The 144,179-nt window shown below is 44.5% G+C and overlaps 1 protein-coding gene across 2 annotated transcripts; it reads right to left on the bottom strand.

Annotated features, from left to right (window-relative positions):
• Positions 1-73,364: 73,364 nt before the first annotated feature.
• LOC120853593 (sideroflexin-1) lies at positions 73,365-129,587 on the bottom strand. Of its 2 annotated transcripts, XM_040227552.1 has the most exons (12): positions 129,482-129,587; positions 111,848-112,020; positions 95,092-95,262; positions 94,073-94,171; positions 92,526-92,601; positions 91,869-91,954; positions 90,520-90,647; positions 87,081-87,130; positions 80,656-80,677; positions 79,705-79,754; positions 79,249-79,296; positions 73,365-75,778 (listed from the first exon to the last, which is right to left on the bottom strand). In XM_040227552.1, the coding sequence occupies exons 2-12, from the start codon at positions 112,009-112,011 to the stop codon at positions 75,749-75,751; spliced, it is 924 nt and encodes a 307-aa protein (XP_040083486.1). In that variant the 5' UTR covers positions 112,012-112,020; positions 129,482-129,587; the 3' UTR covers positions 73,365-75,748. The 2 variants fall into 2 exon arrangements, with proteins under 2 accessions (XP_040083486.1, XP_040083485.1); XM_040227551.1 differs by lacking the exon at positions 80,656-80,677 and having other exon boundaries at positions 74,222-75,778.
• Positions 129,588-144,179: the final 14,592 nt, after the last annotated feature.

The raw sequence follows: 144,179 nt of genomic DNA, 5'->3' as shown, positions 1-144,179 counted from the left end.
AATCCTACTATTTTATTAATACAACACATCCCCATGACTTTTTAATGTTATAACGGGAGGAAGCTTATGCCTACTGGCCCTCTTCGTTTCCCCATTTCACCCCTGCCCCCCGGCAACTGTCATTCTGTTTTCTGTATCTGTGAGTTTTGTTTTCCTCTGTTCGTTTGTTTCGTCTTTTAGAGAAATAGTATAATATTTGTCTTTGGCTTGTTTCATGTAGAACGATATTCTCAAGGTGCATTCATACTGTAGCAAATGGCAAGATTTCATTCTAAATTGTATTCTTTGAAGGAATATCTGTTCAAATCCTTTGCCCATTTTTTAAACTGGGCTGTGTTTTTTGTTGTTGTGGAGTTCTATTAGCTCTCCATGTATTCTGATATTAAGCCCTTATCCAATACAGGACGTGTAACAGTTTTCTCCTACTATGTTGTGCTTTCACTCTGTGCAGTTTTAAATTTTGATCTAGTCCCATATAACCATTTTTACATTTGTTGTGTGTTCCTTTCGTGTCATAACCCAAGAAATCATTCCAAACCCAATGCCGCTGAACTTTCCCATGTTTTATTTTAAGAGTTTTATAGTCCTGGGCTATTTAAAAATACCAATAAAAGCCCAGTAAAAGACGTTAGCATATAAAAAGTCTCAGTGTGGTTTGGAATCCTGGCCCAGGGGTCCAGAGCCCAGAGTCCGGGGCCTGGGAGGTTTTGTAGATGAGTCTGCTGGAGCATCATCTGGGGACTCTGGAGATGCTGCCTGCTGTAGTCAGAGTACTACAAAGTAGGCAAGCAGGGAGCATCCTTTCTAGGAATTCCTTGCATCCTCACTTAAGGAGCCTCTGTTTTCCCATCAGCAAGACATCCCAAGCCCTGTCGTAGATTTGCTACGAGGACTGAATGGGAAAGGGTGGAAATAATGGCCTTTAGTATCCATGTGGGCTGATAGGGTTAATATTGATTTCTAGAAAAGAAAGTGGCATGTGAAAACGTCCAGATTGATAATTTAAAAAAAATTCTCCACATGACAGGGATGCATCCTGAAAGCATTAATATAAGGAAATGAACCAGTCGTAAAAGGCAGGATTCATTTCTGTGAATAGGCAAACCCACAGAGACACAAAGTAGCTTAGTAGTAGCCAGGGGATCCAGGTGGATTGGTCTTGATGGCTGAGGGTAGGGTTTCTTTTTGATGTAATGTTTTGATGAAGATGTTCTAAAATTGATTGTGGTGATGGATACGAAGCTCTGTGAATACCCTTGAAGCCACTGAATGGTATACCTTAAGGGCAAATTCTATGGTATGTGAATTATATGTCAATAAAGTTGTTAAAAAAAATCCTTTCACATCCCAAAGATGCAAAATGGAAGGTGAATTTGTTGACCCACGGTTGCACACCAGTGAGAGACAAGGGTGAGATCCAAGACTGGTTTGCATGACCCCAAAGGCTCTTTCATGCTTTTTCCTCTGCTTCCTTCCTCAGGACGGGGTGAGGAAGGTGAGAGGTAGCACTTGTCTCATGGAAAGTTAAACATCTCTGCAAAAGAGTGTTCAGTTCAGTTCAGTCCCACAGTCGTGTCAGGCTCTTTGTGATCCCATGGACTGCAGCCCTCCAGGCCTCCCTGTCCATCACCAATTCCTGGAGTTTAATCAAACTCATGTTCTTTAAGTCAGTGATGACATTCAACCATCTCATCCTCTGTCGTCCCCTTCTCCTCCCACTTTCAATCTTTCCCAGAATCAGGGTCTTTTCAAATGAGTCAGTTCTTCACATCAGGTGGCCAAAGTTTTGGAGTTTCAGCTTCAGCATCAGTCCTTCCAATGAATATTCAGGACTGATTTCCTTTAGGATGGAATCGTTGCAGTCCAAGGGACTCTCAAGAGTCTTCTCCAACAGCACAGTTCATAAGCATCAATTCTTTGGTGCTCAGCTTTCTTTATAGTCCAACTCTCACATCCATACGTGACTACTATAAACACCATAGCTTTGACTATATGGACCTTTGTTGGCAAAGTAATGTCTCTGCTTTTTTAATATGCTGCCTAGGTTGGTCATAACTTTTCTTCCAAGGAGCAAGCATCTTTTAATTTCATGGCTGCAATCACCATCTGCAGTGATTTCGGAGCCCCCAAAATAAAGTCTCATCTATTTCCCATGAAGTGATGGGACCAGAGGCCATGATCTTAGTTTTCTGAATTTTGAGTTTTAAGCCAACTTTTTCACTCTCTTCTTTCACTTTCATCAAGAGTTTCTTTAGTTCATCTTCACTTTCTGCCATAGGGTGGTGTCATCTGCATATCTGAGGTTATTGATATTTCTCCTGACAATCTTGATTCCAGCTTGTGCTTCATCCAGCCCAGCATTTCACATGATGTACTCTGTATATACATTAAATAAGCAGGGTGACAATATACGGCCTTGACCTACTCCTTTACCAATTTGGAACCAGTCTGTTGTTCCATGTCCAGTTTTAACTGTTGCTTCTTGACTAGCACACAGATTTCTCAGGAGGCAGGTGAGGTGGTCTGGTGTTGCCATTTCTTGAAGTATTTTCCACAATTTGTTATGATCCACACAGTCAAAGGCTTTGGCATGGTCAGTAAAGCAGAAATAGATATTTTTCTGGAACTCTCTTGCTTTTTCGATGATCCAGCGGATGTTGGCAATCTGAACTCTTGTTCCTTTGCCTTTTCTAAATCCAGCTTGAACATCTGGAAGTTCACATATTGTTGAAGCCTGGCTTGGAGAGCATTGCTTTGCTAGCATGTGAGATGAGTGCAATTGTGTGGTAGTTTGAGCATTCTTTTGCATTTCCTTTGGAATTGGAATGAAAACTGACCTTTTCCAGTCCTGTGGCCACTGCTGAGTTTCCAAATTTGAGTGCAGCATATTGAGTGCAGCACTTTCACAGCATCATCTTTGAGGATTTGACATAACTGGAATTCCATCACCTCCACTAGCTTTGTTCATTGTGATGCTTCTTAAGGCCCACTTGACCTCACATTCCAGGATGTCTGACTCTAGATGAGTGATCACATCATCATGATTATCTGGGTCATGAATATCTTTGCTGTATAGTTCTGTGTATTCTTGCCACCTCTTCTTAATATCTTCTGCTTCTGTTAGGTCCAGACAGTTTCTGTCCTTTATTGTGCCCATCTTTGCATGAGATGTTCCTTTGGGATCTCTAATTTTCTTGAAGAGATCTCTAGTCTTTCCCATTCTATTGTTTTGCTTTATTTCTTTGGACTGATCCCTGAGGAAAGCTTTCTCATCTCTCCTTGCTATTCTTTCGAACTCTGCATTCAGATGCTTATATCTTTCCTTTTCTCCTTTGCCTTTTGCTACTCTTCTTTCTCAGCTATTTGTAAGGCCTCCTCAGACAACCATTTTGCCTTTTTGCATTTTTTTCCATGGGGATGGTCTTGATCACTGCCTCCTGTACAATGTCATGAACCTCTGTCCATAGTTCTTCAGGCACTCTATCAGATCTAATCCCTTGAATCTATTTTTGATTTAGGTCATACTTGAATGGTCTAGTGGTTTTCCCTGCTTTCTTCAATTTAAGTCTGAATTTGGTAATAATGAGTTCGTGATCTGAGTCACAGTCAGCTCCTGGTCTTGTTTTTGCTGACTGTATAGAGCTTCTCCATTTTTGGCTGCAAAGAATATAATCAATCTGATTTCAGTGTTGGCCATTTGGTGATGTCCATGTGTAGAGTCTTCTCTTGTGTTGTTGGAAGAGGGTGTTTGCTATGACCAGTGCATTCTCTTGGCAAAACTCTATTAGCCTTTGCCCTGCTTCATTCTATATTCCAAGGCCAAATTTTCCTGTTCAGTTCAGTTCAGTTCAGTTCAGTCGCTCAGTCGTGTCCGACTCTTTGCGACCCCATGAATCGCAACACACCAGACCTCCCTGTCCATCACCATCTCCCAAAGTTCACCCAGACTCACGTCCATCGAGTCAGTGATGCCATCCAACCATCTCATCCTCTGTCGTCCCCTTCTCCTCCTGACCCCAATCCCTCCCAGCATCAGAGTCTTTTCCAGTGAGTCAACTCTTCGCATGAGGTGTCCAAAGTACTGGAGCTTCAGCTTTAGCATCATTCCTTCCAAAGAAATCCCAGGGTTGATCTCCTTCAGAATGGACTGGTTGGATCTCCTTGCAGTGCAAGGGACTCTCAAGAGTCTTCTCCAATGCCACAGTTCAAACGCATCAATTCTTTGGCGCTCAGCCTTCTTCACAGTCCAACTCTCACATCCATACATGACCACAGGAAAAACCATAGCCTTGACTAGACGGACCTTAGTCAGCAAAGTAATGTCTCTGCTTTTGAATATACTATCTAGGTTGGTCATAACTTTTCTTCCAAGGAGTAAGCATCTTTTAATTTCATGGCTGCAGTCACCATCCACAGTGATTTTGGAGCCCCCCAAAAATAAAGTCTGACACTGTTTCTACTGTTTCCTCATCTACTGCCCATGAAGTGATGGGACCAGATGCCATGATCTTCGTTTTCCGAATGTTGAGCTTTAAGCCAACTTTTTCACTCTCTACTTTCACTTTCATCAAGAGGCTTTTTAGCTCCTCTTCACTTTCTGCCCTAAGGGTGGTGTCATCTACATATCTGAGGTTATTGATATTTCTCCTGGCAATCTTGATTCCAGCTTGTGTTTCTTCCAGTCCAGTGTTTCTCATGATGTACTCTGCATAGAAGTTAAATAAGCAGGGTGACAATATACAGCCTTGATGGACTCCTTTTCCTATTTGGAACCAGTCTGTTGTTCCATGTCCAGTTCTAACTGTTGCTTCCTGACCTGCATATAGATTTCTCAAGAGGCAGGTTAGGTGGTCTGGTATTCACATCTCTTTCAGAATTTTCCACAGTTTCTTGTGATCCACACAGTCAAAGGCTTTGGCATAGTCAATAAAGCAGAAATAAATGTTTTTCTGGAACTCTCTTGCTTTTTCCATGATCCAGCGGATGTTGGCAATTTGATCTCTGGTTCCTTTGCCTTTTCTAAAACCAGCTTGAACGTCAGGGAGTTCACGGTTCACGTATTGCTGAAGCCTGGCTTGCAGAATTTTGAGCATTACTTTACTAGAATGTGAGATGAGTGCAATTGTGTGGTAGTTTGAGCATTCTTTGGCATTGCCTTTCTTTGAGATTGGAATGAAACCTGACCTTTTCCAGTCCTGTGGCCACTGCTGAGTTTTCCAAATTTGATGGCACATTGAGTGCAGCACTTTCACAGCATCATCTTTCAGGATTTGAAACAGCTCAACTGGAATTCCATTACCTCCACTAGCTTTGTTCGTAGTGATGCTTTCTAAGGCCCACTTGACTTCACATTCCAGGATGTCTGGCTCTAGATTAGTGATCACATCATCATGATTATCTGGGTCATGAAGATCTTTTTTGTACAGTTCTTCCATGTATTCTTGCCACCTCTTCTTAATATCTTCTGCTTCTGTTAGGTCCAGACCATTTCTGTCCTTTATCAAGCCCATCTTTGCATGAAATGTTCCCTTGGTATCTCTAATTTTCTTGAAGAGATCTCTAGGCTTTCTCATTCTGTTCTTTTCGTCTATTTCTTTGCATTGATTGCTGAAGAAGGCTTTCTTATCTCTTCTTGCTATTCTTTGGAACTCTGAATTCAGATGCTTATATCTTTCCTTTTCTCCTTTGCTTTTCATTTCTCTTCTTTTCACAGCTATTTGTAAGGCCTCTAGGTATTTCTTGAGTTCCTAATTTTGCATTCCAGTCCCATATAATGAAAAAGACATCTTTTTTGGGTATTGGTTCTAGAAGGTTTTGTAGGTCTTCATAGAACCATTCAACTTCAGCTTCTTCAGCATTACTGGTCGGGGCATAGACTTGGATTACTGTGATAATGAATGGTTTGCCTTGAAAATAAACAGAGATCATTCTGTCATTTTGTGATTGCATCCAAGTACTGCATTTTGGACTCTTGTTGACTATGATGGCTAGTCCATTTTTTCTAAGGGATTCTTGCCCACAGTAGTAGATATAATGGTCATCTGAGTTAAATTCACCCATTCCAGTTCATCTTAGTTTGCTGATTCCTAGAATGTTGATGTTCACTCTTGCCATCTCCTGTTTGACCACTTCCAATTTGCTGATTCATGGACCTAACATTCCAGGTTCCTATGCAATATTGCTCTTTACAGCATTGGGCTTTACTTCCACCACCAGTCACATCCACAACTGGGTGTTGTTTTGCTTTGGCTCCATCTCTTCATTCTTTCTGGAGTTATTTCTCCAGTGATCTCCAGTAGCATACTGGGCACCTACCGACCTGACTGAGTGCTTCCTATGCACCGCACTCCGTGTGCATGGTGCACATTACTGCTTTGATAAGGTGGAGGCAAGCACTGTCCTCAATGTACAGATGAGAGCACTGAGGTTCCAAGAATGAAGTGGTGTCTTCAAGATGACACAGCAGGTCTGGGCTTTGCCCCTGGGTCTGTCCAGCTTGAGTCTGCTTCTAACCAGGTAGCTCCCAGGAAGGAATTGTCTCAGTTCAGTTCAGTTCAGTCGCTCAGTCGTGTCCGACTCTTTGCGACCCCATGAATCGCAGCATGCCAGGCCTCCCTGTCCATCACCAACTCCCGGAGTTTACTCAGACTCATGTTCATCGAGTCAGTGATGCCATCCAACCATCTCATCCTGGGTGGTCCCCTTCTCTTCCTGCCCCCAATCCCTCCCAGCATCAGAGTCTTTTCCAATGAGTCAACTCTTCGCATGAGGTGGCCAAAGTACTGGAGTTTCAGCTTTAGCATCATTCCTTCCAAAGAAATCCCAGGGTTGATCTCCTTCAGAATGGACTGGTTGGATCTCCTTGCAGTCCAAGGGACTCTTGAGTCTTCTCCAACACCACAGTTCAAAAGCATTAATTCTTTGGCACTCAGCCTTCTTTACAGTCCAACTCTCACATTCATACATGACCACAGGAAAAACCATAGCCTTGACTAGACGGACCTTAGTTGGCAAAGTAATGTCTCTGCTTTTGAATATGCTATCTAGGTTGGTCATAACTTTTCTTCCAAGGAGTAAGTGTCTTCCAATTTCATGGCTGCAATCACCATCTGCAGTGATTTTGGAGCCCCCCAAAATAAAGTCTGACACTGTTTCCACTGTTTCCCCATCTATTTCCCATGAAGTGATGGGACCAGATGCCATAATCTTCGTTTTCTGAATGGTGAGCTTTAAGCCAACTTTTTCGCTCTCGTCTTTCACTTTCCTCAAGAGGCTTTTAAGCTCCTCTTCACTTTCTGCCCTAAGGGTGGTGTCATCTGCATATCTGAGGTTATTGATATTTCTCCCAGCAATCTTGATTCCAGCTTGTGCTCCTTCCAGCCCAGCGTTTCTCATGATGTACTAGAACCAGACATCCTGGAATGTGAAGTCAAGTGGGCCTTAGGAAGCATCACTACGAACAAAGCTAGTGGAGGTGATGGAATTACAGTTGAGCTGTTTCAAATCCTGAAAGATGATGCTGTGAGAGTGCTGAACTCAATATGCCATCAAATTTGGAAAACTCAGCAGTGGCCACAGGACTGGAAAAAGTCAGTTTTCATTCCAATCCCAAAGAAAGGCAATGCAAAAGAATGCTCAAACTACCGCACAATTGCACTCATCTCACATTCTAGTAAAGTAATGCTCAAAATTCTGCAAGCCAGGCTTCAGCAATACGTGAACCGTGAACTCCCTGATGTTCAAGCTGTCTTTAGAAAAGGCAAAGGAACCAGAGATCAAATTGCAAACATCCGCTGGATCATGGAAAAAGCAAGAGAGTTCCAGAAAAACATTTATTTCTGCTTTATTGACTATGCCAAAGCCTTTGACTGTGTGGATCACAAGAAACTGTGGAAAATTCTGAAAGAGATGTGAATACCAGACCACCTAACCTGCCTCTTGAGAAATCTATATGCAGGTCAGGAAGCAACAGTTAGAACTGGACATGGAACAACAGACTGGTTCCGAATAGGAAAAGGAGTCCGTCAAGGCTGTATATTGTCACCCTGGTTATTTAACTTCTATGCAGAGTACATCATGAGAAACACTGGACTGGAAGAAACATAAGCTGGAATCAAGATTGCCGGGAGAAATATCAATAACCTCAGGAATTGTCTAGACCAATGGAAATGAGGGCCTGGCCAACTGGCTACCGTGCAGTAGTCAGTTCCAGTCTCTGCATTTGTGGAAGACAGTTGGCAAGCCAAGCAGATAGAGAGGGGAAGGTACAGGGGCCCTTGTTGCGTAGGAACGGTGGGAGGTCTAAGGAGGTAGGGGGTGGGGCTGCAACACCATACTGCTGCAACACCATACTGCTTCTGCCACACAGCCTCTGCTGTACTGGAGTGGTCTTGCTTTGTGAGGCCAGGAAGGAAGAACAGAAGGAGCTAGGACTAACAGGTGAAGTCAAGCGGTGGAGGTGGGTTGGGATCTAACTATCGAGAGATGGGTTAGATGAGCCTAGTGAGCTCCCCACCACTGGAGGTACGTAAACTGAGGCTTGTTTTCCAACTGGTAGAACTAGGCATTGGGGCAGAGGTTGAACTAGATGTCCATGTTAGTTAGTGGGTACTGGGAACAAACAACCTCCCCCCAAACTCAGTGGGTTGCAGTCAGTAAATGGTTATGTTTCACTCCCTGATCTTTAGGTCAGCTGTGACTCAGCTGGGTTTGGATTCAAATCTGCTCCATGTGTTTCCAATTCTTGGTCTTCCCGGAATAAGTTCTTCTCACAGCCAGCACCGAAAGCATGAGAACAAGAACATAAACAGGCAACACATCGTAAATCCTCAGCTTAGGATGGCCACGCTGTCCACTCCACTCAGGTTCCATTGGTCAAAGCAAGTCACATGGCCAAGTCCAAGTCCATGGGTTAAGGATGTATATTCTGTACATGCGGTGCAGGACAGGAGCGAATACGTTGACCACAATGACCATTTAAATGATCTGATCCATACCAGAGAGACAGGTGCTTTTCCACATGACTGGACCCTTCCAGAAATGTGTGGTTATCAGTAAATTCACAGCCAACTCCAACTCCAAAGTGTTCCCTTGCTCCCTCCTGCCCTTCTCTTGATTTGTGTGCTGTGTCATCATCCATCCATTCATTTCTTCTCTCTTTCATCATCCATCCTGGGTTCTGGGAAAAAATGAGACTAGTGAGATGAACTGGAAAGAAAAATAGCAACATACAAGCCCTGAGATTTCCTTTATTCCTAGATGAGACCCCTGACCTGGAATTTGGTCACAGGAAGAGGAACGGTTAAATCAATGCCTTGCATTCTCTCCATGCAGCTCAAGGACGGTCGCCAGGTGTAGAAGGCCCTTGGATGGCCTGTGAGTGTTCCCTGAGCCTCTAATAGAGTAGGGAGTAGAGAGCTGAAGTCCCCTAGTTGAGGGGAGATTTAAAATGGAAAATGAGGGCCTGAGGGGCTGCCTTGGAAGGCAAGGACCGGGAAAATATTAAGAAGCAAGCACCTAGTATCAAAGGGTCCAAGTGGCCAGTGAAAGACTCCTCTTGATGGGGTTTTAAGATGATATTCATGTTAAAGCTGTGACCTGCACTGAGTGATGTGCAATAACCAACCTTCCCACCTCCTAAACTTTGAGTGGAAATCTGTTACACACAGAACCTTGTGCTTGTGGTAATTTGGGGGAAGTGAAGCAATCAGGCCTGAGTCCAGCATGGGGTGGTGCAGGGAGGCAAAGACAGTGTGGAGGGTGAGAACGCAGAGGAAACCAGAGATAAGAGCAAAGGCTGCCTAGGAGAAATGTAGCTGTCTAAGATGCGAGGTGTGGGCTATTTTTATTTAAATATCCAAGAGTAGGCCCAGCTCAGATCCCCAGAGGCCCAGGGATCTCCAGGGATCTGCCATCTGAGTTTTATTCGGGGCATATTCGGGATAATTGGGGACTCTGCGGCAGGCCCTTTGCAGCTAACACTGGCCTGGTGTTGAGACAGAACTGTGTCCTTGGTGCTTTGGTAGAGAGCAGCTTTGAGCTTGACAGACTCTCAGAGCACGCCACAAAGTCAGAAGGAAGTTGTGCAAACAGGTCTGAAGTCAGCCTGACGGCTTTTGGGGTGTGGGGTTCCTCTGTTTGAAGCTGGGGTTTGCAGACAGAGCACCAAGGCACCTGCAGCACTAAGAGAACTTTCTAGGGCTTTTCAGTCAAGCCAGTCCCCTGAGGTACATGGATTTGAGGCAGCCTCAGGTGGTGAAGACAGGAAGTAGGGTGTGAGGAGGCTATCACAGTCCAGGGAGGTGTGAGGAGAAAAGCCATCAGCTCTGCCCTGGAGGCTCCACAAAAGCTCTACCATAAACAGGACCTTTCAGCTGGGTCTTGATGATAAAGAGGAGTCTGTTACAGGGCAAATTGTTGAGAATGGGCTCTTTAGGCAGGAGGAGGAAAGTGAGGTAGAATCTCAAGAGGGCTGACACAGAGCTTCACTAGTTAACATGAGCTTTTTAATCTCTTTCCTCATGTATTTCTATTTCCTGTTAAAAATGAGAAATGTATTCAGATTTATGCTAATTGCATACCCTGCACTCAGAATAGAAAAAGTCGTAGGCAGCGGCTGCAGAGCCGTCACTGCGGTGGGAACTTCTTGCTGTGAGAGATAAGAGTCTGTGGCTTCTGAGGAAGAAATCTGGACCCCAGCGCCTTCCGTTCCTCCTGGGGCAGCCCCAGGCTGTGGACGCGTCACTGACCACGCAGTCACGTGGACGGGGGTTCAGCACCTGACTCAGGTACTTGGGGCCTACGTGACCTTGGTCAAGTCATTTTTGCCTCTCTCAGCTTTAGCTTTCAAATCCCGAAATAGGGATGCAGGTCTGCCCCCTGTTGCTCTGTCTCCCCAGGGCTGATTACTTGGTCTATCTCCCTGGTGGTTTGCCAGCTGGACTCCCAAGGCACATTCTAACTTGGTCTGGAAGCGGTCTGGCTGCATACCCCAAAGCACAAGGTCGCTTTGATCCCTCTTTCACTCAGCTGCCAACACGTCCCTTAAATAAGCAAGAACAGGCAGGCACACCCATCTTCCCTCCTTGTCGCTCAAGTTTCCCGGTGACTTCTCCCCGATGGTCAACAGGCCCTGCTCCGTCAGTGGGACTGGATTCTCACGACCCTGGCTTCAGGGCGATGCACAGACAGGACCTGTCTCCTTTTCACCCCATGCCAACCAGGGTAAAGCCCTCCTTTCTTTGGATCCAGAAGACTTGGAAATGTCCAGGGCTTGGATTGGCATCCTGGCTTGGCTGTGGTGCCTTGGGCCAGTTTACTAACCTCTCTGAGCCTCTGTTTCCTAATCATCGGTAGGAGATGGCGGTATCCACTTCCCAGAATTATAATGAGGAAGACATTAAATGGGATGGTATATGCCCCGTGGCCGATTGTGACAAATATATATTTGCTGTTTGTCCCTGGTTCCCACCACAGAGCTCCTAAAACCCTTGGAACATTTGGAAGTGGCAAGAATGTTTTTAATAATACAAATGAATCTATATACAAAAACAGAGAAAACAAACTTATAGTCACCAAAGGGGACAGTGAAGTGAGAGAGAGAGACAAATCAGGAGTATGGCATTCTCAGATACAAACCACTATACATTGTAGGAGACAGGAAGAATAAAAGAAAAGCAGACCCCGGCAAGGGCCGCAAAAGAAGTGTATAATTATTGATACACTGGATGCTATAAGGCATGAGACTCTTGGGACAAGTCCAGAGGGAACAGTTCATAATCTTGAAAACAAGATATGATCCTGGGGTCGGAAGACCGACCCCAGACTGTTCCTCAGCTGGCGTCTCAGAGTCACATGTTTTACGTATCTGGTGGACAATCTGTAGATAAGAATATTAGTCTTAGTTACCGATTTGTTATTGATTACTGTTTCCTAATTACTCAATGGTTAATGATCATTTTGTTCTTTGGCCCTGAAGGCCACGTAAGTTACAGTTTAACTCCCCACATACTCTTTCATTCGTGGCTGAAAGTATAATAAAGCTGGCTTGGATACAGTCTCGGCACCGTCACCTTGGAGCGGTGTTGGTTCCCTGATCCTCGCTTTTCTCTGCATTCTGTGTCTCGTTTCTCATTCTCTCACCGTATCGCCCTTTTGGAAACCCTGCTTGTCGAGCTGGTCTGGACAATACATAAAAAAGATAAACAACAAGGATTTACTGTATGGCACAGGGAATTATACCCATGCTCTACAGTTCAGTTCAGTTCAGTCGCTCAGTCGTGTCCGACTCTTTGCAACTCCATGGAGTGCAGCACGCCAGGCCTCCCAGTCCATCACCAACTCTGAGTTTACCTTGTAATAATCTGTAACAGGCTATAATGTGTAAAAAGAAAAGCAAAACACTAGTCATCATACTGTACATCTGAAACTAGCACAATGTTGTAAATCAACTCTATTTCATTAAAAAGGTTGTCGTTTGTATGTAATGACTGCTGTCTTGGGGTGCCTAAATAGCTTCCAGAAGAGGCTGGTTGCTGAAAGACCAGAGCACGATTTAAAGGGTCTGAATGTTCAGCTTCTCCCTTAACCTCTGGGGAAGGCTGACGGGCGGAAGACTGAGTTAATTACTAATGGCCAATAATTTAGTGCCTGTGGAATGAGAGCTCCATAAAATCCCCTGAACAGCAGAGTTCTGAGTGGATGAACACATTGAGGAGCCTTGTGGGTAGAGTGTCCAGACAGACCGCAGAAGCCCCCGGCCCCTCCCTCAGCCCTTCTTCCATGGACCTCGTCCATCTGTCTGATCCTGAGGTATATCTTTTTATAGTGAGCTGAGGGTCAGACACGACTGAGCCACTTTACTTTCACGTTTCACTTTCATGTATTGGAGAAGGAAATGGCAACCCACTCCAGTGTTCTTGCCTGGAGAATCCCACGGATGGGGGAGCCTGGTGTACTGCCGTCTATGGGGTCAAACAGAGTCGGACACGACTGAAGTGACTTAGCAGCAGCAGCAGCAACTAGTCAGTAAAGCACTTTCCTGAAGTCTATGAGCCTCCCAGCTGGTGCTAGTGATAAAGAACCTGCCTGCCAAAGTGTGAGGCGCAAGAGACAAAAGTTCGATTCCTGGGCTGGGAAGATTCCCCAGAGGAGGAAGTGACAACCCACTCCAGTATTCTTGCCTGGGAAATCCCATGGACAGAGTCTGGCGGGCTATAGTGCATGGGGTCACAAAGAGTCAGACATGACTGAGCACATGGGTGCATGAGTTGTTCTGACAAATTCTTAAACTCGAGGAGTTTAAGGAGGTTGTGGGAGTCCCCCGAGTTTAGAGCCCAGTGCTCAGTAAACAGCAGCTATGCCCCTTCAGACTATACTAGAGCCTTCTGAAATGCTTGTACCTTTCAGAAGCACAGCTGAGAATACTGATGGGCTTTGTACACTGCCTGGTTTATAAGGAACTTTCACTTGAGGTACCAAATTTGACAACAGATTTTGGGCTTTACCCCATTCTGTTACTTCACGGGGCAGCCCCCCGAGTCCCTGCTGGACTCAAGAAAGCGTGTCCTGGAGGGGCTGAGCAACAGGATGACCAAGCAGGCGATAAGGGGTACGTTGTCTGAGAACTGGACAACGACCTTACTATCACATTATGGCTGTCATTCTAAATAATGTTAGTGGTAAATATTATTCCCTAAAAATAACATTTGTTGATGTAAGTTCTAGGTACTTGGCTTTGTCCTTGTTGAGAGTTTTAATAATACATGTTGGCTTCCTATTAGCACATTTTTATTATATATTCTTTAAAAGTGTATCATTCTACATGTAAATTAATTCTCAGAACTCCCCACACACTCAGGCTCAGCTTTAAGCTCTTGTTTGGAAAATAAGTTCATAACGATTTGGAATTGGTCAAGTTCACTCTGGGAGGGGTTAATGTTGCTGTGTATTCCCATGTTTGGGCATTAGATTTGAAATAAGTAAAAGCACAGTAACCCCAAAGACTAAGAAACTGAACTTGAGTTTCTTCAATTCCTTCATTCCAAGTGGCTACTTAGAGCTTGTATTTATATGTTAAAAATTTAAAACAGTAGAATGAAATACCAACTGTGAGGTGTAATATTTTCTTTTGATAGTGCAAATTTCAGTTTATACATGAAATATGTCAGTTCTGTTGAGGCAGTCCAAGCTCAAGCTGGAAAAGAATTTCCAGACACAGAGTATTTTAGAAGAGAAAGAATTTATTGAGAACAAAGGGTAGTGAGGGGGCACTGCAGAGATAGCACGCCGACTTCCTGACAGCCCAGGGAGGGCTGACCTCTTTCAAGGGCTTGTGGCCAGTATTTAGAGTCTTGAGACAAAGAAAACTCCTGTGGGGAAGGGTGGCGTTAAGTCATTGGCGAGAGCTCTCTTGGTGCCCACCTTGCCTTATGCGGGGATGGGAGCTGGCTGGTTAGGGACAGGATGGTTCATGGCAGACAATGGCTCCTGACCACGGATGCTATGGAAATACTGGAAATATTGCCCTACGACCTCAGAATAGGGCTCCACGGATTTCACTTTACAATATTATTTTATTTCAGATTATTATAATGGAATACCTCCCTCATAGAGAGGGAAAAAAGGCAAAAATTGATCCACTCTGGGTGTCAAATATGGTAGGTGCACTCGTGCCAGGGAACCAACTAGGCTGGATCAGGTCCTTGGGGGAGCTGGAGTGACCCCCGCCTTCCCACCTCAGAGCAGGACTGCCCAAGGGTCTGGGAGACTGAGCCGGTGTGTTGTGTGACCTGAAAGAGGCAGCAGCTGGTATGACAAACGAGAGCACAGCCTTTGGAATCAAAGGAGAAGTTTTACACAGCTGTGTGTCCTTGAGTGAGTTGCTGAACCTCTCTGAGCCTTTGTCATCATCTGTAAAATAAAGATGACCTAGCACCACCTCCTGCTTTGATTGAGACCATATGGCTAAATTCTGCCTGGCCTGCCTTTGGTGAACAGGGGTCAGTGGCCATTGCTCCTGATATGATTTCCATACACTGAGGGCAGGCAGGGAAGGGAATGACAGGAAGGGAAGAGACTGTGAGCACGGATATTTCCAGTATGATCTGGGGTGGCTTTTCCAGAAGGACAGAGGCTCTGTTTAAGGGCTCAGGTCCAAATGCCAGAGTCTGGTTTCTCAAAAGAAGCTGGAAACGGGAAGTGAAATCCCTTATTTGAAACTGTTGGCTCAACTAATTTTAAAACACTGCCAGAGTCAAATAAAACATACTATGGGCTGAGTCTGATCCATGGCCCACTAGTTAGTGGGTCCCCAAACACAACAGGAAAGTTCTACTGCTCTGAGAAACACCAGTGAAACTCTCTCCCATTATCTCGGGTGCTGATCTCTGTCTTCGTCTCTCCTATTCTCAGTTTTATCTGTCACTCTGTCAGTTGTTGTCTCTGAAAGATGAGGACTCTAAAAATGTAACCACAATACCATTGTCACTTAATACTTAATATTGGTTAATACTTCATCAGACACTCACTATATTGTCACTATTTCCTGTTGCCTCACAGAGATGTACTTCACAATAAGTGTGTTTCCAAACCTTTTTTTTTTTTTTTATCATGGCCCCCTTGTTTAAGACCTCCCTCCACCAATCACAACACTTCCCATCCTGCTCCATGAAATTTGAATACCACAGATGACTATATATTTCTTTATATACTGCAGGCCTTTAGAGACCACATATCACTGTAATAGCTAAGATTTTTCCACTCCCTAAAGAAATGAGTGTTGCTGTCTTCGTGAGTAACTGCCTCCCTCTTCCTTCTTTAAAAACACGTGCTATGGGCATTCCCTGGAGGTTCAGTGGCTAAGACTTAAGCTTTCACTGTCGCGGACCTGGTTTTGATCCCTGCTTTGGGATCTAAGATCCCACAAGCCACATGGTGTGGCAAAACAAGCAAGCAACCCAACACAACAGGAAAGCGGAAGCCAGACATGCTCCAATGGGCTCCGAGTACGGCATGGATCACACCATAACCATCAGTCGATGTGTTATCTTAGAACCCGTCTAAGGCTTTCCTGCTCTCTCTCTCTGTTTTTAAAAGCAACTTTTTGTTTTTGAGGAAACATGCTCATTCGTCATGTTGCATCTCCTCACTCCACCCCCCGCCCCCCTCACCCCTGTCTCCCACTCCGTTTGCTGACTGCAGCCTGCCCGCATGGTTTAACATGGTCCTCAGCCTCCTGCATTTCCCGTTCCTTGCTGTCTGGATCCAGTCGAGGCTGGGTCAGTATGACAATGGATCCTTTTTCCTTTCTTTTGCAAGACGACTTCTCTTTTTAAATGAGCAGACACTGCCGAGGAAGGCCTGGATCCATTAATTCACTAGGAATTTTTTTCCCTTTTAAGTAAACGTTTCTAAGAGTTAACGCCACAAAGGGCTGGAAATTTTAGCATTTCTTAAGGGTTTATCCATTGCACTCTCTGCAAAGATATTTTAAATTCGTTTAAAGCACAAAATCTCTAGTTAAAAGTTCAGTTCTGGTGGCTTTTGCAAAGTAGGAAGAGAATATCTATTTGAAATTCACGCATTTCATAGCCTGCTACAAACACAGTGGGAAAGGCTGACCAAACAGAAGAAGGTGGTCTTTCTGTTTTCTTTTCCTTCTTTGCTCTATAAACAAGTACTTTCTAAGGAGCTATCACAGGTACTGGATCCGGTCTGAGGCACTTGGGATCCAGCAGTTGGGAAGGACTGAGCTGGGGAGATCATGTTTGCAGAATGGACCCACCCCTTCCCTGCAGCTCAGTCACAAATTGTGTTTTCTCTTGCCCTGAATTTTTCTGTGGCATGAACAACAACAACAACAAAAGCACAGCCTCGGCTGGGCCAGGGATGCTGGGGCACGCGTTGGAAAGAGTCCAGGCTGGGAATTCTGGAGGAAAACATGCCTCCTCTGATGACTCAGGAAACCTCACCCTGCCTCTGCCCCTGCCGCTCTGCAGGCACTGGTCTGGACATGGCTCACCATCCCCTCTCCCACCATGTGGCTGAATTCAGCAGGATCAGGGACAGTGGTTCGTTGTGAGAAGGACTGGCAGTCCCTGGCTCCTGTCCACCTACGTCCCTCCCATGCAAATGTTCTCCAAAAGATAGCCAAGTGGCTGCTGGAGACTGTGTTTTGTCCTTATTTCCACCATTTCTAACTTCCCATCCCTTCCCCGTCTCAGATGCTGGTCATCACATCTGGCGGGCAGGTGGACTCCCTCTCAGCTCCAGACAAGAGCAGCTTTGACTCTGGTCCTGCCCTCTCCAGCTCCTGCCCTCTGTTTACCAGTCACTTCTCCTTAAAATAGGGTGTGAGGTGGCTCTCACCTACCACCCCAAGGGGAGGAGGCTGGAAAGGATTCTGCTGAGAAAACCCTCTAGAGAGGAGCTTTCAAAGCATCTTCAAGGTATTTTCAGGTGGGGAGATGAAAAGTTCCTTGAAGAGCCAATGTAAGCTTGAAGGGAAGTATTCCAGCAAAGCTGGTACAGTGAAATTTTCACCCAAGGCCAGATTGTGCAGGGCTGGGCTTAGCCAAAGACCTGCTTGTAATGCTAATCAAGCAGAATCCTTGAAGACGGGAAGGAGGAAATGTGAGAGACTCTGAGAGGGGCTAAGAACTGTGATCCGGCTTCCTCCCTGAGCTGGTGTCTCTGGATATCTGGTGGGGGCTCAAAACCAACTCTTTGAACACTTGGAATTATCAGAAGATCAATCGAGATCACGTATATGGAAGTGCTTTCGTCATCTGTAAAATGCTGCAGTCAAGGGCAGGATCTGTTTCATTAAGGTGAATTTTTATCTTGACCTTGAAGGGTGAGAGTGGAGTAAAGAAGGCAGGAGGGGATAAACGTATTATATGGCAAGGGCTTTCAAAATGTGGATCTTGTTTAATTTCTACAGTCTGTAAGTAGAAATTCTTATTCCATGATTTATCAGACTCGGGAAGTTCATTTTTTAGTTTACACATTCCAGAAACATCCTGGATTGGGTGCTAGAATGAAGAAAACTGCCCAGACAGATCTCCCAGGCTGTTCTTTGTGCTCTTGTTCTATAAATACTTACTGAGTGCTTGCTTCCCAGTCATCTGACAAATGAGGACAGTGGTATAACACAGCCAAGTTCTCACCAGATGGGTGACCTTGGCCATGTCCCTTTATCCCCCTGCACTTTCATTTCTTTATGTGTAAAAATGGGGATAATGAAATGGTCTTCCGAGTCTGCTGTGAGGAGTCCCTGAGAACCAGGCACATAGTAGGGACTTAATAAAGCCAGAGATCAGGAGTTTTCCTTTATGGTGTAGATCTGGGATTCTTCCCTGATTGATAACACCCCCTAGGGGGACATTTTGGAAATGGAGAGCAGCGATTTTTATTGTCCCAAGAACCGTGCAAGCCGCTGGCGTGTCGGGGAGGGGGCCAGGATGCCTGAGCCCTGTTCCGGGTGGGGCGGTCCCACAGAGCACAGCACAAGGAAGAACTGTCTGCATCTCTCCAGGCTCTAAAACATCTCCCCGGGCTAAAGAACACAAATGCAATCAAGAATGCTTCAATAGTTTAAAGGACAAGTTTTTACAAGACATTGCATGAAATCCCAGTAATTTAGGAAAAAAAAAGGTTTTTACAGTGAGAGAGGCTTAAATAGAAGAAACATTCTGTCTTGAGATTATTGACCAATTCTCCCACTCAAGCACTAACCAGGCCCGCTCCAGCTTAGCTTCTGAGATCTGGTGCCTGCAGGGTGGTATGACTATAACCAATTTCTCTCTTCAGTTCAGTTCAGTCACTCAGTCGTGTCCGACTCTTTGTGACCCCATGAATCGCAGCACGCCAGGCTTCCCTGTACATCACCAACTCCCGGAGTTCACTCAAACTCATGTCCATCTAGTTGGTGATGCCATCCAGCCATCTCATCCTCTGTCGTCCCCTTCTCCTCCTGCCCCTAATCCCTCCCAGCATCAGAGTCTTTTCCAATGAGTCAACTCTTCGCATCAGGTGGCCAAAGTACTGGAGTTTCAGCTTCAGCATCATTCCTTCCAAAGAAATCCCAGGGCTGATCTCCTTCAGAATGGACTGGCTGGATCTCCTTGCAGTCCAAGGGACTCTCAAGAGTCTTCTCCAGCACCACAGTTCAAAAGCATCAATTCTTCAGTGCTCAGCTTTCTTCACAGTCCAACTCTCACATTCATACATGACCACAGGAAAAACCATAGCCTTGACTAGACGGACCTTAGTCGGCAAAGTAATGTCTCTGCTTTTCAATATTTCTCTCTTATATGCATCCAACTCATCTTCTACCATCGAGTTTACAACTCCATATTTACTAGTTGAAAACAACAGTCTGTAAAAGCATCCACTCCTCACATCTTTCTTGTCAGAGACTTGGAACAAAGCTGTATTAAATGAGTGGCGCTATGTGACACATAGAACTCTTGCTAAATTTCATAACTAAAAATTTCCAAAATATTTAAAATTCTGGCTATTCAAAATAATTTAATATTTTCTTTTGTCCTAATGATAAGAGATTCGTGTTCTGAAAGTTACACATTAAATGTATTTATTTGGGGGTTGCTTATTGTTTTCCATTTTTATGATGATAGAGTTTTCGGTTGACCACACAGCCTTTCTAAAGCCTCTAATGTTGTTGCTATTAGTTTTCTCCATCTAGATGCTATGTCCTGTCTTCCCTCCAAGGACACAGTCCTCGAGCCTGACTGTGTGCCTCAGGAGGTACTGAACTTTCAGGGCAAGAGATATGTTTTCTGGGGTATTCTGGGCTGCCCTGTCATAGGTCACACCACAGGAATTATCTGGACGCCACTCTTCTAAAGGAGGCCCCGCTTCTCTGTGCGGCTGTTCTCTGCACACTTCAGTTCAGGTTATTTCCCTTCCTCTTATCACTTGTGAATAAGGTAGATCTATTTATACTAACCCTGATGCTGGTGTTTAATGTAGGGTCCACTCAGCCTCTGGCTCTTCATTATCCTGGGCTTCTTATGCCTTTTTGCATCAGGCATCGTGCCTTGTTCTTCTTTAAGAAAAATTAAGACGTTATATGAGTAAATAGGAGCCAGTGTCTCACTGTCTGTCCCTTCACTACCTCATCTCATGTAGTCAGGCCAGAGCACTGACATAGTGAAATCTGTGCTATTGAATTATGAATTATTTTCCTTTACAGTAAGGGTGGGAGCTTTCATATATATGTGCATATATATTAAAATCATGTATGTTGGTATGTTTTACTACCTAAAAACTTCAAGATAGTAAAGGGAACACTTTTTTAAAAAGACTTAAGCAAATTTAGCTTAAAAGAGAACTCTCCTTAGCAGCATGGATATGCCAGTCACACAAATTTCAGATTCACTTTAAATATTTATTATAAAAAGGGAAGTCTCTTGTGTATGAGGGCTGGGAGCCTAGGACCTGGAAGATTCCAAATCACATTCATCCTGTGGGACTGAAGACTCCTATCATGGCCTGAAGTCTCCCCAGGTCAGGTCTCCTCCCTGCTCTGCCTGCTGCCCTCTCCTTCTTCACTCTACCTCCCACCCCCACCCCTCAGGGACAGGCTCCTCTCCGCTCACCCACAGAAAGGAGGGGCTTTCGAGACAGACCACGGGCCCTTCACATTTGGAACAAACAGATGCAGTCTGTCTCTGTCCTCTTACGAGGCTTGGTGAGTGATTGGTAGGATTACAGGCAGCTCTTTACATCATGCGTCCTGCATCACTGCTTTGGTACACTTTGAAGTTCAATCCCAAAGAAAGGCAATGCCAAAGAATGCTCAAACTATTGCACAATTGCACTCATCTCACACGCTAGGAAATAATGCTCAAAATTCTCCAAGCCAGGCTTCAACAGTACGTGAACTGTGAACTTCCAGATGTTCAAGCTGGATTTAGAAAAGGCAAAGGAACAAGAGATCAAATTGTCAACATCCGATGGATCATTGAAAAAGCGAGAGAGTTCCAGAAAAACATCTACTTCCTTTTGCTTTATTGACTATGCCAAAGCCTTTGACTGTGTGGATAACAATAAACTGTGAAAAATTCTTAAATAGATGGGAATACCAGACCACCTCACCTGCCTCCTGGAAAATCTGTATGCAGATCAAGAAGCAACAGTTAGAACTGGACATGGAACAACAGACTGGTTCCCAATCCAGAAAGGAGTACATCAAGGTGGTATATTGTTACCCTGCTTATTTAACTTATATGCAGAGTACATCATGTGAAATGCCTGGTTGGATGAAGCACAAGCTGGAATCAAGATTGCTGGGAGAAATATCAATAACCTCAGATATGCAGATGACACCACCCTTATGGCAGAAAGTGAAGAAGAATTAAAGAGCCTCTTGATGAAACAAAGAGGAGAATGAAAAAGTTGGCTTAAAGCTCAACATTCAGAAAACTAAGATTATGGCATCTGGTCCCATCACTTCATGGCAAATAGATGGGGAAATAGTGGAAACAGTGTAAGATTTTACTTTGGGGGGCTCCAAAATCACTGCAGATGGTGATTGCAGCCATGAAATTAAAAGACACTTTCTCCTTGGAAGAAAAGTTATGACCAACCTAGACAGCATATTAAAAAGCAGCGACATTACTTTGCCAACAAATGTCCCTCTAGTCAAAGCTATGGTATTTCTAGTAGTCATGTATGGATGTGTGAGAGTTGGACTATGAGACAGTTGAGGGCCAAAGAATTGATGCTTTTGAATTGTGGTCTCGGAGAAGACTCTTGAGAGTCCCTTGGACAGCAAGGAGCTCCTACCAGTCCATCCTAAAGGAAATCAGTCCTGAATATTCATTGGAAGGACTGATACTGAAGCTGAAACTCCAATACTTTGGCCACCTGATGTGAAGAACTGACTCATTTGAAAAGACTCTGATGCTGGAAAGATTGAAGGCGGGAGGAGAAGGGGACGACAGAGGATGAGATGGTTGGATGGCATCACCGACTCTATGGACATGAGTTTGAGTAAGCTCCAGGAGTTGATGATGGACAGGAAATCCTGGCGTGCTACAGTCCATGGGGTTGCAAAGAGTTGAACATGACTGAGCGACTGAACTGAACTGAAGTCGTAGAACGGCTGAGGCAGGAAGGCTGACTGCTGGGTGCTTCCCAACCATCAGTGTTCGGAGGAACATTGTCCAGAGAACAGCACCACATCCTGCCTATGTCACCAAGAGGCTGTTATGAGCACAGAATCTAGGTCTCAGCTCCCCTCTACTCCCTACCAGGCAAACTAATCACTCTGTACCTCTGTTTTCTCCATCTGTAAAATAGGTATAATCATGGCACTTACCTTGTAGGATTATTATAAAACTTTGATGAATTCATCCATGAATAGTGAGTAAGCATGATAGAATTGCTGGATACCCATGGCTTAATTGGAGAAGGAAATGGCAACCCACTCCAGTATTCTTGCCTACAGAATCCCAGGGATGGGGGAGCCTGGTGGGCTGCCGTCTGTGGGGTCGCACAGAGTCGGACATGACTGAAGTGACTTAGCAGCAGCAGCAGCAGCAGCATGGCTTAATTAACATTTTCTTGAGATCAATTCTCTTAAAAAAAAAAAAGAAACTTGTCTAGCTCTACTGTAAGAAGTAGTTCTCCATAACAGCACAGATTGAAAGTGCTAGTTATACATTTTTCACTTCTGAATAGACACACAACTATTACAGTGAAGTCGCCAGTGCGCACTTCACACCCTGGGATGGCAGATAGATCTGGTCCCTCCGATGCCCGCAGGGAAGGCCCATGTCGAGTCCTCAGCCCCCAGGGCCCAGGCGGGGCAGACACTCCTGAGCAGTTCTTGGGTAACTGATCTGATACGTGAGGTGGCGCAGTCCCGGGGCTTGTACAGGGCCCCTGCCTGCCTCTCCCTCCACTGCCTCTGGATTCATCATCACTCTGCTGCCAAGGCGCTGCCAGGGAGACTGTGATTCTTTTTTTGCTGAAATCATGTGTTTTGGAGTTATTTGGCTTGTCTCACACCCGCCTCTGGTGGGGGTGGCTGTGGAAATCTCGCTCTGGCAGATAATTAAAATTTCAAGTGAGCGAGGAGCCAGGAGGCTGCCTCTTCTTCTTAGGAGATATAGTCATCAGCTGGAGGAGAGGGCCTAAGGGGGCTTGGGGCTTCAGCCTGGCCACCCTCTGCTGCACTTCTGCCTGCAACTTGGTCTTGCCCCTGGCGAGGGGTGCTCCCTTCCCATTCAGCCTGCCCATGGCCCTTTCCACCTCTCCTGATGAAAGCCTCTCTGTGGTTCTCAGGGCCTAACCAGCGGTTCTTGAGTTGAGGTCCCCGAGCAGCTGCAGCATCACTCAGGAACAGGTTAAAAAAGTAGATTCTTTTTTTAAAAAAAAATTCATTTATTTATTTGGCTTCGCTCGGTCTTAGTTGTGGCACACGAGATCTCCAGTTGTGGCATGTGGGATCTAGTTCCCCGACCAGGAATCGAACCTGGGCTCCATGCGCTGGGAGTGAGGAGTCTTAGACACTGGACCACCAGGGTAGTCCCCAAAAAGCAGATTCTTGACTCCATTCCAGCTCTACTGACTCAGAGACTCGGGGATAGTACTCAAAAACCTGTGTTTATCAGCCGCCCCAGATGATTCTGATGCTTGTTAAAGGGGGAGAACTCCTGACCTAGACAACATCCAGCCTCATCAGCTGGGCACGCAGGGCCCTTCCGGTCTGGCACTGGCTCTGCCTGCAGCATGGCAGCGTCTCTGCCCTGGACTCCAACCAGACTCGGGGGCAGCTTCCGGGCTGGCGTTTACTCTTGTCCTTGGGCAAGTCCCTCGAGCGTCCTGGTGCCCCGCCTCTCTGCCTCTGCCCTCACTCGCAGGAGTGCTTAGCCTTGAAACTGGATCGCAGTGGAATGTGGCTGGCTCAGGGCCTGACGCAGAGCGATTCAGTGACGACTATTCACTGAATGACTGCTCTGTGCCAGGTGCTGTTTGAGTCACTGGGATAAATCAATGAACAAAGCAAAGATCCCTGCCCTCATGGAACGTTTGTTCTACCCTGGGGAAATAAAGACCACAAGCAGAAAAATCCACCGTAAATCAGGGAGGTCAGGGACGCAGACACTTGAGCGGGGACTTGAGGAGGAAGGCCATCGCTTGTGGATATCCAGGGAGGACGGCCCTGAGACGCAGACGCCGAGTGAGAGCAGGGGCCCTCGGAAGGGGCAGGGGCACAGCTGGCTGCTGCAGCAAGGGTGCGAGGAGAGGGAGCCTGGCACAGAGGGCGTCAGAAAGGGCACAGATTTCATGGGCCTGCGTGCTCAGATGCTCTGTCTTCTTTGTGACTTAGCGACCCCATGGACTGCAGCCCGCCAGGCTCCTCTGTCCATGGGGTTCTTCAGGCAAGAACACTGGAGGGTTGCCATTTCCTGCTCCAGGGATCTTCCCGACCCCCAGGGATGGAATCCACTTCTCTTACTCTCCTGCATTGGCAGATGGGTTGTTGACCACTAGCGCCACCTGGGGAGCCATTCGTGGGCCTGGTAGGGCTACAGTTAGTCTAATCTAAGAGTTTTCTCTGAGTGCAAGGGGAGCTCTTGGGAATATAGTTTTAAGCTGAAAAATGACATCAATCAGACTTATACAGGCAGACCTCCTTTTACTGCACTTTGCTTTTCCTGTGCTTCCCAGATGCTGTGTGTTTTACAAGTTGAAGTTTTGTGGCAAACGTGTGGTGAGCAAGTCTCTTGACGCCATTTTTCTGACAGCGTTTGCTTACTTCCTGACCCCGTGTCACATTTTGGTAATTCTCGAAATATTTCAGACTTTTTCATTGCTGTTACATTTATTATGGTGACCTGTGATCTTTGATTTCACATTACAAAAAGATTAGGACTCACTGAAGACTCAGATGATGATTAGTATTTATTTAATAATAAGGTACTTTTCATTAAGGTATGCACTTTGCTTTTTTTAGACATATGCACACTTAATAGACTTCAGGCAAGAATACTGGAGTGGGCTGACATTTCCCTCTCCAGGGAATCTTCCCAACCAGGGATCGAACCCTGGTCTCCTGCATTGCAGGTGGAGTCTTTACCATCTGAGCCACCAAGCCCAATAGACTTCAAGATAGTGCAAACATAACTTTTATATGCACCAGGAAACCTTTTAAAAAGCTCATGTGACTCACTTCATTGACATACTTGCTTTGTTGTGCCATCTGGAACCCAGCTGGAGACATCTCTGAGGCCTGGCTGTGTTTGAAAAGACTCACTGTGGTCACCGTGTTGAGTGAGTGCTGTGTAGGTTCCAGGGCAGTGGCAGGCGGGCGCCTTAGACACTGCTGAAGATTCAAGTCAAAGATGGTGGCCCTAGGGCAAGAAGATGTGGAACCCTGCATTGATTTCGAGCGAAGCATTAGGATTCTCTGACAGCTGGATCCGAGGAATGTGACCAGCAGTAGGAAGGCAGGGATGGCTCCAAGTTCGTGGCTGAGCTGATGGAAGATGAGGGTGAGTGCAAAGGGAGGCAGGGAAGGCTGTGAATGGGGTTTTGAGGGAAGATCTGAGCTACGGTTAGACAGAATGAGTTTGTCTTCTAGGTTGTCAGGTGGAGCTGTTGAGTAGATGTTTAGAAAAAGAGGTCAGAGTTCAGCAAAGTGTTGGGAAGGTGTAAACTTGGGAGTTGAAAGACACCGAGACATTTAAAGCTTTCAGGCTGACAGCTCCACAGGAAGGAATGTTGGTAGAAGAGAAGCTGAGTCCTGGGCACCAGGGACGTTCAGAAGAGGGAAGGGAGAGCAAAGGAGGCCGAGAGGAGAGACCGGAGGTAAGGGGACTGAGAGAGCAGAGCATCGCGGGAGGTGGGGGATGCACAATGCCCATCTGTTAAGGGGCAGATGGAGGAGGAGGAGTGTGGATCTGGTCATGTGGATGGTGTTGACTGTGGCAGAACAGCTGGCAGAGGGCTGGGGCAAAAGCCTGACCACAGTGGGTTTAAGGTGAAGAGGAGACGAAAACCACAAACGTAGATAGCGGGTCCCTCGTGACCCTCACAGCAAAGAGGAAACAGAGAAGAGAGGCAGCGGAGGTGGCGAGACAGGGTGCTGGCGGTGAGATCTAGGTAAAAAGTGGAAGTGGAAGTGAACGTCACTGAGTCGTGTCCAACTCTTTGCCACCCCAGGACTATACGGTCCATGGAATTCTCGAGGCCAGAATACTGGAGAGGGTAGCCTTTCCCTTCTCCAGTGGATCTTCCCAAATCAGGGATTGAACCAGGGTCTCCCGCCTTGCAGGCAGATTCTCTACCAACTGCTCTCAGGGAAACCATGAGATCTAGGTACCGTGTGGGTATTTGCAAACCAGACATTCAGAGTTAGTGGTGATGGCACCCAGGGGAGGCAAGCGCTGTGGCAAGTGTGTGTGTGTGTGGCCAGGGGCAGGGAGGAGGAGGCTCACTCTTACATCTCCATCAGCAGCTAACCACTAAAACCAGTAAAAACACTGGGCCAGTTCTGCAAACACAACAAATTCGGGAAATTTAGGGCAGAAGCTGGTCATGGCCACGTTTAACAGCTCCTCAGGTGATGGCTCAGAGGATAAAGAACCCACCTGCAGTGCAGGCTCCTTCCCTGGGTTAGGGAGATCCCCTGGAGTAGGAAATGGCAACCCACTCCAGTGTTCTTGCCTGGAGAACTCCACGGACAGAGGAACCCGGCAGGCTATAGTCCAAGGGGTTGCAAACTGCTGGGCATGACTGAGCGCAATTGTCTTGGCTCAGGTGATTCTATGAGTACCCCCATTAATCTAGAACCTTCTCTGCCTGCTAAACTCCTGCTTCTCCTTCAAAGTCCAGTTCAGCTGAGAAACTTCTGTAGGTATTTTTGAGGCAGGAAAGTCAAGGGCACAGAGGAAGGGGTTAGAGGAGGGTGACCCTGGGAAGACACATGGCATTCTCTATTCTTCAGTAACCAGGGGGCGCTCGGAAAATGACTGTTGTTAGGTTTAGAAACTGTGTCTGGGAGACCCTTTGGGGTTTTCTGATTCTGTAGGGTCTGTGCCCTTCATGGTCTTTGATTGAGTTATTTTATATCTCTGTAAGCTGTAGAAAACAGACAGTAAAGCAAATGATTCTTGTCCACACTGATGCAAGTGAATTTTGCTATGGAGACGCAATTGATTTCTGTCACAGAGAAGGCGGATTTGCATCCACTAACAAATTCATGGCAGCATTCCTGATTGCCAATTCAAGTCTGCTCCTTGGATTCTCCTTGAACCTGTTTTGATATCTTCCTCGTTCCCTCATGATTAATCAACTAAATCATATCTTTGACACAAATTCATTTTGCATTTGTATGAAAGTCATGATTTTGCCTGTTAAAAAGTGATCCTTTAACACTTGTTTAATTTGAAAATGTTGGCTAGTGGTGGTAAGCAAGGAATGGGGATGGGAATAGAGAGACAGCAAAGAAAGTATGTTTGGTTTCCAAGGGATAAAATCCTATCCAAACTAGTCCAACTAAGCGGAGTTTAACTAGAAATATCTAGGGTCCTCTTATGAAACCTGGGGGTAAGCAGAAGGGCCAGGACTCATCTAAATTAGGAAGAGGGTAGGGGATTAAGTTTGACTGCATATAACTGAGATAAAATACATGAGAAATAGAAGTATAAAATTCAGAAGCTCAGATCTAGCATGACAGCTTCTAATGTCATAAAAAAACTCGGACTGCTATTTTTCTGCTCTGTCATCCTTCAGTTCAGTTCAGTTTAGTCGCTCAGTCGTGTCCGACTCTTTGCGACCCCATGAATCGCAGCACCCCAGGCCTCCCTGTCCATCACCAACTCCCGGAGTTCACTCAAACTCATGTCCATTGAGTCGGTGATGCCATCTAGCCATCTCATCCTCGGTCGTCCCCTTCTCCTCCTGCCCCCAATCCCTCCCAGCATCAGAGTCTTTTCCAATGAGTCAACTCTTCACATGAGGTGGCCAAAGTACTGGAGTTTCAGCTTTAGCATCATTCCTTCCAAAGAACACCCAGGGCTGATCTCCTTCAGAATGGACAGGTTGGATCTTGCAGTCCAAGGGACTCTCAAGAGTCTTCTCCAACACCACAGTTCAAAAGCATCAATTCTTCGGCTCTCAGCTTTCTTCACAGTCCAACTCTCACATCCATACATGACTAGTGGAAAAACCATAGCCTTGATTAGGTGGACATTTGTTGGCAAAGTAATGTCTCTGCCTTTCAATATGCTATCTAGTTTGGTCATAACTTTTCTTCCAAGGAGTAAGTGTCTTTTAATTTCATGGCTGCAGTCACCATCTGTCATCCTTAGCATGCTTCCAACTGCAAAGTCACCTCAGTGTCTAATATGATTGCTGAAGCTCCAGCCAGTATTTCTGTATTCCAAGCACCTGGAGTGAGCAAGGGAAGGATTCCTTTTAAAGAAAACTTCCAGCAAGACCCACAAAACACTTCTATTGACCACACAAGATTTCAATTGGCCAGAAGTGGGTCAATGACCACACCTAAATCAGATACTCACACTGTGGTTTGTAGATGTAGTTTGGCTACTCTTGACAATTTGGAATGTTTAAAAAACATGAGCAGATATTTAAATACTATAAGATTTGACATTTCTGGCCTCTCTTAAAAAAAGACAAACTCAGAAAGTCTGACAACCCCCTTTTATTAAAGCCCAGTTTTCTCCACCCCTTCGGGTTGCTTGCAGGCTGTGTGACTTTGAGCTCCAGCTTTCCTGAGGGAGGAGTTGATGGGCCCAGATCTCCTGGAATAGTGTCCACTCCTGGCCCGGCCCTGCTGGCCACTGGGAGAAGGGCTTGGCGGCCATGGCCGTCCAGCGGTTCTCCAGGTCAGGTTTGGTGCAGTCTGTCTGTTGCATATAAGACTTCATCTTCATTGGCACCCTGGGGAGTGTTGTCAGACAGCCTTAAGCTGCCAGAGCCTTAAGCTACCCTTTTCTGAGTATCTACTGAATGCCACAGCTATTGCACTCCAAACCCCATTTTGCCAGTGTTTTCTCTCAAAGGGTGGCACACAGACTTCCTGGGGAATGCGTTTAAACTGTCCACTCCTAGCCCGGGTTCCAGAACGGCAGAATCAAGCTCTCTAGGTAGGGCCAAGGACTCTGCATTTCAGCAGTCTCTCCAGGGCCTTCTGAACACTTCAGTTTGGGAGTGAGGGCATTACACAAGCCCCGCAGTTAGGAGTGGGAGCCTGAGTCTGCTCCCCTGGGCTGTCCAGGGGAGGAAGAGAGTGAGCAGAAGCTCTTTCATCAGGAGGCTGCTGGCCCCTACAGGGCTCTCTATCAAAGGCCGTTGGGGGCCACTGGGCATCTCCTGCCGCAGGGTTAACCCTGGGCTGCACAGAGGGGTCCTCTCTTAACTATCTATTTCACTTAGCAGCGGAGAAGGGGAGGGACAGACAGCGAGCCTGGGGAAGAGAGTGCTCATGCTAGCTTCCCCTCCTCTCTCCCACCCCAGGCCGAGCTCACTCTCTGAGGCTGCTTCCTCCCCTTTACCTGGGCAGTTATTAACGTAATGGGTGATCCTGGTTTCATGCTGTCTAAATGCTATCAGTTTTCATGGTTTCTACCCCTCCTGCTTCTGCTATCATCACTTTCCTTTGCTGGGCATGCTTTGCACAAGCGCAGTGCTCCAGGGTGGCCCAACGAGAGCCTGAATTGAGGACTTGATTGGAAACCATGGGGGAAAGTGGACATTCTTCTCCCTGGCTGGGAGCTGTGGGGATGTCGCCTGGGCCAACTTATCCCTTCAAAGGGCAGTTCTGCCTGGGAAGGGTGCCAGTGTGGGGGAAAGCAGGCCTGAGAGAAAAGAGGCTGAGGAAGCGTCAGATGACATCCTGTAAGCCCCCGCCTCAAAGCCAGGCCCCCTCCAGTGTGAGCATGCCAACGGATTCCTGTCTCCTGCTAAAGTTAACCTGAGCCGATTTCCTCTTGTGGAGGGAGTGACAGAGGGCCTCATACAAGCAGCAGCCGCCAAGTCTGAAACCTGCATTTGCTGCTGAGTGCGGCATGGCTGCCACACACTCAGTGCTTGGACACTGCTTTGGATCTCCTTTTGCTTTTTATGATTTGTCCTCGATATTAGCTCTTTTCTTCTTTATTATTTCACTCCTTACTGCTCGACCGATGGTAACAGCTGGCAGAGTTAAATGTGTATGCAGGAAAAAGCTTTCATGTAAGTGACAATGCTTTCCTAATCGGCTGCCTGGAGTGCTGGGTTAGGAATCAGTGGGAAGCAGTGCAGGGTTTGATTAGCAATGTCTGCCATGGAGGCTGCCCTCCACTGTGGGTGTGCATGCTACATTCTCACCGTGTGTGAATTATTCCTTTTTTTGGTGTCAGTTGTTGCAAATCAATAAAAGGGAATTTTAGTGGTTGTGTGCCCCGTGATTTCTCAAGTTGGGGCCACTTCTCGGCCCAGTTCAGAAACTGGAGCATGGGAAGATTTATGGCCAGAGGTGACCAAGGGAATTTGCAAAGGACGTGGGGGCAGTGGCCAGAAGTCACGTTTAGTGTCTGCCACTTGCTGGGTGATCCTGCACAATCACTTTCCCTCCCCCAGCACCAGTGACTGAACCTGCAGTGAGAGGGATTTGAACCAGGAGGACTGGAGAGGTCTTGTGACTTGTGGGCAAGAGGCATGCTGGTGCTGTCTTGCCTCTGGTCTTGATGCTCTGGTGACATTGACCTAGACGTCACTCTCCAAGCACATTGCTTTGCCTCTGTCCCTTTGAGGGCATTTGTCTCTCTGTGAAATGCTACCCTGATGCACTCATCATCCCTTAGCACCCTGCTCAAACGTCCAGTCCTCCTCCTCGTTGTCCTCGGACAGAGGGGCATGAAGCCTCTACTTGGCTTGCTGTGCTGTGAGTGGCCTGAAGGCAGGCCCAGGTCTGCTTCAGCTCGTGCTCTAGAGCATGGCCCATGACCCGGCACAGAGCTAGTGTTCAGACAAGGTTTGTTGAGTGAATTAGCAAATGACCTCTTTTCAGAGGCATGAAGTGCTGTGAAATTAAGGGAAAGGCAAGAATCCCCAGGAATCACATACTTTCTATAATTTTTCTCCCACTTTCTCCTCCCTTCTTTAGAATTTTCCTTTAGAATCTCCCTTAGAATTTCCAAGAAGAAAGGGCCTGTGACATCATTGTTGTCACCTTTGGAGGAGAAACTCTTGACTCATGGGATTGGCCTGGGCTGGCCAGGGCTTGTGTGGGAAGCCTCTGTCTTACCTCCAAAAGCTGTGCAGCCAGGACTCTCCAAAGACTCCATCAGAGTCACTGTTTACATGCTAAAGCCTTTTTTCTCTGAACTTCCTGCAAATTGAACTGGATGTGCTAAATACATAATGAATCTGCTAAACTCTTTAATGAACTTGCAGTACTTATTGATTTCCTCGTTGATTACACATAATTTGCTGAACTGATTTGGCTGTGTGACTTGAAAGGCATTTGGGAGAGATCTCTGCAATTTGTCACTCCAAGTGCCCTGGACTTTAAAATGAATATGGAATGATACATTAAAAGAAATCCCAGGGTTGTGATCCCAGTTATCTTCAGTGGATGGTAACACATTCAGGGCAGCAATTTTTAAAACTGAGTTCTGATTATACACCAGGCCCTGTGTGAGCTGCTGGGGTTTCCCTGATGAATAGGAGTGCGTTTCTGATCTTGGTGTGCTTATGGTCTATGGGGTGGGGGTAGGGGGTAGACTGATGGGCCTTCGAAGTGCTTACAATTTAGAGAGTGAGAGCACAGAGGAGGGGCATGTAAATTCACCTGTGAAGGTCAAGGGCAACTTCAGAGAAAATTTGATCTTTGAGCTGTCTCTTAAAAATTGTGCAGGAGTTTCCAGACATGCCAAGTAGAGTAGACGTCTGCTGCTCTTGCCTGCTCAGCTTCCCTCCTGCCTTCTTTGATCATAGCATCCAGGTATTCTTTGAGAACTCACCTCCTGCATGCCACCTCCCATGAAGTCCTAGAGGAACCAGGTGTATGCCCCACCCCCAGCCCACAGCCAAGATGTGGGTCCTTCAGATCTTACTCCTGGAACTCCATTTCCCAAAGTATCTTACAAGGACAGAAGGCAGCTGGAACCAAGTCATCCCAAGATGGCCCTTGAATTTCTGCTCCTGAGATTCAGCCCTACCTGGATTGTCTCCTTCTCGAATCTCAGTCTCTGAGCTGCTCAATAGCCAGGCTTGGTTTTTGCAGTTCATAATCAAAAGGCCCTAAGTGACAAACTCGGCATCAAAGGCTCTTGCCTCCACTCACTCTGGGGAAGAATTTCTCCTTCCTTTCTGGCAAGACCATGAGCCCACAGCTATGCCTCTTGTCAGGGCCATGTCCCCATGACATATTTTCATCTCCAGCTCTGAATTGTCCACTGAGATGGGAACTTGAATATCCAACCGCCCCACTAACACGGCCACTCGGATAGCTAACACACGAAGCACCGACCCCTCAATCTCCACTGCCCTGCCCCCTAAACAACCACTTCCTCCCCATCTAAGAAGATGACACCATATCTGCTTCTGCGTTCAGCCAGTTGTCATCTGTCTCCTTGGCGCTCTCTCTACCTGCCCAGCCCCATCCACCTCCCAGTCGTCTTGGATTTACACTCCTTCCCTCACAAGTTCCATTTGAACCCATCCTTTTCTTTCTGTATTGATTCCTTTCTATATCAAGACATTCTCTCTCCTGGATCCTGTAATAGCTTCTTAAATTCAGTCTTAGACTCCTCAGTCCTATACACCCTTCTGCTTAACTACCTTCCAAGGCATCTTGTTGCGGTTGAGATACAATTCAAATCTCCCACTGTGGTCTTTTGGCACATCCTGCTCCATTTAAGCCCCTTCCCTCAGCCCTGTCCTCACCTCCTCCTCCTCCTCCTCCCTCATATCCAGCCTGCAGCTGACTGGCCTTCCTGTTCCTGGTACCCACCGAGCATCTCTGGGGCTTTGTGCTGGTGGGTCTCTCTGTCTGGGTGTGTTTATCCCCTACTTTTACCTGGCAGCAGCTTCTCGTCACTCTGGCTCAGGGTCTCCGCTCAAAGGTCCTCTCCTTAGTGAAGTCCGCATTGGCCACCCCAGCATCTCTCCCCGCACCCTGCCACTGGCCACTCCAAGCAGATCTGTACAGTTTTGTTTTTCATATTGCACATTTTGCTGTCAGGTACTGTCTGGTTCCTTTGTTCACTTGTGTGGTATCCGTCTTCCCTACTGGAATGGGGGCCCCCGCAGAGCAGTCTCTTGACTCTCTGGCCACTTCTGCATTGTTGTAACTCTGCACGTAGTGTGTGCTTAAATATTTGTGCCATGCAAGCACAGGAGTGAGTGAGTGAACAGAAGAATGGAGAGCACGTGTCTCAGTGCTATCTTTGCACTCGCTGTCTCTCCTGCTAGCCCTCGAGGACAAGGACTGGGTCTGTTTTGACTCTCAGTATCCCCAGCACCCCAAAGATCGCTGGCACACAGTAGGTATTCAATGAATGTGTGTTTAAAAGATGCAGAAGTAAATGGCATATGTAGCAGAGGGAGCGAGAGAGGGAAAAATGTGGAGGGTTACTTAATTTATGGCAAGCAGATTTACACACTCTCTTCTTGGATAAAGCACTGAGCACAGCTGTTTATGGAGCAGGAATGTGTGCACGCACACACACGCCCTGCTTCAGGGAAAGGGTGAGGAATGGAGCTTCATCTGATAAAACCTTTACAATGAACTCGCCCTTCCCATCTAAAGCAATGCAATGGAAATTATTTCCAAGGATCAGAGTTCACAGGGGGAAAAAAAAATGGGAAAAAAATCGTAGGAGGGGATGTTGAAATTTTGATAAACATCCAGACTTTGTATGATCACGGGTTAAAAGGGGCTTGATGTTCGCCTAGGCCAGAAGTTCGCAAAGGTTAGCAAACATTAGAATGGGGATCTTATTTTTTTTGGTAATAACTAAATTTCCCTCTTTTTCTTTCTTTCATTGAAGCATAGTTGATTTACAATGTTGTGTTCATTTGAAGTGTACAGAAAAGTGCTTCAGTTATACACACACACACACACATATTAGATTCTTTTCCATTATAGGTTATTACAAGATATTGAATACTTGTTACTTATCTATTTTATGTATAGTGGTATGTATTTTATTTTATTGTTACTTATCTATTTTATGTATAGTGGTATGTATCTGTTAATCCCAAACTCGTAGTTTACCCTTCCCCCACTTTTGTAAAGAATCTCCCTACAAAGGCAGGAGATGTAAAAGATGTGGGTTCAATCCCTGGGTTGGGAAGATCCCCTGGAGGAGGGCATGGAAACCCACTCCAGTATTCTTGCCTGGAGAATCCCCATGGACAGAGGAGCCTGGTGGGCTACAGTCCACAGGGTCACAGAGTCAGACACAACTGAAGCAACGTAACCCTCAAACACACATCTCTTTGGTAAGCATGTTTGTTTTCTATGTCTGTAAGTCTGTTTCTGTTTTTAAAATAAGTACATTTGCATCATTTTTTTAGATTCCACAAGTGATTGATGTCATATAATGCCATTTGCAGCAACATGGTTGTATAAATATATATAGATATAGATATAGATATATCTGTATATATATACATACAGTGGACTGTTACAACCATATATGTATATATGTATATATGTATGTGTGTATATATATATATATATTCACGTATAGATACATATGTTATATCCTCTTTATCCATAGAATGGAGATTTTACAAAAGGGGAAGATTCCTGGGGCCCATATCCAGAGATTCTTGTTCTGTAGATCTGGGCTAAAGTTTCAGTCTGTGAATCTGTATTTTGACATTCACCCTCTGGTGATTTTTATGTAGGTAGTCATCAACCCCCAGGCCAGAGAAACCCTGAGCTGAACCAAACCCTACTTGATGTCTTGAAATCTCTCTGTAGCCTCCCCTCTGGATGCCTTTCTTTCTGTCTGTGATAACCTGGATGGAAACTCACTGTCTTTGGACGTTAAGACTGTAAGGAAGTTTTATTTCATGTGCCTAGAATGCCATTTGAAGCAGAAGGTACAGCAAACACAAAAGCTTTTAAGAAGAAGGAAAGTTGTTAAAGGGTGGTGTAAAGTAGATGGAGCATTGGATGACAGGGAGATGTGCAAAGACTGAAAGCTAAAATTGCAGGTTGAAGCCAGATCAGGAAGGCCTTGAATGCCAAAATGGTGGAGTTTGGGCATTATTATCAGACACTGGGGACCTGTTGAAGAGTTTTTATCAGAGAACACCAGCGCTGGTAAGGTATGATTGCGATTTGGCATGGCTCAATCCAATATCCAGTTTCTTTCTCTCCCCCTTTCTTGGCTATGCTTTATTATCAGATCTCATGTCACAAGATGGTTACAGCAGTTCCAGCCCTTTCACCTTTTCTCTAATCCTTCTCTAGGCAGGAGGAGGCACAGCATATTTTTTAAATTCACAGAAATAGACTAAAGGCATTTCATGGGCTCTAAGCAGGTCAGGGACCAGATGCAATGATCTTCATTTTCTGAATATTGAGCTATAAGCCAACTTTCTCACTCTCTACTTTCACTTTCATCAAGAGGCTTTTTAGTTCCTCTTCACTTTCTGCCATAAGGGTGGTGTCATCTGCATATTTGAGGTTATTGATATTTCTCCCAGCAATCTTGATTCTAGCTTGTGCTTCCTCCAGCCCACCGTTTCTCATGATATACTCTGCGTATAAGTTAAATAAGCAGGGTGACAATATACAGCCTTGACGGACTCCTTTTCCTATTTGGAACCAGTCTGTTGTTCCATGTCCAGTTCTAACTGTTGCTTCCTGACCTGCATACAGATTTCTCAAGAGGCAGGTCAGGTGGTCTGGTATTCCCATCTCTTGAAGAATTTTCCACAGCTTATTGTGATCCACACAGTCAAAGGCTTTGGCATAGTCAATAAAGCAGAAATAGATGTTTTTCTGGAACTCTTTTGCTTTTTCCATGATCCAGCGGATGTTGGCAATTTGATCTCTGGTTCCTCTGCCTTTTCTAAAACCAGCTTGAACATCAGGAAGTTCACGGTTCACGTATTGCTGAAGCCTGGCTTGGAGAATTTTGAGCATTACTTTACTAGCATGTGAGATGAATGCAATTGTGCAGTAGTTTGAAAATTCTTTGGCATTGCCTTTCTTTGGGATTGGAATGAAAACTGACCTTTTCCAGTTCTGTGGCCACTGCTGAGTTTTCCAAATTTGCTGGCATATTGAGTGCTGTACTTTCACAGCATCATCTTTCAGGATTTGAAACAGCTCAACTGGAATTCCATCACCTCCACTAGCTTTGTTCGTAGTGATGCTTTCTAAGGCCCACTTGACTTCACACTCCAGGATGTCTGGCTCTAGGCGAGTGATCACACCATTGTGTTTATCTTGGTCGTGAAGATCTTTTCTGTATAGTTCTTCTGTGTATTCTTGCCACCTCTTCTTACTTTGCCAACAAAGGTCCGTCTAGTCAAGGCTATGGTTTTTCCTGTGGTCATGTATGGATGTGAGAGTTGGACTGTGAAGAAGGCTGAGTGCCGAAGAATTGATGCTTTTGAACTGTGGTGTTGGAGAAGACTCTTGAGAGTCCCTTGGACTGCAAGGAGATCCAACCAGTCCATTCTGAAGGAGATCAGCCCTGGGATTTCTTTGGAAGGAATGATGCTAAAGCTGAAGCTCCAGTACTTTGGCCACCTCATGCGAAGAGTTGACTCATTGCAAAAGACTCTGATGCTGGGAGGGATTGGGGGCAGGAGGAGAAGGGGACGACAGAGGATGAGATGGCTGGATGGCATCACGGACTCGATGGATGTGAGTCTGAGTGAACTCTGGGAGTTGGTGATGGACAGGGGGGCCTGGCGTGCTGTGATTCATGGGGTCGCAAAGAGTCGGACACGACTGAGCGACTGAACTGACTGAAGCAGGTCAGGTGACCATCTCTAACCCTGTCGCCATATTAAGCAATATAGCTTGTGATTGGCCAGGCTCAAGTCACATGTCTATGGAAGGGATAGGGTCAATTCTACTGGAAACACAGGGATTGCCTATGGAGGATGGGTGGTCCCCCAGAAGGAGATCTGATGAGTCAATTTAGAATGATTTATTCAATGTCTGCAGAGAACTGCTCCACTCTTTCGCGGTGTGTTGGGTGAGGTGGAAGGCCCTCTGTGGCTCAGGGAACCAGGGCCAGGGGGTAGGAGGGTGTAAGGTGGCGAAGGCAGAGTGGCAGAGGACGAAAGTTTTGAAGAGACAAACTTGAATGCATGATGCTTCGTGGGTCAAGTCCTAGCTCAGCCATTTACTTTATGAGGGGCCGTGGGAAGGTTATTCATTTCTCTGAACCTCATTCTTCATCTCTCAAGTGGTACATGAAACGTTTTCTTTAGAGAGCTGCTGTAGGGAGTTGACGAATTTATATAGAGTCCCTGGCACAAAGTAACTACTCGATAACAATCAGCAATTACAATATTTCCTTGGCTTTATGAAACCAGTGATTATAGATGAATCATTGATTTAATAGGCTTTTGGAGAGAGGGAAAAAATAGATGAATCATTGGTTTAATAGCTTTTGGGGGAGGGAAAAAAACTGCCATATCAATGGTATGAAATTTCAGAAATGTTAAATTTTTAAAAAAAGTTGTTGAATTCAGGAAATGGACAGTGATGATCATGGTGGTGATGGTGATGGCAGTCATGATGCCTGGGGGGTAGGTGATCAGTGGCTGAGAAAACAGATTTGGAACACACAAACCCTGGTTTGGGCACTGTTGAGATATATCAACCATCAAAAGGACTCAACACGTGGTAGCTTCTTCTCCTTGCCCACTCGGTGCCTCAGTTTCCCTTTTCACTCTCTGTCCCATGACACATGATTTTTTATCTTCCTTATACATAGCTGTATTCACTTACTTTTCTACAATTTTTGAAAAATAATCAAGTTGCTTTGATAATTTAGGAAAATTTCTTCCCAAAAAATATAAAGAAAAAAGTCATCCAATTTCATGCCTGCCCCCTGGGGATGAGTCTTCACTGCTTTACTGGATTCCCTTCTATGGTATTTTTCTGTGTATGAGGTTTTGTTGTTGTTGAAGTCATAATCATCCTGTAATTTCAATTTCGTATCCTATTCCCCTCTTGGTTATTACCAACTCTCCTTAAATAGAATTTTAATGACCGTAATATTTTTCATTATGTGTCTGGAATTGGTTGACTTAATTATTTCTATTTTTGAACACTGAGTAGTCTCCAAGTTTTCACTGGTGTTAATAACATAGGGATGAAAAATTTCTGCAGAAACTTATTTCGTATTTCTGATAATATCATAAGGAAACAATCTTGGATGTAGAAATATCGGGGGAAAAAAGTTGGGACATGTTTTCAGTTCCTAGTAGCCAATGTGTTTTTCAAAATAATTTTATCACTGTAGCTATCTTGTAGCTATCTTGTGTCTTGTAGCTATCTGTTTTAAATGTTTGACTTGTTCACAAATGTAAGTGCATGCAAAACCATAGACGTGCACGCATATTTAGTGTTTGTCATGAGTGACCCTGGAGACTACGATCAATGGGTCTGTGCAACTGGGAAACAACCCTTCAAAACTCTGCCACCCCCAGCTCAGTATTAAAAGAAGCCAAAGAGGCTGACATAGGATCGGATTGGCAGGGCCATTTCTGTCTCCAATTCTGGCTCAGACATAGGTTTCAGCTCCAACTCTGGGGTTTCCCCCTAAAATGAGATGTGGCTGCCAAGGCCAAAACCTTCTTTTCCCTCTCCAGGGTAAATTCCTTAGGGCTTAAGTGACTACTATCCTTCTTTGCCCTCATGTCTGGGAAACTCTCTGCTGGGCCCTAGGCAGCTACCCTCACCAGGGAGATATGCTCCTGGAACATCCCTCTCAGGGTGCAGGAAAATACACTGGGGTGTGAGAATAAATATTAGAAGTTCTTATATTTAAAAAAACTTTTTTGGTGAAAATAATGCATGTTTATAAAGGTATATGCAATACAAATCTACAGTTTAATGGATTGTTCTAAAATGAACATCCATGCTGAGAATTAAAAACTGGTCAGTGCCCCAGAAGCCTACCCCTTTCAATGACACCCCTCTCCATCCTGCCAAGGTAACCCTTGTCCTAACTTTTATGATAATCAGTACATTAACATTCTCCATACTTCTACTATCTAGCTATGCATTCCTAAACACTTCAGTTTAATTTTGCCTGCTTTGGAGTTTTCTATAAATAGTATGCAAATTATATTTCCTCTTAAGTCTGACTTCTTTAGCTCAAAAATACTCTTTTAAGATTCATCTATGTTGTTCTGTAACATTTTTTGTTGGAAAATATCACTGAGCTGAATGAATATACCACGATTAATATAATCCTTCCACCTGGGGTCTGCAAACTACAGCCCATGGATCCAAATCCAGCTGAAGGCCTGTTGTTTATAGATAAAGTTTTATTAGAACACAGCCCAGCCCATTCATTTACACATTGTCTGTGGCTGCGTTCACTCTAAGGAGAATTGCGGCCGAGAGTATATGGCCCGTGCTGTATGCTTGCATGCTAGGTTGCTTCAGTCATGTCTGACTTTTTGTGATCCTATGGACTGTAGCCCTCTGCTTCCTCCATCCATGGGGATTCTCCAGGCAAGAATACTGGAGTGGGTTGCAATGCCTTCTCTGCAGGGGATCTTCCCAACCCAGGGATTGAACCCACTTCTCTTAAGTCTCCTACATGGGCAGGCAGGTTCTTTACCACTAGTGCCACCTGGGAAGCCCGTATATGGCCCACAAAGCCTAAATATTTTCTATATAGCCTTTTGGGGAAAAAAAAAAAGTTTGCTTACCCCTCCCTTCTACAGTTGACACACAGTTGTTCTCCAGTTTAGGGTTATCACAATTTATGCACATTTTTTCCTGGTATGTAGGTGCCCAAGATTTTCTGGGGTATATACTTATGAGCAGAATTATTGGTCCACACAGTATACATAAGCTCAAATTTTCTAGATAATGCTGCACTGTTCCAAAGTGGTTGTATTAATTTATATCCCTCACTTGTGTATAAGAGCTCTGGTTGTTTCACATCTCTGGACACTTGTATGGGTGGACTTTTTTTTTTAATGCAATAGGAGCAGTTGTTAGTTATTATTACTGCTGCTCTTAAGGACCTTGCAGTCTAATGGGGATGAGCCATTGAGCAGTTACCACTAGGTGTGCAGAAAATGTGTGTCATCTTTCCTGTCACAGTGACTCCTGTCTAATTTTTTTATTCATTTGGGAAATTGCAAATACAGCTTATGTTGGTCAGATCTAGTGCCTCTAGAATTTAGATGATGAGGGGAAAAGTGCTCTAAGACAACTCAAGGTAAGTTCCTCTTGAGAACATAAGATTGCCTCCTGCTTTTAGATAAAGATGCCATTAGCTAATTGCTCACTCTGGATTCAAATTCCTTCCTTTGTTGCTTCCCATGTATCGAGCAAGAACACCTCTGGATTTTGCTTCTGTTTTGCCTGGAAATAGTAGAGGAAGAGTCATTATTTAGCTTTTTTTTTTTGTCACTACCTGTGATTAGAGGTGTTTCAAAATAAATCAGTGGGTCAGATATGCCTTTACAGTCTTATGGTTGATAGCCTCATTGTTTTTACTCCACCTTTATTATGCTGGACAGACTTTCTAATTTTTGCCAATCTGATAGGTATGGTTTAGTACTTTATATCTTAGTATTTGGGGCTTCCCAGGTGGCGCTAGTGGTAAAGAACCCTCCTGTTAATGCAGGAGGTGTAAGAGATGTGGGTTCTATCCCTGGGTTAGGAAGATCCCGTGGAGGAGTGCATGGCAACCCACTCCAGTATTCCTGCCTGGAGAATCCCATGGACAGAGCCACATTTTCTCTCCTGTGAATTTCTTAGTCATTTTGTCCATTTTTCATTCAGTTATTTGCTTTTTCCTTCTTGATTTATTGGAATTCTTTATCATATTCTGCTTATCAATCTTTTGTTGGTTATGTATTGCAAATACATTTTCTTTGCCTTTGACTAATCAAAGTTTCACTTTCTTGTTGGTCATTTTTACTCAGCAATTTTAAATGTTAGTCAAACCAGCTCCTTTCCTTTGCGGCTTGTGCTTTTTGTATATTAACCAAAAAATTTTTCCTGTTCCAATGTGGAAGACAATTCTCCTGTATTAGCCTCTAAATTTATGTCTGCGGGAGTTACATTCAGCATCTTAGTCCTTTAGACAGTTCTGTGGAGTGGAGCTTTGTGTTCCCAGTTCAGATGAGAAAGTGGTTCAGAGTCACCGACTTGTCTAAGGTGGTGCAGCTAATAAAACCATGCTGCTGCTGCTGCTGCTAAGTCGCGTCAGTCGTGTCCGACTCTGTGCGACCCCATAGACGGCAGCCCACCAGGCTCCGCTGTCCCTGGGATTCTCCAGGCAAGAACACTGGAGTGGGTTGCTGTTTCCTTCTCCAATGCATGAAAGTGAAAAGTGAAAGGGAAGTCGCTTAGTCGTGTCTGACTCTTTGCGACCCCACGGACTGCAGCCCACCAGGCTCCTCCGTCCATGGGATTCTCCAGGCAAGAGTACTGGAGTGGGCTGCCACAGTGGAGTGCAATCTAGACCTGCCTGCCGCTCGTCAGGACATGACCTCTGGAGTCCTTCCAAGATTCAAATAAATCCTTCCTCTTCCACAGACCAGAGAAGGGCACTCTGTTCAACTGCATGCCCTAGGAAGAGGAAGTTGAAGCCCCAGAAAGGAAAGTGTGTTCAGGTACCCTGCCCAGCGCCTGAGCAGGGAAGAGCACTCTACTTTTATGGAGCGGGTGGCTTCCAGGATACAGACCACGGAAATGCCCCTGTGGCCTGCTTCCTGAGGGTCTCAGAGCAGCTGGCCTGCATGCCAGCTTGGGCCCGTTTCCCACCCCTCAGGGCTGTTATCAGGTTTCGGTCAGAAGCAGCCTGGCCTTGGGGGTCCCTGGGGCTCAGCTGTGGACAGCACACCCATTGTTTTTCCCCGGTGAGCTTTTGAAAGTGGATGACTTCCAAAAGGTCTGCTGCTTTTTTCCAGAAGCGGGAGTCCTGCCTCTAGCCTGCCTGTTTTAGGCAAGAAAGCTCACAGCAAGGTGTTCGCCACGCTCCCGGGACCCACTTCACAGGCACTGCCCTGGGAGGATTCATTCTGTGTCACCCACTGGGGTCATGACTCCGAGGGTGCAGACTCTGGGCCTACCTCTCAGCGGTTCCCCCAGGACACAGAGGTGGAATCAGACATGTTTCCCACGCTGGACCCCTCTCTCCATGGCTTGTGAGTTGTAATGCAACCCCAGTCCAGAAGTGGCCAGGCCCCTTCATGGGGTTGCCTTTGACAATGGGGATCTAAAGGCAAAATTTACTCTGGGGCCCAGTATTCAAAGGAAGGAAAGTGTTAGTTGCTCAGTCATGTCTGACTCTTTGCGACCCCATGGACTGTAACCCTCCAGGCTCCTCTGTCCATGGGATTCTCCAGGCAAGAATACAGGAGTGGGTTGCCATGCCCTCCACCAGGGGATCTTCCCTACCCAGGGATTGAACCTGGTTGTCCTGCATGGCAGGCAGATTCTTTATCATCTGAGCCACCAGGGAAGCCTGGCAATATTCAAATATTCCCCTCAGATCACAAAAGATGTCCCTCCTACTTGGGTATTTTACCCCTGAAGAAAAGAAGCCATTGTTTGGGCTTTATGTGCAGCATCTAACCAAGTTCCTACAACTGGCCCAAGGGGGCCCCATTCTACAGATTAGAAAACAGGGGTGCGAAGCAATTAGGCACCTTGACAACAAGGGCACACCACTATAAATGGCAGATGCACGATGGTTCCTTTATTCGTTTGACACAGACTGTTGAGATCATACTATGTGCCAGGTGCTGTGATAGATCCATGCAGACATCTGTGGGAACGGGCATCTTGGTAGAGACAACAGCCAGAAAAAGGCCCCCAGTAGGAACAAGCCTGGAGCTTGAGGAACACAGAGAAGGCCAGTGTGTCTGGAGTAGACTGATGAGGGGGCAGTGGAGAGAGGGTGAGGGCAAGGCAAGCAAGGGACGAATCTCACAGGGCCCTAGAGGCCACAGGGATAGGAGATCTTCTTTCAGGGCAGTGAGCACTCTATACGGAGAAGGCAATGGCAACCTGCTCCAGTACTCTTGCCTGGAAAACCCCATGGACGGAGGAGCCTGGTGGGCTGCAGTCCATGGGGTCGCCAAGAGTCAGACACGACTGAGTGACTTCACTTTCACTTTTCACTTTCATGCATTGGAGAAGGAAATGGCAACCCACTCCAGTGTTCTTGCCTGGAGAATCCCAGGGATGGGGTGAGCCTGGTGGGCTGCCATCTATGGGGTCGCACAGAGTCAGACATGACTGAAGCGACTTAGCAGCAGCAGCAGAGCACTCTATCTAGGGGAGGGGTAGGGTGTGATCTGCATTTTACAAGTAGCACTCTGGGTGCTCACTGGGGCTTGAGAAGGAGTGTCAGGCCAGGCCCAGGGCTGTGACTTCAGTTCAGGGTGAAGCTGGCGTTACAGGGCGGGAAGAGCCAGTGTAGATGGGTGAGGCAGAGACAGAAACCCTGTGTCTCCTAGGGTCTTTTTTAAAAAACCGTTGAGATATAATCTATATCCCATAAAATTTATCCTTTCTAAATTCACAATCAAGTGACCTTTAGTATAAGCCAAAGATTGTGCAGCCATCGTCACTGTCTAATTCTGAAAACTTCCATCATCCCCACAAGATGCCCCACACCCGCTATTAGTCAGTCCCTCCTCTCCCTTCCTCCACTGCGAGGACATCACTGATCTCTAGGGACCAGTCTTGTTTGGACATTTCATGTGAGTGAAATGACACAGTAACTGGTCTGTTGTTCCTGGCTTCTGTCACTTTCATAGTGGTTTCAGTTCCTCTGTGTTGCAGCATGAATCAGAACTTCGTTCCCTCTAACTGACAACTAATGTCCCGTTCTAGGACATACCACCTCTTGTTTACCCATCAGTTGATGAACATTTGGATTATTTCCACTTAGCTACTATGCATAACTTCTGAAGAACATCTGTGTTCACGTTTTTGTGTGGACATTAGGTTTTCATATGTATCTGGTGGTGAAAGTAAAGTCCGATGCTGTAAAAAAACATATTACATGTGAACTTGCAATGTTACGTCCATGAATCAAGGTAAATTGGATGTGGTCAGGCAGGAAACGGCAAGAATGAACCTCGACATCTTAAGACTCAGTGAACTAAAATGGATGGGAATGGGCAAATTTAATTCAGATGACACTTATGTCTACTGCTTTGGACAAGAACCCCTTAGAAGAAATGGAGTAGCCATCATAGTCAACAAAACAGTCTGAAATGCAGTGCTTGGGTGCAATCTCACAAATGCCAGAATGATCTCAGTTCATTTCCAAGGCGGACTATTCAACATCACAATAATCCAAGTCTATGTCCCGACCAATGATGTCAAAGAAGCTGAAGCTGATGGTTCTGTGAAGATCTAAACACTTTCTAGAACTAACACTGAAAAAGATGTCTTATTGTTCATAGAGGATTGGAATGCAGAAGTAGAAAGTAAAGAGATACTTGGAACAACAGGCAAGTTTGGCCCTGGAGTACAAAATGAAGCAGACCAAAGGCTAACAGAGTTTAGTGAAGAGAACACCTGGTCATGGGAAACGCCCTTCTCTAACAACCCAAGAGAGAACTCTACACATGGGCATCATGAGAAGGTTGATACTGAAATCAGATTGATTATATTCTTTGTAGCCACAGATGGAGAACCTCTATATAGACAGCAAAAACAAGACCTGGAGCTGACTGTGGGTCAGATCATGAGCTCCTCATTGCAAAATTTAGGCTTAATTGAAGAAAGTAGGGAAAACCACTATGCCTTTCAGATATTACCTAAATCCAATCCCTTATGATTATACAGTGGAGATGATGAATAGATTAAAGGGATTAGATCTAGTAGGCAGAGTGTCTGAAGAACTATGGCCAGAGGCTCATAACAGTGAACAGCAGGCTCTGACCAAAACCATCCCAAAGAAAAAGAAATGCAAAGTAGTTGTCTGAGAAGGCTTTTCAAATAGCTGAGGAAAGAAGTGAAAGGCAAGAGAGAAAGGGAAAGATATACCCAACTGAATGCAGAGTTTCAGAGAATAGCAAAGAGAGATAAGAAGCCCTTCTTATATGAACAGTGCAAAGAAAAAGAGGGAAAAAATAGAAAGGGAAAGACTAGAGATACTTTAAGATAATTGGAGATATCAAGGGAAGGTTTCACGCAAAGATGGGCACAATAAAGGACAGAAATGGTAAGGATCTAACAGAAGCAGAAGATATTAAGAAGAGGTGGCAAGAATACACAGAAGAACTATACAAGAAAGGTCTTAATGACCCGGATAACCATGATGATGTGGTCATTTACCTAGAACCAGACATTCTGGAATGTGAAGTCAAGTGGGCCTTAAGAAGCATTACTAGGATCCAAGCTAGTGGAGGTGATGGAATTCCAGCTGAGCTATTTAAAATCCTAAAAGATGATGCTGTTAAACCACAGCACTCAATATGTCAGCAAATTTGGAAAACTCAGCAGTGGCCACAGGACTGGAAAAGTCAGTTTTCATTCCAATCCCAAAGAAGAGCAATGCCAAAGAATGTTCAAACTATGGCACAATTGTGCTCATTTCACATGCTAACAAAGTTATATTCAAAGTCCTTCAAGTGAGGCTTCACCAGTATGTGGACGGAGAATTTCCAGATGTCCAAGCTGGGTTTAGAAAAGGCAGAAGAGCCAGAGATTGAACTGCCAACATTTCTTGGATCATAGAAAAAGCAAGGGAATTCCAGAAAAACATCTACTTCTGCTTCATTGACTATGCTAAAGCCTTTGACTGTATGGATCACAACAAACTGGGAAGGTGGGAAGACCAGAACACCTTACCTGTCTCCTGAGAATTGTGTATGCAGATCAAGAAACAACAGTTACAACCTGACAGGGAACAACTGACTGGTTCAAAATTGGGAAAGAAGTATGAAACGTCTGTATATTGTCACCCTGCTTATTTAACTTATATGCAGAGTACATCATGAGAAACGCTCGGCTGGAAGAAGCACAAGCTGGAATCAAGATTGCTGGGAGAAATATCAATAACCTCAGATATGCAGATGACACCATCCTTATGGCAGAAAGTGAAGAACTAAAAAGCTTCTTGATGAAAGTGAAAGAGGAGAGTGAAAAAGCTGGCTTAAAACTCAACATTCAGAAAGCTAAGACCATGGCATCTGGTCCCATCACTTCATGACAAATAGAAAGGGAAAAAAGTAGAAGCAGTGACTATTTTATTTTCTTGGGCTCTAAAATCACCATGAACAGTGATTGCAGCCGTGAAATTAAAAGGTGCTTGCCCCTTGGAAAGAAAGCTACGACAAACTTAGTGTATTAAAAAGCAGAGGCATCACTTTACTGACAAAGGTCCATTTAGTCAAAGCTGTGGTTTTCCCAGTAGTCATGTATAGATGTAAGAGTTGGATCATATAGAAGGCTGAGCACCAAAGAATTGCTTTGGAACTGTGGTGCTGGAGAAGACTCTTGAGAGTCCCTTGGACTGACTGCAAGGCCATCAAACCAGTCAGTCCTAAAGGAAATCAACCCTGAATATTCATTGGAAGGACTGATGCTGAAGCTGAAGCTACAATACTTTGGCCACCTGATGGGAAGAGCCAGTTCATTGGAAAAAACCCTGATGCTGGGAAAGATTGAAGGCAAAAGGAGAAGGGGACAACAGAGGATGAGATGGTTAGACAGCACTGCCAACTCAATGGACATGAATGTGAGCGAACTCTGGGAGATAGTGGAGGACAGAGGAGCCTGGCGTGTACAGTTCATTAGGTTGCAAAGAATCAGACACAACTTAGAGACTAAAGGGCAGCAACAGCCCCATTTTTAAATTGGGTTGTTTGTACTTTTATTATTGTGTTGTAAGGACTCCTTTTATACTCTAAATAAAAGTTCCTTAAGAGATATAAGACCTGCAAATATTTTCTCTTATTTGGGAGGTTGTCTCTTCACATGCTTGGTAGTGTTTTTTAAAGCCTAAAAGTTTAGAATTTGAATGAAGTCCAATTTACCTCTTTTTTGTTTTTATCCTTGTCTGTGCCTTCGGTGTTACTCCTAGGGAATCACTGCCTAGTCCAGTGTCAAGAATACTTATTGTTGTGTTATCCTTTAAGAACTTTATACCTTTATCACTTATATTCCGTTCTTTGGTCCACTTTTATTTAATTTTTGTATGTGGTGTGAAGTAGGGGTACAGCTTCATCCCTTTCTAGATGAATATCTAGTTGTCCCAGCACAGTTTGTTGAAAAGATCTTTCTTTCCCCACAGCCCAGGGTCTTCCAGAGCACCTGATGAGAAACAGTAGGGGAAAATGCTGCATGGGTGAAGGCTTCCCCGGGATAACCCATCTCATAGAGCTCCATCGAGTCCTGGGCCCTCCAGGGCTTCCTCAGTTCCTGGGAAGACAGCACAGTTGACTAGAGAAATCAGCTCAGAATTCAGTGAGCAATTCCTTGATGCTTCAGACTCAGAATATGTCTTCAGAGATTGGGACAGGCAGACCCACTGAGTCCAGCAACCTCCCTTTGCTGAGGAAATACCCAAGTGTCAGAGAGGTGACTAGCCCAAGGTTGCAACCAGTTAGCTGTAGCTGGGGCCAGAGCAGCCTCACCACCCTCAGGATGGATCTTTGTGGGCACAGAAAAGGCCCTGCCTCCCCTGCAGACCTGGAGAGTGCCCAGGGCACAGGGATACCTTTGAAGACTCTGAGGAAATGAGCTGCTTCTTTGGCATAAACTCAGCAGGAAATAAAATATTGATCACTAATTCCAACATGAAACAATAATGATGGCTTTTAAAAAGGCCAAGGTTGAAGTCCCCCCTCTCTCGAAGAACTCTGTGCTGCTGGTGCTACTGGGCCCTCACAAACAATCCTCTAGGTGGGGAGGTGCCAGGGGGTGGTGGAATCAAAGGTTTCCTAGGGAACAGGGCTTGGGAGGGGGGTCCTCAAGGACAAGGCTGTCCTTGCCAGGAGGATATAGGGGCCGGGCAAAGGAGGCATGTTGGTGGACTGAACAGAAACAGCGAAGGCAGGCGCTTCTTTAGTGATGTCATTAGTCAGACTCAGTTTGCTCTTCTGTAAAGTGCGGTGTGTCCACTGAGATGCTATTGGCTATGTGAGCAACATACCAAACAAAAGGGGCTTAAACATGGGGGTTTTAAAGTTCTCATTTGACAGGAAGTCTGCAGGTTGACAGTTCCAAGCTGGATGACCCAGCTCTGCTTGTTGGAACTTCCGGGCAGCCTCTCTGAGAGTCTTTCTTCTCATGCTTGCAAGATGGCAGTCCTGGTTCTCTAGTCTAGTAGGAGAAAGAAAAGGAAAGTGAAAGTGAAATTGCTCTGCTGTGTCTAACTATTTGTGACCCCATGGACTGTAGCCCGCCAGGCTCCTCTGTCCATGGGATTTTCCAGGCAAGAATACTGAAGTGGGTTGCTGTTTCCTTCTCCAGGGGATCTTCCCAACCCAGGGATCGAACTCAGGTCTCCCACATTGCAGGCAGACTCTTTACTGTCTGAGACACCAGGGAAGCCCCTAGTAGGGGAAGACGGGTGGTAATCTAAAATGCACGCATGTGTGTGAACGTGACATGTGAAAAGTGCCATGAAAATGGACAGAGCAGAGTGGCAGAGAATAACAGAGGGGCTCTGATTACATAGAGTGTCAGAGAAGAGGCCTCTGAAGGGCTCATACTTAGGCAAAGACCCAAAGGAAGAGAAGGAGCCAGATGCTGGAATGATTCAGGGAAGAGAGATCCCAGCAAGTGCTGAAATCCAGGCAGAACCCAGCTTCTCACCTCTTTAGCTTGTGCATCATGGACAGCACACAAGTAGGAGCTCTGAATTTTAGTGCAGATAGCCAGTTCTAAACAGCTCATCCAGGGCCTTCAGAATTTAGAATGCAATAAACAGTCCAGGTGAGCAAGGAATCTCTGAGAACAGGGTCTCCTGGAAATGCTGGTCCACCAGTCTCCTTGCTTCTCCTCTTGTCCTCCCACAGTTTATTCTTCAGCCAGAAACCAGACAGTTGTAACACAAATGTCCATGAAATACAGTCATCCCTTTGCCCAAGGCCCTCCAATGGCCTCTTATTGGTCTAGAAGTAAACCCAGAGCCCATCCCATGACTGATAAGATTCTGCACCATCCAGCTTCTTGCTACTTCTTTGATCCCTTCTCTTACCACCCTCTTCTCATTCACTCAATTCTAGCCTTTCTGGTCTACTTGCTTTTTCTGGAATCTGCCAAGATGCTGTTGCCTCAGGGCCTTTTCACATGCTGTTCCCTCTGCCTGGAACCTTCTTCCCCAAATATCTACATAGCTTACTCCTCACTTCACCCAGGGCTCTGCTCCAAAGGCCCTGCTCAGAGTCTCTATCACCTTGCCCGGCTTTATATCATGGGGCTGTCTTTCTATCGTCAGCTTCATCAGAGCAAAGCCATTGTGTCTGACTTCTCCAGTGTCTAGACAGTGCCTGGCACATGGTAGGCATTTGATAAGTGTTTGTTAAATGAATGAATGAAGGAACGCAGACCCACATGTGAGATCATACAGATATTTGATATCCCAAGTTATGGTTTCCGAGCAGAGTGGCCCTGTTCACAGCGACATTAAGAGAGGGGAGTGGCAGGGAAAGAAAGCTGGACCACTGTCCAGCTGAGTCATCACTGAGGCGTCTTGGAAAATCATCAGGAGGGCAGGCTAGGCTGAAGAGGGGCACTTAGGAGTCGTGGGTGTGACAAGGGTGACACAAATCACAGGTGCCTGCCCATGGCAGTGTGCAAGACGAAATGGGGGCCCAGCCTTGTGTGGACTGCAGGGAGGAAGAGGGGTGAAGAAAGAGCAGGCAGACAGGTCAATAAAAGGGGAGGAGAAGGATAAAAGAAATAATCACGAGGGATGCAACTGAGAAGGGGCCATCATTTTCTATTTGTCTTTCCAAAATATATAAATAAGTCACATAGCTCAATATTAAAAAAAAAACCCAAAAGATGAGTAAAAGACTTAAATAGACACTTCTCCAAAGAAGGCACACAGTTGGCCAACAGTCATGTGAAAAGATAATCAACATCTCTAATTATAAGAGAAATGCAAATCAAACTTCAGTGAGGTGTTACCTCATAGCAGTTGGAGTGGCCATCATCAAAATATCTGCAAATAATGAAAGCTGAAAAGAATGTGAAAAAATGGGAACCCTCCTGCACTGCTGGCAGGAAGGTAAATTGGTGCAGTCACTACGGAGAATAGTATGGAGGTTCCCTAAAACACTAAAAACAGAGTTAATACATGATCCAGCAATCCCATTCCAGGGCTTATATCTGGAAATATACTTGTACCCCAATATTCATAGCAGCATGATACATAATAGCCAAGCAACCTAAGTGTCCATCAAAAGAAAATGGAAAAGAAGGTGTGATATATATATATCACATCTTTATCTATCTATGTGGAATATTACGCAGCCATGAAAAAGAATATCATACTGCCATTTGCAGCAACATGGATACACCTAGAGGTTACTATACGAAGTGAAGTAAGTCAGACAGAGAAAAAACAAGTATCATATAATATCACTTATATATGCAGTCTAAAAAATTATGCAAATGAAATTATTTATAAAACAAATAGACTTACAGACATAGCAAACAAATTTAAGGTTACCAAAAAGGAAAGTGGTTGGGGGGAGGGATGAATTAGGAGTTTGGGATTAACAGATACAGATTTCAGTTTATAAAACAGGTAAACAGGAACCTACTATATTTCACAGAAAACTATATTCAATATCTTGTAATAACCTCTAATGGAAAAAATATGAAAAAATATGTATAACTGAATCACTTTGCTGTACAGCTGAAACTAACTCAATATTGTAAATTAACTACACTTCATTTTTTTTTAAGTGTTTGGCGGGGACATGCAGGAGCGAGCACTGAGCAGCAGTACTGCTTTCAGGCACAGCAGGAAGATGAGACCCAGAAGTACATTTTTAAAGTCAATCGTTTCAGTTGGCCTTGGGAAAATAAACCAACGTTTCAAAAATAACCATGCTTTTCAAAACTAAAAGCAGACAAGTTATTCCCAATGGGGACTACTTTCAATCAGAGCAATGGATTTTGACTTTTTCCCCCAAGTCCTACATGAGGGCCTCACAAGATATATTGGATCCACAATGGGGCCAAATGCAGAACTTGCTCAGTTCAGTTCAGCTCAGTTCAGTCGCTCAGTCGTGTCCGACTCTTTGTGACCCCATGGACTGCAGCACGCCAGGCCTCCCTGTCCATCACCAACTCCCAGAGATTACTTAGACTCATGTCCATCGAGTTGGTGATGCCATCCAACCGTCTCATCTTCTGTCGTCCCCTTCTCCTCTCTCCTTCAATCTTTCCCAGCATCAGTGTCTTTTCAAATGAGTCTGTTCTTTGCATCAGGTGGCCAAAGTATTGGAGTTTCAGCTTCAGAATTAGTCCTTCCAATGAATATTCAGGACTGACCTCCTTTAGGATGGACTGGTTGGATCTCCTTGCGGTCCAAGGGACTCTCAAGAGTCTTCTCCAACATCACAGTTCAAAAGCATCAATTCTTTGGCACTCATCCTTCTTTATAGCCCAACTCTCTCATCCAGAACTTGCTGCTAACACTTAAAAACTTGGAGAGTTTCCATAAAAACCCAATTTCTAGGTTCTTTAAAAAACAAGAGTACCTGAGAACAGTTCAGTTCAGTTCAGTCACTCAGTCGTGTCCGACTCTTTGTGACCCCATGAATCACAGCACGCCAGGCTTCCCTGTCCATCACCAACTCCCGGAGTTCACTCAGACTCAAGTCCATTGAGTCCGTGATGCCATCCAGCCATCTCATCCTCTGTCGTCCCCTTCTCCTCCTGCCCCCAATCCCTCCCAGCATCAGAGTCTTTTCCAGTGAGTTAACTCTTCGCATGAGGTGGCCAAAGTACTGGAGTTTCAGCTTTAGCATCATTCCTTCCAAAGAAATCCCAGGGTTGATCTCTTTCAGAATGGACTGGTTGGATCTCCTTGCAGCCCAAGGGACTCTCAAGAGTCTTCTCCAACACCACAGTTCAAAAGCATCAATTCTTTGGCGCTCAGCCTTCTTCACAGTCCAACTCTCACATCCATACATGACCACAGGAAAAACCATAGCCTTGACTAGACGGACTTTAGTCAGCAAAGTAAGGTCTCTGCTTTTGAATATACTATCTAGGTTGGTCATAACTTTTCTTCCAAGGAGTAAGCATCTTTTAATTTCATGGCTGCAGTCACCATCTGCAACACTGGCCTCTAATCCCCAGAAAGCATCAGTTGGCTGCTCTCTTTCATATTTACTCTTGAATACTTTGGTTAAGCGAATAACAATTCTTTTAAAGAAAACCCTTTTATAGTGAAAACTTTCTACATACTAAGATGAGACTAATATGAGGTACTTTGCCATATCATCACGAAATTTGACAGTTGTTAAGATCTGCCTTTCTTGTTTTCTCAATTTCTATCCCAACCTTTTTTTTTTTCCTTTTTGTCCAGGGGAGGGGAAGGGAAGGTTGGCCTATTTTAAATTAAATTCAAGGCATCATGTGACTCCACCCATTAATACAACAATTTGACTTTCTAAGAGGTGAAGACCTTTAAAAATCATAACCACAATGCCATTATGACACTCAACAAAATTGGTAACAATTCCTTAATATCATCTAATATCCAAATTATGTTCTATAAGACCCACAGACTGCATTTGGTTGACATGTCTCCTAAATTTCTTTTAATCTATAGTTCTTTTTCCCTCTTCTTCTTTTTTTCCTTTTACATTTTTTTTTCCATTTGTTGAAGCAACGGGGTCATTTCTCTCGTAAAACTTAGCATATTCTAGGTTTAACTGATTGTTTCCTCCTGCTGTATTTAACATCCTTGTCTATCTTTGTATTTCCTCTAGACCAGTTATAGTTAGAGGCTTGGTTAGAGTCAGATTTATTCTTTCCTCTTTTTGCAAGTGCTACTCATTGGTTAGTTGCTGTTGCTCAGTCACTGAGTCATGTCAGATTCTTTGCGATCCCGTGGACCACAGCACCCCGCTTCCCTCTCCTGCACTGCTTCTTGTGTTTCACGTCCATTGAGTCGGTGATGCCATCCAAACATCTCATCCTCGGCCACCTCCTTCTCCTCTTGCCCTCAATCTTTCCCAGCATCAGAGTCTTTTCCAAAGAGTCAGCTCTTCACATCAGGTGGCCAAAGTATTGGAGCTTCAGCTTCAGTATCAGTCCTTCCGATGAATATTCAGGATTGATTTCCTTTAGGATGGACTGATTTGATCTCCTTGCAGTCCAAGGAAGAGATTGACTCTCAAGAATCCCCCCCGGCACCACAATTCTAAAGCATCAATTCTTTGGTGCTCAGCCTGTTTTATCTCTTAAATCCACACATGACTTCTGGAAAAATTATAGCTTTGACTATATGGACATTTGTCGGCAAAGTGAAGTCTCTGCTTTTTAGTACGTTGTCTAGGCTCATCACGGCTTTCCTTCCAAGGAGCAAGTGTCTTTTAATATGGCTGCAGTCATCATCCACAGTGATTTTGGAGCCCAAGAAAATAACATTTATCATTGCTTCCACTTTTTCCCCTTCTGTTTGCCATGAAGTGATGGGATCAGACGCCATGATCTTAGATTTTTGAATGTTGAGTTTCAAGCCAGCTTTTTCACTCTCCTCTTTCACCACGGATCAGTAGTGCTCTTTATTTCCTATTGCTTTATGTCAAGGTACCCAGAACATCTGTTTTCCACATTTTAAAGAACGATTAGCAAGTTCAGATGTGACAGTGAATCTCAGCATGATAAAGTTCACCACCATACCACTGATGACCACTGTCTAGATGATGCGTTCTTACTGGGCTGACGATGTCTCCGAGGAGGCAAAAAATTGTTCTTGCATGGGGGATTAAAAAAATTTTTTTTTTTCCTGTGTATAAAGCATAGAAATACATATAGTACACAGTAGTAGTATTAGTAGTAGTATTAATAGTAGTATTAGTAGTAGTATAGTACACATTTGTAGTATTAAAATTTCATGGGAGGAGAGTTGATTAGGGAAAAAAGTCTCAAAAGACTCCTTGAGGAGGGTGATAATGAAAAGGAGGCTGGGAGACACTGGTATAGACATATTATTTCATTAGGGATTGCCAATTGGTGATTATCTAATGCTATCATTTCTTGGCTATGATTCTCCTATATGGCAAAAACTTTTGCTTGCTGTTTGGTTTCCCTGAAATATAATCCATGTAAACAAGGCAAGCAAATGCTTCAGTCTTATTCTTTATTCATCAATTTTCGGCATAAAGAGTTGATACTTAGCAGTTTCTAAAGGAAACCATGAGATTTTTAAAATATCATTTTGAATTTAGAGATGTCATATATTTTGTGTGATTTTGCTGCTTGGCTATTTATAACAGCTTGTACTGTGACCTTTTCGCTTGATCCATTTGACTGAATATAAAATCCTTGGCTCTCGTTTCTTTCTGGAAACTTCTTAAATAGGTTACTCTTTAGAATTCTGACATAAAGTGGTTCTGATGATAATTTGTCTTTGAATTCTTTCCCTCTTATTAATTTGTTCATTTTGGCGGGACACCTAATGCAGTTTTCCTTTTAAAGTCCAAATGTTTAACTGGAGTGTGGCTTGGCATTGACCATTTAGCTTTGACCAGTTGCTTTTCCCAGATTATATAACTCAAGTATCTTTTGTTCCCCCAGAAAGCTTCTGAGATCACAGTTTTTGCTATTTGTTTTCTTGTGTTGCGTCCCTCCCCCCATTCAGAAGTATTATACATGTGTTGAAAGTGAACATTCTATTCTATTTTCTATATCTATCACTTTATCTCAAATCTTTTTAAATTCCTCATTTCTATTTCATTTTTTTTTCTCTTTTAACCTTATATTTCTCTAACAGCAATTTTCTGTGGCGCCTATCAATTTTATCTCTAATTCATTCCTGGCCTTTTCTGATTCTGTTTTATATTGGTCTTTCTTAATGGCTCTTTTTTCCCCCAGTTTTCTAGCTCATTTTGAAATATTAGGTTATAGTTTTCCTCTCTCTCACTGGAACTAAATGTTTCTAATGTGTTGTTGCTTTTCATAGATATATTACTTTGCTAATTATTCTGTCTTTCTTATTCTTTAACCCCAGTCTTCCTCCACCTACTCATATTTAAATGGGATGGGTTTTCCCATACATTTTGGAGGAATTTCTGTTGTTAAAAGATGATTTTCAGAAACAGGTAAAATAATGACTCTAATACACATACATTTAAATATGAACATATCTTAAAATTTTTAGTCCATTTCAACAAAGGAACAAGGAGGATGTTTTAACCCATTCAAAGGAAGAGTCAGAAAAGCACAAATATATGTGGGTAAAGGAGTGTTGAAATGAGTTACAAATGAAGGCAAATTTTCTGCAAATCTGTGGAGGGTGATGAGACAGGACAGACTCCACGTGTCTACATGTAACAAACTACTTACAGGACTCCCACAGAATCAGCATCTGATAAGGTACAGGGTGTGCTATAGAATATGTATAATTTTCCACTAAAATGTGAGATTATTTTCTACCCTGAGCAGAAGATGGGGTGGCCAGCTCTCCTGGCTACTCTGAACCATAGACTTCCCCTTAGTACAAAGAGTTTGCCTGCATGATGCTGAGAAGCTTGGCCAAATATTAGCCTGGCTTCCAGTTGCATTAGCTCATGCCTCAACAGGTAACCCCAGGCCCCTGGGCTAAGTCTGTGTTCATGTCGACTGGGGAAAAAAAAAAAGCACAACATGAGAGTTCTGAGTTAAGTTTTCTTTGTGCAAAATGAGGACTATGCCCAGGAGACAACATTTCAGATAGCTCTGAGAAACTGCTCCAAAGAGGTGGGCAGGGAGGTCAGAATATATGTGATTTTAGAGAAGGGGGAGACCATGCAATCAAGCACATGATTTTTGCAGAAGGTTGCTGTTAGTCACAAGGAGCAGACGTCATCATGAAGGACTTTAGTGCTTTTCTAGATACAAGGAGAAACAAGAATTGGCTCATAAAATCTCTTCCTGAAAATATCTAATTATCTAAAGACCCATTCTGCCAACTTTTTCCAGAGCACAGAGTGCCTCATTTCTGCTCTCCACCCCAAACTCCTTTCAGGAGGTGTTGAAGATCAGCAACTTCAGCTGTACGTAATTTAATTCGAGGTAGATGGTAAGTGCCAATTGTAGTTGGCACTCAAAAAAAAAAAAAATTAAACCAAACCACAAAATGTACCTGTTCTAACCCACATTATCAAACTATTTTCAGTAATTCTTCATTTAACTCCCTTCTGTGATTTTCCATTTCCTCATATCCCCTTTCTGCTCTTTCTTTAAAAGCTTCAGTCACCTTTTTTCCAGTTAGAGTTGAGCTCACTTTGTTTGTACCCAAGTTTCTGCCCTACTGCCCTGGTCTGGAAAAAAATCTGCCTTGCTGCCTTTAACATGTGTCTGATGCTGGTTTTCTTTGACACACCACACTTTTCTCTCTCTTCTGCTGCTTCCACAAGTTATTTAAAAATAGCAATACATCAAGCTCCTCCCTTTTTATTTTCAGAGATCTGTATCCTCTGGCCACTTCCCCTACAAATATTTAGACTTTTTTTTTTAAACTTTTACTCACACACATTCTACCTTAGCTATATTGCACACTATTTCTCTGCAGTTTCCCTCGTGGGTAACTCTGTCTCTTTCCTGGCACTTTGGACAGCCTCAAGTTTCCAGGTCATCCCAGACCCCCTCTATCCCTGCAGAGATATCCTTCTATCGCAGTGCAGAGTCTTGTAGGCCCATCCAAGTTCTCTGTCCTCCAGACAGACTGTTCCTGGTGAAAGGTTCTTATAATAGATGGAATTCAGAAATGAGAAAGGGAGATCAAGTGAGGATTTACTTAAGCAGGAATATGCTCTCAAAGAAACAGTGGGCAGACAGATGGGTAGCTGCCCTGGGTTCCTTTGGCAAGCCAGTTATGAGGAGTATGCATGAAGAACCAGTGGCAAGAATACACAGAAGAACTATGCAAAAAAGGTCTTAATGACCCAGATAACCAAGATGGTATGGTCACTCACCTAGATTCAGGCATGCTGGAGTACGAAGTCAAGTGGGCCTTAGGAAGCACTACTATGAACAAAGCTACTAGAGGTGATGGATTCCAGCTGAGCTATTTCAAATATGATGCTATTAAAGTGTTGCACTCAATATGTCAGCAAATTTGGAAAATTCATCTGTGGCCACAGGACTGGAAAAGGTCAGTTTTCACTACAATCCCAAAGGAGGGCAATGCCAAAGAATGTTCAAACTACTGCACAGTTGCACTCATTTCACATGCTAATAAGGTAAGGCTCAAAATTCTTCATGCTAGGCCTCAATAGTATGTGAACCGAGAACTTCCAGATGCACAAACTGGATTGAGAAAAAGCAAAGGAATCAGAGATCAAATTGCCAACATTCATTGGATCATAGAGAAAGCAAGGTAATTTCAGAAAAACATCTGCTTCATTGACTACGCTAAAGCCTTTGACTGTGTGGATCACAACAAACTGGAAAATTCTTAAAGAGATGGCAGGATGAGACCACCTTACCTGTCTCCTGAGAAACCTGTATGCAGGTCAAGACGCAACAGTTAGAACAGGACATGAAACAACAGACTGGCTCAAAATTGGGAAAGGAGTATGACAAGGCTGTCTATTGTCACCCTGTTTATTTAACTTATATGCAGAGTACCTCATGAGAAATGCTGGGCTGGATGAATCACAAGCTGGAATCAAGATTGCCGGGAGAAATACAACAACCTCAGATATGCATATACCACTTCAGTGGCAGAAAGTGAAGAGGAACTAAAGAGCCTCTTGATGAGGATGAAAGAGGAGAGTGAAAAAACTGACTTGAAATTCAACATTCAAAAAACTAAGATCATGATATCCAGTCCCACACTTCAAGGCAGACAGAAGGGGAAAAAGTGGAAACAGTGACAGATTTTATTTTCTTGGGCTCCAAAATCACATGGATGGCGACTGCAGCTATGAAATTAAAAGACTCTTGCTCTTTGGTAGGAAAGCTATGACCAGCCTAAACAGTGTACTAAAAAGCACCACTTTTTAATCACTTTGCTGGAAAATGTCCATATAGTCAAGGCTATGGTTCTTCCAGTAGTCATGTATGGATATGAGAGTTGGACCATAAAGAAGCCTGAGCACCAAAGAACTGATGCTTTTGAATTGTGGTGCTGGAGAAGACACTTGAGAATCCCTTTAACAGCAAGGAAAGGAAATCCTAAAGGAAATCAACCCTGAATATTCATTGGAAGGACTGATGCTGAAGTTGAAACTCCAGTACTTTGGGGCACCTGATTTGAAGAGCTGACTCATTGGAAAAGATCCTGATGCTGGGAAGGATTGAGGGCAGGAGGAAAAGGGGGCGACAGAGGATGAGATGGTTGGATGGCATCATCAACTCAAGGGACATGAGTTTGAACAAACTCAGGGAGATGGTGAAGGAGAGGGAAGCCTGCTGTGCTGCAGTCCCTGGGGTCACAGAGAAGGATACAGCTGAGTGACAACAACAGGAACAACACAGCATCCTAACCAACCACCTAATGCCACCATTCCAGTAGGAATTTTTTCTCTCTCTTGAGGCTATGGAAATTGACTGCTGCCGCTGCTGCTAAATCACTTCAGTCGTGTCCGACTCTGTGCGACCCCATAGGCGGCAGCCCACCAGGCTCCCCGGTCCCTGGGATTCTCCAGGCAAGAACACTGGAGTGGGTGCCATTTCCTTCTCCGATGCATGAAAGTGAAAAGGGAAAGGAGTCGCTCAGCAGTGTCCCACTCTTCGAGACCCCATGGGCTGCAGCCCACCAGGCTTCGCCGTCCGCAGGATTCTTCAGGCTAGAGTGCTGGAGGGGGCGCCACGGTTACTAGCCTGCAAAAGGGTGCAGGTCTCCTTCGAGCCAGCCCGCTAACAGTGTCTCCCACTCTAAAAACCTTGTTCTCCTCTCATTTATTCTCATGCCTGGAAATTCTTTTCCAATGAGAACGTGGGCCACGACAGGAAGTCATCCCTCTCTCTCTTTCTTTGTTCATGTGTTATTTTGGGGGGGTGGGGTGGGAGGGAGATATCTGTTTTTGTCTTTCTCTATATTGCCAACAGAGGATGAGATGGTTGGATGGCATCACCGTAGCTATGGACATGAGTTTGAGTGGGCTCCGGGAGTTGGTGATGGACAGGGAAGCCTGGCGTGCTGCAGTCCATGGGGTCACAAAGAGTCGGCCGTGACTGAGTGACTGAACTGAACCGATAGTGCTTTCATTTCAGAAAAAAGAATGAGAGCCAATCCCTTCCTCAAGCACTTTACTGAGCCTTTCTTGAATCGTCTAAACCTCAATTTCCTCATCTGTAAAATGGAAATAATATAAACACATCAAAAGACTTTGAGAAGATTAAGGATATGGTCTGCCCTTAAGTAGTGCCTTTCAGTCTCTCCAGCTGGTCCTAAAAGTGAAACTTAAGTACATTTTCCAGTGTTTTGTTTGTGTTTATGGAATAGTTTTTACTTCTTTTTTTTTTTTTTTTAAACAAAACAGATGTGTGTTCAAAATGTTTTAAAATTCCACTTTGAAGAAATACCCCTCCTCCACCCCCACCCTTGCTGGGTAGGGTGGGGAAGAAGAAAAGGAAAAAGAGGCCAGGAAATCAGTTCCTTTTCCTTCTGCTGCTGGCAGTCACTCTTCTCCCCTTCTGGGTCAGGGCCCCTCACAGGAAAAAAAAGAGAGAGAAAGGAAAAAAAAGAGAAACGAAAAAAAAGGCTTCCTACCTGCGATTCAAATTAACCCCTTTTATGACCATATTTTCTTTCCTTCTGAATTGATATCTCCCCTGCCACATGCTTTAGCCTTTGAAAAAACTGCCAGAAATGATTAGAACAGAGAACAAAAGGACTGCAGCCTCTGAAAGGTAGAGACTGCACACGTTTAAATTCAATCACCTCTTTTATTATGCAAATATCCTCCCCCTTGGATTCCGCCTTCCTTGTGTGATTAAATGGAGACTCTCTTAGGGTAAATGGAGCACAGATGCAGAAATAAAGGACCCACATTTCTCAAGTCCCATTCCCTCAGAAGCCAAATGACTCTCCTCTCCACAGTCACTCTTGTTTTCTTTGGAAAGTGGTCCATGTTCCCCAGGGGAAAGATAAATTTTGAATCACTGTTCCCAGCCACGCGCTAAAACCAAAAACAAAACCCCAATTTTCTGGCTTCCTAGAGACTCTGTCATCCAGGTTCAGATCTGGGTGATGTTTCCTACCTGATAGAGAAAAGAATGGTTCACGTTTTTTTTTTTTTCTGAGCACTTCCTGTGTGCCTGGCACAGCGCCAAGCCCGCTCTCTGACCATTATCTCTTTTCATCCTCCCAACAGCTGTATGAGGTAGGCAATTGCTTGGATTATCTAATTCTGCAGATAGACTCTCCCAGGTGAAGTCACTCAGCTTGTTAGCCCCCCAAACCGGGACTGAAACCCACAGGCAGGGTCACGGATTTGACACCATGTGCCGTGCACAGAATCGCGTGGGCTTTGGGGTAAGGTGCAAGCCAGGGTTTTGTGTCCTGGACTCTAAGCTTCTGGGAAGCAGAGTCAGACATGAGGACTGGCTTCCTGTGCTCATAAGAAAAAGAATGGATGGATGGATGGATGGATGGATTCCAATCTAAGCAATGCAGGATGGCAGAGCAAAAACAGGGGTTTGGGGGTTGGGCATCTGGGATCCAGGCTCAGCCATACTGGGGACTTGCTGTGTGGCCTCATGCAAATTATCTTGCCTCTCTGGGTCTCTCCTCAAATTCATTCATTAAGTGGCGCCAGAAACAGCTCCCTCTCAAGATCGTTCAGTTCAGTTCAGTTCAGTTGCTCAGTCGTGTCCAACTCTTTGTGACCCCACGGACTGAAGCACACCAGGCCTCCCTGACCATCACCAACTCCCAGAGTTTACTCAAACTCATGTCCATCGAGCTGGTGATGCCATCCAACCATCTCATCCTCTGTCGTCCCCTTCTCCCGCCTTCAATCTTTCCCAGCATCAGGGTTTTTTCCAATGAGTCAGTTCTTCCTGTCAGGTGGCCAAAGTACTGGAGTTTCAATTTCAGCATCAGTCCTTCCAATGAATACTCAGGACTCTTTTCCTTTAGGATGGATTGGTTGCAGTCCAAGGGACTCTCAAGAGTCTTCTCCAACACCACAGTTCATAAGCATCAGTTCTTCAGTGCTCAGCTTTCTTTATAGCCCAACTCTCAAGATTGTGGGGAGCATTAAGTAAAATAAACCATAGGAAGCTCTTTAAACTTAATATCGTGTGTGTGTGTGTGTGTGTGTGTGTGTGTGCGCTGAGTCACTTCAGTTGTATCCAACTCTTTGTGACCCCATGGACTGTAGCCCACCAGGCTCCTCTGTCCATGGCATTCTTCAGGCAAGGATGCTCGGAGAAGGTAGCCATTCCCTTCTCCAAGTGATCTTCCCAACCCAGGGATGGAACCTGGTCTCCCACACTGCAGGCAGATTCTTTACCATCTGAGCCACAATTTTGTAGAGGGAGACACCTCAATGTCCAAACCAAGATGATTGAGAACAGAAGAGGGTGCTGTTATCAATGATGCCCAGTCAACGGGAATGCAGGACCATTCTCCATCTCAGTGTTCAATTTATCAGCTGGCTTTCCTGAGAGCAGAAGAGAAACCCTTCAGGAGGAGGACCTGTGGGAAGTGATTTAAGGTTATTAACTCAGCCCTTCAGGCATCTGACTTTGAGTACTTTGCTCTGTCCTCTCCACTCACCAGATCTCTGGACTCCTTCAAAGGGTAGAGCCCTTTTCATCCCATTCCAGCAGTAGTTGGGATGACTGGTGCTGGGATTTTAAATTTCATGTATTTGGATCTCTTCCCCGCTGTGTGATTCTGGATAAGATGCGTTACCTCTCCAGGCCTCAGTTTTGTTCCCTACAAAACAGTGCGATGAACTCCCAAGGGCTGGAGCTGTATGAGGATCGGGTGCTTAGCGCGGCTGCCGGCACACAGAAGGCCTCCAGAAGCGGCCATTTCCCTCCTTACCTTTCCCGGAACCAGGGAGACTGTTTGAGTATTTACTGAAATCCAAGTGCCACATGCATACGTGCGAAGTCACTCCAGTCGTGTGTGACTCATGGTGACCCTCTGGCCCATAGCCCTCCAGGCTTCTCTGTTGCTGGAATTCTCAGGCTCTAGCACTGAAGTCAGTTGCTGTGCCTTCCTCCAGGGGGTCTTCCTGACTCAGGGACTGAGCCTGCATCTCCTTCTTTCGTAGGCGGGTTCTTTACCGCGAGCGTCAGCTGGGAAGCCATCAAGCATCGCAGAGAAAATAAAAATTAGATCCAGTTGGTCATGCGCATGCGTGCTGAGGTGGTCAAAGCACTCTGTTCCATTTAGGTGGTTCGTGAACAGAAAAATACCTCTCTATGCATACGTACTGTTCCTGGTGATAACGGTAAGCGGAGCAGGATCGATAAAGGCCCCCTGCAATGCTCCTGAGCCTCCAGGGTGGGCCTGAAGCTGAGCACCACCCTCCTCCAGCTTCTGCATCCCTCTTCTCTGCCCTTTTCTCTTCACGCAGCTGTGCCCAGACGTTCAGTGGGGCTGACCACCACCTCCCAGGACAACGCTTACATCGTGGGGCTCAGAGTCTGCCCGCACTTCCCTCCCGTTGTGCGGGGTGATGACACGGATGTGATTCCACACTTCCTCAGTGGCCTGAGCCCCCGGGTGCCTACACAGCAGCCCGCTCAAACCGCAGCCGGCGCTGGCTTGCTCCCGTCACTCCCCGCTGTTCCCCCATTGCGTTCCCTGGTGCCACCTCTTTAAAAACATATGATCTCAAGTCCTACTGTCTGAGCACCGGGCGCCCCGGGTGAGATGCTAACTGCTGCAGGCTGAACATTTGTGTCCCCAGCCCCTGAAACTCACATTTGAAACTAATCCCCGACACGATGCTGTTAGGGAGGTGGGGCTTGTGCGGGGGTGATTAGGCCATGTGAGCAGAACCCTCAGCACTGGGATAAGGTCCCTTACCAAAGAGAGAGCCAGCCCTCCCTTTCAACCTGGGAGGCTGTGAGGTTATAGTGAGGAGATGGCCCTCAGTGAGGAAGCGGGTCCCCACTAGACACGGAACCGCCAGGGCCATGATTTCTACTCCCCAGCCTCCAGAAGTTTGAGAACTGAATTTGCATCGTTTATAAGGCAGGTTGGTCTGCAGTATTTCTGTTAGAGCAGCCCCAGGGACTGAGACAGGACCTACCCTTAGGTGCTGGTGTGTCTGCCCAAGGCTCTGTTGCTGCCTCCTCCCCCAAGCATCCCCGAGAGCTCCTTGTACAAACCCCGTCAGGCAGCTCCTATTACTGCCTCATTGTACAAACAAGAAAGCTAGAGCTCAAAGAGGCACACAGCAACTGAGTCATCATCCAAGGCAGAGTCCCTGGGACTCTGGACGCCCCTGGGCGTGTGCCCTGACTGATTCTGTTCTGGGTCTGTTTCACTGATTTGATGTGAAGAGCCTCATTCAGCAGGGATTTCAAAGACCCCTCCCCCCGAGGGGGTAGGGCTGAAGGTGGGGGGAGAATAGCTAGGCTCTAGAGATCTATGGGTCATGAGAGATTGATGAAAGTGGGGGTCGGAGCCAGAGAAGAGCTCAGTCACGCCCTGGGGAAAGGCCATCCATGCTTTCATTATTACTAGAGGCATAAAGAGGGGGTTCTCTGGTGGCCCAGGTGGTAAAGAATCTGCCGGCAGGGCAGGAGACCCAGGTTCAATCCCTGGCTGGGGAACATCCCCTGGAGAAGGGGATGGCTACCCACTCCAATGTGGAGACTCCCATCGACAGAGGCACCTGGTGGGCTACAGAGTTGGACACTACTGAAGACTACTTTCAGAGGCATAACGGAGTCGGTTCTCTCAGCCGTCCTCTGTCTGCTTGACTCCTGGGGAGCCTCCTAGAACAAGAGGGGCAGGTAAAGGGTCATGTCTACGGTGGGGCAGCCACCATGCTTGGAACCACCCATGTCATTCTTTGAGGCCGTTCTTTTTTTCCTTCCTTCTCTTTCTCTCTCTTTTTTGTTCTAGTCTTCTTCATTTTTTAAAATATTCACTAGCTGTATTTTTTAGATTCTATATATAAGTGAGATCTTACAGTATTTGTCTTTCTCTGTCTTATGCACTTAGCATAATACCCTCCAGATCCATCCACACTGTTGCAAGTGGCAAAATTTCACTCTTTTTTATGGCTGAGTAGTATTTCCTTGTATATGAACACCACACCTTTATCCATTCATCTGCTGATGGACACTTGCTTCCATATCTTGGCAACTGTAAATAATGCTGCTATGAACATTGGGAAGCATGTATCTATTCAAATTAGAGTTCTTTTTTTTTCTTCTTTTTCCTGATATATGCCTAGGAGTGAAAGTGCTGAATCATATGATAACTCTATTTTTAGTTTTTTGAGAAAACTCCATGCTGTTTTTCACATTGGCTGTACCAATTTACATTCCCACCAACAGTGTAGGTGGGAGGTGCATTTCTGATGCACGGGGTCAGCCAACTTGGCTCGTTCTCTAAACTGTAGCATCTCCAGAACTGGAGTCTCTGGTCTTTGACAGCTGCAGATCTTGGGGAGACCTAGGCAGTCCCCCGGCTCTATGCACATGGCGCACTCTCCTTTCCACCATCTGATTCGCATCTCCAAGATGGGACTTCTGGTGGGACTTCACGGAGGACAAGCCTTTCATTGCAGCTTTTGCTAAGGAATTTAGGACCAGATTACCAGGAAGCATCGTTTCCCAACTGGACAAATTCCAAGATGGAAAGTGTGTTTTTAAAACTCGGTAGGTAATGAGAGCCTGGAAGCATTCAGGAGAGAGGACGGAGCAGTGCGAATGATGGCAAGCTGTTCTGCACCCTGTCTGTGGGAGGGGTGCAGACACTGCCTCCGAGTCCGAGCCTGGCTCCTGCTCCTGTTGACCTTGACCCCCAGGGGAGACACATGACCTTTCTGCTCCTCAGTTTCCTCATCTATGAAAGGAGGATGATTGGCTCCTATTGCATAGGTTTGACGTGGGGACTGAACAGCAGTGTACCCAGAGCATTGGCGCCTAAGGGCTGTGTAGACAGTAGCAGAGCAAAGGGACCGACAGGCATCAGGCCCATGAAAGGTCAAAGGGGGAGGAGGCAGGGATAGGAACAAAGTAAAGTTTTTTAAAAGTTACCTTTAGATTTTTAGTTCTTAAAAAGACAATTATATTCTGTGTTGGGGAAGGTGTGGACCCTTACTGCTAGAGTAAAATACCCTTTCGGAGGACAATTCACATGATCTTTGTGGGATTTGGAGCAAGGGGGTCAGCCGTTCTAGGTCTCAATTTATTGTGTAAGAAATGAGGTTAATAATAGAATTTATCTTATAGAGTTGATAAGAGGCTAAAATGGGATAATGAATAAACTGTGCTTATCATGTACATCAAAATAAATGCTAAATACAGCTGGCCCTGGTGGCTCAGATGGTAAAGGTAAAGTGTCTGTCTACAATGCGGGAGACCTGGGTTCGATCCCTGGGTCGGGAAGATCTGCTGGAGAAGGAAATGGCAACCCACTCCAGTACTATTGCCTGGAGAATCCCATGGACAGAGGAGCCTGGTAGGCTACAGCCCATGGGGTTGCAGAGTTGGACACTACTGAGCGACTTCACTTTCCTTTCCTTTTGATCATCACCACCAAAAATTTAAATGCTCCTAGGACCTAACTCATCTCACTTATAGGAACCTCTATCAGAGAAACAACGACATAACAATATAAATCTTTGCACAAGGGTATTCAGGACAGAATTTTTTATTTTTTCGGTAGTAGCAAAAATGTGGAAATAACAGAAATGTCTATCAACAGAGGAATGATTAATAAATTATAGGAATTGCTGCTTCAGACTTCTATGAAGCTCTTAGCAAGAATGAGGAAGAGCTATAAATATTACTTAAAAAATGAGAAAATTTTAAGGGGAAAAATGAAGTTGTAGGAGAATATGTGTATTTCAGTTGTACAAAGTCAAACCAAATATACTTATGTGCTAAGTCACTTCACTTGTGTCTCGGTCTTTGCAACCCTATGGCCCATAGCCCACCAGACTCCTCTGTCCATGGGGTTCTCCAGGCAAGCACACTGGAGTGGGTTGCCATGCCCACCTCCAGGGGATCTTTCCAACCCAGGGATCGAATCTGCATCTCTTAAGCCTCCTGCATTGGCAGGCGGATTCCACACTAGTGCCAGCTGGGGAGCCTGAGCCCACTTACAGTTAATGGCATACTATGCAAGGTCCAGACGAAAGTGAAGGTCACTCACTGGTGTCCAACTCTTTGTGACCCCATGGACTATACAGTTCATGGAATTCTCTAGGCCAGAATACTGGAGTGGGTAGCCTTTCCCTTCTCCAGAGGATCTGCTGCAATCTTCCAGCAGATTCTTTACCAGCTGAGCCATAGGAGGGAAGCCCAAGAATACTGGAGTGGGAGCCTATCCCTTCTTCAGCCCGATGAGTACAGATCAATTCAAGGCGGTTACCTCCCATCCCCCACCCCCGAAGAAAGCAGGGCTGGGGCTGGGATTAGAAAGAAGGAAGCGATCACTGTACACCCTTCTGTGTCATCGTAGTTTGTCCTTATGAACAAGTACTATTTTGGTAGTGAAAAGAAAGAGCTTCTTAGGTCAGAGAGGTTGAGGCAGAAAACACGGCTGAAGGAGGAGGCGTGCCGGGGGAATCTGCCGGAGCGGGGATGCGGGTGGGAAAGGCTGGAGGAGGCAGCTGCGTGCCCGGAATAGAGCTCCCTGCGGGGCTCCAGGAGCCTCATCACTCCACTCACGCTGCAAGCTCTGCAGACCCACGTTCTCCAGAACTCCCGCGCTGCTGCGCCCCTGCGGACATCTGCTGCGGGCGTCCAGCGACAGTCCGGTCCCCTCGTACCCCGGGGTCAGAAGGCGGGCTCGTCCCCTCGCCGCGAAGGCAGGCGGCCTGAGCGCAGGGTCTGGGGCGGGGAGCGCCCTGCCTCCCTTCGCCCTGCGGATCCGGGGTCCCGGGTCCCTGGCAAGCGCCTGAAAGGCTGCCGTTTCACCCGTGAAGGGGTGGCCACGGAGTCACAGTTCACTGACAGGGTGCTGTGAGAGTAAACGAGGTGGCCACAGGGGAAAACGACTGCTCAGCGACTGCGAGCCCCCCTGTCTGTCACGGCGGCTCCTGGGGGGTCGAGTGCATTTAAGTGATGACACGCCCTCACGCCTAGCTCCCTGCTGAACCGCATGTCACTGCCGGGCATCAACCACGTCCCGGTCCCCTCGCTCCCCTCCTCCAACTCCCGCACCTCCAAAGCCACGAAAACACTTCCGTGTACTCCTCAATCCTGAGAACAACCGTTCTCAGTCCCGGCTGCACTCAGAACCCAAGGTCTGGGGAGCCTAAAATGCCGATTCCCAGGCCACCTCTGAATGTTGGGATGTGGTCGGCTTGGATGGGGCCTGAGCAGTGGGACTTGTGAAAGGCTCTTCAGGTGATGCTGCAGTGAAGCTCCTCCCCCCAGACTGAGGTGCCCTCTTAATGTGCAGTTTCAAGGATGGGAGCTCCGCATGTGCTGCCTCTTGGCACCCTCTCTCTCCAAACCTGCACCCAACCACCCCCTCGCCCCCGCCGGCTGTCAACTCTCAGACTTGAAAGCTACTGCCCACAGCTGGTCCAGGCAGCTTTCTGTCCAGACTTCCCCTCTTCCTCCCTCCATTTTTATTGTCAGGCTCCACTTAGCCTGGGGTTTCTTTGTTTTGTTTTCCCCGTTGTCCAGATTTTGCCTTGCAAAGGAGCTCTGGGAAGCTGAAGCAAAATTCCGTCTCAGCTTCTTTTTCAGGAACAGCACCCTCTTCCTCCTCCTCAGGTCGCCATCACTGGATTTACAGATGTGAGTCACCCTGCTGGTGAGAAGGCTGCTGGAAGAAAACTTTTTCTTTCTTTACCATTTCAGCCGTCTGCACCCACGCCGCCCAGCCGGAAAGCTGCACAGCCCTTCTCTTGCTGCACCTGAAATGGTTGCACAGGGGAAAAGGGTTCCCAGCAGCGCCCCCTCCTACCTTCTGGACCGAAATGATTATTCAGAGTTTGGCATCCTTTGGAATTTCAATAGAATCTACATCTTCATCTCTATTTTTAGCTTTTTCTTATCAAAAGCACTGTTCTCTCCTGCTACCATCTTTCTTGGAGACTGCACATGATTAAAATACATTTTCATTATAAACGGGAATAAGACGAAAGAACTTGTTCTTGATTGCAATCACACAGGATGAAATGATTTCCTGGTCCCTAGAAACTAGGTGGGACGACTCCCCTGGACTAGTCATGCTCGCTGAGCTGCCACTGTGACCTACTGTAAATGAGGGCCTGCTGGTCTGTCTTTTCTATTTGCTTTACTGCAGAGAGATAAAAGGACAGGGGAAGGAAAGTCATGACTTCAGGCTCTCCACTTATCCATTTTAAGCTTCACAACAAGACTGTAATGTAGGTTTTATTGTCTCCATTTTACAGATGAGAGTACTGAGGCTCAGAGAGGGGATCTGGCTGCTGCCACCCAGACAAAAGCAGTAAGTGGCCGAGTGAGGGTGTGGCTGCTGTTCCTCCCCTGGACAAACACTGCAGAGGGCCTGCCTGCTCTCAGGATGAAGCCGGCACTGCGTCACTGGGTACTGAAGGGCCCTCACAATCCTGAGATACTGGCGGCATTTCCCCCAAAGTTCCCTCCCTTGCACACACCACTCAGCCACACTTTCCTGAGCTTCCAGGTCTTTTCATGGTAAGGTGAAGCCTTTCCTATAGGAGAAGCCCCCTTTTCTCCCCGCCCCTTTTCTCCTCCCAGTGAAAAATCTGTACTCCTCTCCCCAGTATCAGCTGAGATACCATTCCTTAAAGCCCTCCCGCCTCCCAGCTCCCCTCTCCAAGCTGGCTTCAGGGCTCCTCGTCCAGGACCAGGTGCGATGGCCCGAGGGCAGGGACAGACTCCGGCCCCCAGTGATTCTGGGCTCAGCGGTGACTCCTCCCGTTGGGAATCAGGCGCTCGGCACAATAAGCCCCAGGGGATGACTCCATCCCTGCTTGTCTCCGCATCTTCCCAGGTTCCTGTTGCCTGAGAGAGCACGTCCTTCTCGTAGTTTCCTGCATCATCCTCCCGACCTGGCCTCGGAAATCCAGAGATGCACGTTTCCAGGCCGCAGTTTGTGGCCTCGCGTCCTCTGCCGGCCGTTCTGGGGCTCGGCGGGTTCCAACCGCGCGATCTTGCAGGCTATGCTGCCCCCTGGCGGCGTCTCTCGGCGCTGCGGCTCTCTCTGGTCTGGAGCGCTGAAACCACAGGTTCAGGTTGGGCTCAGAAGGCAGATTTTGTTTCCTTTCATTTCTAGCCGGGAGCTGGAATCCAGGGGAGGGTCGATGCTCTTCTGAGTCTGTGCTGAGGCCACTGAACGGCCCGAACTTGACATCTTTCTGATTTTATCAATAGAACCAATGTAGGAGCATTCCAGAAAATCGGAGAAACAGAAACTTGTAAAGAAAATGAAGTTTCCCTGTAAATCCACAGACACCAACTTTTAACCATTGTGGCATAGAGCTTTCTAACATATCTTTTTATACATATCAATGCAATTTTTATTACAAAACTGGGTCTATAACCTATAGTTGTCGTTCTTGTTTTTTAAAGTATTGAACATGTCCTGAGTTCAGAAGCAGAAGAAAAAATGGAAAATTAGAAAATTTTACGTTACTTAAATTTACATTACTTAAAATTGCACTATCCAGAGAGAGCATTTCTTTCCAAATGATATTTGTGAAAATCAATTATTATTTCTCTTGCAAAAATCCAATTCAGAAATTAGAAGATTTTTCCCCAAGGGAAAATTTACTCTTATACTTTGGATTACCTGATAATGACATACACTTTTTTTTTTCCTACCTGGCAGTTTCTGTAAACATTCTCCAACCTCCCCCTCCCTTCACCTTCCTTGACCATTGCATTCATAAGGCTCCCAGGAGTAGCCAGGCCTCCTGTGAATCTGAGTGTATTCACCTGGGGGATTAATTCTTAGAAGTGAAATTGCATTAAGGAGGGTGTGTGTTTTTATAAGCTTTGATAAATACTGCCAAGCTATCTTACAGGAAAATCTGGATGCCCACCAGTGGTCCTGAGAGTGCTTGTTTCCCAGCAGGATCACCAACAATGCTGTCAGACTTCCGGCCCTGGGGATCATATAAATTCAGTGACAATGTGCTGAGTGTGCACTGTGCCAGACACCAGGCTAAGTGCTGTCCATTTATTTTTTATCTTCTGTCTGTGCTGCAAGGCATGTGGGATCTTAGTCCCCTGGCTAGGGATCAAACCCACCACACCCTTGCATTGGAAGCACAGTCCTAACCAGAGAGGTCCCAGGGCTGTCCGTTTGTTAATTCTCATTGAATCCTCTCAATATGTCAACGAGGGAAGCAACTTCACTTTACAGATGAGGAAACAGGGTCAGAGCACTTAGGCTTCCTCGGTTCCTAGAGCAGAGCTGAGCCTCTAGCATTCATCCCAACATCTGCCTGACAGTGCTCAATGGGCTGTGAATGGGCTGTGTCATAGCACTCAGAGGGCTCGTTGGCAGTCCCCTTAGTGTCTGACTCAGCACAATAGAAAGGGCCCAAGAACACGCAGGTCTGGCGACGCTGACGCTGCTGGCCCAGGCACCATCCCTTGAGAATCACTGGTCGCATTAATTCGGAATTCCATCTGGAAATGACCTGTGGACCTGTCTTTCACCTTGGCTCGGAGCTTATCTGAATGTGTATGCTCTACAAACCTTGTGGGGTGTATGTGGGAACGTGAGTACATCTTTTACAGTCCTTTGAATTCACCACGTTTGGTTTGTGGTAAGTGATTTCACCTCTTCAAGATAGTTTCCCTACCTTTTTAATGGAGATGGCGCTTACAGGAATCTCTTGGGGGTATTACAAGGAGTAATGTATGCAGAAAAAAAAAAAAAAAACCATGTTGAAGATTGTGATTTACTGTACCAAAGCTAGTTCTCATTATGCCTGTTGATGGAAAAGCTGGGAAGCACAGTGGCAGACACTCGGGTTTGACAGGCCTGGACTGAGGGGGCAGTTTGGCCCCCACGTGATGTTAGACGAATCAGCCCTCTTCTCTGAGCCTCATTCCTTCTCTTGAAGACTGGGCATATCACGGGCTCCCCAAGGGTTCAACAAGCCCGCTGTGGATTGTCTTGAGTGCTCCTTCTGCGCCAGAAGCTCCAGGGGCAGCGGGGTCCTCAGTGCCAGCTGGGTTGGCTCAGGAACAATGGCTACAACCTGGATGGTCCCAGCCATCTTGCCTCTCGATTCCCAGGGGTAACGTTCACTTCCACCTCTGTTCCTAGAAACCTTTAGATTCCTTGTTCTTTTCACATCCTGGGGATGACCCTTCTTCAGATTCCTGGAAAGAACCCGAATTCCAGGATGAACTGGATAATCACGGGTTGCCTGGGGCCTCTGGTTTCAGGTGATGGCGCCGTGGTCGTGGACAAAGCAGAAATCGCAAGCATGTTGATCGTGTCCCTAAGACTGTCAGCACTGAGGCTGCAAGCTTCCTTGGAGTCTGGTGAGGGGTGGATACACACATTCAGAGTATCTGAAGTCGACCTGAAACTGACCGAGGGAAACCTGGGTCTCTGGGAGCAGCGGGGATGTGGCTCGGCAGACCCTCTCCAGCTATGATGTGTGTAGGAATCTTGGGGCTCCTGTTTGTGCAGACGCTGAGGCCCAAGCACTTGCGTTTCTAACAAACCTGGATGTTGCTGGGCTATATGGGCCATACTTTGAATATCTGGAGTTTAAGCGGTCCTTGTGTCATTGCTACAAAATATAACCTTTTCTTTGGCTTTCAGTGAAATACTAATTGCATGAGAATACACAAATTCTGAAACACGAATTTTATTAGAGCATTCCAGTTGTAGCTTTGGGTGTCAGACCTTGGCTGCCACTATAGTCTTCAAGCGACTAGGAACAGTCTTGAGCTTGTACTATCGAAGCCCCAGCTTTCTCATCTATGTGCAGAAACTCTCCTTACCACTGTCTCATTTAGGCAAACCCTTGTTAGGGACTTTAAAAGCATGGATTCAAGTGTCTCCCTGTGACCATTTAAATCTATTTTTAGTGAGGTTGTGGGTTGTCTCTGGGGAAGTTGCTGGGATTCTGAAATCTTACCAGTATATTGATATACTGGCATTTTGAATGCACATCCAGTGTCTTTAAACAAATATATGATGAACAATCATCCGTTGAGTGTGCCCAGCAATATGTGAAGCGCTGTACTGGAGTTATCTTGTTTACAACAGCTCTATGAGGCAGGTCCAATTATCCTGTCCAATCGATCCAAACCAATAAAACTGAAGGTCACAAAGAATGTCAGCAGCCTGAATACATGTATTTTACCAGTAGGAGTGATCAAGATTGTACTGGCTGTGTCTGACCCCTAGCATATATCTCGAATATATCTCCATGGTTTAAGTGAGGAACAGAGCTCCAGCAGTAAAACAGGTGTGGAGATGTGATCAAGGAGAGCAAAATGCTCAGCTCTCTATCGCGTGTTAAAAGGCACTCCCCAGATCCTGGGTTAGATGAACATTTTCTCTGTGAACTATGGAAAACGCGAGTTCCATGTTAGAATCTGACGAACAATATAAAAGCAAATTGACCTCAGCATCATGTGCAAGGGTGTTGGTCACCAAGGCCAAAGGCAGAATCTCATTCCCCGTGTAAGAATGAATGCTCCTGGAATTTACACTGTGGGGCTTGTGGTGGGTGCCGGGTGCCTCTATGCTGTTCAAAAAAGTGGGAAACTGGTAGCCAAAACCAGAAATGTATTACCTGATTAATATAGGAGTTACTTGACGGTACCTAGATATTAAGTTTGAATGAAAGGTACCATTGACTTTAACATAAAAACTGCTTTGTCCTTTACATACAAATAAAAGAGAGGATTTATTTTCATTCTGAGTTTATTTAACATTTCATCCAGTTGAAATGAAATAATACATGGATTCCAACACTGGCTAGACACTGTGCTAATACTGAAATAAAAGCTGCCAGTCAGTTCATACTTATAATTCATTATGTTACCCAAAATATTAATAACGATTTACCTTTACAAGCTTATTGCACTTCATGTCAACTTTTCTCCAGAAAAGGTATTCCTAACAGATCAGCAAAGACTGCCAACCTTGGTTCATTTTGTTCCTTTTGATAAACCATGATTCAACTCTACAGTTCATATTTCTCTATAGAAGCATCAAAAATCAGAAGCTTCAGCAGATAATGTTTAAAAAGACACATCTCCAGGCTCATTATCCCTTTTGTCATGAGGCTCTGGTTATCTCATCCTGGTACGTATTAAACGTTTGGTTAGTTTGTCAATTTTCCAACCAGTCATTCATTTTTCAATGAAGGTTAAGACTAACACGGAAATGCCAATGTTCCGGGGCTAAGAATTCTGAGGTTAGCTGGGGGCGGGGGTGGGGGGATGGAGGCTTCAAGGCCTTGAGTGTGAAAGTGTTAGTGACTCAGTCGTGTCCGGCTCTTTGGGACCCCGTGCACTGCAGTCCACCAGGCTCCTCTGTCCATGGGATTCTCCAGGCAAGAGTACTGGAGCGGGTTGCCATTGCCTTCTCCACGGGATCTTCCTGACCCAGGGAATGATCCTAGGTCTCCCTCATTGCAGACTCTTTGCCATCTGAGCCGCTGGGGAAACCCTGCAAGTTGCCTTAGTTTCTTATTAAAAGTGCCCTTTAAGCACCTCGTGGAGCTCTGCCTCAAATTTCTAGCTTTTACCAATTTTTAAAGAGAAGCAAAAATGGCAACAAAAGACGTCCAAGGTCAGAATGTCACGGGGAAGCTCTTTTGCTTCAAATGGCTTAAGACAGAAAGCCTGCGTGAGAAAGCTCTGGCAGCAAAAGGAGGGCCCAGAGTAGCCCAGCTTCGGGCCCACTCACTGTTTTAGAGAAAAGAGAGGCACAGACACAAGGCACGCCATCCTGTCTTCATGAGGAAATTCAGTCTGCTCACAGCGCCAGCACAAATCCGCCCAAACTGGTTTCTACATTTGTTTCCACTTACAGGTCTCTGAATTACACATCGTATTGAGTGGTCTACACTTCCTGAAATAACCACCTCACATATGCCTTTGAACCTCTATAGAATTACAGCATAACCTCTGTTACATTGAATACATTACTTGTGAAACTAGAACAGGTGATGTAAACAGTGGTCCATGGGCTGGTTATTTTCAAACACGGTGGAATGTAATATACAACATTCAAGTAAAATCCATTGAGTCACTGATTCACATACACATCATTTCTGTAGCTTTCTGAAAGCCAAAGAGATCTTACAGGATGACAAGAAAAGAGATGTAGGTAGATGAGACCTCTTGATTCTTAAAAAAAAAAAAAAGCCAGATTCAACCCAGTCGTCTACTGCTGGTTTTGAATATACTCCCAAAATTTGACATTTGTGCATTTCAGTTAATTAGTTGATTTAAATGATTGAATATAAAGTCAACAAGTGCAAGGTAAGATTAATATCTTCATAAGAATATAAAACAGAATAAATTTAAAATTCAATCAAAGAAAGCGACCAGCAATAGGAAAGCTTACAGATGTTGACAGCGGCCTCTATGCATCACACTTGTCTATTACTTTGACTTTCAGGAGGTATATGAAGGAGCTTTTATCCTACAAATCCAAAACGTTCTTCTTCTACTTCAGGCTGCCTCCTGCCCAACCTGGGCAGAAAAGCAAACTGTCCTTAATATTTACGAGTCTATTTTTTTTTTTTTAACAGTTTAGCCTCAGGGCTTTTGTGTTTTCTCAACTCACTACTCAGCTCTCCTTGATCTGAAACAAGAATGGGATAAAATTTCAGTATTTTAAACAGATTTCCTTTTCACTGACTGACAATCAATATACTGAACATCTAACTTTATGCCTAGTGGTGCTCTGGAAAACTCTGGGTGTGAGTCAGAACATTGTCTTTGAAAAAACAGTGACTATAAAAGCTACAGGAAGGGTGTCTGTAAATCGTATCATGATTCAAATGTAAGGGGCGGGGGCTGGCAGGCGAGGCACCTAGACCACCCCCAGGGGCTGTGCCGTAAGTAGCAGCTGGACTCTAAAGGCTTCTATGGGTCTTTAAAAGGTTTCTGTCACCGAGAGAACCCGGCCGCCCAGGTTATTCCTCTCCAACTTGGCTACACCAGGCTCACGGCAGGCAGGCTCCTCTGAAGATGCTTCTTAACCTGCTTTATAACCCCTTGTTAAAGTACACACGCCGTAATTCAGGGTAGGTCTCTCGGATCCTGGCTTGCAGCTCAGCCTCCAAGCTTGTCACAGACATGGAACTGGGAGAAGGGAGAAAACGACAGCGTCATCCCATGGACGGTGGAAATTAGAACCTGGGGAGAGGCAAGTGAGGACCCCTGTTCACCCCCACGACTGGTGCAAGAGCCCTGTTTGAAAAATGCTTTGCATCCCAGGAAACTATGACTAAATGAGAAAGAAAGGCACCGTCAGACCCCTTTTTGTCTCTCATCTTACTAAAAGCCTTAAAAACCACTTATTGCTGGCAAGGAGGTATGGTGATCACACTCTCAGACCCTGATGTATCAGAAAGTAATCTTGGTCAGGACACTTCCTAAGAAAAATAACATAAATGTTCACAATTCATGAGAAAAAGACACATGCATTCAGTGGAATTTTTAGCACTAAAAATTCACTTGCATTAATGTGCTTCTGTCCACTGTACAGTGATATATATTCTGAAACTTTTAGAAAATATGAAAATATATGAGAAAAAACATCTCTTGTAGTCACACTACTGAGAAGGACCACTGTAAGTCTCTGCTTTATGCATGTAAAAAAGGTACCTGAATGTTTTATATGTGCATATGTATTAAAGCTTATTTTTTCATTATGAATGCATACTTAATATGTAAGAGGATGAAGAAAAACTTGCCAGCAAAACTGTTGACTTTCTGTTATGGAAAGCTCATTTGCCCCTTTCCTATTTGCCCATTTCTGTTCCCCTCTAATCCTAAAAGAAACTAATTATAGGAATGAGATCACCAGGCAATTTAACCTAACTCCTGACTTATGCTGTCCTGAATAACCTGTTCTTTTCCTAGATAGAAAGAAGAATGAAGAACTAAGCAGTTAAAAAAAAAAAATGACGAGCTCTCTATCCCCAGCACCCACCCCTTACTCTGCCCCCTGCCAAGCAATCTGCAGGCAGATCATTCGGGCAAGACAACATCTGAAGACAGAGTAGGTGGTTCACTGAGATTCCTTCCCCTCCTCTTTTATTCCTTTAAAAACTGTCATGATTGACAGAGAGGAAGAAATATCATATGACATCCTTTATATGTGGAATCTAAAAAGAAATGATACAAATGAATTTGCTTAAAACACAGGAGCAGACTCACAGACTTAGAGAACAAACCTACGGTTGCTGGGCGGGGGAAGGATGGGGAGAAGGGATAGTTAGGGAGTTTGCGATGGAGACGTACACTCTGCTATATTTAAAATGGATAACCAACAAGGTCTTACTGTATAGCATAGGGAACTCTGCTCAACGTTATGTGGCAGCCTGGATGGGAGGGGAGTTTGGGAGAGAATGGATACATGTGTGTGTGTGGCTGAGTCCCTTTGTTCTTCACTGGAAACTGTCACAACTTTGTTCACTGGCTGCTGCTGCTGCTGCTAAGTCACTTCAGTCATGTCCGACTCTACGACCCCATAGACGGCAACCCACCAGGCTCTCCAGTCCCTGGGATTCTCCAGGCAACAACACTGTAGTGGGTTGCCATTTCCTTTTCCAATGCATGAAAGTGAAACATGAAAGTGAAGTCGCTCAGTCGTGTCTGACTCTTCTCGACCCCATGGACTGCAGCCTACCAGGCTTCTCCATCCATGGGATTTTCCAGACAAGAGTACTGGAGTGGGGTGCCATTAACTGGCTACATTCCAATACAAAAATTAAAAGTTTTTTTTTCATAAAAGGTATTACATGAAAAAAAAAGAACTGTCACAACTGAGCAAAATCTTTGGAGTTGGTCTCTGGACATGTGTTCACCTTCTCCCTGATTAAAGCATCTTTCCTTTCTACTGACACCTGTGTCTTGAATTACTGGCTTCTGAGCTGCAAGCAGCTGAACCTGGGCTTGGTAACACTAGTGATTAGTTTCTTAAGAATTGTTCTTTACTTGAGTGGGCTCCCCTAGGGGCTCAGTCAGTAAAGAATCCATCTGCAGTGGAGAGGGTCAGGAAGATCCCCTGGAGAAGGAAATGGCAACCCACTCCAGTGTTCTTGCCTGGAGAATTCCATGGACAGAGGAGCCTGGCAGACTACAGTCCATGGGGTTGCAAGATTCAAAGAGGACTTAGTGAGTAAACCACCACCACCATAGTTGAGATGTGGTTAACTAAGAGCTAAAAAGACAGGATATAGATTTATAGACATAATGCAAAAAAAGAAAAATTATGAATATAGAAAAAACACAGTGGCTGTTTTTTTCTTCTCTATAGGGAGACCTTGGGTAAGTTAAAAATTATGTTGCTAATGGCAATGATAATGGCTATGACTTAAGTGCTCAATTTTTGGGTCAGACATTATGCATTTTTAACCCTTATAAAACCTTGGAAAGTCAAGTATTATCTTAATTTTACAGATAAGGAAACTAGAGGTGCAGCTGAGATTGGAAGTCAGATCCTTCTCGACCCAAATGCCACGCTCTTAAGTCACTGAGTGCAAGGTCAAGTGCTGAACACTGATATTCCAGAACTGCAGACTAAGGAAACAAACCTTTCTTACCTGAAGCCCTGAGATTCTGGGGTTCGCCCCATTAAACAGTGCTCCTCTTCAGGAAATTCATCTGTATCGGGCTTCACAACAGGTTCTGAAGCTCCTGCCCTCTCCAAGGGGGGCTTAACTATGAGCATCAAGGTGATAAAGATTCCTTCTCCTTGAAATTTAAGTCCCCAGCTAACAACAGTGGGGGTCAAAGAGAAGTGTAGGACCAGATAAAAGACAGATGTCTCTATCAGATAGGGGGCCATGATGAAGTCAGTTCTAGAAGAGACTACCGCGTCCCAAAGCCACTGGAAAGCCTCGGGCATTAAAGGGCATCTGTGCGGGGTCTGTCCGCCCGTGAAGGACATGGCAAAGGCTGGACTGGAAGCAGAAATCACAGCCACACAGCAGAGTGCTGCCCCTCTGCACCTGGACGCTAGACGAGAAAAAGGCTGACGCCTCAGATTTATGCGATGCTGATTTAACGCCAGTTAATCCTGTTCTTACATCAAAGGCAGGATTCAAGGTCAACTTGTGATGAAAGATATATGCACAATAAAGCTTTTAAGGCAAAAAGGGAAAAAAAAAAAAACTCAAGTAGGAAGAAGGAAAGCCAATATACCAACTGCCAAAGTTAAGTGCATTAGGCGCAGTTGCTCTCCCTGGGGGTGGAACTTAAATTCTAATATTTCTGCCTTGTAGACGCCTTTGCCAATGGACTGGGCACCAGTGAATCATATTTAAATTTTTATAAGAGCAAATTTGCACAAGAGTTAACCTGGGTCTTACACAAGAATAAAGCATTTTCAAATGTAAGCATAGCAGGTAGCAAAGAGCGGGGCAAAGAGAGTTTTGATATTAAACAGATGTGCATTTAATTTCTGCCCCTCTCTCTTCCTTTTAGAGACTCAGCTTCATTATCTTTTTGAGACTCAACTTTGCTCCTAGTTAAATGAACCTGTGTCTTCAACTAGTTTTTAGGGTTAAAACGCATGATCATTCTGAAGAGTAACAAATACATACCTTTTCTGTGGAAACAGAGCACAGCACAGAGGTGTAGCAAATACCAAGCTTAAAGAAAAAGGAAAAAGACACATCAGAGCACTTTTGAAATGGTCTACTTTTCAGACTTCTTCTATTCTACTTTGATAACAATCCCCTTTCTTTCTTTTGAGTATTATACTGCCAACACAAAAATATGTACTGTGTGTGTAATTTTACTACTAAGGGCTGCCAAAATAATTTTAAAAAGGGAAAAAAATCAAAGAGATAAAAGGAGTTTAAAAAAAAGAATCATACAAATAGCCCCAAACGTTGCAGGTTTCTCTAAAGACGGTTTCTTTCTAGCTAATGACTGGGACCAGATGTTGTGAGATGGTCTCATTTTTCAAAATGCATGTCCCATATTAGCCCTCACTTTCATATGCTGTATATTAATCTTAAAAAAAGAAAGAATGACATTGAAGTAATTCTACTCACCAAAAGCCAACTATTCCAACTTGAACAGGTGCGCTCATCCATGGGAACCTCTGGGTAAAGAAATAAACTATTTGAATACTCTTTATACAGGCTCTCAGAGACAGTTTTCTCTGCTGGTTAATTGGAAGGAGCGTGGCCACATTACAAGATCCAGCTGGGGTGCGATTAGCGAGATGTGGGGGTACCACTGCAACGGCACGTTAGTCCCGACTTCCTGCAGCCCTCGCCATCTAGCCATGAAGCACATGCAAGGGTCAGGTGGTTCTCCTGTTCCTCCCTTGCGCTTAGAATCAGGGAGATGCCTGCTTGTAAATGGGAGCTGGAGAAAATGTTATTGCTTGGCTATAATTTGTCTCCTGGCTGGGGAGGAGTGTGGTTCCAAAGCTGGAAGGCTAACAAACCTGTATCCAAATCTCTGTCCTTCCAGTTCACCCCCACTGTGGGGAAAGGGAGGCAGAGTCCACCCAGCCCAAGCTCTGGTTCCTTCTCTGCAGAATGAAGATCCCAACAGCTCCTAAAAGCATGTGCACGAAGATACTCCAGATAACATTTATCGAGCACCTGGAGCTGTGCCTGGAATGTTCAGAAACCCAAAGCCATTGCTGCCCTGCTCCCGCCCCTCTCCTCTCCTGGTTTTAGTTGCTGTCAGTATGGTTAAAATAATTGCTAGCATAACAAATTCTTGGCTGCCACTTTTTTGTTAATAGAAATGAATGAGTTGGTTGGTCTTTTGGAGAGTATGTGTTATTAGATTTTTAGCTTTCAAAAGGGACTTTTTATAAAAGCATAATATGCAATATAAAGAGCAACGAGATATACAGATTATATACGTAAGGCCACTGAAAAAGCTGCCACCAAGTTGCCAACTAGTTGTAATGAAATCAGCCAGAGTCAACACAAGTGGTTAATTAAAAGATGAGGACCCCAAGGGGGCTTGTGTGAGAGGCGTACCCTGCTCTCCGAGAAGGCTCCTCTGGCGAAAAGGTACATCCCGCGGGTTAAGGGAGAGAAAGGGAGAGATGTCAGCAAGCAGAGACAGGCCCACAGAGCTCGCACAGACGGCCCCGCCCCTCAAGGGATGGCAGAAGGAAAAACCGCATCTGGGCAGCTGGCTCCGACGGGTGCGGCATGACTTTCCTAAGGAGATGGTAAATCGTCCTCCTAGCATTCCGTGTGTCATCAGACTGGGAGCGCAGACTTGGCGACGGGAAGGCAAGCTAAGAACTGAATAAGATCTTGCTGGAAGATAGACCCATGAGAGCCCACGAGAGCAGCCTCTTCTTCTTAAGTGGACTCTTGAACAGCCGTGTGTAATCTCAACAACGGGTGTGCACAAACCAAACGCTGATGGAGGCTCGTGCAGAGGGTTTTGTTGGAAGGGTTCTCAGTAACCGCAAGGATTCCGGACAATTCCGATCTCTCCCATGAAGCTTAACCTGGATGTCATCCCTGCTCCCAACTCCTTTCCAGCACCCACTCCCGCCTCATTCACCCCTACTTCAAACAGAACGTGGTCTGAGATTTTAAAAGTGAGCTGAGGATGTTTGGGTTTTCCCCTAAATAATCACAGAACTTGAGGGAGGGACAGAGCACAGAATTGTGGAAATTTTCAGGATATTTTAAATGAATTAAAGACAGTAATCACAAGTTTAAAAAGATACATATTCAATGAAGTAAAAGCTCAAAAAGTTAGTATGAGTAAATTCTTTCTCTTTCCAATGATCACTACTCTTTACTTCATACTGTATATGAAATACAGTAAACTGCACATACTGACTGTGCAGAAGTTTTGACGTGTATTCAGCTGTGAGGCCATCGCCACAATCAAGGCAATTAAATATTTGTAGCTATCAGCTTGTTTTGTTTCTTGTGCCCTTGGCTATTCCACCATCTTTCCTAAACTCTACTATACCCATTCCCTGGCCACCTCTGATCTACTTTCTGTCATTATATACTAGTTTATGATTTCTAGGATTTTATAAACAGTATCTATTCTTTTGTATAATTATTTTGAGATTTACTCATGCTGTTGTATATATGCATGGTTCAGAGCTTTTTATTGCTGGGTTAGGTATTCCATTGTGTGAATGGACTTTGATAATCTCTTTTCCTGTTTATGAACATTTGGACTGTTTCCGGTTTTGGGCTATTGCAAATAAAGCTGCTTTAAATTCTTGCCTTTTATGGACATACATTTTCATTTCTTCTAGGTAAATACTTAGGAGTGAAATGGCTGGATTGCAGGGTAAGCATATGTTTAACTTAAGAAACTGCCAAACTATTCTCCAAAGACTCTTCAGAGTCCCTTGGGTTGCAAGGAGATCAAACCAGTCAATCTTATCAGAAATCAACCTTGAATATTCATTGGACTGATGCTGAAGCTGAAGTTCCAATAATTTGGCCACTTGATGAGAAGACCCTGATGCTGGGAAAGATTGAGGGCAGGAGAAGAGGGTGGCAGAGGATGAGATGGTTGGATGGCATCACTGACTCAATGGACGTGAGTTTGAGCAAGCTCCAGGAGGTAGTGAAGGACAGGGAAGCTTGGTGTGCTGCAATCCCTGGGGTTGCAAAGGGTTGGACATGACTTAGAGAATGAACAATAAGAACAACAAAGTGGTTGTATCCTTTTACATTCCCACCGGTAGGGAATAAGAGCTTCAGGTCCTTTAGCTACATCCTTGCCAACGCTTATTATGGTCAGTCTTCTTAATTTTAGCCATTCCAATAGGTGTTTAGAGGTAGCTAATGTGGTTTTTAACCTGAATTTCCCCAATGACTAAAGATATTGAGCATCTTTACATGTGATATTATTCGATATCTATGTATATTTGGTGAATATCTGTTCAAACCTTTTGCCTTAAAAAAAAAAACACTGAGTTGTTTTCCTACGTAGGTGTATCTTTTGGATACAAGTGTTTTATCAGACACATACTTTACATAAATTTTCTCCAGTCTGTTCCCTGTCCTTTCGTTCTCTTTATAGTGTTCAAAAAACAGAATTTTAACATTTTGATGAAGCCCAATTTGTCCATTTTTTCTTTTATGGACTGTGCTTTTGGTGTTAAGTCTAAGAAATCTTTGCTTAACTCCAGATCTCAAAGATGTTCTATTTTCTCCTAGAAGTGTGACAATTGTAGACTTTTACACTTAGACCCCATGAACCACTGGGAGTTGATAAGTTTATGTGTATGACATCAATTCCTTACACCTGGCCCACATCCCAGGCAACCTGACCATACACAGACCTCCCACCTCTGTGTCCTTTCTGTGCTTCTGCAGCGCCTGTGTCCCCGGCCAGCCATCTTCAGGGGTCTCCGCTCACCTGCGGCAGCTGGGGGAGAGACTCCCCTATGCTCCCGCCATGCCCCACACTCTTATTCACCATGCGTTGTAACCATATGCCCTGTGCCCTCCCCGCCACCACACCGTATGGTTCTGAAACCCTATTTTGAAGATAATGGCACCCAGCACATTGCTTGGTGTGCAACAGGCATTGACCAAAGGGCTGCTGCATCAAACAAATGAACAAATAAATGCTACAGTCGCACTCCACTAGCAGACAATCCTGAAAATCTACTGAGTAGACAGAGCCGTCCACCTTTATTAAAAAAAATATAAACGAACAAGAACTTTAGGAATGAGGAGCTCCTATCTGACCCAATTCATATCAACTTTGTTCTCACTGAAAAGTGCCAGCAAGGTAAAGAGACCACAAGAGCTATTCTTCAAGAAAACTGTTGGGTGAAGCATCAGCTTTTAAGCAGTGAACTTTTGGTTTACTGCAAAGATTTCAGTGAGTCACCTGCCCACAGCTGATGCTTTTTGCTAGCACTCCGTTTGGAAAAAGACAGGGCGTGGGGGGAAGGATGAGTCATGCCGAATGCTCCCCAAGCTCACCGGTTAAAAAAGCCAAGAACATTCAATTCCTTTCATGTTTGCAGAGTTTGGTCACATCCAAGGTGAAAGCCCCGAGAAGCACGTCCTTGCAGGGAGGCACATCTGGCTGCTGGAGCTGTGGGAACAGAGGGCCGACCTACCCAGGCAGACGTGGCCGCCCACACGGACATGATGCACAGCTGAAGAAATGATCTCTGAGCCTTTGTCAAAGGGGCTCAGAAGAGCCTCCCTTTCAAAATAGTGTGTGAAGAGTGCTTTGCAGATGGAAATGTATGGATACAAATATAAGCTGCCTCCACCCCTGCTTTCACAATGGCCGTACATCAATGAAGTCCTACAGTCCTTGCTACGCAGGCAAAAATGCAATATTCTGATGTAACAACAACCCTGAAAGTAGGAGTGTGATGTATGTCTGAGGAGCTCAACATTTAGCCATAGCTCTTTCAAAACATCATCCTCCAAGGAGGTCTGAATCAGTTTAGCTGCAGCCAGACCCTTGACAGCTAGTGAGGCCCTTGGACGGATTCATGAGCTGCTCTGACCGCCTCCCCGCCCCGCCACATGGCTTCTGATGCCAGCAGCCTCCTCCGGCCCTGTGTGAGGCCCTTCAAGGGGGAAGTGGGGCAGGCAAAGGGGAAGGAAACCAGGGAGGAAGGACAAGGGAGGGAAACACAATAGTGATTCATTTTTCGTGTGAAAAACCCTAGGGCCATGTGGGAATAGTGGCTAACTGTTTGTGTCATTTGCTGGTTGCTTCATGGAAGAAAATGCCAGGCTGTATCTGTAGCAGTTTCTGTCTGTCCCAGCCGGAAAATGATGCAATATGCCCAGCTCTGTCTCCTGGCCAGTGTCTGTTGCCGAGATATTAGAGTAATGGCAGCAACTTTCCCAACGACACCGAGACCTCGGGAGTTCAAGGCCATGATGGTTGGGAGAAGAAAGGGCCAAGTTCACATCACTGTTTTCTCTGGTGACCTAACTTCAGCATGAGCACAGATCTGCATGCAGACTCTCTCAGAGAATTTCTGGAATCTCAAGCCCACATTTGCACCCATGTGTGCTCAATACCCACAGCCAGGAGTGAGACGCCCAGGGAGTAATGTCCCAGCAGCAGTGGCAAATGGCCAGATTCGGAGCCTCGCTGCAGAGTCGGGCTGCTGACACCCCTCTGCTAACTGGGTGCTGGGTGGTGTTGGGGAGGCCGAGAGAAAGGACTGGGAAAGCTTTGATGGTGGGGGTACCGCCACTGAAGCTGGTCTCCCCGCTGCATTCACAGGTGCTGATTCATGACAGTCATGTATTACTGGTGGAATGACTCATACTTGGTATTCCTCTCCTGCAAAAGTTTACTTTTATGCCAGACAACAGGATGAGGTGACTGTCTCGAAGCCTTGTATCCACGCGGAAATCTGATCTTGCTTTAAAAGTCTGATTTTGCTTTAAGTCTGCAGGAGGGGGAGGTTGGATTTATTAGATATGGTTTTTTTGTTTTTTTTTTTTTGATTCTCTGTTGCCCCTGAAGTTGGCATGCCAATTCCTTAAGAAATTAACAATCAGGAAAATCCAAAGGTTGCCTGGGTCAACATATGACCTTGTAGAAGGACTATAATCCTAATGTCTTATCAGATCAAGAGCTAGCAGTGAAGAACACAGTGTATCAATTCTGTATCTGTAAAGTTAACAAGCCACTGGATGTTCCATTTCCTACCAGCATCCTGGAGGATAAGGCTGATGGCCCCTCTCTAAGTTCATTTGACAGGTTTTCCCCTTCAAAGCCTAAACCACTTCCCATAAGGAAAGCAGGGATAGATAGAGAAAGGAGCATCAACATTTTTTTAAAATATTATCTGAAAACCAATTAGACATCAAAGTTGGTGAGTTTTTAGATGTTTACATAATTTAGTAGTTTCCAGACCTAGTCACCGTTCTAGTACATCCCCTAATTCCCTGGCAGCTTTAAAGAGTTCATCTGTTTATATAATATGGTAGCTTCAAGATCTAGTCCCTGTTCCAGCACACACACTAATCCCTGAGCAGCTTTAAAGAATTCATCATTTCTAAATTCTGCAGAGGAAGGAGACTTCAGCAAAGCCTTTTCATGAATCCTCAAGTAAGAGCTTATCAAAGTAGGTAAGATGTCAAATGAGGTCACCTTTACATTTGGTCTTCACTAATAGCTTTACTGGTTAAATCAGTGAAACTGTTTTATATTTTTGTTTAGTCTTACACTTAAGACTGTAGAAATCCACCAGGAGGTGGATGGAGACTCAGCAGGCATGCGAGAATGCTCCTTCCTGGGGGTGGTCCAGGGGTCTGTGGATCGCCCGGGATGCTCGGAGGAGAACAGCTCGATCGCTACAGAGACACTGCAACACCCCATCACAGCACTCACATCGACATGTGAGACTGCTAGAGGAAGAAGCTCCGAGAATATAATTTGCTCATGTACCCAAAGCTCCCAGGAGAGAATGAACGGGCTGCCGAGGAGAGGGCCCTCTTTCTTGCTCTCACATAGGGTTGGTACATCCGACATGCCAGTCAAATGAGGCACTCAATACTATTGTTTTTTCAAAGCATACTTTTCTTGGCTTATCGTCTGAGAATGTAATTGCATTGAAAAGTATTTGGTGTTGGTCTTAATTTTCCCCTCTGGAGCCCATAGCGTGAATACACAGAAATCATTCAGAAAGCGTCAGGTCCATGAACCATGTCCTTCTTTCAAAGTCTGGTAGCGTTCCCTCATTGTGACAGTTTGCCCTGAGAAAGCTGCAGTGTTTACAACACGCCTGCTCCCCCAGCCAGGAGCTGGAGGCCTTCCTCCCGCAGGAGCAATGGTGTCAGATTCCACGCACAGCAGGAACCAGAGGAGTTACAACATCCGCCTCTTCCCTACCTGTTACAGGAAACTGGAAAGCTAAGGTGAAGCATAACTACATACAACTGCGCTTGAATCCTGGAAACCATAAGAATGCAGACAGTGCACAGAGGTTTCTCAGTTACAGTTTCATTCTGGAATATTTTCAGACCCTGAGGGGAGGCGGCTGATAGATTAATGGATTATTAAAGACGATTACCACAGAAAAATACATCTAGGCACTAATTCAGTATTCTGTGAAGCTGCTACTCCCAATTATTCTTTCCTTTCAGATAGTATGTACAGGGACTTACAAACAAATCATTCCAAATTCATACCCTCTTTTCATTATTACTTAGCTAGGGATCTGACTGATAACTAAGATAAGCATGTACTTGGGTTATGGCCGCTCAAGAGGAGTGGGCAGCATTCAACAAATGAAAGATTTATGAGAACTTTTTCAAACATTTCTTATTAGAAATAAAATATTTCATCAAGTGTTCAATTGCCACTGGCCTTCAAATTCTTTATTCCCTATCCATGTGGGAAATAGTCTGTATAGTTTGAAGTCTGAAGACAAATTGTAAGGATTGAGACAAGGATAAATAGAACTGGGGCTTACCTTGAGAAAGGCTTTCTTTTCCAGAGTATTCATGATAAATGGAGGGATGGCTGGAAGTAAAGACAGACACGCTTAAATCTTGGATAATGTCTATTTTCAGCTCACGTTTTTTTTTCAACAATTTCATGAAAGGCTTATATTACTTGCAGACTAGTTTCACACTGGCAGAGTAAAAGCAATTGCATTATTCTTTAAAATATCTTAGCATTAAAAAAAACTCCCACTGTTTCCATTTGTTAAAGTTTTGAAAAATAACACAATGCTCTATGCCAGCTAGAAAATTTTATGATCTTGATGAGAACTTTATCTTTAATATTAAATATGCAACAATGCAAACATCAGGAACTTTCCCCTTTTGTACCAATGATACAAATGTAGGCTTTCCCGGGTGTCCATCCCTGTGGAGTACAGTATAAAAATTCCTGCCTTGAGTCACACAGACCACTTGTTAGCTGGGGTGATCCAGAAAAAGTTACCTCACTGCTCTGAGCCTTGGTTTTCTGTTTTCCTCACCTATATATGGGATAACTGTATCAAACTAGCCAGGATGATAAGCTGCAATGATGCATGTAAAACGTCAGATAGCTTAGTTCATTTACTCATGATTCAGGGGCACCCCACTCCAGTACTCTAGCACTGGCAAATCCCATGGATGGAGGAGCCTGGTGGGCTGCAGTCCATGGGGTCGCTAGGAGTCGGACACAACTGAGTGACTTCACTTTCACTTTTCACTTTCATGCATTGGAGAAGGAAATGGCAACCCACTCCAGTGTTCTTGCCTGGAGAATCCCAGGGACAGCGGAGCCTGGTGGGCTGCCGTCTCTGGGGTCACACAGAGTCGGACATGACTGAAGCAACTTAGCAGACTCAACTATCCATTAGACTAAACTGTCACAGCAATTTCAATATGTCAGTTACCTTTAGAGATGTTGCTGGGATAGGAAGACTGTCTCTTCTCCCGGGACTAAATAATGTTTCAGATAACCAAGCCACTGGAAACAAATCTGCTGGGATGACTGAACTCCAAAGAGGAGCCTTGTATTTCAAAATGGGAAAGAGCAAAACCAAAAACCTACCCAGAGTAGCAGCTGGAGTGGCCAGCTTGGTCTCATAAAATCTGGAGACCTGGGCTCAGCAGGTACACCAGGGCAGCCTCCCCAGCTCCTCGCAGCTCAGTGACAACATGCTGGTCCCTGACTCAGGGGGCTCTTGGCCTACATTTCATGGCCGTGGTTTCCTCAGTTCACCCACCCTACAGTGCATACCGCTGTTGCACGAGGATGTCTTTGTTAAATCACTTAACGGTGGTTAATCAGTTCAGTTCGGTTCAGTCTTTCAGTCGTGTCCGATTCTACGACCCCGTGGACTGCAGCACGCCAGGCTTCCCTGTACTTCACTCTATCCTGGAGCTTGCTCAAACTCATGTCCATTGAGTCGGTGATGCCACCCAACCATCTCATCCTCTGTCATCCCCTTCTCCTCCTGCCCTCGATCTTTCCCAGCATCAGGGTCTTTTCCAATGAGTCAGCTCTTCACATCAGATGACCAAAGTATTGGAGTTTCAGCTTCAGCATCAGTCCTTGCAATGAATATTCAGGGCTGATCTCCTTTAGAACAGACTGGTTGGATCTCCTTGCAGTCCAAGGAACTCTCAAGAGTCTTCTCCAACACCACAATTCAAAAGCATCAATTCTTTGGCACTCAGCTTTCTTTACGGTCCAAATCTCACATCGATAAATGACTATGGGAAAAACCATAGCTTTGACTAGACGGACCCTTGCTGGCAAAGTAATGTCTCTGCTTTTTAATCAGATAACCAATTAGCTGTGAGTGCCAGTAGTTGGAAAGGAAGAAAGTTTTCTTTCTTTAACTTTTGTTTGCTCACTCCTACTTGTGAGGAATGCTGATGAGCATTCTCAATGACAAAAGGAATTCAAAGACAACAACCAAAAACACATCCCTGGGAAAATCTAACAGCGCTCAAGTAAGCGTGCCTTCTTTGAGAGCTTAGTAAATAGCCAAGGGCTGTGTGCCCTCAATTTAGACAAGGAAATTGAAGATACTCATTTCTGTTTTCCTTTTTCTTTAAAGAGTAATGTACTCTTGGGCCCTCTGGTTTCTGAGAACCTTCTTGAGAGTCCTGGTCTGAGTGTAGCTGAAGAAGCTTTAGGACTAGATCAGAGATTCTCAGAGGAACTAAGTCACAGCAGAGATTTTCTGCATTTCATCATGCTGAGTCCAAGTCTAATGGACAAAACTGAGTCCATCCTGGCAGCCATTTTATTCATGGTTGTTGGAATTAACCCAACTTGGTTTGTGTTCCAATGGTTTCCAATTGATACAAATAAATCCTTTATTCAAGAACTGTTAGAAGTGTCTTGTCAAGATTGACTAAGACCAAATTCTTTCTCTTCAAATTCTCTCTCTTCAAATTCTCATCACCCGTACTGCCAAGTGCCCTGGTCCAACCACCATCCTGACCAGTCTCCAATCACCAGTCCTGGTTCCTCTTCAGCTGACTCTTAGCATGGCACCCAGAGTTATGCACTTAAAGCCCGAGTTGGCTTATTATTGCTACTCCCCTGCTCAAAACCCTGCATGGCCTTCTACCCCTGGGACTAAAGCCAGGCCTCCAAATGCCTGCAGAGCCATCCGCACTCTGCCCACGGCAGCCCGGCTGCCCTGTCTACTGTTCCTACCCCCTCCTCTCCCCCCACGTGGCCCTGTAACGCTTCCAAGCCACCAGGCACGCCTCAGCCATCTCTTGCTGTTTGCACGTGTGCCCCAGAAGATGCATCCCTGGAACCACCCTCCCCCTTATCTGCCCAATCTACTCCTGTCACCAAGCAGGACCTCTGGGGTCTTCCTGGGACAGACCCCGTGCCCCACATCCTCTGCTGCAGCTCCTCTCTGAAGCACCCAGATAACAGCATCTCAGGACGATCATGAGCACACAGCCCCGACTGTCCGGCGCCCAAGGACTGATGCTGTTAACCCTCTTTGTTACCTTACCATCAACCAAGCAGAGAGCTATGCACAAGCCAATCACATACCCTGCGGCAGCCGCTCCCCACTGGGTGGCCTTTAAAAACGCTGTGCCTTTAAATGCTTTGGGGTTTTTTGGGGGGCATGAGCCACGTTGCCGTTGCACAGCCCTGCAATAGATCTTCCGCTTTTCCAAACTCTGTCGTTTGGTGGTGTTCAGCCTCACTGTACACACGGACTTGGGTTTGATAAAACTTCCACTCCAAGATCCCCTGAGCCCTTGTAACCATGTCACAGATTACATATCTATCTGACTTATTTGGTCAATTCTCTGCCTCCCTGACCAGAGGCCATCTCAGGCAGGGATCCTTCACGGTTGGTGCTCACTGGCACACCAATGCTTGTTCAAGCGAGACGTGCCAAGTACAGGAACAGATGCCAAGGTTCTCCTCACCCATGCCAGGGGCTGCCATCAGGATCCTGGAGACAACTACTTGCGTGATGGCTTGTTTGGCAGCATTTGCCGACTCGCCCAGGCGGTTCCCGTTCTCATCTGTGACAGGAATGCCAACTTTGAGTTCCCTGGAGAGCAAGACACGTGCAAAGTTCATACACAGGCGGTTCATGGAACAGCTGGAAACAGTACTTAGGCTGTGAAAGATCAAGTCCCTACTTAATCCAAAAATGCACTCCAGGGTCATTTTTGGCCCTAATAAGCCTGATTTTTAAATGCCATGAACAGGCTTAATCCTTGTGGGATAGACACAAAAAGGAAACAACACTAGCAAATTTTGTAAAAAAAGGTAGCATTTTGAATAACAATAGAACTCAAAGGATGACTAGGTAACTTGAAGAATTTCAGGCAAGGCTTAACTGGGCCTCCTGCTGCAGCAGTGGGGACGGAAAACAAGTAACAGCTTCCTTTTCTAGCTTGCTGGCTCCCTGGGGGCTTGCTAGCTCCCTCGGTTGGGGGCCAGCTTGTTCCTTATATGCGGTGAGCGTAGGGGTGTGTCCAGGGGTCCAGCAGGACGGTGGCTTAGGCATTTTGCCCAGTCCTTAGGTTGTCCTGTGCAGGGGCCTGCCCCAGCCCCCTGCTTTTGCTCCGGGCTCTTCAAAAGTGGGAGCTGGCTGTTTTGGTCTCTTTGTATCTTTTCTCCAGAATATTCCCTAACAATGAAGCCTTGCCTGAATTTCTAAAGAAAAGAAAATGAGAGTGATACAATTCATAGCATCATTAAGTAAGCTAACTATACTGACAGAGCAGCCACAAGTACAGGCACTACAGAATATTTAACTATGGTCACTAAAGCTATAATTATCGCTCCTCTGTTACCCTGTTTTTCGTTATCCATTCCAAAATGCTTTTTTTCATTCTTCCTTCTCCTTTAATTTTTGCCAGTACTAAAAAAATACTTCCAAAGATATAGATTAATCTTATCTTAAACCCTAAAAGAAAATCTGGGTGGGGGAAGAACCTATTTTATAGAATAAGCTTTCCGGGCACAGACATACGTCTGAGATCTATTTTTTTTAAACTTTGTATCATATAGAAATAGAAAGACTAGTCCGAATCCCATATGCTCATCAGTCCACATTACTAATCAGCAACTCAGAGCTGACCCTGTTTCATCAATGGGCTCATCCTCACCCCAATAACCAGATTACATGGAGGCAAATCTCATATAATTTCACCTGCAAATATTAAAATAAAACAAAAGTTTTTAAAGTTTCAACAAAGCAATTTATTAGAAGAGATGCTACTGTCAAGCAAAAGTCCTCTCTAGGAGGGCATATTATGCTTACCTTTGCCTCATTAACGGAATATTAATGCAATTAGCCGCAGCTACAGCAGCGAAAGGAACAAAACGTCCTATGAGCGGAGAGACACGCTGCAGAAAAGATAATTCCGAAAGCAAGAGCTTATTTTCTACGGTACTGAATGCAAATACTTATTTCTTCTCAAAAACCACTACCAAGGCAGAGTCCTACTTGTACAGAAATGCAGGTCCAAAGTGTGCTCAAAACTTGTTTCCTAGAGGTTATTTTTCTATTGCCAGCCTGGGCATCCTGGGACCAGGGGGGCATCCATGATATTTTGACGGCGGCATGTGGATGACGGAGCAGGGGTTTTGAAGTCCCAAAGTCTTGGGTTTAGATGCTGACTCCTCCACTCCTCAGAGGTGTGCCCCGAGGCACCCTGCCCAGCACCCAGCCTCGGTGGGCTGTGTCGGTGGTAGGGAAGCATTTAGCACTTAAGACACAGTGTCAGGTAGAAACAAATGTCTTGGCAAATGTTATTAGTGAGGATAGAATTTTTTTAAAAAAGCAAAAAACAGTTGAAGATGATGACTATAATAAGAAAGTCAACAGACTTGAACTATTTTGAGAAATAACAGACTTCGAGCCAGGTAGGTGAGAACAAATTAAGACGCTTTACTACGGAGACAAAAATCTGAATACCTTGGTTAATGCGTTGAGTCCTAGAGCTGTTGCTACAGCACCTGTTGTTGCAGAAACGTAAGCTGTTCCCAGTTCACTGAAAAGAAGGAAAATGGTACATAAACAATGAGTGTATGTCAGAAAACTCGAGTCCAACGTTTTGGGAAGAAATGACGAAGATTAAGAATAGAGATTCCATGAAACATGACACAAATGAGCTTATTGGAGGGACAGGAACACGCTCACGAGAAGAGCCTCGTGGCTGCCAAGCCGAAAGAGGGGAGGGAGCGAAGGACTGCGGGTTTGGGTTTAGCGGATGCAAACCACTGTATATAGAATGGATGAACAACAGTGTTCTCCTGTACAGCACAGGGAACTACAGTCGACATCCTGCGACAGACTACAATGGAAATGAATATGAAAAAGAATGTACATTTTAACCGAATCACTTTGTCGCACAGTAGAAACTAACAACATTGTAAATCAACCATACTTCAATAAAATAAATTTTAAAAAAGATTCATCAATGATATATTCAGCTCTGCCAGTAGAGCTATTCATAACAAAAAGGAAGCAGACCCATATAAAAGTGGCATTCTTCACATATAACCTAACTACCACGCTGAACATGTAGACGTGAAGAGTATGTATGTCTGGGGGAGGGGAAGAAAGGAAGCTGTGACTGGGTAGGAAGCTACAAATGTGGGGAAATGCATATTAGCTTAAATGTTTGTAGCATATGGACTAAATAAAAAGTACCTCTCAAAATATTGCTATACATACTGAAAGTAAAAATGCAGTGCAGCCATTCTTAAAATGACATCTTACTGTATAAAAATACTAAAAGTCTTATCTTCAAAATACAAGTAAGCTCAAGCAGTTCTCTATTATTTTAAAATAAATTTTAATTCAAGAATTGGATGAAATGAAGGTGTGATCAGCACGGCTGGGTTGCAGATTTCAATATTCTTTGTTCCCTAGGATGATAATAGAAGAATACAGATGATCAAACTCAATTTAAGAGTTAAAATAAAACCAAAAATTCTTTGAAGTGTTATATAAATTAGGCTCAAAGTTTTGGTTAACTAATCACTTTAGCTTGCCTGAACATTTTCTCACAGGAGGCAAAATTTTAAATCCATTCACTTTCTTTCAGGCTCCAGAGACGTCCTATTTTAAAGATAAATCAGATATAAGATCCCCTGGATTTCTGCAGAGACCCCCCCCCCCCCCAATGCTGATGCTGCTATCTGTGTAACCTACAGGGCCTGCCCCGAGCTGTCTGCTGTGTGTTCCGTGCGGGTGAAGGGGATGTGTCCTTGGTTGTGGGAGCCCTGCCTTCCTACCAGCGCCACTAACAGCACGGATGATGTCTGAGAAGGCAGGCTGTGGAAACTGTTATCTAGGCAGAAAGGGAGGAAAAGACACACTACTGAGATACAGGCTCCCTAAGATTCCAAACCATATAAACGATTTGTACAAATATACTTTTTCACCAGGAGGGCATCACCACTGGACCAAATGAACACCAGAGGAATGCAGAGGCTGGTTAAACCTTCCGGTCTTACTTGATAGTGAGGGGAGCATCTCCACTTCTGTTGGTGTAATTGACCACAGCATTGAAGGACTGGTTGATCCACTGCCAGAAGAGCACTGCTGGTGTGGTCCTGAAACAGAGAGATCTATCACACACCCACCACCGCTTGGGATCTAGCTGTCATGCAGAGCAGACGCCACGAACGCAGGGACCCCGACAGGAGACAGACTGGAGCAGGGAGAGCGCTGGGCCCAGGACTGGATGTTCTGCGTCAGAGGCTGAGGACCAGTGGGGCTGGGCAGGTTTTCATCCTCTCTGAGTCTCAGTTTCCTCACTCATGAACTGAGGATAGCAACAGACTGAAGCGGGCTAGGGCAGCGGTCTTGAACCTTTATGGCACCAGGGACGGTTTCACGGAAGACAACTTTTCTACGGACTGGAGTAGGGGATGGTTTTGGGATGATTCAGGCTCATTACATTTATTGCACACTTCATTTCTATTATTATTACATTAGTTCCACCTCAGATCATCAGGCATTAGATCCTGGAGGATGGGATCACTGGGTTAAGGTGAGGATGGAGTTAAATCTTGTCTTAAACTTGTAAGGGAGCCCAGCAAAGAGCAGGCACTCACTTGCTGTGATCAACATCAGGTCCCTTCTCTTACAGAAAGAAGGAATCTGTAGGCTAAGTATTTCTCATCTCCCCTCATTCCACGTATAAGCTTAGGTGTTTACACCTACATACATATTTATACCTATATTATATGAATTGATTACAAAGAGACTCTGCTTAGAGGCTTTCTAAATGTTCTTTCTCATTTTCTTTTGGGTCTAAGATTTAAGGAGAAATTCAACCTCCTTTTGGGCAACAAGGAGAGTTCTATTCAACAGAAGGAAAAGGTAAAACAACCTCCTAGGATTGAAACTTTTATACAAAATGAAACTCCACATGAAATGACATTTATTTCAATACAACCATTCAAGTACAAAAATGTGCTTTAAGCTCCTGTAATATAAAACAAACTGTTGTTACACTGCCAGAACTTACCTATAAAATGTCATCATACAACCTGTGATGGTCATGTTCATCGGAACTTGAGCTGACATTCTTCCTATTAAAATCATCTTTTCTCCAGTGTCCGGATGAAAAGCTGAATCATAGATGTACTTTGCTCTCCATAATTCATTTTCTGTGAGACCTGAAGGAACAATTCCTTGCCTAGGAAAACAGCAACAAACAACATAGCAATTTTCATTCCGAGTACCTCACCAGTGCTACCTAGAACATCTGTGTCTGGATAGGGTGAAACATCGCACTATTGCATAGAGTCAGGGAAATTCCAATAACACAAAAGAAAATATACACTTAAAATGAGCATTTTAAAGCCACAAATCTCAAGTTATCTATAATGTGGAAAAACAAAAATGTGTTGTAAAATAGGGAACTATTCAACTTTGAAATATTCTTTGTTTTAAATGACATTTTAAAATGTACATTGAACTCTGTAAACTCTAAGATATTTTTACCTCATTAGACAAAAGCTGTGGCAATCAAGAACATGAAATCATTCTTAAACCTGTATTTTGAAAACCTAGACTAGAAAGGTTCATCATATTTCCTTATCAAAGAAACACATATTCCTTGCAAGAAATTTAGAAAATACACAAATTCATTAGCATAACTAAAACCATTTGAGCTTTCCCTGATTCACAGCCACTGGAAATGCTTACTGAATACCCTTTCAGATTTTTCTAGATCGATATACATGATGCATTTATCATCTTTTTTATCAATACTATTTTGTAAACCTTTCTCTATATCTTCATATATTCTACATCATCTATACTGGGTTGAATACTTTCCACCCAAAAAATTCACATTCACATGGAACTTCAGAATATGACCTTAATTGTAAACAAGGCTGTTAATTATGTAGTTAAGGTGAGGTCATGCTGGATTGCGGGAAAGAGGAGGCAAGTTCAATGACTGATGTCTTTGTAAGACCAAGTGCAGCCACGTAAAGAAGAGTGTGTGCTGAGGGAGACAGAGATTTGAGAGGCATGGCTACAAGCCTAGGGCTTCCAGACGCTGGAAGAGATAAAGAAGGATCTGGCCTAGGGCTGTCAGAGAGAGCCCTGCAAACACCTGGATTTCAGACCATACATTTCCTTTATTTTAAGCCACTCAGCTTGTGGTAATGTGTTAAGGCAGCCATAGAAATCATACTAATCCCTGCTGTAGGACATTGTAACTGCACTTAACCTTTTCCACTGGTAAAGGATGAGGAAGTAAACACCCTTATAAGTAAACTTTTCCCACATCTAAGATTACTTAGAAAGAAATTATTCTCTGAGATAAAATATTCTCTGAGATAAAAACTATGTAAAATATTAAAACTAATATTTTATCCTTTTTCTCGACTTAGTATGTCCCTTTTCTTATCATCAGCAGCGGTGCCGTCATCACTATCTAGGTAGCCCGTTGTACTCTTTATACAATGTGGATAATTTGGTTCAGTTAGGTTATCTGCTGTCATGAAAATTTTTTTTATTATGCATTCAGGTCATGGAGTTGCAAAGAGTTGGACACGACCAAGCACAGCACAGCACAGGTGCAGAAGAAGGCTCTGCCCAGAAAGGTGTGACCTATTTTAGGGTTATAGGTATGTTCACAGACACTTCTTGCATTTTCCTAATAGTCTTTTTGTTTGTTTTGTCACTTAAAGTTTTTAATCGATTTGGAATTTACCTTGAGATACAAATATGAGAAACTGCTTAACTTCTGTTACCAGTTGGCTGGTCTTCTGTTCCAGTATGAAGATTTCAATGTTATCTTTATCATCAGTTGAGCTTTTATGAACGTTAGGCTTGCTTTCTGAACGTTCCACAGTAATCCCCTCATCTTGTGGTGTCAAAGCCACTATTGTAATCGATGGTTTTTTTTAAATTAATTTTCTATTGGAATATAGTTCATTTATGATGTGTTAGTTGCCCCTGTATGACAGTCCACTTAATATCTCATAGAGCACTGGTCCTTCACTCCATTCCTCTTCCGCGTTTTCAAAAGTGCCTTAGCTATTATTGTCTTAATTTTATAGGTGATCACAATCGTATTTTGACCAAAACTGTATTAATCTGGAGAGAACTGAAACCTCTGCAACATATCCAGGTCTACCACATACTCCTCCAGTTATTCAAAGCACTTCTTCTAATGACGACGCCCAGCGGCCTTGCACTTGCCTCACATTTATCAATCCTCTTTTTAGCCATTCTTGTAGGCATAAAGTGGTATTTGTCGTTTTTGTTTTTTACTTTAGACTTTCCAGTATATACCCCCTTCTTTTCTTCCAGTTTTGTTGAGATATAGTTAACATACAGCACTATATAAGTTTAAGATGTTCAAAATAATGACTTGACTTTCATACATCATGAAATGATCAGCATAATAGTTTAGCGAACACTCTTATCATACAGATACAAAATTAAAGAAATAGAAAAAGATATTGCTCCTTGTGATGAGAACTCAGAATGTACTCTCTCAACAATTTTCATATGTAATGTATAGAAGTGTTAATTTTATTTATCATGTTGTATATCATATCTCAAGTACTTATCTTGTAACTGGAAGTTTGTATCTTTTGACTGCTTTTATCCACTTCCTCTCCTTTACCCCCTGCCTCTGGTAACCACAAATCTGAGCTCTTTTTCCATGAGTTTGTTTTTGCAGGATAGCTGACCTACAACACTGTGTGAGCTCCTGGTACCACCATAGTAATTCAGTACTTCTATGCATTTCAAATTATAAGTCTAGCTGCCATTTGCCACCTTACAAAGATATTCAAACTATAATTCTTCACATATCCCCACAATGTACATTTCATACCTGTGACTCATTTCTTTTGAAATCAGAAAAGACCCTGATGCTGTGAAAGATTGAGGGCAGGAGGAGGAGGAGGCAAGAGGGGATGAGACGGTTGGATGGCCTCCCCAGCTCAACGGACATGAGTTTGAGCAAGCTCTGGGAGATAGTGAAGGACAGGGAAGACCAGTGCGCTGCAGTCCTTGGGGTCACAAAGAGCTGGACGCGACTAAGTGACTGAACAAGGACGACAATTCAGTAACTGGGACTTTGCACCAGCTGGGAGTTAATCCCCTTCACCTATCTCTCTCCTCTCCACAACCTCCTCTCCTCTGACAACCACCCGTCTGTTCTCTGTATCTGTGAGTTGGTGTTCGTTTTGTTCTGTTTGTTCCTTTGTTTCATTTTTTTAGATTCCAAAAAATTGCTGTTTTGAAGCGCCATCTTCTCTTATTCTACACAAGTAAAATCACATAGTATTTGTCCTTCTCTGTCTGACTTGTTTCATTTACCATAACACAGCCAAGTCCAGCTGGGTTCTCAGAAATGATAAGATTTCATTCTTTTTTTTTTAATGGCTGAGTAATATATTTTTTATATATCTATATTCATCACAACTTCTTATCCATTCATCTATTGATTGGTACTTAGATTGCTTCCATATCTTGGCTATTGTAAACAATGCTGCAATAAACATCAGTGTACATGTATCTTTTTTTGAATACCCAGGAGTGGAACTGAGGGACTATATGTATTGGGTTGGTGCGAAAGTAATTCTGGTTTTGCATTGCTGAATTTTGCCATTTGATACTGGAATACATTCTTAAATAAATGTGGTTATGTTATTATACATCATTTTAACGTGCATTCCTTGTTTTATCATTTTTTGCTATGACTTATTTAGTTCAGTTCGGTAGCTCAGTTGTGTCCGACTTTGTGATCCCATGGACTGCAGCACGCCAGGCTTTCCTGTCCATCACCAACTCCTGGAGCTTACTCACACTCATGTCCATCAAGTCAGTGATGCCATACAACCAACTCATCCTCCCGCCTTCAATCTTTCCCAGCATCAGGGCCTTTTCAAATAAGTCAGTTCTTCGCATCAGGTGGCCAAAGTATTGAAGCTTCAGCTTCAACATCAGTGCTTCCAATGAATATTCAGGCCTGATTTCCTTTAGGATTGACTAGTTGGATCTCCTTGTAGTCAAGCGACTCTCAAGAGTCTTCTCCAACACCACAGTTCAAAAGCATCAATTCTTCACTGCTCAGCTTTCTTTATAGTCCAACTCTCACATCCACACATGACTATTAGAAAAATCATAGCTTTGACTAGGCAGACCTTTGTTGGCAAAATAATGTCTCTGCTTTTTTAAATATGCTGTCTAGGTTGGTCGTAACTTTTCTTCCAAGGAGCAAGCGTCTTTTAATTTCATGGCTATAGTCACCATCTGCAGTGATTTCGGAGCCCAAGAAAATAAAGTCTCTCACAATTTCCATTGTTTCCCCATCCATTTGCCATGAGGTGATGGGACTAGATGCCATGATCTTAGTTTTCTGTATGTTAAGTTTTAAGCCAACTTTTTCACTCTCCTCTTTCACTTTCATCAAGAAGCTCTTTAGTTCTTCTTTGCTTTCTACCATAAGGGTGGTGTCATCTACATATCTGAGGTTATTGATATTTCTCCCAGCAATCTTGATTCCAGCTTGTGCTTCATCCAGCCTGGCATTTCACACGATGTACTCTGCATATACGTTAAATAAGCAGAGTGACAATATACAGCTTTGATGTCCTCCTTTCCGGATCTGGAACTAGTCTGTTGTTTCATGTCCAGTTCTAACTGTTGCTTCTTGACCTGCATACAGATTTCTCAGGAGGCAGGTCAGGTGGTCTGGTATTTCCATCTCTTTAAGAATTTTCCACAGTTTGTTGTGAAATGCCTTATTACTTGCTATATACTTCATATTTTTTTAGACTATGGAAATGACATTAAACAAAAAGCAAATTTGAGTGATTTTCAAGTTCAAAATGGGTTGTAAAGCAGCAGAGGCAATTCGCAACATCAGGAATTCATTTGGCCCAGGAATTGCTAATAAACATACAGTGTAGTGGTGCTTCAAGAAATTTTGCAAAGGAGATGAGATCCTTGAAGATGAGGAGCCCAGAGGCTGGCCATCGGAAGTTGACAAGGACCACTGAGGGCAACCATTGAAACTGATCCTCTTACAACTACATGAGAAGTTGCTAAAGAACTCCACATTGTCCTTTCTATGGTCGTTTGGCATTTGAAACAAACTGGAAAGGTGAAAAAGCTCCGTAAGTGGGTGCCTCATACGCTGACCGCAGATCAAAAAATTGTTGTTTTGAAACATCGTCTTCTCTTATTCTACACAACCATGAACCATTTCTCAACCAGACTGTGATGTGTGACAAGTGCATTTTATATGACAACCAGCAACAACCTGCTCAGTGGCTGGACTGAGAAGAGGCTCCAAAGCACTTTCCAAAGCCCAACTTGCACCCAATAAAAGGTTATGGTCACTGTTTGGCGGTGTGCTGCTGGCCTGATCCACCATAGCTTTCTGAATCCCGGTGAAACCACAACATCTGAGGAGTGTGCTCAGCAAATCGATGAGATGCACCAACCACTGTGACACCTGCAGCCCACACTGGTCAGCAGGATGGCCCCTGATCTTCTCTGTGACCATGCCTGACCACACTTTGCACACCAAACACATCCAAAGTTGAACGAGTTGGGCCACGAAGTTTTGCCTCATCGACCACATTCACCTGACCTCTCGCCAACCGACCACCACTTCTTCAAGCATCTTGATCCCTTTTTGCAGGGAAAATCCTTCCACAACCAGCAGGAGGCTTGGAAAACGCTTTCCCAGAGTTCATCGAATCCCCAAGCATGGATTTTTATGCTACAGGAATAAACAAAATTATTTCTCATTGGCAAAAATGTGTTGACTGTAATGGTTCCTATTTTGATTAATAAAGATGTGTTTGAGCCTAGTTATAATGATTTAAAATTCATGATCAGAAACTGCAATTATGCGCCACCTAATAGTTTTAATTTTTAAAGGAATCTCCATTCTATACATTCCCACCAACAGGACACGAGGGTTCCCTTTCCTCTACATCCACATGGAAAGTTGTTATTTGTTGTCTTTTTGATTCTGACAGGTGTGAAATGACACTTCATTGTTGTTTTAATTTGCATCTCCCTAACAACTAGTGATACTTTGCATCTTTCTATATGCTTGCTTGATATTTCTATATTTTCTTTGGTTGAGTGTCAGCAGTCTACTCAAATCTTTGGACCATTTCAAAAAATTGGGTTTAAAAGAATTATTTATCTCTTCTTGATGTAAGTCCCTTATGAGCTGTAAGTTTTGCAAATATTTTCTTCCAGTTTGTGAACTGCACTGTCGTTCTCTAAACAGCGTCTTCTGCTGTGTAGAGACGTAACTTTTCCCTTATTCTTCATGCTTACAGCCTAAGGAATCTTTGCCTATCCCCAAGTCATATAGATTTTATCTTGCTTTCTTCTAGAAGCTTTATAGTTTTAGCTTGTATATTTAGGTTTATCATTCATTTCAAGTTATGTTTATGGTTTTGTTTAAGGATTAATACTTTTTTAAATACGAAAATCCATTTTCCAGACTCACTCATTGAACAGAATATTCTTTCTCTATTGAATTATCTTGAGAATTCTATTTTGGGATCCCCGATTCTGTTCCACTGACCTATATACCTATCTTTATGCTATACTGTTTTGATTACTTGAGCTTGATAGTAAATCTTGAAATCAGGCATTTTATATTTTTGTTGCTACTGAAAATACTATATGTAAAATTTCAATTTCCAGTTATTAGTTGTTACTAAATAGAAACTCATGGAGAAGGCAATGGGAACCCACTCCAGTACTCTTGCCTGGAAAATCCCATGGATGGAGAAGCCTGGTAGGCTGCAGTCCATGGGGTCGCACAGAGTCAGACATAACTGAGCAACTTCACTTTCACTTTTCACTTTCATGCATTGGAGAAAGAAATGGCAACCCATTTCAGTGTTCTTGCCTGGACGGGGGAACCTGGTGGGCTGCCGTCTGTGGGGTCGCACAGAGTCAGACATGACTGAAGCGACTTAGCAGCAGCAGCAGCAGCAAATAGAAACTCAATTGATTTCTGAATATTGCTCTTATGTCTCGTGATTGGGCTAAACACGCTCCATTTGCATTTTTGGTAGATTTTTCCTACACAGATGATCATGCTTTCTGTGAATGAAGACAGTTTTAGTTCCTTTCCTGTCTATACATCTTTTATGTTGCTATTTTTTCTTACTGGACTACTAGCTACTCAGCAGAATGCTAAATGAAAGTAGTGACTGTTGAACTCTTGGCTTTGTTCTTGATCTCAGGGGAAAAGTTCTCATTCTTTCATCATTAAATTTGGTTGGTGTCTGTTGTAGGGTTTTCTTAGATGTATTTTATTCCTTCTATTCCTAGTTTGCTGAGAGTTTTATCATGAATTGATTTTGGATTCTTCTCTCTGCTTTTTCTGCATCTACTGAGATGACCACACGTTTTTCTGTCATAGTCTACTAATACAGTAATTTCCAAATGCTAAAATGAAATTGCATTGTTGTAATAAACCACATTTGGGTTCTGCTTATTTGGGGTATTATCCTTTTTATATATGGCTAGATTTAAGCTGTTAATTTTGTTGAGGATTTTTGTGTCTATGTTAATGAGGGATATTGGTCTGAATTTTTTTCTTGCAATCCCATTGGCTTTGCTGTCAGTAGTCATAAAATGGATGATGAAGACTTTCCCCCCTCTTCTATTTTCTGGGAGAGTTTGTGATGGAATTGGTATTGTTTCTTCCTATGAAGAAATGATTTATTTTACCTGTGATGCTAACTGGTCTAAGAGATTTTAGTGGGAAAGTTTTATATTTATTTATGTATTCCATCTTTCTCTTTATTTTTTATTCATCTCATTTCTTCCTTATTTCGTTTTTCTCTTTCCTTGCCTTCTTTTGCATTGAGTCAATTTTGGTAATTTGTATATTCATAGAGGGTTAGATATTTTACTAAGATTTCTGAAATTTTTAGCAAAGAGCTAAATAGTAGGCTTTATTTTTGTATTTCTATTTCCCATAGGAAACTTCCTTATCCTCTTGCAATATAGTTTTAATTTTATGTATTTATTTCATATTGATTAGATGTGCTAGAGGCTTATCTTTCTCTAGGTTTATCAAAGAACTTGTTTCTACATTTATTTTTCTATTTATTTCTGACTTTAAACAAATACGAACTTCCCTCTGTTTTCCTTGAAAAGCAGTCTATGGAGTAGTTAACAAAATGTACTCTGGAGTCAGACTGTCTGGGTCCCTATGCTGGCTCTGTCACTTAACGGTGGCAGGACTCGGAGCAGGCTGACCTTTCCTGCCTTAGTTCCTTCATCTGACACATGGTTACACGAATAGCCTTTACTTTTGCTATGATGCTTAAATGAAAGCCCGTAAAGCGCTTCAGGCAGTATCCGCCCACGGCATGTGCTATGTGGTATTGCTATTTTCTTTTTATTCTCTTGCGTTGCTCTTTAATTTCTTAAGCTGAAGTCTCAGTTCATTTGTCATCAGCCTTTAAGGTTTAATCAGAGGGATATGTAAAACTATCAACTTCCCTTCACAGTACAATTTTGGCATAATCCCCTAAGTTTTGATATTAATTTTCTCATTATTTTTACTTTGTGATTTTACTCTTGGTTTTTATTTTCATACAGTTAAAGCGAAGTATTGAACAATTCTGATGTGATTAGATGACTGTGTTTAATCAAGTTCTGTCTGTATTTCTAACAGTCTTTTCTTTGTGTATTTCATGCAACATTAACTGTTTCATCAATACCGACCATGTTCATTTTCTCAATATCAATTCTTTTCTGATCTATTTGCCCTGAATGGAATTTTGTCTGGTTTTCATACAACTTCCATTTTATTTGCAGTTACCTTTGTCCTGCTTTGTAATGTTAGCCATTTTTATTACCTTCTGTTGGGTTTACATTAAAGTGGGATTGTTGGAATCTCACGAAGACTACCGATTGTTGGTATTCACACTTCCTGAAGCTATACTATACATAATTCTTCTTTGACACCAACTAACCCTTTGAGATATCCTCCCCCGAAAGGTCACAGATAATTTGTCTCTTGGTGGAAGAGGGAGAACTCTGGGGTATTTCTTAGTCATTAATTCAACAATTGGTTTTACAAATGAACACATATGTCTTATATATAATATTACATATAATACATATAAAAGCAGACGTGATTAAAGCAGCATTACCCCTAATTCCCAGTGGAGCAGGCCCAGGCAATTTATGACACAGACTTTAAGGGCTTATATGAAAAGAGAAAATGAAGTGTTGAGCTATTCTTGGAGGAAAGCGTCTTGGAGGAAGGCACCATATTTCTCCCTTTGCAACAACCTCATACAGAGTTGAGTCATGTAGCTAGAAACCCTCATGCATTCCGACTGGGATGCCACATCACTGTTGAGCTTTTTAAGTATTTTTTACTCTATTTTAAAGTCTTTGATTTTAGTAGAGGATTTTGATCCTTTTTTACATGTATTGTTATCACTGGGCTATCTGGTCTCTTTTATCTTATTTAATGTTATTTTTAAAACTTTTATGTCAGGTTTTTGGTTTTATCTTTTGTTACGCTTATCACACAGTCTGTTTTTATAACTTTGGGATTTTAGAAGACATGCTGTGCTGTGCTTAGTCGCTCAGTGCTGTTTGACTCTTTGCAACCTCATGGACTGTAGCCCGCCAGGCTCTTCTGTCCATGGGGATTCTCCAGGAAAGAATACTGGAGTGGGTTGCCAGGCCCTCCTCCAGGGGATCTTTTGAACCCAGGGATCAAACCCAGGTCTCCCGTACTGCAGGTGGATGCTTTACTGTCTGACCACCAGGGAGGCCCTAGACATACTAAGATTTAACTTGACCATGGTTACCATTAAGATTCTCGAAACCATTCTACAATACAGTGCATTTCTCTAATATGGTGAAGAGCCAAACTATACATATTTTGAGACTACCTCCTATTTAAAATGGGCCTCCCAGGAGGCTTGGTGGTAAAGAATCTGCCGGGCTACAGTCCATGGGATAGCAAAGAGTCGGACATGGCTGTGAAACTAAGCACATACCTACTTATGATAAATATTTGGTATACTTTTAATTCCTCCTCTTTTTTTTTTTGTTGATACTACAATCTAGGGCTTTAGATTCAGACAGATACAACTTTTTCTTTTTTTGTTTTTTACAAAACATTTAAAATTTCTCTTTGCCTTTACAATGCTTTATAACTAGAAAGTGAAAGTCGCTCAGTCATATCCAACTCTTTGTGATCCAATGGACTATACAGTCCATGTAATTCTCCAGGCCAGAATACTGGAATGGTAGCCTATCCCTTCTCCAGGGGCTCTTCCCAACCCAGGGATCAAACCCAGGTCTCCCGCATTGCAGGTGGATTCTTTACCAGCTGAGCCACAAGGGAACCCCTTATAACTAGAAACACAACAACCATTTCTATTTTAACTATTTCAGCATTCATCACTAGTCTATATTACAGCTTCCTTATTTTTTTAATGTAATAAAATATACATAACAAAATTTACCACCTTAACCATGTTTAAGGGTATAGTTTTAGCGTACTAAGCATATTCATGTTATCGTCCAACTCTTGCCACCATCAATGTTCAGAACTTTTTCATTGTCCCCAACTGACACTGTATTCTTTAAACAATAACTCCTGATCCTCCCCTTCCCTAGACCCTGGCCATCACCATTCTCTTTTCTGTTTCTATGTATTTGCTACTTTAGGCATCTCGTGTAAGTGGAACTATGCAATAATTTGTCCTTGAAGTATGTGTTACATTTGGAAAACTCAGCAGTGGCCACAGGACTGGAAAAGGTCAGTTTTCATTCCAATCCCAAAGAAAGGCAATGCCAAAGAATGCTCAAACTACCACACAATTGCACTCATCTCACACGCTAGCAAATTAATGCTCAAAATTCTCCAAGCCAGGCTTCAACAGGACATGAACCATGAACTTCCAGATGTTCAAGCTGGATTTAGAAAAGGCAGAGGAACCAGAGATCAAATTGCCAACAACCATTAGATCATCAAAAAAGCAAAAGAGTTCCAGAAAAACATCTATTTCTGCTTTATGGACTATGCCAAAGCCTTTGACTGTGTGGACCACAACAAACTGTGGAAAATTCTTCAAAAGATGGGAATACCAGACCACCTGATCTGCCTCTTGAGAAACCTATATGCAGGTCAGGAAGCAACAGTTAGAACTGGACATGGAACAACAGACTGGTTCCAAATAGGGAAAGGAGTACATCAAGGCTATATATTGTCACCCTGCTTATTTAACTTATTTAACTTATTTGTAGACCCAATGGACTATACAGTCCATTATTTAACTTATATGCAGAGTACATCATGCGAAACACTAGGCTGGATGAAGCACAAGCTGGAATCAAGATTGCCGGGAGAAATATCAATAACCTCAGATATGCAGATGACACCACCCTTAGGGCAGAAAGCAAAGAACTAAAGAGCTTCTTGATGAAAGTGAAAGAGGAGAGTGAAAAAGCTGGCTTAAAACTCAACATTCAGAAAACGAAGATCATGGCATCTGGTCCCATCACTTCATGGGAAATAGATTGGAAAACAGTGGAAACAGTGTCAGGCTTTATTTTTTTGGGATCCAAAATCACTGCAGATGGTGATTGCAGCCATGAAATTAAAAGACGCTTGCTCCCTGGAAGAAAAGTTATGACTAACCTAGACAGCATATTAAAAAGCGGAGACATTACGTTGCCAACAAAGGTCTGTCTAGTCAAAGCTATGGTTTTTCCAGTAGTTATGTATAGATGTGAGAGTTGGACTATAAGAAAGCTGAGAGCCAAAGAACTGATGCTTTTGAACTGTGGTGTTGGAGAAGAATCTTGAGAGTCCCTTGGACTGCAAGGAGATCCAACCAGTCCATCCTAAAGGAAATCAGTCCTGAATATTCATTGGAAGGACTAATGCTGAAGCTGAAGCTACAACACTTTGGCCTCCTGACGCGAAGAGCTGACTCATTTGAAAAGACCCTGATGCTGGGAAAGATTGAAGGCTGGAGGAGAAGGGGACAACAGAAGATGAGGTGGTTGGATGGCATCACCAACTCAATGGACATAAGTTTGGGTAAACTCTGGGAGTTGGTGATGGCCAGGGAGGCCTGGCGTGCTGTGGTTCATGGGGTCACAAAGAGTGGGACACGACTGAGCGACTGAACTGAACTGAGCATGTGTTGGGATTCCCTTTGTTCTCAAGGCCAAATAGTACTCTACCGTGTGAATAGACTATGTTTTATTTTTTCATTCATCCTTCCGTGCACACTTGCATTGCTTCTACCTTTGGCTGTTATGGGTAATGCTACTATAAACACCAGTATGCAAATATCTGTTTAAGACCCTGCTGCCTCTTCTTTTGGATATGTGCCCAGAAGCAGAATGGCTGGATATATGTTAATTCCAGTTTGAACTGCTTGCAGAATCACAACATACTATGGATTTCTTATTTTTGAACTCAATTTTGCTTTATTTCTTGACCTCATAAGAAGGATTGATGAAGAGTCTATTTTTTACATTTTTTTAAGACTTTGTTTTTTTCGATGTGAACCGTTTTTTAAAGTGTTTATCAAATTTGTTACAATATTGATTCGGTTTTATCTTCTGGCTTTTTGGTTGTGAGTTCCCAGACCAGGGATCGAACAGGCACCTCTTGCATTGGAAGATGAAGTCTTAATCACTGAAGGGCCAGGGGAGTCCCCAGGAGTTTATTTTTGATGTATATTTTTCTGTTGCCTCTCTAAACAGACGCTCTGGTGTAAAATTCTTCAGTTGTGTGCTTTCTCCAGGAAACCCAGCACATTTTTTGCTGTCCTCATGTGCTCAGGTTGACTTCTCTGTCATTTGTTCTTTTTTTAAATAACTTTTTTCCTGTTTTGGCTGCTTATAACATTTTTAAAAGTTTCTTTGTAGAAAAAGAAAACGAAAAAAATTTCCATTTTGCAGGAGTCTCTGCCTACAACAGGGTGAGTTTAATTTCCAGATGTTTCACTACAGGAAAATTCTTTATTTACTTAATATTACTTTGTTCGCATTTTTCTAATTTCTCCTTGAGAAGCATCAATGAATTATGTCTTCACGTGCCATCCTCTATTCTCTTGAAATACAATCCTTTTCACACTCTCACTTTTTCACCTGGGTCTGAAGTTGACAAGTCACATCCTATTTTTAAATGGCTGGGAAGCTAACAATGGTTTTTCCATTTTTAAAGGGTGGCAAACACACAAACCAACACAAAAGAATGACTGTAGGGCTCGCAAAGTGAAAATATTTACATCTGGCCCTTCGCATAGGAAGTATGCTGACCTTGGATTCTCACCCTTGGAGAGCTACTCAGGTTTACCCCCGGCATTTCTGTGTCTGCTTTTTCTTGGTACTATTGCCATCCTGAGTTCTCCACCACCGGCTCCAGTGAAGGTTCTAATTTTGCTATTACCGGTTTAGGAGCTTTGCAATCTCCTTATGGCTTCGTTTCAACTCCTCTTGCTGTCTTTACCTCTCCACCTCTCTTCTTTTCTTGGCTTTTGTTCCAGAATCACAGAACATTTTACTTGTCGGAATTCCCGAAATAACATTTCTGCTCTCTTCCGCTGCCTCTTTTCTCAGGACTTGCTCACAGGGCTCCAAGACGTTCTCTGCCCAGGGAGCCCTCCTTCTGCATGGCTGCGCATGCCAGGACCTGGCCAGCTCAGTGCTCGGCAACAGTTTGCAGACTTCTCTTGGCTTCCCTGACTACCCACGTGACAGCCAGGTATGCACCCTGCATGCATTATCTACAGCACGTTTAGGCTTCTTGTTCACACTAGTCCAATTCTCAGCTTCTGACTTCCCTGACAGCAGGAGTTAGAAAAGTACTGTCTGTGGCCTATATGGCTAGCTAGCTAAGAGTGGTTTTTCTATTGTTTTTTAAAGGATGGTAAAACAACCAACCAACCAAAAAAGCAAACAGCCAAGAAATTAGCAAGAACAGACAGAACATGCAGAATAAGATGGAAACCCTTTGTGGTCCACGAAGCTTCAAATATTAATATTTCTTATATGGTCATTTATCAGGAAAGCCTCACGTCCATCAACAGATGACTGGATAAAGAAGATGTGGGGTATATATATAGAGAGAGGAAAACAACAGAATGGGAAAGGCTAGAGACCTCTTCAAGAGAATTAGAGATATCAAGGGAACATTTCATGCAAAGATGGGCTCAATAAAGGACAGAAATGGTATGGCCCTAACAGAAGCAGAAGATATTAAGCAGAGGTGGCAAGAATACACAGAAGAACTGTACAAAAAGGATCTTCACCACCCGGATAATCATGAAGGTGTGATCACTCATCTAGAACCAGACATCCTGGAATGTGAAGTCAAGTGGGCCTTAGAAAGCATCACTACGAACAAAGCTAGTGGAGGTGATGGAATTCCAGTTGAGCTGTTTCAAATCCTGAAAGATGATGCTGTGAAAGTGCTGCATTCAATATGTCAGCAAATTTGGAAAACTCAGCAGTGGCCACAGGACTGGAAAAGGTCAGTTTTCATTCCAATCCCAAAGAAAGGCAATACCAAAGAATGCTCAAACGACCACACAATTGCACTCATCTCACACGCTAGTAAAGTAATGCTCAAAATTCTCCAAGCCAGGCTTCAACAATACGTAAACTGTGAACTTCCTGATGTTCAAGCTGGTTTTAGAAAAGGCAGAGGAACCAGAGATCAAATTGCCAACATCCGCTGGATCATAGAAAAAGCAAGAGAGTTCCAGAAAAAACATCTATTTTTGCTTTATTAACTATGACAAAACCTTTGACTGTATGGGTCACAAAAACTGTGGAAAATTCTGAAAGCGATGGGAATACCAGACCACCTGACCTGCCTGTTGAGAAACCTATATTCAGGTCAGGAAGCAACAGTTAGAACTGGACATGGAACAACAGACTGGTTCCAAATAGGAAAAGGAGTACATCAAGGCTGTATATTGTCACCCTGCTTATTTAACTTCTATGCAGAGTACATCGTGAGAAACGCTGGACTAGAAGAAACACAAGCTGGAATCAAGATTACTGGGAGAAATATCAATAACCTCAGATATGCAGATGACACCACCCTTATGGCAGAAAGTGAAGAGGAACTCAAAAGCCTCTTGATGAAAGTGAAAGGGGAGAGTGAAAATTTGGCTTAAACTCAACATTCAGAAAACGAAGATCAGGGCATCCGGTCCCAGCACTCCCTGGGAAATAGATGGAGAAACAGTGGAAACAGTGTCAGACTTTATTTTTGGGGGCTCCAAAATCATTGCAGATGGTGACTGCAGCCATGAAATTAAAAGACGCTTACTCCGTGGAAGAAAAGTTATGACCAACCTAGATGGCATATTCAAAAGCAGAGACATTACTTTGTGGACTAAGGTCCGTCTAGTCAAGGCTATGGTTTTTTCAGTGGTCAAGTGAGAGTTGGACTGTGAAGAAGGCTGAGCGCCGAAGAATTGATGCTTTTGAACTGTGGTGTTGGAGAAGACTCTTGAGAGTCCCTTGGACTGCAAGGAGATCCAACCAGTCCATTCTGAAGGAGATCAGCCCTCGGATTTCTCTGGAAGGAATGATGCTAAAGCTGAAACTCCAATACTTTGGCCACCTCATGTGAAGAGCTGACTCATGCTGGGAGAGACTGGGGGCAGGAGGAGAAGGGGACGACCCAGGATGAGATGGCTGGATGGCATCACCGACTCGATGGACGTGAGTCTGAGTGAACTCCGGGGGTTGGTGATGGACAGGGAGGCCTGGCGTGCTGTGATTCATGGGGTCGCAAAGAGTCAGATACAACTGAGCGACTGAACTGAGCTGAACTGATATATATATATGTGGAATGGTACTTATCATAAAAAAGAATGAAATTTTTCCATTTGCAGCAACATGGATGGAATTGGAGGGCATTATGCTGTGGCAGACAGAGAAAAATGAATACTGTAATTATCACTTATATGTGGAATTTAAAAAATACAACACACCAGTGAATATAACAAAAAAGAATCGGGCACACAGATACAGAGAACAAAGTAGTGGTTATAAGTTGTTGGGGGGACAATATATGGGTAGAAGACTGGGAGGTATAAACCACTGGGTGTAAGACAGGCTCAAGGATGTATTTCGAAACATAGCATACAGTTATTTTGTTAATAACTGTAAATTGAGTATAGCCTTTAAAAATTGCATTAAAATTTTTTAAAATAAATGAAAGCTGTGACTATTGCCCTAGAGCTCATGCCTCTTCTCTACCTCACGCCTGGCTCTTTGAACTGACGAAATCCATCCCAAACCTACAAACCATGCCACCAGCATCCTTCCCATAGGAGCTACTATACGTGGGGTTTATTCATTGAGGCTTTATCTAAGAAGTGACCAACGTACCCTAATTCCTGACAACTTGGTTTTGTAAGAGGCGGCTTCCACCTGGAGACAGAAGGACGTGGATTCAGGGGTAGCTGTATCAGAGAGTGAGAGGCAGGGCACCTCACAGATTGGCACTTATGAGTTGGAGGATGGCTGTCTTATATTCAGGTTATTATGAACCTTGGATATTTCTGTTAAGGGTCACCAATGGGGTACAAAACCTGTCTTCTTATTTCTCACTTTTTTTTTTTTTCTTTTGATAAAAAGGACTCAATTGCAAAAACATGTTGAAAACTCACTAAGGGAAGGGTTAAGACAAGGGGCCACCAGGACGATCTATTAACACATTAAGTCAAAAAGCACACCACTAGTGTTACCTGTAATCATGGACTACCTTCCTCGCCGCCTCCAGTTGTTCGTTGGTTAACAGAACGTTCCTGGGATCAGTTACAGTGAAGAAATGTTTGGCTCGTCCAATGAAAGTGCTTTGATCCCATCGAGGTTCCTTGATGTTAATGTTTGGTGGAAGTTCTCCAGACATCTTCCTGGACTGGAGAGGATCAGAAAGACAAGCGGATTTAAGATTTATAACGTTACCATACATTCGGAAACTTTGTAATTACACTAAAGAGTTATGGACACTTCAGTTTACGAAAATAACTTTGTAATAAATGGCAGAGGGAAAATTTAAGTCCAAACCTAAATTTGTTTGCAAAAATTCAGTTCAGTTCAGTTCAGTCGCTCAGTCGTGTCTGACTCTTTGCGACCCCACGAATTGCAGCACGCCAGGCCTCCCTGTCCATCACCAACTCCCAGAGTTCACTCAGACTCACGTCCATTGAGTCGGTGATGCCATCCAGCCATCTCATCCTCTGTCTTCCCCTTCTCCTCCTGCCCCCAATCCCTCCCAGCATCAGAGTCTTTTCCAATGAGTCAACTCTTCGCATCAGGTGGCCAAAGTATTGGAGTTTCAGCTTTAGCATCATTCCTTCCAAAGAAATCCCAGGGCTGATCTCTTTCAGAATGGACTGGTTGGATCTCCTTGCAGTCCAAGAGACTTTCAAGAGTCTTCTCCAACACCACAGTTCAAAAGCATCAATTCTTCGGCACTCAGCCTTCTTCACGGTCCAACTCTCACATCCATACATGACTACTAGAAAAACCATAGCCTTGACTAGATGGACCTTAGCCAGCAAAGTAATGTCTCTGCTTTTGAATATGCTATCTGGGTTGATCATAACTTTTCTTCCAAGGAGTAAGCGTCTTTTAATTTCATTGCAAATCTTAGTTGATCCTAAACAAATTTCAATAATTTCCCACACAGTTGTTTTTAAAAGGACATACTATTTCCTCATCCCTTACTTTTGAAAACCTATCCTTTAGAAAAAAATTAAAATATGAAAAGTCAAAAATAACATCAACAGTAACAGGCACTGAAGCTTGAGATTCCTTTTTCTGGGTGAAAGAACCAATGTCAAACTACTGCTGCATTCTGGTTTACTAAATCTGTTACTCCTACAAGTAGAAGTGACTAATGCAAAAAAAGGGTCGCATGCTAAAAATTCTACAATTAAAAAAAGACTCAGATTCATCCAGCCTTATTCAGCATAAAAACCACCAATCAAAAATGAAAAATTATGCTCTTCAATCTAACAGGGTCATAATGGGAAAAACACATTTTGCCAACCCCATAAATAGTTATAACATGGGAGCATATAATTTTTCTCATAAAGTACTTATTTTCTGGCTAAGAACCCTTACTTTTTTCTAAAGTAACTAATTTCTTTCTCTGAGTAATATATGTTTATTGTTAGAACTGCTCTGTATTGTTGTAATACATGCTTTTTGTACTATTTTGAATAACATAAGCTTATGGTAGAAAATGAAGAATAAAGAAAATCTACTATAATTTAGCTATTCTGAAATAACTATTGTTGCTCTTTTTGTATATTTCTTTGCAGGTATTTTCTATACATGTTATCATCTAATTAAAACAAATAACAAAGTTGATCTCATACTTGGTATTTTAATATCCTATTTCTTGCACTTATTTCATAAGCACTCAAACATTATGACCAACCTAGATAGCATATTGAAAAGCAGAGACATTACTTTGCCAACAAAGGTCCATCTAGTCAAGGCTATGGTTTTTCCAGTGGTCATGTATGGATGCAAGAGTTGGACTGTGAAGAAGGCTGAGCGCCGAAGAATTGATGCCTTTGAACCGTGGTGTTGGAGAAGACTCTTGAGAGTCCCTTGGACTGCAAGGATATCCAACCAGTCCATTCTAAAGGAGATCAGCCCTGGGATTTCTTTGGAAGGAATGATGCTAAAGCTGAAGCTCCAGTACTTTGGCCACCTGATGCGGAGAGTTGACTCATTGGAAAAGACTCTGATGCCGGGAGGGATTGGGGGCAGAAGGAGAAGGGGACGACCGAGGATGAGATGGCTGGATGGCATCACGGACTTGATGAACGTGAGTCTGAGTGAGCTCTGGGAGCTGGTGATGGACAGGGAGGCCTGGCGTGCTGCGATTCATGGGGTCGCAAAGAGTTGGACACGACTGAGTGACTGAACTGAGCTGAACTGATGGCAGTAAATATTCATTTCGGGTATTTAGCAACACCTTCAAAGTTTATGTTATTTTCAGTTTTTCACTATGAAAAGTAATGCTGTATCACTGTCTACTAATTTTTTCCCTCAGAGCTAGTGACTTCCTTAAACTATATCTCTCTATATGATATTAGAAGGTCAAAGGATTTGATCACTATTATGGCTTAAACCACTGCTTTCTCATACTGGTTTCCTCTTCTTACATTTCTAATATTGGTTCTTCTAGTAGCTTTCTTTTCCAGGTCATTTTTTCATTAAGTTATTTTTCAGTTCTTCACTAGATTGTAGGTGTTTTAAGATGTCAGTGCCTGTCATTTAAACTTTATTAGAATCTCAAATTAACATGGATCATGGCCCACTGGATCCAAATCAAGCATGTTAGGCCCACAGATGTGACGAATGTAGTGTACGTATTATTCTTAAAGCAGGCTGAGATGACAGACAGATAAAGTCAGCTGTGAAGCTAACGGGGAACCATATTTCTCCCAGGGGCTTCCCTGGTGGCTCAGACAGTAAAGAATACCCTGCAACGTGGGAGACTCAGGTTTGACCCCTGGGTTGGGAAGGTCCCATGGAGAAGGGAATGTCAACCCACTCCAGTACTCCTGCCTGGAAATTCATGAACAGAGGAGCCTGGGGGGCTACAGTCCATGGGGTCGCAAAGAGTCAGACAAGACAGCAACTAACACTTCCTTTCATATTTCTCTGAAACTCATAATGGAGCTAAAAGGTGTCATAACGACTCCATTTTTTGGGTGACCCTGCTTTCTTATCTCACTGGTGGATAAGAAACCTTGTTCTCCATAAAGGCGGACTGTCAGAAACTTTGTTGTTTGAAAAAACAATATTCCAAGTCTTTCTTAACTTTGCTGTTTCCACAGAAACAGGTCAAGGGGCTACTTTATAGCCCAGAGCTTCACAGCCAGCCCTGATCTGCTGCTGCTGCTAAGTGGCTTCAGTCGTGTCCGACTCTGTGCGACCCCACAGATGGCAGCCCACCAGGCTCCTCTGTCCATGGGATTCTCCAGCCAAGAGTACTGGAGTGGGGTGCCATTGCCTTCTCCAAACCCTGCTCTGAGTCAATCATAATATTGCTTCATTAAGCTTCCCTAAATTCCACCATTCTCCAAGATGCTCTGAAAGACCTATCTCTTCCTTTGTTGTTGAGACAGCCCCAGTTCCTCCACTGTTATTTCTCTCACTGAAATACACGTGACTTTATGGCTAGTTTTTAACCAGTTCTAAAGAGGTGGCAAGAATACACAGAAGAACTGTACAAAAAAGATCTTCAGGACCTAGATATTCATGATGGTGTGATCACTAATCTAGAGCCAGACATCTTGGAATGTGAAGTCAAGTGGGCCTTGGAAAGCATCGCTACGAACAAAGCTAGTGGAGGTGATGGAATTCCAGTTGAGCTGTTTCAAATCCTGAAAGATGATGCTGTGAAAGTGCTGCACTCAATATGCCAGCAAATTTGGAAAACTCAGCAGTGGCCACAGGACTGGAAAAGGTTAGTTTTCATTCCAATCCCAAAGAAAGGCAATACCAAAGAATGCTCAAACGAGCACACAATTGCACTCATCTCACACGCTAGTAAAGTAATGCTCAAAATTCTCCAAGCCAGGCTTCAGCAATACGTGAACCGTGAACTCCCTGATGTTCAAGCTGGTTTTAGAAAAGGCAGAGGAACCAGAGACCAAATTGCCAACATCCACTGGATCATGGAAAAAGCAAGAGAGTTCCAGAAAAACATCTATTTCTGCTTTATTGACTATGCCAAAGCCTTTGATAGTGTGGATCACAAGAAACTGTGGAAAATTCTGAAAGAGATGGGAATACCAGACCACCTGACCAGCCTCTTGAGAAATCTGTATGCAGGTCAGGAAGCAACAGTTAGAACTGGACATGGAACAACAGACTGGTTCCAAATAGGAAAAGGAGTCTGTCAAGGCTGTATATTGTCACCCTGCTTATTTAACTTCTATGCAGAGTACATCATGAGAAACACTGGACTGGAAGAAACACAAGCTGGAATCGAGATTGCCGGGAGAATTATCAATAACCTCAGATATGCAGATGACACCACCCTTATGGCAGAAAGTGAAGAGGAACTAAAAAGCCTCTTGATGAAAATGAAAGTGGAGAGTGAAAAAGTTGGCCTAAAGCTCAACATTCAGAAAATGAAGATCATGGCATCCGGTCCCATCACTCCATGGGAAATAGATGGAGAAACAGTGGAAACAGTGTCAGACTTTATTTTTAGGGGCTCCAAAATCACTGCAGATGGTGATTGCAGCCATGAAATTAAAAGACGCTTACTCCTTGGAAGAAAAGTTATGACCAACCTAGATAGCATATTCAAAAGCAGAGACATTACTTTGCGGACTAAGGTCCGTCTAGTCAAGGCTATGGTTTTCCAGTGGTCATGTATGGATGTGAGAGTTGGACTGTGAAGAAGGCTGAGTGCTGAAGAATTGATGCTTTTGAACTGTGGTGTTGGAGAAGACTCTTGAGAGTCCCTTGGACTGCCAGGAGATCCAACCAGTCCATTCTGAAGGAGATCAGCCCTGGGATTTCTCTGGAAGGAATGATGCTAAAGCTGAAACTCCAGTACTTTGGCCACCTGATGCGAAGAGTTGACTCATTGGAAAAGACTCTGATGCTGGGAGGGGTTGGGGGCAGGAGGAGAAGAGGATGACCGAGGATGAGATGGCTGGATGGCATCACTGACTCGATGGACGTGAGTCTGAGTGAACTCTGGGAGTTGGTGATGGACAGGGAGGCCTGGCGTGCTGCGATTCATGGGGTCGCAAAGAGTCGGACACGACTGAGCGACTGAACTGAACTGAACTGCTACGATAAAAGAAGTGTCTAAATTTCAAATCAGGGCACCTTTAAGTCATGCATGTCAAGTCCAGAGATATGAGGAAACACTTCAAAGAGCTGGGTCATTGTATGAAGGAATGTCTAAATTTCAAATGAGACTATATAAGATATATTATCTATAAAACATATAACAAGTAAAATAGAAACTCCAATTCATGCCCAGGAAAATAGGTATCATACTTGTGTGCAGGGACTTAGGGCTCTGCTGAGGGACTTTAGTGACCTCTAGGGGAATGGAGTGCTGCACTCAATATGCCGGCAAGGCTGGAAAAGTCTGCAGTGGCCACAGGATGGGAAAAAGTCAGTTTTCATTCCAATCCCAAAGAAAGGCAATGCCAAAGAATTTTCAAACTACTGCACAATTGCACTCATGTCACATGCTAGCAAAGTAACGTTCAAAATTCTCCAAGCCAGGCTTCAGCAATACGTGAACTGTGAACTTATAGATGTTAAAGCTGGATTTTAAAAAGGCAGAGGAACCAGAGATCAAATTGCCAACATCTGTTAGATCATCAAAAAAGCAAGCGAGTTCCAGAAAAACATCTATTTCAGCTTTATTGACTAGGCCAATGCCTTTGACTGTGTGGATAACAACAAACTGTGGAAAATTCTTCAAGAGACGGAAATACCAGACCATCTTACCTAGGTCCTGGAAAATCTGTATGCAGGTCAAGAAGCAACAGTTAGAACTGGACATGGAAAAACAGACTGGTTCCAAATAGGGAAAGGAATATGTCAAGTCTGTATATTGTCATCCTGCTTATTTAACTTATATGCAGAATACATCATGCAAAATGCTGGGCTGGATGAAGCACAAGCTGGAATCAAGATTGCTGGGAGAAATATCAATAACCTCAGATATGTATATGATACCATCCTTATGCCAGAAAGCGAAGAAGAACTAAAGAGCTTCTTGACGAAAGTGAAAGAGGAGAGTGAAAAAGTTGGCTTAAAACTCAACATTCAGAAAACTAAGATCACGGCATCCGGTCCCATCATTTCATGGCAAATAGTTGGGGAAACAATGGAAACACTGACAGGCTTTATTTCTTGGGCTCCCAAACCACTGCAGATGGTGATTGCAGCCATGAAATAAAAAGACAATTGATCCTTGGAAGAAAAGCTATTATCAACTGAGAGAGCAGATTAAAAAGCAGAGACATTATGTTGCCAACAAAGGTCTGTCTAGTCAAAGCTATGGTTTTTCCAGTAGTTATGTACAGATATGAGAGTTGGACTATAAAGAAAGCTGAGCACTGAAGAATTGATGCTTTTAAACTGTGGTGTTGGAGAAGACTCTTGAAAGTCCCTTGGACTGCAAGAGGATCCAATCAGTCCATCCTAAAGGAAATCAGTTCTGAATATTCATTGGAAGGACTGATGCTGAAGCTGAAACTCCAATACTTTGGTCACCTGATGCAAAGAACTGACTCCTTGGAAAAGACCCTGATGCTGGGAAAGACTGAGGGCAGGAGGAGAAGGGGACGACAGAGGATGAGATGGTTGGATGGCATCACTGACTCGATGGACATGGGTTTGAGTAAACTGCAAGAGTTGGTGATGGACAGGGAGGGCTGGCGTGCTGCAGTCTATGGGGTCACAAAGAGTCGGACACGCCTGAGCGACTGAGCTGAACAGAGGGGAGTGGAGGGGATTCATGCTCAACCACAGTTGGTCTGCTCTCATCTGCCTTCTGCCGCTGTGTTTTATGGCAACGATCTTTTAAAGAGAGGGTTCTACTGCTTGGGGGGAAGAAAAGCAAAAAAGAAAAAAGTTGAAAATCACTATAGGAGACAATAAAATGAAAATCTATGAGATAACTAATAAAGGTACAGAAGGTCTCAAGCTGTTTTTTACTCCAAGTTCCTAAGGTAGCCCTGGAGTCCATCTGATTAGTGCTTCTTAAGCTATGTGTGATGAAAGACCTGCTTTGTTTGTTCTCATTTTCAATCCCTGTCTTGAACCAATACTTTCATAAACTCGATTAAAAATAAATTTTGAAAAAGGCTGGACACAAAAAAGTCCCAATTTTTTATTATTGATCAGCAGATATTAATATAATAGAACTCTAAGATGTTTTTATGAAAGTTTCTCAGCACTTCCAGTTTCTGTACTTTTTCCAGTATGGATCTATAACATACAGTTCACACTGGCCTTGTCTCAGGATCAGAATTTGAATTTCTACTTATGCATACAGGTCATAGTTTGTTTCTATCCTTATACTTTCTATGCTGTAATAATTAAACCAGAGAACCTGGTCAAACTCACTCCTATTTCTGAATGGACCATGATGAGGTATCGTTCTTACACTCTACACTGCAGTAGGTCACAGATTAAATACAGAAGAAATTCTTGCCAAGACAAGACTTACAGGTTTCTTCTTTCTTTAAAGTCTAGAAAATGCTGCTGCCTTTAGTGTTCACTGACTGGGCATCCACCATATAACAGATTCTTGGCCTAAATCAGTGAACAAAGACAAAAATTCCTGCCTTGGTGGAGCTGGTGTTGGATGGTGGGAATAGAAGGGGAGCCAGACAATACAAACACAAAAGGTAAACCAAGTATCAAATATCTAAGAAGGTAATAGGTGGTTTGGGGAAAAGTCAGACTAGGAACCATCAGGAGGAGTGTGTGTTTAACCAGGGCAGGCAGGGCAGGCCTCACTGAGAAAATAACAAGGGAGCAAGATGGGAGAGAAGAGATGAAGCATGCGGGGAACTGGGGGAACGGCATTCCGGGGAGAAGGAACAGACACTCCAGAGGCCCTGAGGCAGATGTCTTCAAAGAACAGCAAGAAGGTGCGCAGCTGGGCTGGAGAGAGGAAGAGGGAGACAGGAGATGAGGGGTCTGAGAGGCATGGGGAGGGGGTTAAGTGGGAATAGGATTGTTTGTTGCCTTGTGGCCACTGTGAGGCCTCTGCATTTTACCCTGAGGGAAATGGGAGTCACTGGTGGGTTCGAGTACTAAAATGATCTGACTTATAATTTAAAAGGACCTCTCTAGCTGCTGTGTGGAGAATGCAGTGGGGTGATAAGAGCAGATGTAGGAAGCCTCTCTGTGAGGCTCATGCAGGCATCCAGAACAGGGCTGATGGTGGAGCAGGTGGCAGCAGGGAGCTGTCAAGAAGCGCTGATGTTCTGGATATGCTGTTGATGGAGCCAACGGGATTTCCTGATAACTTGGACGGGGGGTGGGACAGAATAAAAAAGGCATGACTCCTAAGGTAATCTGGATGGAAGAGGAGCAGATGTTAGGGAGAAAACAGCAAGTTCAGCTTTGGATGAATGAAGTTTGTAAGGCCTAGGGGCCTTCTAAGTGGAGATGTCCAGGAGGCATTTGAAAATGAGAGTGTGGAGTTCAGAGGAGAGGTTTTGTCTGCAGATATTCATCTGGGAGCTATAAGCACAGAGACTATGGAAACTCACACAATAGGAGGAGATCAACAGGGAGGTGAATGTAAAAAGAGAAGGAATCCAAGGCCTCAGATGTTACTGCTAAGTCGCTTCAGTCGTGTCCGACTCTGTGCGACCCCATAGACGGAAGCCCACCAGGCTCCCCCATCCCTGGGATTCTCCAGGCAAGAACATTGGAGTGGGTTGCCATTTCCTTCTCCAATGCATGAAAGTGAAAAGTCAAAGTGAAGTCGCTCAGTCGTGTCTGACTCTTCGCGGACCTCATGGACTGCAGCTACCAGGCTCCTCCGTCCATGGGATTTTCCAGGCAAGAGTACTGGAGTGGGGTGCCATTGCCTCAGATGTTAAGAGGTCGGGAAAGACTAAGTTTCAGCAAAAGAGGCTGTGACAGAGTGTCAGTGGGTAGGAACTCGGCAGTGTGCTGTCCTGGAGGACAGGGGAAGTGAGTGTACTGCTCGTCCCGCTGCCCAAAAGGAATATCCCCCTGGTTGCTTCCACCTTGGGCCAGTGAGGAGGTGGAGACAAGTCCCAAAGGGTCATCAGGGGAGTGAGAACACTGCAAGATGGTTACCCTGACAAATTCTAAAAATGATAAGCAATGCTGGTGGCAAGCAGGGAGTGAAAACTCAGCATATTAAAGGCCCCCTCCCCAGGGCACTATTATTCCTGCAAAGCCAGCAGTACAGACTGGTGGTTCCTAAACAACAGAACACACTAACCTCACCTGAAGAGCTTCTGAAAAAGACGAACACTATCAGTCTTCTAGAGCCTCGGATCCAGGAGGTCTAGCACAAGGCCCGGCACGTGCTTCTGCAGGCGCTCTGAGCCTGGGCCCCTCCGGCTCTCCAGGCACCAGGCTGCGACTCTGCGTGAGGCTGGGAGCTGTGTGCCCCACGTCCTTCTCTGCTCCGCCATGTCGTCTCACAGCCCTGAGCGGGCTGCCGTGCTCCCCCATGGGTATTTGACACTGATGTCTTCTCATAAAATTGGGTGCCAAGTCATCCTTCTTCCCTCTAAAGTCTAATTCTCACTGTCACTATTTCCCCTCTACACTTAATACATGTAACAGCAACAACAACAAAAAGTTAATATAGCTTTCAGAGAATTCTCGTTCTTAATGACCAACCAACCTCTAATTTGTTAAATATGGGGCAAACTTAAGGTCACATTATTGAAAACATGATCTGGTTTTATAACATGGTACTTCATAAAAGATGTTCTAATTGGATAAGAGCTAGAGAGGATCTTAAAAATGATGCCCTCAATGTGCCCATCATACAGGAAACAGAGGCACAGAGGGGGAAATGACTGCCCAGGGTGTGCCCCTGGTGCTGGCGGCAGAAGGAAGTGGGCAAAGACCTTGTCTCAGGTGCTGGTCAGCCAGTGCATTCTTTCTTCTCTGTTACTCTTTCAGCTATCCCCCCGCCCCTCAAATCACAGCACTTAATGTCTGCACAGAACTGGGGTCTGTAAGGCCCTTCTTTTCCCCCTTAAATAAAAACAGGTCTACTCCTACCATGAAGCTCTGAGCTATGCTAACCCTATGGTGCCTCCACAGTACACATGAGAAGACTGCTGTGGAGGCCTCACAAAGTCTCTTTTTTTTAAAGTTGAAGTATAGTTGATCTACAATGTTGCATTAGTTCCTGGTATACAGCGAAGTGACTCAGATACGTATCAACATACGTATGTATCTGTATGCATATTTTTCAGATTCTTTCCCATATAGATTCTTATAAGATACTGAATACAGTTCCCTGTGCTGTATAGTAAGATCTTGTTGTTTATTTTATATATAGTAGTGTATACAAAGTCCCTTCTTTAACAGGCAAAGGAAAAAGAGACTGATAGGGAAAGGAACTCCAACAGTTTTGAGTTTCTATTACATACAAGGGACAGGGCTGTGCACTTGCCTAAGAGTTCAAGCCCCTACTCTGTGCCAGTGGAAGACTATTCTAAGTCAGTTTCCACAACACTGTGCTTTAGGCATATTATGCACAACTCGCAGAGGAGGAAAGTAAGATTCTCAGAAGTCATAGCTATCCCACAAGGGAGGAAGCAGGCTTATCATCAGACGCCAGGCCTAGCCTGCCAAAAGCCCAACACTGAAAGTCCATACCACCCACTCTGTATAGAGTGTGGCAGGCAGCACCGTGGCCCCCCAGAGATACCCCACCACCACCCCCGCCAACCTCCAGCTTCTGACTGTATTACTTCCTGTGGCGAAGGGACTTTGCTGGTATAATTCAGTGAAAGCTCTTGAGACTGGGAAACTCCCTTGGATGATTCAGGTGGGCCTGATCACAACAAGGGTCCTTGTGAGAGAAAGAGGGAGGTAGGAGAGGAGAGTCAGAGAGGTGGATGCGACAAGGGACAAGCAGAGTTTGGTGTGAGGCAGGGCCAGGAGCCCAGCGAGCGGCATGGCCTCTGGAAGCTGCCAAGAGCACGGATAGAGAGTCTCCCTTGGAGCCTCCAGAGGCAACACAGAACCAGTCTGGGCTTCTGACCTCCAGAAAGATAAGCTCATACATGGTTGTTTTAGGGTAAGATTTAGTTGTGTTAATGGTAACCCACTCCAGTGTTCTTGCCTGGAGAATCCCGTGGACAGAGATGCCTGGTAGGCCACAGTCCATGGGGTCGCAAAGAGTCGGACACGACTAGCAATATGCTAAGTACATTAGGCTACTAACACAGCACTCTTTTTACTACTTAAAAGAATGTGATTTTGTAAATAAGTTCATTTAGAAAAAAACTTACAGTCACTAAAGGGGAAAGGTGGGGGTGGAGGGAGGGATAAATTAGGAATTTGTGAGTAATATCTACACATTATATTAAATGCATCCCAGTGCCTCAGCAGTAAAGAATCTGCCTGCAGTGCAGGAGATACAGGACACTTGGGTTCGATCCCTGGGTTGGAAAGATCTCCTGGAGGAGGGCATGGCAACCCACTCCAGTATTCTTGCCTGGAGAATCCCGTGGGCAGAGGAGCCTGGCGGGCTGCAGTCCATAGTGTCACAAAGAGGTGGACATGACTGAAGCATCTGAGCACACACACACACACACACACATATAAAACAGCCACACGACAAGGACCTATTGTGTACATATATATATGTATATGCATATGTGTGTATGTATGCATATGCATATGTGTGTGTATATATATATGTATATGCATATGTGTGTATACATATACTTGAATAGTTTTGCTGTACACCTGAAACTAACACAACATTGTATATCAACTAAACTTCAGCAACAGCAAACAAATAAAACTATTTAAAAAGGATTTTAATAAGACATACCAACTAAACTTGAGAGCCCGTCCCTGCCCCCACCAATTTCAAAACCATAAAGGCTAATCAGAAATGCCATATGAACATTCTTACAAAGAAAGCTGATCTCAAACCAGATAAAATTTTAATTATTAACTAGGACTCCCATGATCTAATTGGACAAGCATTTTCTTGCACCAACCTTCAAGCGCAGGAACAGTTTATACTTTTTTCCCCACTCTAAATAAAATAACCAGTTTCTATAAATAAGAGTCCAGTCTGAAAACAAAACAAACGAAACTTATTTCCTATTTTACACTAAAATTGTGGGACAGTGGACAAGGTGCCCCTGCCCTGGCTCACCTGTCTCCCCAGCTGTAGACCCAGGAGAAGCTCTGAGCCTCTGCCCGAAGTGCAGGGGGCCGAGGCGGGGGCTCCTGCCCTAGGAGCTGCCTTGGGGGGCAAAGCACCCCATGGCCTTGACTGCTATGCGGGGGTCCCTGGGCACAGCACCTTTCCACCTGCCTCCTTGCTGAAGCTTGGCAGGCCTGGACACCTGGTCCTGCAGCATCACAGGCGCCCACTGATTGCTGGGGTCTGTGCTTAAGGGTCATCCGGCCCGAACACTTGGTGCCAGCTCGTGGGCTGGGCCATGGGGCTGCCCGCCCAGGGCACCGTCATGGAAAGGAAGCGAAGCCCCCAGTGGTAGGGGAAGGTTTATGGTTGATGGTGCGCCTTAAGCATAAAGTCTGGTTTATGCATGAAAAGCGTAGCCATAACCCTGCTTGCAGTTCCTGAACTTTCCTCCCTCTCTCCCTCTCGAGGCTGACTTTGGTCAAAGATCAGGCACTTTTCTAGAGCGTTCTCGAGCACAGCTGCTGATGTGGTTCTCAGGGTATTTCATGACAATGGATGGTGACAACAGCAGAGCAAGTGCTTCTCGGGCAGGAATTTCCTCAGAGGAGACAGGGAGGCATTTGGCTGCACGGCCCTTGTGACGGCACTAGGCGCCACGAGGATGAGGGGGAAGCTGTGTGTGCACGCCGAGTCACTTCAGTCACGGCGGACTCCGCGCCACTCACGGACTGCAGTCCACCAGGCCCCTCCGTCCCTGGGATTCTCCGGGCAAGAACGCTGGAGTGGGTTGCCATGCCCTCCTCCAGATCTTCCCAACTCAGGGATCGAACCAGGGTCTCCTGCACTGCAGGCAGATTCTTTACTGACTAAGCTACGAGGGAAGCCCAGAACAAAGTTAATTTGTACATTCAGAATGGACTCCCTGGAGAAGGAAATGGCAACCCCCTCCAGCATTCTTGCCTGGAAAACCTCATGGTCGGAGAAGCCTGATAGGTTAGTCCGTGGGGTCACAGAGTCGGACACGACTGAGTGACTTAACTGTCATCATCTGTCAGCATGGGCTGGAGTCCTTTCCTGCACCCAACGCTGGCTTGGCCTTGTTTTTGGGAAGACCCGATACACAGTGAATAGACTGAAAAGCAAGCACATTCGAATGACTATAACCTAAATTTCCCCAAACGTACGTACAGACACCCTTCCCATTTAGAGCTTATTACGGGTGGACATCACCCACCTCCACTGAAGTCTTCAACTAACTTATCAACCTTACTGATGACTTCGATATGAATGACTCGTAGGAGATGCCGGTTCGATCCCTGGGTTGGGAAGATCCCTTGGCGGGGGAAATGGCAACCCATTCCAGTATTCTTTCCTGGGAAATCTCATGGACAGAGGAGTCTGGTGGGCCACAGTCCATGGGGTTGCAAAGAGTCAGACATAGTGACTAAACCACCGTCATCCTATGACTAGCTAAGTCTGGGAGACGCTATGTGGTAAAGAATATAAAACTTATGAGTAAACATTAATAACCAAATGCTCTTCCAATCAAGGAAAGATTTTTTTTTACCCTCTTTCTGGGGAAGTATAAATATTTAGATGACTCCATGGCCATCCACACTAGTTGCTGGCTGGGTCCTGCAAGGAAGAACCCTTGCTCAGCGTTCTGGTTCCCTGAGTATCTATCCTGGCAACCAGCCTGCAGAATGAGAACCAGACTTAAACCACTGCAGTCTGGATTAGAGTCTCGATTCTGCCACTTCCTTTCTAAGCAGGTCACTGGGTGACTCACTTTGCCTCTCTGAGCCTCAATTTTCTCATCCTGAAGATGGAGATGAGGGTTGGCTAAATAGAGTTGAAAGGATTATAAAACTGAGGTGTACAGGAGGGCTTTATTGAGCTTTAGTAAATGTGGAGGGACAGACAAATATCGGATCGCCACTAACACGTGGTTCTCCACTCACGGACCCTCCTGTCCTCACATGCTGAAGTCTTGTCCGTAAACACAGTGGCCGCCAGTGTGGTGGGACCAGAGGGGAACAAGGGTGCTTGGCTGCCTGAACTTCCTGAGGATGACCAGAAACACCCGAGAAAAACACTTTTCTCCTAAGATTAGCTTCATTTTAAAATTCAAGTTACATGCCAAGAAAATGCTCAACTACTGCGGAAAAAAAAAAAGAAGAATTTACTTCACAGAAAACAAATTGTCAGGGAATGTGCTCTCCCAGGGACTTGGGAAAAGAACTTTAACCCTGTCTAAAGATTAACAATGATAATTATTAAACTGGAAGCTTACTGTTAGTTAAGATAACTGCATTTGAAAAAGTTGGGAAGGGATCTGGTTGCCCTTGGTTTACTTAGTTAGGGCCAGAGAGCGCGATATACCCCATCCCAGTCCCCGGAGAGGGACGTGGCTGAGAGCCCACTGTGTGCCAGACCCCGGGCTTTCCACGTGTTACAAGACGGCTAAATTCTCACTTCAGCTCTCTAAGAAATTTCCCCCTATTTTGTAAAGCTACTCAGCGAAACCAAGTGTCCTGCCCAAGATGGCATTTCTACCTGATTTTATAGTCTGCTTGGCTTCCCTGGTGGCTCAGACGGTAAAGAATCTGCCAGCAATGCAGGGGACCCGGGCTGGATCCCTGGGCTGGGAAGGTCCCCTGGAGGAAGAAGACATGGCAGGCTGCTCCAGGGTTCCTGCCTGGAGCGTTCCATGGACAGAGGAGCCTGGCGGGCTGCAGTCCAGGGGGCTGCAAACAGTCGGACACGACTGAGCGACTAACACTTTCTTCCACTCCGGACCCTTGTGAGGCCAAAAGTGATGTGTCTGGCAACAGCAATAACATTTATTCAAGAAGCACATTCCCTGATTTGGCTTTGAGATGGTTGTTAGCACACAGCATTCCTTTCTTATGGGTGTGGCCACCCAGGAGATCAGTTTATAGAACAGAAAGTTGAATCCTGTGCTGAGAAGCAGATTCTTTCAAATCTCAGCAATGACCTTCTGTTGCATACCTTCCTCTGTTTCAGGGACACGTCTGCATGAAGACATAGGGCCCGCGTAAAATCAAGAAGCCACGGGGGAATGACTGCCGTCTCTCTGTCTCCCTGCCAGCATTCCTGCCCCCCACCTCCCAGTTCACAGGGAAGATCCCATTCTTAGCTGAACTTTAAAACACACATGTGACAATATAATCATTGTTCATATTTTGATGGTCCTCAAGATCACCTTTGAGTTTCTTAATCAATTTCTTATGAGTGAAGTTCTTATCCATTAAAAAAAAAATTCTACTGGTTTATACTTGAGATAGTGGTATCAGCCTGTGAAAATAATAAAATACTCCCAAACCCTAGTACTTTCGACATACCAAGTTGCATATTTTACCATCTACTTTAAAGAATCAAGTCACAGATTATATATATTGTCTATTTCACAAAGTAATAGTTAACCAAAAACTTAATAACTTTGAACTTTTTATGATTAAGTTAACTGAGTGTAGGTTTGATTTCTATTCTGACAATAAGTTCTCATGCTGAAGCCATTGTCAGCCTTTAAAAAACAACTGCCTATGTATTGCTCACCTTTAACCTCAAACAAAAGGTTCATTCCATTCCCTATCATACTCCAATCGAACGCATCTAAGCACTGCTTGCTTAGTAGGTTAGAGGCTATTCTTCATTCCAAGGCATCAGAGAACAGAGGAGCTATATGATGGATCTGTTCCAAGGGTCACGGCTGCTCCAGCTGCCCTCTCCGCTTCCTTCTATATCCATCCACATGGGATTTCATAAAACTTCTACAGACTATTAAAAGCGTTCTAAATATTTTCCTGATTCTGAATTATAGCTACAGCTTTTTCTCTGACAACCGCTACTCGGGTATCAACACTCTCCTGAAAGTCCATGGGACTTTAAATGCTTGCACACTCAGCTGAACCCTTGAATACAGACTTAGAACAATTCTATATTAGAGCTGGAGAGAAGCTGATATACCCATCTCTCCAAACACCATCATTTTCTACAAACCAGACACCCACAGTCCTCAGGGGAGAAAGGAGCTGCTTGAGGTCCCAGAACCTCCTGGTGGAGCCTCATTATCCCAGGTTCCCTCTCATCTTATATGGCTCTTATATGGCAAGTCAGTCTTTCATGGCAAGTCCAAGTTCAGTGCCACAAGAGTGGCAAAGCTTCCTTACTCACTTGCATATCCATCTCGCAGCGATTACAAGGCCTGAAACATAGAAGCAGCTCAACAAACTGGGGATGGGCACAGGAAGAGAAAAGCTAGAGGCATGCAAGGAAAAATCTAGACGATGAGGCAGAAGAGAGATTACAACTTTGAGATAAGTACAAAGAAAATGCTGTGGGGGTTCAGAAGGCAGTGGTTCATGGAGTGATTCTGTGTCCAAGCTCTGAAGTCACCCATGCTAAGCTTTTTCATTCAGGCACTCAACAAATATTCAGTGAGAGTCTACCTGGTGCAGGGAACAGACAGTGAGCAAGACAAACAGAGGCCCTGAGCACAAGCAGAGAATCAAACAAGGAAGTCAACAGTTCGTTTCAACTGGTGAAATATTCTCTTACGGAAAAACCAAAGCAGTAATGTAACAGAAGATACGTGCAGGAGGAGACAATGTCAAACAAGGCAGCCAAGTTTGGAAAGCGTCTTTAAGGAAGGAACATTTAAGCCGAGACTACAGAGGACCCACTGTGTGACCTTAGGCAGGATACACAACCTCTCTGAGATCCAGTTTCCTTCCTCATCTGGATTAGGAGGGCAAGGCCAAGTACCCCACGGGGCTGCAGGAATGTGATGTAAAAATGCATGGACCTGGATCACCTGCACACACGTAGTAGACATCGTGGCTACTGTCATTCTCAGAAGGCTAGAGACCCGTGACAAGTGCGAAAGCTCAGGAGGTCAGCACCGAGATGCAAGCTCTGGGCAGGACCATCACGGTGTCCATCACCTGCCTGTCTCTTCCTACTGGAAGGCTCGTTGCAGGGCTGGAGCCCGCTCTGCGCCAGGAGCCGGGGGCGCGGGGGTCGGTGCCACCCGGCCACCTGCGCTCGCCCGCACCCGACCCCGCGGCAGCCATCTTGGTGTCCTCCCCGCGGCGGGTTCGGCACGCGGCCCCGAGGACAGCGTGGCAGGGCGCGTGCGGGCGTGGACGCATGCACCCCCTTCGGTGCCGGGGGACCCGCTGCACCGCAGGGCTCCGGGCGGAGCTCGCGGGAGGTCAGGCTGCCGGAGGTGGGGAGCTGAGGCAGCGGGACGGCAGGTGGGGTTTCCAAGGTGCAGGGACGCCCTGGCCCGAGGAGTCCGGGCAGGTTTTTGATTTCCCAGCCGGGGTGTGCGGGGGTCGCCCAGCAGCCGCCCGCGGGCGCGCGCCCCAGCTCCAGCCCGCGCCCGTCCGCCCGGCTCCCTGCGCGTTTCCCACCCACCGCACCCAGGCCCGCGATTCACCGCTACCCACCGGCTACAGCCCGCGCGGCTCTCAGAACCTGCTCGGCGCCGCCTCCGCCGCCACCGGAAGAGCTTCTGCCGCCACGGCGGCCCCGCGCGCCGCCGTCGCCGCCTCCCGGAGCGCGCCCTCGGAGCGCGGCCCCGTGCGCGGCCACGAGGCCGGGAGGCCCGGACGCACTCTCGCTGTCACTGCGCTCTGGGCGCAGCCTCCGCCTGACCCAGGGGCGGAACCGCTGTGCCCGCGCGTTTGCTTCTGAGTCCATCAGGAGCTCCCAAGTTCATCCTCGCGGCGGTGCGCGGCTCTGCTCAGGCCAGTGCCTCCGTTTCCATTTTGGTTTCCAGGAGACCGCCTCGTTTACTTGATCATTTCCCGGTTACCAGCAACTTCTTGCTCATCTTCTCACTCACTCATCTTCTCCTTCAGTTGGTAAAGAATCCGCCTGCAATGCAGAAGACCCCGGTTGGATTCCTGGATCCGGAAGATCCTTTGGAGAAGGGATACGCTACCCACTCCAGTATTCTTGGGCTTCCCTTGTGGCTCAACCCGTAAAGAATCCACCCGCAATGCGGGAGACCTGGGTTCAGTCCCTGGGTTGGGAAGATCCTCTGGAGAAGGGAAAGGCTACTAACTCCGCCTCCTTTACTTGATCATTTCCCAGTTACCAGCATCGTCTCAGCCATTCATTTAAGCCAGTTTCCCAAAGTGTGGAATCTGGTACAGAGGCGACAAAGCGATTTGCCGTGGTGCCAGGCCACGACCTGATTTATGTCTTCACAAAACTCACCCCGCTGCTGTGGAGCAGGTGACGGAGGCAGAGAGGCCCGTAGGCAGGCGACTTTCGCTAATCAGGGGACAGATGATCGTGGCTTGGACCAAGTTGGTTATGGTGAGAATTACTGGATTCTGGGTATATTTTGGAGGCAGATGAACTCTAATAAATGGTGAATTTACATTATTTAGCGGATAGGAAGATTCCATTTTTAAAGTCGTAAATTCTCCCCTAAATCAGCCTAAAAATTGAATGCACTTCCAAACAAAATTCTGACAACTCTAGTGCGTATAAGGGTGTGGCGTATAACTTCACAAGGTGACTGTAAAAATGAATATGGAAAAATAAAGAGCCAGAAATAGCCAAAGCAAGTTTGAAGAAAAAGAGCAAGGTGGAGTGACTTGTCCTGTGAACACAGAAGGTTGTGTGTTTGCGCAGGCATCGACGAATAGTGCAACCAAATAGAGGTACCAGACGTATGAGCCCTGCACATAGAGAAACCTGCTGCTAGCTGCATCCCAGGTGAGGCGAGCCAGTGTCCGGGCTTCCCTGGTGGCTCAGTTGGTAAAGAATCCGCCTGCAATGCAGCAGAGCCGGGTTCATTTCCTGGGTGGGGAAGATCCTCTGGAGAAGGAATAGGCTACCCACTCCAGTCTTCTGGCCTAGAGAATTCCACGGACTTTATAGTCCATGGGGTCACAAAGAATCGGACAGGACTGAGCGACTTTCACTTTCAGGTAAAGGGGAAGGTTAAATAGCCATTAAATGATGCTGAGGCAATTGAATCCCTGCCTTAAACCATCTATGAAAGTGAGCTCCACACAGGTTAAAGACCCAAATATGAAAAACAAAACTCCCAGAATTTTAGAAGACAATATAGGAGGGTACCTTTATGACCCAGAAATAAAGGGGGCATGCTTAAATAAATGCAAAATAGACTTGACTGTTGGCTTCCCAGGTGGTGTAGTGGTAAAGAATCCACCTGCAATGCGGGAGATGCAGGTTCGATCCCTGGATCTGGAAGATCCCCTGGGGGAGGAAATGGCAAACCAACACAGCATGCTTGCCTGGATAATCCCATGGACAGAGAAGCCTGGTGGGCTACAGTTCACAGGGTCTCAAAGGGTCAGACACGACTGAGTGACTGAGCATACAGGCATGAATGGAATATAAAGGGAAGATTAAAAAGTTAAACCTCATTAAACAATTCATGTAGTCCATAATAAAAGGGAAAGAGTTTGTTTACAGGCTGTCAGGAAGTGTTTTCAATACATGGATCTGCAAAGAATACATATGGAAACAACATTTTTAAAAGATTTACAAATTAAGAGGAAGAAAGAGAAGCTATCCAATAGAAATACATACAGAAAACTATGAAACATGCCATTCATGGAGAAGGAAAAACAAACGACGCTGATACCCATGGAAAGATATTCAACCTGGCTAGCAGTTTGGTCACGCATAATTCCTAGGAACGTTTAACCGGTTTCTTTTCTTTACTACATATTGTGCCGAGTGTTGGGCTCAAAAAGATTTTTTAAAAATTCCTCCCTAAAATAACTTAGTGTCAAGGAGATCAATATGTAAACAAGTAGTTACAATAAATGATTATAACTCAGTATAAACACTGTCACAGTATAATATGGGCTGTGAAAGTAAGTGCTATGAGCGCATGGGAGGGATGCTTACCTCTGCCTGCAGAATGGGGATAAGAGAGAGGTCTGGTAGATACAAAGTTTATCTGTTATCTTTTGCCACCTTGATGTTGCAACAGAAACACAAAAACCTCAAGAGTATACACTCATAAACATTTACTTTTGTTCCTGCATCTGTAGGTTGGCTGGCACTTCTGCCAATCAAAGCTGGGCTCTGCAAAACTTACTCAATTGGTGGCTCTGTGGGTGTTGGCAGGGCTTTCTCACTAGTACAAGAGGACTGACTGGGCTCTGTTCCAAGTCTCATATTTCCAGCAATTCAAGGTTGCTTTCACTTCTACTTTATCCTATTGGTCAAAGTAGGTCACACAACCAGCCCAGATTCTTTATCTCTTAATGGGAGAAGATGCATAGTGGCTATAAATAGCTATGATATATAGACAAGTGAAAATTGGGGGACATTATTTTTCAAAAATTCTTTCTTGCGTGTATTTTACCTTCTCAGCATCCCAATTTTGGGGGGGGGAGCTCCCAACACTTACTTCATTTGATCCCAGTCATATCATCAATCATGGAATTTATCTTCTCTTGCCTGCCAGTGTTATGGGTATGTAACACAAGCTTGGTCAACCAGAATCTTGCCCTGAATTTATATGTAGACACTGGGGAAAAGAGCAGTCACCTCCCTCCTCTGGCCCTCCTGGGGTTGCTAAGCTGGAAGAATATGGATTGGGGGCTGCCAGGGCTGCTGTTTTTGCCCGTTGGCAGCATGGAAACTAAGCTGAAAGATGCAAGAGAGACAGTTCAGATGACATCATTACAGGCCCTGGGCTCACTCAGTAGTGAAGCTCAACCTACTTCCTGGGCTTCTAGTAATAGGAGTCCATATATCAACCCACATGCACATTTATTTTTTTTTAAGTCATAAGTTCGAGTTACAGTTCTGTCTCTGCTGACTGGCAGGTGCACAGAAGTGGTGACTTTGAGCCGAATGAAACCAAATTTGAAAAATCAAAGAAAAGAAGGCAGATGACAGAAGAAGAAATAAGCTAAGGTTTAAAGAATAAAAAGTACGTGTCCACATGTGTTCCTACCATTGTTTTACATAAACATTTTTCAGAAACAGCGTCCAGAGAAGTTAAACTAGTATTTTTCAGCTTTGATGACAAGGATGTTGACAAGGGCTTGGGGATTCTTGCTGGGCTTGCATTGGCGAAGATTGCAAAACCCTGACATTTTAATATGGACTTTGAACTGTTCAGGGCATGGCAAAAGAAAACAACGCTTAAGTCAGCAAAGATGGGGGGCATTTCTGAGCATAGTGTAAGTTCCATGAGCTGAGCAAAGATCCTGAAAAATATATCACAAGATGAGAGTTTCCTCATTGTAGAACAGGGAATTCAGTGAGACTTAATATTTAAGTGAAAACCTTAAGCTCCAGACTCTCTTAGCAAAGTTATTTATGATGATAAGAGGAAATACGTAACCATGAGTTTGTAGAGGTATGCAAAAGTTCGTGTATTCCCTGCTGTTCCCCAGCACTCTCCCTGAGAGAGTTTTGGTATGTTTTCTTCCAGAATTGTCTTTTCTTTTCTGACCTAATCAAACTCTTCATCCTGAGCCTAACAGAAGGAGGGACATAGGGGTATAACAGTCATGAACTATCCACTATGAGCTGGGCCTATAGTAGTCACTTTCACAAACATCTTCTTTAGTCCTTAGCGAAACTCTGAGAGGTTAACTACTTGTGTTAGGGTTCACTGAGACAATAGAACCAATAGCATATGTTTCTGTCTCTACAGTTAGCTAGCTACCCATCCATCCATCCTCTATCCATCTATCTGTCTAGAGAGTTTTGGTAAGGAATTTTCTCAATGATTGTGGGAGCTTGCAAGCCTGAAATTTAGAGGACAGACCAGCAGGCTGAAAACTCCCATTGATGCTTCAGTCTTGAGTAGCTGAACTTCTCTGGGAAAATCATTCCTTGCTCTTAAGGCCATCAACTGCTTAGGTGAGGCCCACCCACATTATGGAGGACAGTCTTCTTTATGCAAACTCAACTGATTGCAGATGTTACCCATATCTACAAAATACCTTCACAACAGCACCCAAATTAGTGCTTAATTGGATAACTTGGTTTCTAGCCAAGCCTGGCTGATGCATAAAACTAACCATCACATTATCCTTCCCCTGACTTTATATCTCTCCTCACTGTTGCTTCTGATGATCCATCCCCTGATCTTTTGAAATGTGAATAAGGTCAGTTCATCCTCTGCTTTAAAATCCTCAATGGCTACCAGCTACACTTACAATTAAATTGGAACATTCCATCATGACCTATGGACTTGCATGATCTGTCCTGTCCCATTGCTGCAGTTTCATATTAATATCACCAAATTTCCTGACTTCTGAACAGGCCAACTTATTCCCACCTGAGGCCCTTTGCATCTGCTGTTCTAGCTGCCTGGAATGCTTTCAGGTCAAATATCACGTCCTCAAAGAAGCCTACCTTGACCCTCCCACTCCCACTGGAGTTCATCACTCTTTTATTTCCGCTGCTATCCAAAACCACTGTGTTTACTCATCTGTGGACCGGTTTCTTCTCTGTCTCTTCCACTAGAATGTTCCATCACAAGGGCAGGGGTTCTGTGCACCCACCACTGTATTCTCAGGTCCTCGAATGATGCCTGCTGCAGCTACCCCCCGACTCAAGCCACAGCACAGCAGCGCCGTGGTGAGGGCCCCGCAGCCACCACCCCTGGATGCCGGACACTACAGCTTGCACAAGAGTCACTCCTGCTCCTGGAATTGCTCATTGCAGCCACTGCTGGAAGCGATTCTCCATGGTACTGGGCGTGTCAATCCGATCGGCTGAGCTGAGCTCACGTGCCAGGGCAACATCAAGACTTCTCTGTAGAGGCATGGTCTCTGCCTCACACTCAAACAAAGACAATGCATTGAATCACCCAGAAAGCCCCCTCAGGCTGTTTCTCAGTCAACATACTCCCTGATTTCTCCAGGGGTAACATCTTGGGACTTCCCAGACGGCTAAGTGGTAAAGAATCCGCCTGCAATACAGGTGATGTGGGTTCAATTCCTGGATTGGGAAGATCGCCTGGAAGAGGAAATGGCAACCCAATACAGTATGGCTGCCAGGATGATGCCATGGACAGAGGGGCCTCGTAGTTTACAGTACATGGGGTCGCAGAGAGTCGGACACGACTGAGCGGCTACAGAAGCACGCACAAACACTATCTTGACTTTTATCAGCTATCTTCGATGATGTCTAGCGCTAACTTTTAATTAGTTTTATCTGTTCTGGAACTTTATCTAAATGACATCATACAATGTGTGCGTTTTGCGCGTGTGTCTGGTTTCTTTCGCTTAGCTTGTTTTTGAGATGTGTCTGTGTGGTTGGATGTAGTTATACTCTGTTTTCTCTAGTTGTGTAGAACTCTGCTTCATACGAATAGACCACATATGTTGTGTCCATTTCCAAATGATGAACATTTACAGTGTTTCCAGTTTTGGGTTATTATAACTAAAGCAGCTGCAGTATTCAAGTATAATCTTTTTGTGGATAAAAAAGCAGGGGGGATTGTTCTGTTTTGCATTTAGTTTGCAGTGTTTGGGGCATGTGTTTTCACCTAATTTCTGCCTCTAGAGTGATTTCCAAGATCTGAAATCATATCACTCCCCACCTGAAAACTGATTCTTGCCTCCAAATAAAAGTCCAAATTCTTTAATATGGCATTCAGGACTTGTTGATACTGACCTTAACTTCCAATTAACTTTATCTCTGACTTTTTACCTTGATACAAGAATATTGATCAACTCACTGTTTCCAGAAAGTTCAATTCAGTTCAGTCTCTCAGTCATGTCTGACTCTTTGCAACCCCATGGACTGCAGCACATCAGGCCCCTGTCCATCGCCAACTCCTGGAGGTTGCTCAAACTCATGTCCATCTAGTCGGTGATGCCATCCAACCATCTCATCCTCTGTCGTCACCTTCTCCACCCACCTTCAATCTTTCCCAGCATCAGGGTCTTTTCCAATGAGTCAGTTCTTCGAATCAGGTGGCCAAAGTATTGGAGCTTCAGCTTCAGCATCAGCCCTTCCAATGAATATTCAGGAATAATATCCTTTAGGATGGACTGGTTGGATCTCCTTGCAGTCCGAGGGACTCTCAAGAGTCTTCTCCAACACCAAAAGCATCAATTTTTTGGCATTCAGCTTTATACCATTCTTTATGGTGCAACTCTCACATCCATCCATGACTTCTGGAAAAAACATGGCTTTGACTGTATGGACCTTTGTCAGTAAAATAATGTCTCTGCTTTTTAATATGCTGTCTAGGTTGGTCATAGCTTTTCTTCCAAGGAGTGAGCATCTTTTAATTTGAAGCCTGCAGTCACCATCTGCAGTGATTTTGGAGCCCAAGAAAATAAAGCCTGTCACTGTTTCCATTGTTTCCCCAGCTATTTGCCATGAAGTGATGGGACCAGATGCCACAATCTTAGTTTTTTGAGTTTTAAGCCAGCTTTTTCACTCTCCCCTTTCACTTTTATCAAGAGGCTCTTTAATTCCTCTTCACTTTCTGCCATAAGGGTGGTGTCATCTGCATATCTGAGGTTATGGATATTTCTCCCAGCAATCTTGATTCCAGCTTGTGCTTCATCCTGTCCAGCATTTCTCATGAAGTACTCTGTAACAGGTTGTTTTCTTCCTGTTTGTTCAGATTTTGGTCTGGAATGCCTTTCCCAGGGAGTCTTGATTCCTGGACAAAATGATACACATCCCTCAAAGCCCAGCTGAAAGATACCTCCTCCCGGAAGCTGTCCTTCAGTTTGCCAGGCACTTTATGTACTTCCATTGGGTGTATACTTTGCTTTTAGTTTTGTTAGAGCACTTATTTCTTCACATTTCTCTGACTGTGGTCTGTCCCTTCTTCTTGTCTGCGAGCTCTGAAAGGCAGAGAAGGAGGTTCTCAGCAGTGAAATGGTGTACCTAATGATACCTCACAGCTTCTGTGACTCCAGGTCTGCCTGATTCCAGGTTAAATGTTCTTAACACCACAAGACTTGGTGGAACGCATGCTAATCACCATGTGCAAGGTTAATGGAGACCAGAAGCTGGAGCTCTAAGGGCCTGAGGGTCCTCATCTCGGTGAGAACAGCAGAGAGTGTGGAACTGGGCCAAGTGGTTGGGAGAAAGCCACCAGAGAGGTTGCCATGGGAACCTGAGGGGCCACATCTTCTGATTTGTTTCAAGAGACACCAGAAATCCACAAAAGAGGCAGAATTTCTTAATTTTTGAATGTTAGTAAGTTATTGTTTTAAATACAAAGTAAGACAAGAAAGATCTGTGGGCTGGATTCAGGTCTTTTCACACTCGTTTGCTTCTTGCACACCCATCCACCTTTGTCATGCAAGATCTGCACCCTGGTCTTTCTTACTTTGGAAAGTTAAAAATAGGAGTGATAAATTACCGCTTGTAGCCCAGACAGAGATTTTCCTGGAAACCAAGCCAAATGTCCGAGGTTTCTGAGGTCCCGTTGGTTTGTTAGTTTTCTCGCTGGGTTTGTTGACATCACCCAATGAAGCCCCATTGAGGGTACTTCAGCCACTGAGGTGTTAGACACGGTCAACCTGCCAGAAAGACACTCAGGGCCCACACAGGGCCAGGTGGTCTCAGCAGCAGACACGCAGCCCAGAGGAAGGACACACATGTCGGGGAAGTGTTCCGGGTAGAGGCAACAGATTCAAGGGACAAGTAAGAGAAAGCGAGGTGAAGAGGCAGGCAGGAAAGGACCTTCTCTGCAGGGGGAACATAGAGGCCCCACCAGGTGGTGTTGCAGTGAAAAGGAAAAAAAGGGGAATTAGTGTTTTTTTTTTTTTTTAATTTGTTGCAGTGCAAAGGTGAAAAAGAGAAATGAGGTTTTTTTAATGGAGTCACAGAGTCGGACATGACTGAGTGCCTTTTGCTTTCTCAAGGACAAAGAAGATGAAGAGAACAGTGAGCAGGCCTGAGCATTCCTAGTGATTTTTTGTTTTTTTTTTTTTACTTTAATTGCCTGTAGCTTTTAATGCCTGTAACTAAGTTTGCTTTTCTGCCCCCTAACTTCGCAGGAGCTATACTTCGTACCTATTTTCCTGACTCTTCACTAAATGGCTTCCGAGCTGGTGCTAGTGGTAAAGAACCTGCCTGCCAAAGCAGGAGACACAGAGATGCAAGTATGAGCTTGGGTCAGGAAGATCCCTTGGAGGAGGGCATGGCAGTCCACTCCAATGTTCTTGCCTGGATAAGACTCTCATGGACAGAGGAGCCTGGAAGGTTATGGTTCATAGGGTTGCAAAGAGTCGGACGTGACTGAAGCAACTTAGCACGCACACTATGCTAACCAATCCTGTGTCTAGCTTTCACCCTTACAACACCTTCCCCTTGTAGTTACATATCAGAAAGGAGGGCGCAGTGCCACCGACCTGCCAGACTCAATTACTGGATTACTGACGCCAGCCTATGACTCTTTGACAAGATCCTAACACCTTTGCTCCTCATCACCAACTCCTGACTGCGAGCCCTCACCTTGCACAAGCCTCTAGAATCCTCATGGCGGGGGAGGTGGGCACAGTTCTTGAGATGTGAGCCTGCTGTGATTCCATCTCAGCCGGCTGAGAATTCAAGCCACCTGTGCCTTCCAAACTCTGTCTCCATAATTTTTATTTGGCTTCAGTGGACAGATAAAGCCAAGATGTTGGCCAGCAACAATGGGTGTGGGTGGGGGAGCTGTGGTCCAGCTGGGTGACTTTGGGCACAGAGTGGTGGGCTTGGCCTGGAAGGTGTAGGGGTAGGTGGAGAAGAAGTACCCAGACAGGACGGGGTCCGTGGCTAGAGGGCATGTAAGAATACTTTCCAGGAGGGGTGAGGTCAAGGCTAGAAGCACTATCGCCAAGAATTCATTCCTTGGAGAGGTTAGGGACAGGGTGGGGCCAGAGACAGGGCCAAGGAAGGGAAAACCACAGGGCCAGCAAAGCAGAATAGACAAATGGGCAGCCCGGGGCATCTCTGGAGGCAGAGTGCAGGCAGCGGTGGGGCTTCATGCTATCTGCCTCGGTGCCACCAAGGACCTTTGAAAATAGTGACTCGCCCTGGCTAGAGCTGGGAGTGGCCCAGGAAGCTTTAAAAACTTGCCAATTTTATCCAGTTTTCTGGGCCACAATCCAGGCAAATTACATCAGGATCCTAAAAGGCAGGACCTGGAATCTGGATTTTTAATGCTTCAGTGTGCAGCCAGGGATGGAGGTCACGGCAGTCAAGAGACGGTCCAAACACTGCAGAACCTACAGGATCCTCCTTCAGTTGATTCATGGGGGCCCCTCCTGCTCTTGAGGTGCGGGGGGGTTGACTGCAGGGCTCTTTGTGGGTTAATTGCAGAGCTGATCTGCCATTTGCCCGAAATGGGGGCTGGACTGTGGGCAGAGGGCAGACAGGCCTTCGGCTTTTGTTCCTCAAATATGCTGACAATAATCCTAAAAGCATTCTTATTTGTGGGGGGAGGTATGAAAGCTCAATGTGTCTCACACACAAAGCATCTGAAAAACACATCATGAATTGGCTCTTTGTTTAAAAATACAGCAATGCTGAATATCACTTGGAAGCCAATTATGTCTTAAATAGGTCCTGGAGGCTAAACACAATGTTGATTACTCCGGGAAAGCTGACTCACCCCATTTGGGTTTTAAGAAACTGGTTCATTAGTCAAATTAATCTTAACATTTAGGGCAGAAATAAGGAAGAAATAATACTTCACATTTCTTTTTGCTCTGGGTAAGGATTCTCTTTGCCCTTGCTGTAACTCATCTGAGAAGACTATGATACCCTGTTTTCTGCTTTGGTCCAATCCATTCATCCATCCAACGTACATCAACTGAACATCTATTCCATCCCTACCCTACACAGGTACCAGTGAGTGAGACTCCCTCCTTTGTGGGAACTTACACTCCGATGGTGGGGAAGGGGGTACAAGAAATAACCTAATACATGCAGGACTTCAGGGAGTTAAAAATGGAATGAAGATAACTGGCTAAGAGGGTAGAGCAAGGTAAGGACGGGAAGGGGGCTGATCGTAGAGGAGATGTTCAAAGAAGGCTTCTCTGCGGAGGTGACTTGGGAACAGAGACCCAAATCAAGGAGGGAAGGGCCAGGCCTGGAACAAGGAAGAGTGTTCCAGGCAGAAGGAAAGGTCAGTGAAATAGCCTTAAGGGTTCTCCTAAAAGCAGAGGCTGAGAAAACACCTTTGAGTTGATATGTGAATTTCTGATAAGAATGATGATCAGACTGAGACTCAGGGCTCCAGCTGGCACATACGATGCCTCGGTAGAGGCCACAGAAGATGAGTCTGACTGGCAGACAAATTATCAAAGGCACTTTTACCTGTGATTAAAGTAGCTCCAGGTTGTCCCAGTTGTAAGCAGAACCCCTGATGGATTCTAGCTCCCCTTCACTCACTCACTTGGCCAGGGGCATCTTTGTGCAGTGCACAAATTGTACAACTGTACGTAGCAGACCTCACTGAAGTTCAATTAAAACAGACTCACTCAAGTCACGGGAAATTGATGAGATGGATTAGACTTTATTTTTCTGGATTAAAAAAAATTATTTTATTCAAGTATAGTTGATTTACAGTATTGTGTTGATTTTAGCCATACAGCAAAGTGATTCAGTTATACATATATATACACTCTTTTTCATATTTTTTCCACCGTGGTTTATCACAGGATATTAAATACAGTTCTCTGTGCTGCACAGCAGGATCTTATTGTTGTTTATCCAAGCTATATATAGTAGTTTTTACGTGATAGTTTTTATGGGTTTGAAAATGCTCTCCAAGAAGCCTGAAACAGTTGCCATGGGATAATATTTTGATAGATTAGCTGGTTAGCTGATCAACTTGATCACCTCCCCCAATCCCCTTTGGCCTCTTCCCTCCTCTTCCAATGACCAAGCTGTTCTGGGCCAAATTCCTCAGCCAACAGTAGCTACAGGGCAGACAGAATGTTCCTAGGCTCTGGCCTTCAACATCTGAGTTTTTAGCGGGATGGAGAGCAGTTGAGTGGAGATGATATGTTGGAGGCTGTGACGGTGCAGCAACGGCCGAGAGGAGCTACCCCACGTCCGAGGTCAGGGGCAGCGGCCAGGAGGAGCAACCCCACATCCAAGGAGCGGTGGCTGCGTGGGCGCAGGAGGGCCTAGAGGAGCCATCCCACGTTGAAGGTCAGGAAGGGCGGTGGTGAGGAGATACCCCTCGTCCAAGGTAAGGAGCAGTGGCTGTGCTTTGCTGGAGCAGCCGTGAAGAGATACCCCACGCCCAAGGTAAGAGAAATTCAAGTAAGATGGTAGGTGTTGCAAGAGGGCATCAGAGGGCAGACACACTGAAACCATACTCACAGAAAACTAGTCAGTCTAATCACACTAGGACCACAACCTTGTCTAACTCAATGAAACTAAGCCATGCCTGCAGGGCAACCCAAGACGGGCAGGTCATGGTGGAGAGGTCTGACAGAATGTGGTCCACTGGAGAAGGGAATGGCAATCCACTTCAGTATTCTTGCCTTGAGAACCCCATGAACAGTATGAAAAGGCAAAATGATAGGATACCAAAAGAGGAACTCCCCAGGTCAGTAGGTGCCCAATATGGTACTGGAGATCAGTGGAGAAATAACTCTAGAAAGAATGAAGGGATGGAGACAAAGCAAAAACAATATCCAGCTGTGGATGTGACTGGTGATAGAAGTAAGATCCGATGCTGTAAAGAGCAATATTGCATCGGAACCTGGAATGTCAGGTCTATGAATCAAGGCAAATTGGAAGTGGTCAAATAGGAGATGGCAAGAGTGAATGTCGACATTGTAGGAAGCAGTGAACTAAAATGGACTGGAATAGGTGAATTTAACTCAGATGACCATTATATCTACTACTGCGGGCAGGAATCCCTCAGAAGAAATGGAGTAGCCATCATGGTCAACAAAAGAGTCCAAAATGCAGTACTTGGATGCAATCTCAAAAATGACAGAATGATCTTTGTTCGTCTCCAAGGAAACCCATTCAATATCACGGTAATCCAAGTCTATGCCCCAACCAGTAACACTGAAGAAACTGAAGTTGAACGGTTCTATGAAGACCTACAAGACCTTTTAGAATGAACACCCAAAAAAGATGTCCTTTTCATTATAGGGGACTGGAATGCAAAAGTAGGAAGTCAAGAAACACCTGGAGTAACAGGCAAATTTGGCCTTGGAATGCGGAATGAAGCAGGGCAAAGACTAGTAGAGTTTTGCCAAGAAAATGCACTGGTCATAGCAAACACCCTCTTCCAACAACACAAGAGAAGACTCTACACATGGACATCACCAGATGGTCAACACCGAAATCAGATTGATTATATTCTTTGCAGCCAAAGATGGAGAAGCTCTATACAGTCAGCAAAAACAAGACCAGGAGCTCATTGTGGCTCAGATCATGAACTCCTTATTACCAAATTCAGACTTAAATTGAGGAAAGTTGGGAAAACCGCTAGACCACTCATGTATGACCTAAATCAAATCCCTTATGATTATACAGTGGAAGTGAGAAATAGATTTAAGGGCCTAGATCTGATAGATAGAGTGCCTGATGAACTATGGAATGAGGTTCGTGACATTGTACAGGAGACAGGGATCAAGACCATCCCCATGGAAAAGAAATGCAAAAAAGCAAAATGGCTGTCTGAGGAGGCCTTACAAATAGCTGTGAAAAGAAGAGAAGCAAAAAGCAAAGGAGAAAAGGAAAGATATAAGCATCTGAATGCAGAATTCCAAAGAATAGCAAGAAGAGATAAGAAAGCCTTCTTTAGAGATCAATGCAAAGAAATAGAGGAAAACAACAGAATGGGAAAGACTAGAGATCTCTTCAAGAAAATTAGAGATACCAAGGGAACATTTCATGCAAAGATGGGCTCGATAAAGGACAGAAATGGTATGGAAGAAGATATTAAGAAGAGGTGGCAAGAATACACGGAAGAACTGTACAAAAAAGATCTTCACGATCCGGATAATCATGATCGTGTGATCACTCATCTAGAGCCAGACATCTTGGAATGTGAAGCCAAGTGGGCCTAAGGAAGCATCACTACGAACAAAGCTAATGGAGGTGATAGAATTCCAGTGAGATATTTTAAATCCTGAAAGATGATGCTGTGAAAGTGCTGCACTCAATATGCCAGCAAATTTGGAAAACTCAGCAGTGGCCATGGGACTGGAAAGGGTCAGTTTTCATTCCAATCCCTAAGACAGGCAATGCAAAAGAATGCTCAAACTACTGCACAATTGCACTCATCTCACATGCTAGTAAAGTAATGCTCAAAATTCTCCAAGCCAGGCTTCAGCAATACGTGAACTGTGAACTTCCTGATGTTCAAGCTGGTTTTAGAAAAGGCAGAGGAACCAGAGATCAATGTTGATCCACTGGATCATGGAAAAAGCAAGAGAGTTCCAGAAAAACATCTATTTCTGCTTTATTGACTATGCCAAAACCTTTGACTGTGTGGATCACAAGAAACTGTGGAAAATTCTGAAAGAGATGGGAATAACAGACCACCTGACCTACATCTTGAGAAATGTGTATGCAGGTCAGGAAGCAACAGTTAGAACTGGACATGGAACAACAGACTGGTTCCAAATAGGAAAAGGAGTACATCAAGGCTGTATATTGTCACCCTGCTTATTTAACTTCTATGCAGAGTACATCATGAGAAATGCTGGACTGGAAGAAACACAAGCTGGAATTGAGATTGCCGGGAGAATTATCAATAACCTCAGATATGCAGATGACACCACCCTTATGGCAGAAAGTGAAGAGGAACTAAAAAGCCTCTTGATGAAAGTGAAAGAGGAGAGTGAAAAAGTTGGCTTAAAGCTCAACATTCAGAAAATGAAGATCATGGCATCTGGTCCCATCACTTCATGGGAAATAGATGGGGAAACAGTGGAACCAGTGTCAGACTTTATTTTGGGGGGCTCCAAAATCACTGTGGATGGTGACTGCAGCCATGAAATTAAAAGACGCTTACTCCTTGGAAGAAAAGTTATGACCCACCTAGATAGCATATTCAAAAGCAGAGACATTACTTTGCCGACTAAGGTCCGTCTAGTCAAGGCTATGGTTTTTCCAGTGGTCATGTATGGATGTGAGAGTTGGACTGTGAAGAAGGCTGAGTGCCGAAGAATTGATGCTTT

Source organism: Oryx dammah, unplaced genomic scaffold (genome assembly GCF_014754425.2).
Source record: "Oryx dammah isolate SB20612 unplaced genomic scaffold, SCBI_Odam_1.1 HiC_scaffold_26, whole genome shotgun sequence".
NCBI classification, from domain to species: domain Eukaryota; kingdom Metazoa; phylum Chordata; class Mammalia; order Artiodactyla; family Bovidae; genus Oryx; species Oryx dammah.
This window is presented reverse-complemented; position numbering and strand designations above follow the sequence as displayed.

Excerpts from the sequence above, each read along its gene's own strand:
- LOC120853593 (XM_040227551.1), bottom strand. The coding sequence starts at position 112,011 with ATGTCTGGAGAACTTCCACCAAACATTAACATCAAGGAACCTCGATGG. Across the intron at positions 92,602-94,072 it reads GATGCTCCCCTCACTATCAA|TGAACTGGGAACAGCTTACG; the intron begins GTAAGACCGGAA and ends CCTTCTTTTCAG. Across the intron at positions 79,297-79,704 it reads GTTGGAATAGTTGGCTTTTG|CTTGGTATTTGCTACACCTC; the intron begins GTGAGTAGAATT and ends TTTTTCTTTAAG.